The following is a 144,179-nucleotide window of genomic DNA, read 5'->3' as shown; positions in this document are numbered from 1 at the left end:
GAACACCAAAGCTCTTTGGTTTTATATCCGAGTAATTCCTTGAAATTTAGAACAAAAATTTGAAATCAATGTCTTGTTACTTATTTTTCTTGTGCCTTTTTCCCGCATTGCCTCAGATTCCGTGTGATTTTGAACTGATTTGGAATGGTTAATTTAAGGGGTAGCCGAATGCCCTCCTTTCAACACCCCATTATTCCCGTGGATGGCATAAGTGTACCAAAACCGTCAGCGTATAGTGTTATTGATGTGAAATTGAACGAAAGTTTCCAAAATGTATGCGAAGTGTTTAACAGAGGCAGGAATAGGGTACTTCTTTGCTTTCCTGAACGTAAATTAGATTCATAAACACTACAGTGTGATCGTTAAGCATATTATACAGAAAACTTTGACTGTTCGTGTTTTAATTTAGGGTACAAGCTCCTTTCGTAAGCACCGCTGTCCGGAGTTTCTCCAGACACGTCTTCGGCTTGGAATCTCATTGACTGGAGTAGAATTATTTTAAGTAATGAGTCCTGCTTCAAATTTAGCTACGATGGCCAGGGAAAACGTGTTTGGAGACGCCCCAAAATGCTATGGATACAAACTGAGTATACGGCCTGACAACCAGGATCGGTGATTTGGGGTGCCATTTGTTGCCACAGCAGGACCCCTTCGGTTGTCACCCACTGTACCCTCATAGCACAGCGGTACGTTGACGATATTCTATGATCCACTTTTTTGCCCTTCATAGCAAGCCATCCTGGGCTCACATTTCAGCAAGATAACGCCTGCCCGCACATAGTGAGAGTTTCCACTGCTTTTCTTCGTTCTTGCCAGCAAGGTAGCTGTGTCTCTCCATAACTGAGAGCGTTTGGTGCATTATAAGCAGGGCCTCCAAGCATCTCGTGATTTTAACGATTTAGCGCGCCAATTGGACAGCATTTAGCACGGTATCCATCAGGACATGCAACAACTCTGTCAGCCAATGGCAAGTATGATGTATCATGCAGCGTAACTTGCTGTGACAGTGCGAGAGAGAGACAAAGATATTGTTTATTACTCTGTGGCGGTCAGCGCTCACATAATTATTCTTAGGATATAGTTTTTTGTTTTGTTCGGGTTAAGAGTAATTTTTTTGTGGAGAAGAGAGCCATTCTTGCGATGTAAAAATCGACGCCATTGCGAGTTTGTGATTCATATTGTAAAATATAAGTGCATATGGAAGGAAATCAGTTAATAGAACAATAAAAATATTGTTCATTTCAAGAAGGTACGTCTTATTATACACCCAGCGATATACTGCTATTGTGATCTACTAATATCCCACAGCTGAGAACAGTTCCGACGGGAGCGTTCAGTTCTAGTGAAATAGTTCGATGTTTTCTTCGGAAAAGAAGTCACTTCATGGATCATTCAAATCCACAATAGTAACTGGACATTTCTCAGAACTGAACGCTCCCGTCGGAACTGTTCTCAGCTGTGGGATATTAGTAGATCACAATAGCAGTATATCGCTGGGTGTATAATAAGACGTACCTTCTTGAAATGAACAATATTTTTATTGTTCTATTAACTGATTTCCTTCCATATGCACTTATATTTTACAATATGAATCACAAACTCGCAATGGCGTCGATTTTTACATCGCAAGAATGGCTCTCTTCTCCACAAAAAAATTACTCTTAACCCGAACAAAACAAAAAACTATATCCTAAGAATAATTATGTGAGCGCTGACCGCCACAGAGTAATAAACAATATCTTTGTCTCTCTCTCGCACTGTCACAGCAAGTTACGCTGCATGATACATCATACAAGCCGAATAATTGCTTGGATAAATGCCAGAGGTGGACCAACGCTCAATTTGCGAAGCTCTTTCTCTTGAATAAATAATGCAGTTTTCCTTAAATTGTAAACATTTATTTGCCTGTTCATAAACATTAGTACAGCACATCTACCGATTTCCGTCGCATTCGGTTAATTCCTTCGTGGAGATTTTTTTTCTTTTTTTTCTTAGAGTGTATAATTAAATTGTTTGACATGACCAGATATGCTCACATCATCGAACTGAAATCTTGGAGTTTTACAGTTTCAAAAAATTATCCGTTCATATAAACAAAGATGATTAAGGCGTCTTAAGCGAAAGCTGAGACGCGATAAAAGTGTAGTGTACTTTGCAAGAAGTCTCTGGACTTCATTCTACAACTCAGCAGAAAAATTTCAATATTTAAACTAATTCGCCGTTGAGGTTTCCTTTAAACTACTTTTAAACGACAGTTGCTCAACAAAATAGCAAGACATATTTTTATTGTTCCACCTTCTGGATCATCTGTTGTCACGCTAGTGCAAATAAATAACTTTATACTGTTGCATAGCGTCGAACAGTGTCACAAATCACTGCCTTACATACTTTTTTAGTAGTTATAGACTTCTCCTGAGACGTGTTGTTTAACGGCACAATCTGAATTATGTCGCAGTAACCACGATTTCCATTTACATGAAGCGTAAACGCCAGCTCGTGGAGACAGTTAGAAAACACTACAAACGCCGTTGAAGACGTTTGCGACTAAATTCTGTGACGCTAAAATTGAATTACAGGGCAAATCACGAAATCAATTTCAAACTTTTGTTGCTTCCAAACTATAAAAGACAGAAACACAATTCAAACGTTGCTGGAAAGGGAGAAGTTCAAATTTTTATGCATTCAATGTGAGCGCCGTGTCTTATACGACAAATATCAAAACGGTGGCTCATTTTCTCCCACACACACGAAGCAGCTGGTCTCTCGTTATCGAATTCACAGCTGGAACAATGCGATGTTGAAAACCTCTAAGTACGTCCGACGTTACCTGAATGAAACCATTCCAGGACGTTGCATGGGAAGAGGCGGAGCAGAAGATGAACTTTATCGCCCGTGGTTTCCCAGGTCTCCAGAATCTTACACCTTATGGCTTTTATCTGTGGAGTTACGTAAAAGACATCGTTTCTATCTCCCCTATGCCTGACTCTCATGACACTCATGAAAGTCTGCGACTTCGCATTGTAGTAGCTGTGAATTCGATAACAAGAGACCAGTTGCTTCGTGCCGTGTAACAGACGGTGCTCGCATTGAATGCATAAAAATTTGAACTTTTCTATTTCCAGGAACGTTGGAAATGTGTTTCTATTTTTTGTAGTTTGGAAGAAATAAATGTTTGAAATCTGTTCCTTCTTTTTGAATAGTCCTCCATTACGGAAAATGGATGTAAAGGACAACTGGAAGAAATGTCAGTCTGCTCAGGAAGTGGTACGCATAAAACTATTGTGTTTCGGTATGAGCTTCTGTGATTTACAATATACATGATCCACAAATCAAACAACACAGATGCACCTTTCCTCAAATACAAAAAGTGCTCAATGATGGAGAATTTATATAAAATTGTGTCAGTGGGGATTTGAGCTAATCTATCTATTATGTAGAAAAGTGACATAGGTTAATTCATGAAAGAAGTAAAATCAGCAAACAGCCGTTGCTAGTAATGCTGTTTGCTAAACAGCGACGCCAGCGTTCAGGAACCGACAGATTCACACTCAGGCGGCTGTTAACGTTAAAAATCGCAATCAGCTTCTATGTGTGGTGTTTGATGTTCTGGCAAAAAAATCTTTGCATAGTATTGCCATCCAAACGCCTGCGTCATTTTATAGCAATGCTGCTTTTGAAAAAGTTCATATTTTCTCATAAAGCTAAGTATTATTCAAGATTTTTTTTTTAACTTTGAAGATGCAGACAGCTTAGATCAACACACACACACACACACACACACACACACACACACATATCTAACTAATCGATCAAACTGGAGAGGCTAGAGTTGCGACGAATAGAAGTAGGTCCTGAAACAAGATTACGAAACACTGGAGCTACTGGATGGTCAACTCTTCTCAGGTATTAACTTTACCCGTATGACTTAACGCGCAAACATCGTCTAAGCCCACAGACCACAATTTGAGGCTATTTTTTTCTGTATAATCAGTCCGTAGAGTGCAGACTTCTCGTGGGTTGACCACAAGACAGGCCGCCAGTCTCTAGTATTGCATGGTGCAGGCTACTGACGAACGGAGTGTGCGTAAGTAAATTAAATCAGTACCTCCGACATCAGGATCGGGTTATTCAGAAAATTACCTTTCGTTTGACAAGCATCTCGAATTGATCATATTGTTATTTCAAAAGTCGTCATAATTTAGTCATTCGCAATCGATCTCATTTTCGCCGACGGTCTCAGATCACCATCGACTCGCTTAACCGGTGGACTTTGGGTCGGGGGGGGGGGGGGAGGACGATTTTCTGGTTTCTTATTTGGTTAATTCTACAACATCACAAGATGGCGAATACTGGCAGAAACCATCCATCCGTTAGTTTCAAATTCAGGCCACGGATACTTACCACAGAAGGACACGAGGGTATCTGCCGATATCGTGGGACTTACCGCCTTCTCAGCAATCCCAAGCCCTGGGCCACGGGCTCTGACCGCGGCGCACTCGAGCTAATGATAACGGTGACGATGGTTTGGTTCACAATACGGCCCTCTTCTTGTCTGCGGAAACTTATTGTGTCGAGGGCTCTTCGGCTACAAAAGCGACGAGAGACGCTATGTTCACCCGGCTATGATTAGTTGATCGAGGTGAACCGAGTTGAGCAGCTAAGATGGTCGTGAGTTCGGGACCAGCCGCCAACACAGCGTTGGTGAGCATGCTTTGTGCACAGTTTGCCGCCACTTACCGCTCCGTTGGCGAGTGTGCAGATCGTAAAATTTATCTACGAGTTTGCATTCATTAATTTCGTAGTTAAACTGCTGATCGTCCAATACGTAGTAGACACGGCGCTATTAAAGATGAAACTTGAATAGCTGTTTCAAGTGCCCTCCCTACCCGGGCTTTCGCCACCGCTCATGCTAATGAACAAAGTTCTTCATGTTTCCGCCCCTCGCTCTCTCTCGCAGTTCAAGGACTGGACAATTTTAATTTAACTCTTTTCGTACGACTGAATTTTTCTATTTTGTATTCTTATCCCGCAGAACGAAGCTACAGGGCCTGGCTTTCATAAGTCTACAGTTACAGTCGTTTGCCAGGTTACGTCACCGATTTATTGTCTTATGGGAGGAATGATATATAAATATTACCACCACAGACGCCTTTTCGATTTCCTATAGCTTCCAACTGCTGTTTTCTTGATAGTCTTAACTAATCATCAACTGAACCCCTGCTAGAGGAGAAATAGAACGGTGCCAGCCATGGTCGGGACAGCAGTCGACAGATAGGTGAATGACAAACCGCATTGCTTGCAGGGAAACAGAGAAATCTTCAGCACAAGTAATTATTTTCAGAATGAGATTTTCACTCTGCAGTGGAGTGTGCGCTGATATGAAACTTCCTGGCAGATTAAAACTGTGTGCCGGAGCGATACTCGATCTCGGGACCTTCGCCTTTCGCGAGAAAGTGCTCTACCAACTGAGCTACCCAAGCACAACTGACGCCCCGTTCTCACAGCTTTACTTCTGCCAGTACCTCGTCTCCTACCTTCCAAACTTTACAGAAGCTCTCCTGCGAACCTTGCAGAACTAGTACTCCTGAAAGAAAGGATATTGCGGAGACGTTGCTTAGCCACAGCCTGGGGGATGTTTCCAGAATGAGATTTTCACTCTGCAGCGGAATGTGACCTACAAAGGTTCCGAGTTCGAGTCTCGGTCCGGCACACAGTTTTAATCTGCCAGGAAGTTTCATCAACTGATCAGCGCACACTCCGCTGCAGAGTGAAAGTCTCATTCTGGAAAGATCCCCCACGCAGTGGCTAAGCCACGTCTCCGCAAAATCGTTTGTTTGAGGAGTGCTAGTTCAGCAAGGTTCGCAGGAGAGCTTCTGTAAAGTTTGGAAGGTAGGAGGCGAGGTACTGGCAAAAGTAAAGCTGTGAGGACGGGGCGTGAGTCATGCTTGCAAAGCTCAGTTGGTAAGGTACTTGCTCGCGAAAGGCAAAGGTCCCGAGTTCGAGTCTCGGTCCAACACACAGTTTTAATCTGCCAGGAAGGTTCAATAATTATTTTGTCACACCGCAGCAAATTAACATCAACTAGAATTCACGCCATCGTCTGCAGCAGCCACTACCAGCCTTCTGACTGGTTTGATGTTGCCAGCCACGAATTCTTCTCTTGAGCCAATCTCTTTTCCTCAGAGTAGCACCTTCTACAGCTCCATCAGCTACGATGGAAGTTATTCCGTGTTGTCGTAACATGCGTCCTGTCATCTTGCCCCTTCTTCCTGTCAGTGACTTTCATTTTCTTCTTTCTTCATCGATTCTGCGGATACCTTACCTTATCAGTCCACCTAACTTTCAACATACTTTTGCAGCACCACATCTCAAAAGCTTACATTTTCAATCTTCCCAGTTTTCCCATACTCCGTGATTCACTGTCATACAATTCCATGCTCCAAACGCATATTCTCGCAAAATTTACGTTTCAAATTGAGGCCGCTGTTTGATAGCTGTAGATTTCTTTTGGCCAGGAGTGCCCTCTTTCTCTGTACTAGTCTGCCTTTTTGTCCTCTTCGCATCGTCCATTATATGTTATTCGACTTCCAAGATAGCAAAATTCCTTCACTTTGTCTACTTTGTCGTCGCCGATGTTGATTGTTACAGTTAATCTCATTTCTGCGAATTCTGATTACCTCCGTCTCTCTTCTGTTTACTCTTAATCCGTATGCTGTATTAATTAGACTGTTCATTTCATTTAGCGAGTCGTATGATTATTTTTCACTTTCGCTGAACGTAGAAATTTCATCAGTGAGTCTGATCTTCGATATACATTCACCTGAGTTTTAACCCCTCCCTTGAAACATTTATTATAGTGCCTCATCACTTCTTCGATATATAGATTGATCTGTAGGAGCGAAAGACTGCATCCTTGCCTAACACACTTTTTAATCCGAACACTTAATTTTTTGTCTTTCATTCTTATTGTTCCCTGTTTGTTCTTGTAAATGCTGTGTATTACCCATCTTTATCTTTAGGTTAACCCTGTTTTTCTCAGAATCTCGAATGTCTTCCATCATTTTGAACTGAAGTACGCTTTTAATAGATTGACAAAAACTATGAATGTGTCGGGATTTTTCTTAAGCCTTGCTCCTGTTACGAAGCCCGTCAAAGCCATTGATCTGGTTCCTTTTCTTTTCCGAAAGCCAAACTGATCGACACATAACAGTTCGTCGATTTTCTTTTCCATTCTTCTGTATGTTGTTCTTGTCAAAGGAACAGTTAAGGTAATTGTTCGATAGATCTCGTATTTATATATCCTTGCCATTTTGGTTATTTATGGATGATACTTTTTCGATAGTATGATGGAATGTCTCCAGCCTCACAGATTCTACGCTCCAACTAGAATTGTCGTTTTGTTTCCAATTCACCCTTCGATTTTAGAAATTTTGAATAAATGTTATCTTTTCCTTCCACGTTGTTTTAGTCCAAGTGTTCCAAAGCTCTGTTAAATACAGCATCTAATACTGGATCCATTAAGCCACAGTACAGTCATGCAAATGGATACAGTGCTGAAGATCCGTACTTGCAGCTTGCATTTTATTTGCGGTTGAGTCAGGGGTTAACTAATATTGCGATAATAAATTATCACAAAGGCCACCAGTAGACAGAGGGATACAAATCGTTGAGCGATCGTAGAAGCAGGACGGTTCACTTTAATATCAGGTTGCGTGCAGAAATTTAAGGTGAGTTTGATACGGCTTTATTTGGCAGACTAGTCAACAGGAAATGTTCATCACCAGTTTCTCCGAGAGATATAACCACTCTATTGGTGAAGGTTGCCCTTACCAAAAGATAACGTATGTGGTTTTTTTTTTTTTTTCGTCCGCCTCAGTTGCGCGAATATACACACATCAAGAAAAGTTTTGCATCACCTCGGTTCCGAGAGTTTCGAAACCTGTACGGAAAACTGGAATAGGGATAAACATAAACATCACTTCCGCCATTTTTATTGCTCATGAAAACCACACATTGCATGTTATACCAGCACACAGCAAGACCTCCAGAGGTGGTGGTCCAGATAGCTGTACACACCGGTAACTCTAATACCCAGTAACACGTCCTCTTGCATTGATGCATGACTGTATTCGTCGTGGCATACTATCCACAAGTTCATCAAGGCACTGTTGGTTCATATTGTCCCACTCCTCAACGTCCAGTCGGCGTAGATCCCTCAGAGTGGTTGATGGGACACGTCGTCCATAAACAGCCCCTTTCAATCTCTCCCAGGCATGTGCGATAGGGTTCACGTCTGGGGGATATGCCGACCACTTTAGTCGAGCCATGCCGTTATCCTGAAGACGAATGCCTCGCCAATATGCTGCCGATGTGGTTGCACTATCGATCGAAGGATGGCATCACGTATCGTACAGCCGTTATGGCGCCTTCCATGACCACCAGCGGCGTACGTCGGCCCCACATAAGGCCTCCCCAAAACAGCAGGGAACCTCCACCTTGCTGCACTCGCTAGACAGTGTGTGTAAGGCGTTCAGCCTGACCGGGTTGTCTCCAAACACGTTTCCGACGATTGTCTGGTTGAAGGTACATGCGGCACTCATCGGTGAAGAGAACGTGATGCCAATACTGAGCGGTCCATTCGGCATGTTGTTGGGCCCATGTGTACCGTGCTGCATGGTGTCGTGGTTGCAAAGATGGACCTCGCCATGGACGTCGGGAATGAGGTTGCACATCATGCAGCCTATTGCGCACAGTTTGGGTCGTAACGCGACGTCCTGTGGTTGCACGAAAAGCATTGTTAAACATGGTGGCGTTGCTGTCAGGGTTCCTCCGAGCCATAATCCGTGGGTGGCGGTCATCCACTGCAGTAGTAGCCCATGGGCGGCCGGAGCGAGGCATGTCATCGACAGTATCTCCTCCATGTCCGAATATCGCTTTGGTTCACTCCGAGAAGCCTCGACACTTCTCTTGTTGAAAGCCCTTACTGGCACAAAGTAACAATGCGGACACGATCGAATCACGGTATTGACCGTCTAGGCATGACTGTACTACAGACAACACGAGCCGTCTACCTCCTTTCTGGTGCAATGACTGGAACTGATCGGCTGTCGGACCCCCTCAGTCTACTAGGCGCTGCTCACGCATGGTTGTTTACATCTTTGGATGCGTTTACTGACATCTCTGAACAGTCAGAGGGACTGTGTCTGTGATACAATATCCACAGTCAACGTCTGTCTTCAGGAGTTCTGGGTACCGGTGTGATGCAAAACCTTTTTTGATGTATGTACAATATACCGCTGCAGTGGTTACCGGTTTCCGGCTGACTCTCCCACTCTCAAAACAAGCGGCTTGTTATTAGTCGTAATTAGTTACACAACATAGCATCAAAAGGCACGAAAGATTCATACAGGAAAGGCAAACGGGGAGCAGCAAATACGCTCATTTTTTATATGACAGAACGATGCATCAAAACGGTGAAACAGTAGACACATTTGCTGTCATATCAATGAGTGTATTTGTTGCACACAGTTCGACGTTCTTGTATTAACCAGTGCACGCCTTTTGGATCCATGTTATGTAACTACACTCCTGGAAATGGAAAAAAGAACACATTGACACCGGTGTGTCAGACCCACCACACTTGCTCCGGACACTGCGAGAGGGCTGTACAAGCAATGATCACACGCACGGCACAGCGGACACACCAGGAACCGCGGTGTTGGCCGTCGAATGGCGCTAGCTGCGCAGCATTTGTGCACCACCGCCGTCAGTGTCAGCCAGTTTTCCGTGGCATACGGAGCTCCATCGCAGTCTTTAACACTGGTAGCATGCCGCGACAGCGTGGACGTGAACCGTATGTGCAGTTGACGGACTTTGAGCGAGGGCGTATAGTGGGCATGCGGGAGGCCGGGTGGACGTACCGCCGAATTGCTCAACACGTGGGGCGTAAGGTCTCCACAGTACATCGATGTTGTCGCCAGTGGTCGGCGGAAGGTGCACGTGCCCGTCGACCTGGGACCGGACCGCAGCGACGCACGGATGCACCCCAAGACCGTAGGATCCTACGCAGTGCCGTAGGGGACCGCACCGCCACTTCCCAGCAAATTAGGGACACTGTTGCTCCTGGGCTATCGGCGAGGACCATTTGCAACCGTCTCCATGAAGCTGGGCTACGGTCCCGCACACCGTTAGGCCGTCTTCCGCTCACGCCCCAACATCGTGCAGCCCGCCTCCAGTGGTGTTGCGACAGGCGTGAATGGAGGGACGAATGGAGACGTGTCGTCTTCAGCGATGAGAGTCGCTTCTGCCTTGGTGCCATTGATGGTCGTATGCGTGTTTGGCGCCGTGCAGGTGAGCGCCACAATCAGGACTGCATACGACCGAGGCACACAGGGCCAACACCCGGCTTCATGGTGTGGGGAGCGATCTCCTACACTGGCCATACACCACTGGTGATCGTCGAGGGGACACTGCATAGTGCACGGTACATCCAAACCATCATCGAACCCATCGTTCTACCATTCCTAGACCGGCAAGGGAACTTGCTGTTCCAACAGGACAATGCACGTCCGCATGTATCCCGTGCCACCCAACGTGCTCTAGAAGGTGTAAGTCAACTACCCTGGCCAGCAAGATCTCCGGATCTGTCCCCCATTGAGCATGTTTGGGACTGGATGAAGCGTCGTCTCACGCGGTCTGCACGTCCAGCACGAACGCTGGTCCAACTGAGGCGCGAGGTGGAAATGGCATGGCAAGCCGTTCCACAGGACTACATCCAGCATCTCTACGATCGTCTCCATGGGAGAATAGCAGCCTGCATTGCTGCGAAAGGTGGATATACACTGTACTAGTGCCGACATTGTGCATGCTCTGTTGCCTGTGTCTATGTGCCTGTGGTTCTGTCAGTGTGATCATGTGATGTATCTGACCCCAGGAATGTGTCAATAAAGTTTCCCCTTCCTGGGACAATGAATTCACGGTGTTCTTATTTCAATTTCCAGGAGTGTAGTTCCGGTTAATAGCAGTGTGCGTGGGCTAGTCAGCCGTTAACAATGGCACCAATTAACTGTTTTCCTCAATGTTATACCGTTGCAGACCTATCGTTCCGACGCAGTGTGCCTTTAACCAGCAACAAAGTGTGTGGCTTATAAACAACGGCGAACCATCCCATTTCCTACGCTTCCTACGACAGTATGAGGGATTCGAGCCATGCCACCTTACCGTTTACATCACTTTCATCACTTATATTTCTGGATATGCTTTACAGAGACAGAAATAGATATTCTCGATGTGGAAGAGAGGGAATAAGCTTATTAACGTATTCACGTTTTAATTCATTGCACTTTATTCACTATTATTCTAATGAGTATGGCCAGCCCAGTTAGCCGTCCGGTCTAACGCACGGCTTTCCGGATTGGAAAGGAGTGCCTGGTACCCAGCATGAATCCACCCAGAGAACTCGTGTCGAGGTCCGGTGAGCTTGCCAGTTTGTGGATGGTTTTTAGGCGGTTTTCCATCTACCTCGGCGAATGCAGGCTGGTTTCCCTTATTCCGCCTAAGCTACACCATGTCGGCAACTGCTGCGCAAACAAGTTCTCCACGGACGCGTACACGACCATCACTCTATCACGTAAACACAGGGGTTACACTAGTCTGATGGGAGCTGTTCCCTGGAGGGGGTGGGGGGGGGAGGTCGATTGGGGGCCGAACCGCACAATAAACCTGAAACAGTGGTTCGGTGTGAGCCGGCGGAGGGGTGAAGAGGACTTCGGTAGTCGTCGTGGGGTTGTGGACCACTGCGGCTGCGGCGGGGACGGAACCTCTCAGTCGTTTCTAGACCCCGATTAGCATACAATACCATAAAATACAATTCTAATGAGTATACTCTGAACTTGAGTTGCATTTCTGGGAGGCTAATCAGTTATCTATCTAATGCTACCATAAACTCTACATTGGATTCAAGTCTTTTCTAATCACAGGTCCTCTTCGAGTTCTGCCGTTTTACCGTGACGGAGGGTTTGTCCGCTGTTATGCTGAAACTCCTGGAAGGACTATCCAAACCAGACAGGTTCGTTGGAGAGAAGTCATACGAAGAACAGTCCATAAGGGAGATGGTCCGGTAGCATCTTGGGCGTAAGGAAGTCGACCCTCCTAAAAAGAGACAACCGTGATTAAAAACGGCAAGGACACCCTAGAAAACCTACAGGGATAAATCAGTAGCCGTACTGAAGGCAGACATCTGAAGTAGGCAATCACAGAAGAAAAACAGGTGTACTACGTTACCTAAAGATGGCACAACCTCCACCTAGGTATCATCGCTACAGACCTGTATCATATGATGGGGGATTATAATATGTTTCATAATCTCCTCCTAAAATAAAGGCGGATAAATATATTGGATACGACCTTATCCAAAAAAGAAATAACCGACTTGGGCTAGACAGTGTGTTAAATGTGGTTACTTGAAAAGTCGGCAGTTTCAGGAGTAAGGAAACAGAACTGGAAAATGAGCTAAACTCACAAAGTACTGACATGGTAACGATACCAGAAACCAAAAACATATCAAAAGATACAGTAACAATAAACAGTTATCATCTGCAATGACCTCCAGGGACCTGGAATATTGGGACGGTGGAATAAGTAGTCCACTTGAAGATAAGAAACATGCCTACATAAATATGTTAATTTCCCCAGACGATCAAGATCTGAGATTATATCATAAAAGAAAATCACCTCTAGTTAAAAGTTGAAAACCATAGTTTAGAAAAATGTATTACTAGTATTGATCGTGATGAGAGGAAAACAAGACAAAGCACAGAAAATAATCCAACACTTAAACGAATAAGAAAAATACGCTGTATAAATAAACACACTATATGGAAGTAATTGGTTACAACACTATAGAACACTTTGGACAAACGTGCAGAATACGTATGTTGTTCTGGCTGAAGTATACAGGAATGTAGAGTTGATAGTATTATAGGAGCTACAGGCTGCAATAACTTCTAGAAGGACGAGAAGACTCCAGAACGTGATAAAAAATACAGAAGTAATAAAATATGCAGCAAATATTGCAAAAATAAGAATACTGGATTTTGAAAGTGTGCTGGCAAAGCGATTATATATCTGAAGAATGGTTGTAAGAATGGGAAGGGACATAAATGTCAAACTACAGGGGTATTAGCCTTCGAAATGCGTGTTATAGCAAAAGACAGTACTGTAAGAAAAAGACTGTTGGCATTCGCTGATACTATATTAACAGATACCCAATATGGTCTTAACAAAGGAAGATAATGCTTGGACTGTTTCTTCACTGTGACACAACTAAGAGAAAAACATGGTGAATTCAAGTTAACAGCCTTCCTTGCCTTCATTTACTATGAAACGTCGTCTGATACACTAAATCGAAACAAACTGTGCGGAATTTTAAAAACAGAACTACCGCATCTCATTTTTAAGACCCGTACAAGGTTTATGTGTGAGTAACAAGATAAAACTAACAATAGCGGACAGCAGACATGACATTTCCGAAAATAACCAAGAATTTAAACAAGGGTGCCCATTTCAACCATTCTATTTGATCAGCATAACAATTTGGATGTTAGCACACAGCTTTTTGCTGACGGCCAACTAATTATTAATCAGAAAGAAAATGGCCTACAAGATGCTGTATTATATTTAAGTAAAACAGCCAGAGAATACAATCTGTACATCTCCATTATAAAGACAAGATCAGTGGGATTTTAGGACACCAGTATATGCGAGTCAAGATCGAAACTGACAATGGAATCACAAAGCAAGTGTAAATATTTAGGCTGCAGTATTACGTATGGAGCAAATAATGAAACAAAAAATGGGTACACCTAATCAGCTATTTATGTGGCACTATACACAGAGTGCTGGGAAAGAAAGCCAACAGAGATTACTGAAATTCTCTGAGATTATTGCTACACCTGCTACAGTATGTGGTCAAGAGTATCCGGACAGAAGCAAAAACATACGTTTTTCATATTAGGTGCATTGTGCTGCCACCTACTGCGAGGTACTCCATATCAGCGACCTCAGTAGTCATTAGACATCGTGAGAGAGCAGAATGAGGCTCTCCGCAGAACTCAAGGACTTGAAACGTGGTCAAGTGATTGGGTGTCACTTGCGTCACACGTCTGTACGCGAAATTTCCACACTCCTAAACATACCTAGGTTCACTGTTTCCGGTGTGATAATGAAGTGGAAACGTGAAGCGACACGTACAGCACGAAAGCGTATGGGCCGACCTAGTCTGTTCACTGACAGACACCGCCGACAGTTGAAGACGGTCGTAATGTGTAATAGGCAGACATCTGTCCAGACGATCACACAGGAATTCCAAAATGCATCAGCCGGCCGGAGTGGCCGAGCGGTTCTAGGCGCTACAGCCTGGAACCGCGCGACCGCTACGGTCGCAGGTTCGAATCCTGCCTCGGGCATGGATGTGTGTGATGTCCTTAGGTTAGTTAGGTTTAAGTAGTTCTAAGTTCTAGGGGACTGATGACCTTAGATGTTAAGTCCCATAGTTCTCAGAGCCATTTGAACCAAAATGCATCAGGATCCACTGCAAGTACTATGACAGATAGGCGGGAGGTGAGAGAACATAGATTTCATGGTCGTGCTTCTGCTCAATTAGCCACACGTCATGCCGGTAAATGCCAAACGATGCCTAGGAGCGTAAACGGTGGACGATTGACGAGTAGAAAAACATTGTGTGGAGTGACAAATCACGGTACATAATGTGGCGATCTGATGCCAGGGTGTGGGTATGGCGAATGCCCAGTGGACGTCATCTGCCAGCGTGTGTAGTGCCAGCAGTAAAATGTGCTACGGTATGGTCGCGTTTTCGATAGAGGGGGTTCTCACCCCTTCTTGTTTTGCATGGCACTATCACAGCACAGGCCTACATTGATGTTTTAAGTACATTTTTGCTTCCCTCTGTTGAAGAGCAATTCGGGGATGGCGACTGCATCTTTCAACACGATCGAGCACCTGTTCATAATGCACGGCCTGTGGTGGTGTGGTTACAGGACAACAATATTTCTGTAATGAACTGGCCTGCACCGAATCCTGACCTGAATCCTATAGAACACCTTTGGGATGTTTTGGGTCGCCGACTTCGTGTCGGGCCTCACCGAACGACATCGATGCCTCTCCTTAGTGCAATCCTCCGTGAAGAATGGGCTGCCATTCCCCTAGACACCTTCCAGCACCTGATTGAAAGAATGCCTTCGAGAGTGGAAGCTGTCATCAAGGCTAAGGGTGGGACAACACCATATTGAATTCCAGCATTGCCGATGGAGGGCGCCACAAACGTGTTAGTCACTTTCAGCCAGGTGTCCGGATACTTTTGATCACATAGTGTATGTTCTAAGGAAGCGAAAATTGGATCTTTAATAAAAGAGCTGACAAGGGAATAGAACATGTGAATTGTGTTATCTTAGATACGCGGTTTCATTTACCTTAATGGACAAAAAGAGGAGTGATGATGTTCGAACTGAACTCAGTATGCAAACTATAACTGACACAATAATACAATATCAGTTAATATGGGAAGAACCCATAAACCATATGCTAGATGCGAGAATGACTAAAATAATACGAGCAAGACACAAAATATCTTTAGGAAGACCAATGAAGAGATGGCTTCATCAGTTCTGAAGAAAATGGAACGGAGTATAAGGCCCAAGGCCTGATGTAGAAGATGATTATGACGATATTCTGTTATTCGTGGACCACACGGTCCTCTGTTTTTTATGTAGCAACAATTCCACTCATATCCCTCACTTTTACCATTACCAAATGACCTCTTTGGTTTAATGCCGTGTACTAATGAAAAATTTCCTTAGTTTTCCAAACAGATTCTCCTTTCAATTCCAATTTGTTGGTTTGGTACAGAAGACGTTCGGACTATATGGCAATTATTGTACTAGACTTACGAGGGTGATCAGTAACAAAATTTCTTTTTCCTTCCCAACAAACATTGGAAGAGTAAATTAACGTCTTGTAATTTTTCTTCTGGGCAGTTGGCCTCCAGCTATTGCTTTACTGATCGTCTCGTTGCTGATGCGAAGTAATGGACCCACGTCTCATTCACGTACACAATTCGATAAAAGAAATCAGTTACATTCTTTTTAAAAGCATACCAAAAATTCCTAAAAATCCAGCTGTTACAGTTCCTTTTGGCCAGCAGTCTACGAACGCGGCACCTACCTTGTACAGACGTTTCCCGTAATAAGTTGAAAATAAATAATACTCTTTGTTTTGGTTTGCCTGTGTTGTCGGTTACTTAATACTCATCTGATCGCCGATTGCCCAATACCGAAGGTTTGTTGAGTTGCTATCAGTTGCGGTTGCAGTTGTGGAATGTCTTTCAAATGAAGTTCAGAAAGTTAAAGCCTTTATGCTGTTCCTCTCAGTACTAACTTGGGGGACTGGATGATTATTTGCTACAAGTTAGCTAATTACTGGAAACAAAGTCACACTTAAGAACCGCCTATATGTTATTAGACGATTTTTACCAATTTGTTTTCCACAAAGAATCATAGTTAATTTACTGTGCTTCATGCTACTAACAAAGACCATTCCCGGTAAAATTATTCCGTAACTTGAAAAATTGTAACTATATGGTAATTAGAAACGTTTCTCCTGCACAACTGTGAACTGTGCTTCAGCAAGGTCAGACACAAGGAACTGAGTGGCTTGCACTTTGTACAACCAGCACTGTCACTTAGGAAACATTCTTAATAGCTAACTGTTACTTGATGACATTATTCAATATAACTGTATGCACGACGTTAACAAATTTACAAAGGAAATGAAGTAAGATACTCTCTTAGGTATGGTAATCTCATATCCCTGGACCAAAGAAAATTTTTCAAAGAATTTACGGTTTACAAATCTCAAGTAATACACCAGTAACTACAGAAAGATCTGAAAAGAAGATAATGTCTCATATGTGGTTTCTCAGCCAAAAGGAGAAAGGAATCGCTCTTCCTAGCGTAATATAGCCTCGGATCACATAGTACGAAATTACATAAGGTAAACTGTAGTAATGCATGAAAGTGCCATTTCTATATACAAAAAAGTATACACAGGATTTAGAGCAAGCAAATCCTGCCCAGAAAAAATTCTTAATTTAAAACTTATTCTTAGCCGTCAAAGGATTTCTAGTAAGAAGGTTGTGTGTACATTTGTGGTTTATAAAAAGCCGTACGACTCAGTTGACAGTAAATCTCTTTTCCAAATTTTAAAGGAACAAGGGCTAGCTAATAAAACAGTAACACTGATTAAGGAAACATTAACCGACACTAGCTCTAAAGTTAAATTAATGGAAGAAATTTCTGAACCATTTGATATAAAGACTGGTGTTAGACAGGGAGATAGACGCTCCCCATTACCGCTTAACTGTGTGCTGGAAACGGTAATCACAGAATGGCAAAGAGCCAAAATATAGATCAATCAATCAAGTTAGGTAGAAATAATATTAGCGTAGCCTGCGTCGCCTTTTTGCAGATGATCTGCTAATTTTAACTGGGGATATTACCACAGCTGAGAAACAAATTGAAATTCTCAAAGAACTTGCGGAAAAAATAGGACTACAAATACCATTCGCAAAAGCGGAATATATGACAAGCAACAGACAAGCACCAAAGTTCTTTAACACGAAATATCTAAAAATAAAAAGGGATTTTCAGTTTAAATACTTGAGGGAAATAATACAAGGAAACGGTCTGGAAAAAAACTGCAAGCGAAATTCGCTGTCAAAAAATGACAACTGCTTTCAGATTAACACAGAATATTTATAATAAAAAAATCACTTTCTAAATTCAGTAAACTTAGGCATTACAGCACTGTAATGAAACCTGAATATCTTTATGGAGTAGAAACTTTAATTTTAAATGGAAAGAGAGATACTGAAAAATTCAAAAGGAAAAAAGAATGATTGTTAGGAAAATATTAGAGCCCAAAATTGCTGATGGAGAAACTTACAGGCTGAGAAGTAATAAGGAAAATAGAAGAATACGCAGATATACATGTTGACATGAGAAAGCGAAGACTTAAATTTTATGGCCACATTAAAAAATGCCTCCCACTAGGTTGACAAAACAAATAGCAGAATTCTATGAAAACAGAAGTAAGGCCAAAACTGAGCCAATTAAATGGACTGCTGCGATTAAGGAATATCTTAAAGTAGCTTGTATAGCTCAAGCAGACGTTACAGATAGAAAGACATTTAGACAAAAAATAACGGAATTGAAAGTTCGCCAGAGGGAAATCAGAAAACGGACTGGAACATCGTGAACTGATGAATGAAAGAGACTTCATTCTGAAAGGGTGAAACAAATTTGGACACAAAGGAAGGCCAACCATCAAAAGAGGCATTGATTGATCGTACCTCGCTTGTTCCTATCAGGCCCACACGTGAATAATGATAATAGCAATAATAATAAATATCAGCTCAAAACGTCAAAATACGTTATGTGAACACCCTTCAAAAATTCAAAAAATTGTACCGTGGTAGCTTCTTTAAAATGGTTCTCACAAACTAAAAATAAGAAAAAGTCGTTGACACAGAAGCAATACCTTCAAAACCCGTAGACAATGTCTAAATACTATATCATTAAAGAAAAGACATCACGTAAAATAATTCTGAAGAACGTAGTAATGTTGTAATCGGAACATCTTAGGCAACAGGTAAGAGCAGTAAATATCTCCACAAAAATATATCAAGTTAAAGTGAAACCAAATAATTCAGTTTTCACAGACAAAGCATTATCATATTCATAAAAAAGGCAAAGAACTAAAAATGAAGTCGATTATAAAGTAGTAACCCAAATCAAACACGATTTCAGCCAGTCTCAAAATAAAATTTTTGAAAGAGATCTCTTTTTTTTATAAATGGAAAATATTTATTGTACGTCCTTAAAACATCAATTGTGCCAACTTAATGAATTCATATTTGATCAATAAGCAATTTTATTAATTGATTTTCAGTAGATAATTGTTGAGCGCATGATCACGCAACAGGGCCAATAGCAAAAATCCGTCATGAAATTATCGAACTCTTTTTAATGCACATGGTACACAGCTTTCAGTCCTCTATATACAATGCTCTAGAGAAATACCCTCGCTGTAGGGTATCATCAGTCAAAGGTAACAGAAACAGTCGAAGAAAACGAAATGATGCAGTGTTGTTGACCGTCAGTGCATGACACTTCGGACTGCTCTGCATTATATCACGTCGTAGCCTAAAGCCTATTATTAAGTATCACGTGCAATGACGTGAAGTTGAGCGATGTCATTCCAGCAAAGACATGCAGCTACTGCCAATTCTACTGAAAGAACGACACAGTGTTTCGCGCACCCCTGTTATCTCTGCACAGTAGCAAGTCCACCGAAAAGTCATCTGAACACCAGCGTGCGTCTGATAAAGCACATACTATTTCTGAATCTACACTCTTGACTCCATGTAAACACTACCACTAAACATAATATACACTCCTGGAAATTGGGTAAGAACACCATGAATTCATTGTCCCAGGAAGGGGAAACTTTATTGACACATTCCTGGGGTCAGATACATCACATGATCACACTGACAGAACCACAGGCACATAGACACAGGCAACAGAGCATGCACAATGTCGGCACTAGTACAGTGTATATCCACCTTTCGCAGCAATGCAGGCTGCTATTCTCCCATGGAGACGATCGTAGAGATGCTGGATGTAGTCCTGTGGAACGGCTTGCCATGCCGTTGCCACCTGGCGCCTCAGTTGGACCAGCGTTCGTGCTGGACGTGCAGACCGCGTGAGACGACGCTTCATCCAGTCCCAAACATGCTCAATGGGGGACAGATCCGGAGATCTTGCTGGCCAGTGTAGTTGACTTACACCTTCTAGAGCACGTTGGGTGGCACGGGATACATGCGGACGTGCATTGTCCTGTTGGAACAGCAAGGTCCCTTGCCGGTCTAGGAATGGTAGAACGATGGGTTCGATGACGGTTTGGATGTACCGTGCACTATTCAGTGTCCCCTCGACGATCACCAGTGGTGTACGGCCAGTGTAGGAGATCGCTCCCCACACCATGATGCCGGGTGTTGGCCCTGTGTGCCTCGGTCGTATGCAGTCCTGATTGTGGCGCTCACCTGCACGGCGCCAAACACGCATACGACCATCATTGGCACCAAGGCAGAAGCGACTCTCATCGCTGAAGACGACACGTCTCCATTCGTCCCTCCATTCACGCCTGTCGCGACACCACTGGAGGCGGGCTGCACGATGTTGGGGCGTGAGCGGAAGACGGCCTAACGGTGTGCGGGACCGTAGCCCAGCTTCATGGAGACGGTTGCGAATGGTCCTCGCCGATACCCCGGGAGCAACAGTGTCCCTAATTTGCTGGGAAGTGGCGGTGCGGTCCCCTACGGCACTGCGTAGGATCCTACGGTCTTGGCGTGCATCCGTGCGTCGCTGCGGTCCGGTCCCAGGTCGACGGGCACGTGCACCTTCCGCCGACCACTGGCGACAACATCGATGTACTGTGGAGACCTCACGCCCCACGTGTTGAGCAATTCGGCGGTACGTCCACCCGGCCTCCCGCATGCCCACTATACGCCCTCGCTCAAAGTCCGTCAACTGCACATACGGTTCACGTCCACGCTGTCGCGGCATGCTACCAGTGTTAAAGACTGCGATGGAGCTCCGTATGCCACGGCAAGCTGGCTGACACTGACGGCGGCGGTGCACAAATGCTGCGCAGCTAGCGCCATTCGACGGCCAACACCGCGGTTCCTGGTGTGTCCGCTGTGCCGTGCGTGTGATCATCGCTTGTACAGCCCTCTCGCAGTGTCCGGAGCAAGTATGGTGGGTCTGACACACCGGTGTCAATGTGTTCTTTTTTCCATTTCCAGGAGTGTATTTCAATGTACTTAAGTAGTATCATTGAAAATCTCTTCAATCTGCAGTAAAAATGAAAATACAAGTATAAACAGCAGATGATTACTCAAAGCATGGCAAGCAAAATCGAAATTCATTGTTTGTTTTCACATACCTTAGCATTATCTCATCTGTGGCACATTTTAATATTTTTCACAAGCAACTTTAGAGTGTACTGTGCTACGAATTCTGAAAAGCCAACGTAGCAACAATGAAACATTTGGTCTCATCTATTAACTTGGATGACTTTGAATGCGATTTTAGTAGCGATCGGCCTAATTAGTTCGTCGTGTCTTTTCTTCGTTTCAGCATCTTTCATTAGCACAAATTGTAGAACAATACCGCGCTATATCCGCTTGCAGAAGATCTGTAAGGTCTTCCAATACTATCTCTAGTTTTTCTTCTGGATAAATATAACTTCGTGACATGCCAGTACTCTTGTGCCTTAAGGTGTTTAAAATTTTTTTTCAGAGCCTGAAGATTATCTGCCCAATTTGTTTGTCTTTTTCTGTCAATCGTGCGAGATTTACAAGCAAGTACTTTCATCACTTGTTCAGCTGAATTTGAAGCAGATCATTAATCCGAAATTATAAGATTGCTTATCACATTTCCTTGAAACTTCTCCTGAACTTGGATCTTAATTTGGAAGCATTGTGCGTTGAAATTCAATTTCTTCTCGTTGTGTTCACGTAGTGTTACGCTTACAGTCACTTCTGCCTTTGTAAAGAAGTTTTTATTCACGCCAAGGACACAGTTACTGAATTTGATGAAATAAAATCGTCATAACTCCTGAACTGTTTGCGTCAGGACGTTCAAACTGCACGGTTGGCGGCGGAGCATCGCGGGAATTAATATGGTTTCGTTTAGCGATGAAGCCCACTTTTATATGGATGAGTTCGTCAAGAAGCAAAATTGGCGCATTTGGGGGAACGAGAATACGCTTTTCGCGATCGAGAGGTCTCTTCACGCTCAAAGGATGACCGTGTGGTGTGTAATGTCCAGTTACGGAATACTCGGTGTTATATTCCTTGCTGGTACTGCGCCTACCGAGCGGTAATTGAAGGTTTTGGAAGGAAATTACGTTTCCCTTTCCAAAGTCTCCCTGATTTTGACAAGATGTGGTTCATGCAAGACGGAGCTCGACCCCCATCTAAGGAGGAGAGTGTTTGATGTCCTGGAGGAGCACTTTGGGGACCGCATTATGGCTCTGGGGTACCCAGAGGCCACTGGCATGGGCCTCAATTGGCCGCCATATTCTCAGGATCTGTACACATGCAACTCCTCTTTGTGGGGTGACATTAAAAACAAGGTGTACAGCAATAGCCCCAAAATCATTTCTGAGCTGAAAACACCCATTCAGGAAGATGATGAAGAAGATGATGACGAAGAAGAAGAAGACAAACGACTCGCTTTCCTTCGGTGCGTGGGTCCGCTCTCGGCCAAAATTGCACGACTTCTGGGCACATACAACATCAAAACCATTCTCCGACCACCACTGAAGACGAGGGAGCTACTAGGTTCTGTCAAAGATGCGCTGAACCTTAACACACCAGGAGTATACAGCATACCATGTGAATGTGGAAAACAATACATTGGGCAAACACAGCGCTGCATATCTAAACGCTGCGAAGAACATAGCAGATGTGTGCGACTAGGTCACACAGAAAAATCAGCCATAGCAGAACACAAAATGGCTCTGAGCACTATGGGACTTAACTTCTGAGGTCATCAGTCCCCTAAAACTTAGAACTACTTAAACCTAACTAACCTAAGGACATCACACACATCCGTGCCCCAGGCAGGATTCGAACCTGCGACCGTAGCGGTAACGCGGTTCCCGACTCTAGCGCCTAGAACCGCTCGGCCACTCCGGCCGGCCAGCAGAACACAGCATAAATGAAGAACACACCTTCAACTTCGAAAACACGAAAGTACTGTGCCGAGCATCTGGCTTCTGGGTAAGCTTTATCAAAGAATCCATAGGAATAAGGATTCACGACAACCTGGTCAACAGAGATGAGGGATACCAACTCAGTGCAGCATGGAGCCCTGCGTTAGCGACAATCCGTCGGGAGCGCGCCCGTCAATGTCTTCCGCCACGGACGCAGACAGAATGCTTACACCGAGAACCGAACGCGGTCGCTGGGGTCGACCGCCATCCCCACCACCACGCGCACGCCGCTGGTCCACCGCAGCCAACCGAGGTCTAGTGGAGGGGGGTGACCGCGCATATAAATAGCCCGCTCTCCGCTAATCTCTATACTTCGCCAGAAGATGGGTAGTATGACACTTCCCGAAACGTCGCGAGATATCAACGCTACCACCCGACTGGAGACCCGAGAAACCTTCATCAATAGTTTACTCCGGGAAAGCCTACTGTCACCCATTCAGGAGGTTATCGACAGCATCGATGTTCCGACATTTCAACGGGTCACGCAGAATTTCGCTATTCGTCTACACCATATCATCGTCAAGGACGGCAGACATATGAAACATGTCGTAACCTAAATCCAAATATCTGTAGTGATGTTTACATGTCCAATGAAGTGGGTGAAGTTTGTAACAGATTTAGGTTTTTTCGTATAGTTCAATAACTGTCACCCTCTATCTTTTTGTTAGTAAGTTTCCAGCCAATTTTACACCGCCTACAGATCTGTCTGGCAATTATAGGAAGTTTGACGAAGAAGTTTAGTGTTTATTTCTAAATGCATATGAAGCGAACGAAATGAGGACGCGGCAACATTATGAGACTGTCTGAACCAAAAGTACACACTGGACATAAGTGTTAAACAATTAAAGTGACAGTTCATCACTTGCTGTTGAGAGTGGTTAACAAGCAGAGGTCTTTACCCTCTCACAAATGGAAGTCGTACTCTGTGTGTGTGTGTGTGTGTGTGTGTGTGTTGCATATTGTAATCGTTCCGTCATTTACGCAACAGCGTTCTTTCGCAATTACTCTGCAGTGTTTCAGCGCGGCGTATTTCCGTATGAACAAAGCTGTGTGCGCTGTAATTAAATACAGATTAATTGGTAATTAGCGACTCTAATGACACCATCATAAAAACTTGGAAAACTGTGTGTCAGAAAACACTTCTCGCGGAATACACTGATTACAATTTAAGCTTATCCCGAGTGCATTAAACCTGGCCCATTTCGTAACAAGCGGAAGTTTTGTAAGGCAGCCGTTAGCCGAAACCAAAACTAATAAAATTCAACCTGGTATACAAAATATTGAACGTGTATGTTCAGGTCATGCAGTTATGAATTCTGATAAATACATGAAGTGTAGTACGAAGGTCGTTCAATAAGTAATGCCCACATTTTTTTAAAAGAAGCTATTAGTAAACACAGACAAACGTCCTTGTTGGTGCTTCACATCAGATGTTTTTTTTTGTGCGAACCGTTCTGAATAACGGCAGAGCCTTAGTACAGCGTCAAAATGGCGTCTACATAGGACTCACGTTACAAGCAGCGTGCTGTTATTGATCTCTTGTGTGCAGAAAAAGAAACTGAGCTGAAGATTCATAAACGTTTGTGTACAGTATAAGGCGGTGCTGCAGTTGGTAGGAGTACAGTTGGGTGATCGGTAAAGAAAGTTACAGCCTCAGGAAATGCAGAAACAGAGCTGCATGATCAGCCACGCTCGGACGTCCTGTCACAGCCACTGGACATCATTGCTTCATCCACCCTACAGTCGAGACCTGGCACGCTCAGACTCTCTTTGGGCAGCTTAAAAGTTCTCTACAGGGAACACACTTTGAAGATGACGAGGGTGCCACTTATGCAGTGAAAACATGTTTACGCCTACAGGACAAGAGCTTTTACCAGCAGGAAATACATGCTCATCCACAACGTTGGCGTACGGCCATAGAACGTGATGGACACTGCTAGGAAAATAGTATGTGAACAAGACATGTTGATGTACATATATTGTCACCAAAGTCTGACTCTTAACAATAAATATGTTCTGAGAAAAAGAAATATGGGGAATTAATTATTGAACGACCCTCGTACATTACTGTGCATTTAGTTGCAACTAGTTGCCGGAAAAGTATTTATTATTCTCGCAAACAGTTCGAGTTATTTCAGGTTTACCAAGTGCTAGCCCAGTCCGACGGCGCTTAACTTCGGCGATGTGTCGGGAACCGGTGTTACCACTGTGGCAAGTCCCTTGGCATGAGAGATTTGGCACCAATTAAAATTTCTTCCAGTACAATAGTAAGTCAGTTAGATATTAAATACCATTCCAGTGCCAGCAAAACTGGGGGCATGGCAACTCAGAATATCCATGACTCTTGCCCATAAGTACAAAAAAAGAACAAAATAACAATCATCACTCAATCAGAACAAAATAATAGCAATCATAACATCACAATTACGACCCTCCGACTTCACAATGGGGAGTTCATTCATTCATAATAAACTCCACCTCTACTAACCACGCCCCCACCAAATACCCACTGCTTACATATATAGTTATATATATATATATCTCTGTACGAATACAAGGACGTGCTTAACAGTAATACCTCCGATGTTTTTATTCCGTTCTCAATATTACATGTCATGCATGTTACTCGGTCGAATTCTGCTTCGCTGATGCAAGTTGCAACCCCTGCCGCAAGAGGGCTCCGAAATGTACTGCGTAACATGGCGGTGTACAAGGTAACTAAGTCGATATGTGTAATCGAGTTGCCGGTCGGCGTGGCCGAGCGGTTCTAGGCGCTACAATCTAGAACCACGCTACCGTTACGGTCGCAGGTTCGAATCCTGCCTCGGGCATGGATGTGTGTGATGTCCTTAGGTTAGTTAGGTTTAAGTAGTTCTAAGTTCTAGGGGACTGATGACCTTAGAAGTTAAGTCCCATAGTGGGCAGAGCCATTTGAACCATTTTTGTAATCGAGTTTCCGAACGCAGAAAACTTCGTCCACACATGGAGCACCCTGTCCTTCATCAAGACAGTGCCAGACCAGACACGAGAGCTGCGACATCTGCAATTGTTCTACGCCTTAGGCTCACTGTCATCAATCGTCCTCCACACAGCCCCTACTTGGCCCCATACGAAAGTTTCAAGAACTTTCACACAAAAACATTCGGAGACATTACTTTTCAGATTGCCCTCGTATGTACACGATCTTAACCACACTCGCAACTGAATGATCACAACACAATTCACAGGTCTCACGACAGACATCAATGCACACCGATTGCGTGCAAGAAAGGTACATCGGACCAGACACACGACACAGTGTTCGGGCCACGCGGGGTAGCCGCTCGGTCCCAGGCGCCTTGCTACGGTTCGCGGGGCTCACCCCGTCGGAGGTTCGACTGCTCCCTCGGGTTTGTGTGTGGGTTCTCCTTAGCGTAAATTACTTTCCCGAAAGAACAGTTAGCGTGGATGGCCATGCAGCTTTGCTAGAAATGAAATGATAATTAAATGGACACCCTAGCTGCAAACAGGCGTTGATGTACTTCATTGGGGACATGTTGAAAATGTGTGCCCCGACCGGACTCGAACCCGGGATCTCCTGCTTATATGGCAGACGCTCTATCCATCTGAGCCACCACAGGCACAGAGGATAGTGCGTCTGCAGGGAACGTGGATCTCACGGAGAGCGTGCAAGGGATAAGTCCCTGCAGACGCACTGTCCTATGTGCCTGTGATGGCTCAGATGGATAGAGCGTCTGCCATGTATGCAGGAGATCCCGGGTTCGAGTCCCAGTCGGGGCACACATTTTCAACATGTCCCCAATGAAATACATCAACGCCTGTTTGCAGCTAGTGTGTCCATTTAATTATTATTTCAGTTTTAACAGTGAGGTTAAAGTGGCGTGGAAAGGGAACGATATAATCGAAAATCGGTTGTTTCACCGATAATCGCCATTCCTAGCACCCAACCGGCCACGGCTACACTGTTCAGCTCTGCGCCGTTCGTTCTATAGTTTGCGCCACGTGAAGGCGAGCAGGGGAGGCGCGAGAGGATGGATGCCGGTCGCACGCCCTGCTCGCAAAGAGGAACAACACGTGGAAGGCAAAACCGTGGCCGCCGTGAAGGCTGCGGCCGCCCTTCTTTGTAGGTTGTGGCCCAGCTGTGGGCGGCAGCCGAGGTTGGTGGAAGCTGGCTGAGCATAGAGGTGTGGGCAGAGGAGCTAAAGATGCGGCGACGTCTACTAGAATCTTCTGTGGAAGCTGTGCTGAGTAGTGGGGTGGCGCCAGGTGTTGGCCCGACTCGTTTCTATCGGCCGGTCAGCCACAAGGCGTCGCAGTGGGCCGCTACTGGAGCTGTGAGCATGCTGCTAGGATGTACACAGCAAAGAGCCACTCGGCAGAGAGCAAACGGAAAGGAAGCCTACCTTTTTTTTCACTGGCTGCTTATATTTTATGACTCACCGTCTAATTTCTTGTGGTGGGTCGTATGTTGCTACTTAGCCGCTGTGACTGAGTCCGGAGTCCGGAGTGACTGAAAGTAACACCACACCGGCTCCCGTCCCCACTCACACCGTTGCCCGTGTCCCGCCAAGTGGAGGCGGGCTCTATTTATTTATTTACATCCATTTGATATCTTTTTTGTTGTGCAACATTAGAAAAACTTATAACTAATGCAATATCAAGTGAGATATTAGATTAGGGTATGTTAAAGTGTAAGTAGGCTGTTTATGTTTTCTTATTGCCAACGTTACATAGCGTTCTGTATGAAAATCGCTGGCTGTGCTGTGTGCAGTCTGTGGCTAGTTTGCATTGTTGTCTGCCATTGTAGTGTTGGGCAGCGGCAGCTGGATGTGAACAGCGCGTAGCGTTGCGCAGTTGGAGGTGAGCTGCCAGCAGTGGTGGATGTGGGGAGAGAGATGGCGGAGTTTTGAAATTTGTAAAAATGGATGTCATGAGCTGCTGTATATATTATGACTTTTGATGACTGTTAAGGTAAATACATTGTTTGTTCTCTATTAAAATCTTTCATTTGCTAACTATGCCTATCAGTAGTTAGTGCCTTCAGTAGTTTGAACCTTTTATTTAGCTGGCAGTAGTGGCGCTCGCCGTATTGCAGTAGTTCGAGTAACGGAGATTTTTGTGAGGTAAGTGATTTGTGAAAGGTATAGGTTAATGTTAGCCAGGGCCAGTCTTTTGTAGGGATTTTTGAAAGTCAGGTTGCGTTGCGCTAAAAAAATATTGTGTGTCAGTTTAAGCACAGTCTTGTATAATTTTTCAAAGGGGGCGTTTCAAAAGCTAGAAACTAAGACTAAGACCTCCATGTCCAGCCTGCTAAACTATTTACGATACACAATAGAGAGGTAACTGATTTTGTGCTTGGCTCCAAATTGCTGATGAAAGGGTACTTGTGGTAAAAGTAATAAGGTAATGACGCTAACGGTTTGTGTTGAGCCTACAAGGCTCCTAGTAGAGTACATCAGGCCCAAGCACCTCCCGGCCCCGCCGACAACACGACCTGAACGGTGGTTTTCCCCGATTTACCATAGGTATCCGTCGGGTTGGGCTCAAAAGAGAGGAACCACAATTAAGATCTTTCCATCCAGGCCTTGCGTCGCCTCTTACCAGGGGGCGTAGGTCCCTTGAAGAGGTGCCTAACTTTAACCTTCAGATCAGAAGTCATTAGTGTAGTGGAGGTTGAGATACAGGCTGTGTAGGTTGGTTGTACAAACAATTCACGCTGAGCCAATGAGACTTACAACGATACGTGGTGTGGCAGTTAGCACCTTCCAGCCCCGCCAGCAACACAGCCTGAACGGTGGTTTTCCCCGATCTACCACAGGTATCCGTCGGGTTGGGCTCAAAAGAGAGGAACCACAATTAAGATTCTTCCATCCAGACTGTGTGCTGCCTCTTAACGGAAGGCGTAGGTCCCTTGAAGAGGGACCTAGCTTTAAGCTCTTGTTAGACTAGGAGGTGCTGTTAACTATTTACATATAAGGTGCAATGTGTTTTTAGGATTGTGTGTGACTTGTGGACCTCTTGTCGGTTGTTCCAGACTGTTCTTTGAAGTTGACTTGGTTGACACTATGGATCATCCGTGCTGGACGCTTCAATATCTGTGTTAGTGTCCTGGTCTATATCTGTTTCTTCTTCACCACTTGTGGTGCTAATCATATCTGTGTCCCCCTGGGCATCCTGACGTCTGTTTGGACCGACTTGCCTTCGGTAGGGTCTGTTGCGCAAGTATTCTATTTGTTGGATCTTCGAGATTTCGTCAGTTAGTTTGTTGAGTTCAGTCCACCTTTCCGGGTCGCGTCTAATGGCATGTAGTTCGTTCTGTGTGTTCAGGCGATTTATGTGTACTGTGTTTCTTGTGTTCGTGCGTTGTCCGCAGAAGAAGACAGTATGTTCAGGGGAACCTTCTTCCCCGCATGTGCATCTATTAGTCTGCTGCAGACTCACGCGGTACAGGTGCGTGGGATAAGGGCCCACTGCGAAATGGTGGGCCGTGGTGCCAGGACATTTGCTATCACCACCGGATGGCGCCGGACGTGGCCGAGTGGTGTGGACACAAGAGGCTGGGAGGGTGGTCGGTGTCTTTCCCGGTGGTTAGAGGATGGTTGCTCTAGTAGGTACACAGGCAAGTGCTACGGGTTTCCTTTAATGGTCGGCAATGATATTGCTCAGCTGGTCCAGATCAGAGTTGTGTGAACGGAGTACAGTGTACAACAATTGAAGGAGGCATTGTTACGACTGTTGGTGGCAATTGTATTTCGCATGGAGCGGCCGTGAACACTGTATCGGAAATTTGTGATAAGTTCCCATGGGACCAAACTGCTGAGTCATCGGTCACTAGGCTTACGAGTAGTTAGTGCTCAAGGGTGAATCCTGAGGTTGATGTACTTTGTTTTTCTTAAAGCTTTACACATTGTTGCGTTGTCAGCGACAGTTAGAAGGTAAAATTGAAACAACTGCAGCCATCGATCGGGAAAATGAAGTCTTTTCTCCCTAGTTTTCGGCAGCTTCTAAGAGTATCTTCATCAGAAATAAAACATTTAAAACTGGCATGTCACGTATAAAATAAATATGGAGCGACGACGCTTTAGTCATAGCTCGACATCTGGTGCAGCCCTCAGTGGCCTGCCTTCTATGTTTTCTAGTTTAATATTTTGCGACTAAAGTGTTATCTCTTCATATTTACTTTATATGTGACATGCCAGTTTCAGATGTTTCATTTCTGATGAAGGCACTCTTAGAAGTGGCCGAAACCTAGGTCAAAAAGACTTCATTTTCGCGACCATGGGCTGTAATTGTTTTACTTTTACTTTGTTTTTCGTGTTAATTTGGACGTTTTCAGGGGCCACAAGCAGATAAAGGCATATTATGTAGCCGGCCGGAGTGGCCGAGCGGTTAAAGGCGCTACAGTCTGGAACCGCACGACCGCTACGGTCGCAGGTTCGAATCCTGCCTCGGGCATGGATGTGTGTGATGTCCTTAGGTTAGTTAGGTTTAAGTCGTTCTAAGTTCTAGGGGACTTATGACCACAGCAGTTGAGTCCCATAGTGCTCAGAGCCATTTGAACCATTTTGAAGCATATTATGTAGACACATGCAGCAGATCAGTTACTTTCTATTTTCTATTGTATACTATGAAAGAACTGTGCTGAAGTTTTTTCATTTATTACTGTTGCCATGATTTCCTTCCTCTTCCCATTATTTCATAGAACTGGCAGACTGGTCTTGAATCTTTCAAAGGCGATGAAACATTATACTTCAGTGCTAAGCCACTTCTTAAAAATATTTCCAGACTGGGATTGGTGCCATTCTGCAATACAACAGGCGACATGCGACAACAGCGAGAAACTGTCGCATTGACCAGCTGGGGCAAGGCTTACAAAAAAAATTGTTCAAATGGCTCTGAGCACTATGGGACTTAACTCACCTAGAACTTAGAACTACTTAAACCTAACTAAGCTAAGGACATCACACACATCCATGCCCGAGGCAGGATTCGAACCTGCGACCGTAGCGGTCGCGCGGTTCCAGACTGTAGCGCCTAGAACCGCTCGGCCACTCCGGCCGGCTAGTCTTATACGCTGCACGTGCATGCGTACAACAGTGTACGACGCGCAGCAAACATTTCTTATGCCAGATGTTTGTCGCTCGTTTCTGTCGGCACAGTTATTAAAATAGCTCTTTTCACTTTCCTAATTTATCTACAATAACGCAGTATTTCAAACCTATGCATATTTTACGAGTAAAAGTTGTCCTCTTTGTGAAAGAGGTTTGTAAAAACGAACAATTTTAGCATTGCTACTATGACTAATTAATACTTCGGTTTTTTTCTCAGTTGTTAGTAAAAAATAAAAGCACCTCCTATAGCCGAGACCAACCAAATACCGAAAAGACAGATTATTCAAAATGAAAATATCTGTATCGATTTTCACCAGTCGGCTTTTCCATCCCTGCCTGGTTGTACAGGAAGAAAGATATGCAGCAGGTATCAGATTCACAGTACATCAGCACAGAAGGAAACATTCCTACAGATGAAGATGATGATAGCTATTGGGTGTGTATAATGTTACTGCAACTTTTCAGGTGATGATTGGAACACTGAAGGCTCTGAAGTCATTAACATGCAATTTCTGACTTCGAAGAAGGTCAAAATATTGGCATGGCGAGCATGGTAGCATGATACTGACAGGTTGCATAGACCGACGGCTTGTAGTGCAAAGAGCGCAGAATGAGTGGTGACGAGATGGACTGAGGGTAACATTATTAACTGGATCGTTTTACCGATCCCCGACTCAGGAGATACAGTTGCTGAACAGTTCAAAGAAAACTTGAGTCTCATTTCAATTAGGTACGCCACTTATACAATTATAGTCGGTGAAGACTTGAATCTACCTTCGATATGCTGGAAAAAATATATGTTTAAAGCCGGTGGCAGGGATAAAAAGTCATCCGAAATTGTACTGAATGCTTTCAATTATTTTGAACAATTAGTTCATGAGCCCACTCGAAGCGTAAATGTTTGCGAAAGCATACTTTACCTCTTACTAACAACGAATCCAGGACAAATAGGCAGTCTCATTACGGATGCAGGGATTAACGACCACAAGGCAGTTGCTGCTAAGCTGAATACCGTAACACCCACAATCATCAAAAAGAATCGCAAAGTACGTCTATTTAAAAAAGCTGATAAAAAGGCAGTAAAAGGCCTTTTTAAGAGGCAGTCTCCACTCCTACCGATCTGATCATGTATAAGTAGAAAAGATGTCGAATCAGTTCAAAGACAGTATCGACAGCAGTTGAGAGATATATACCATGTAAATTAATAAGTCATGTATTGATCCCCCATGGTACACAAGACAGGTCAGATCGCTGTTGCAAAAGCAACGAAAAAAGCATCAAATTTAAAAGAACGCAAAACCCCAAGATTGGCAAAGTTTTGCAGAAGTTGAAAACGTAGCACGTACTTCAATGCGAGATGCTTTTAATAATTTCCACAACGAAGCTCTGTCTCGAAATCTGGCAGTAAACACAAAGAGATTATGGTCATAAATAAAGTACACCAGTGGCAAGACGCAGTCAATAGCTTAACTGCGCGATAAGAACGGCGAAGTCACCGATGATAGTGCCACTAAAGCAAAGTTATTAAATACCGCTTTCCAAAACTCCTTCGCCAAAGAAGACGAAGTAAATGTTCCTGAATTCCAATCAAAACAACTGGCAAGAGGGGACTGATGACCATAGATGTTAAGTCCCATAGTGCTCAGAGCCATTTGAACTGGCAAGATGAAAAATATAGAAGTAGATATCCTCGGTGTAGCAAAGCAGCTTAAATCACTTAATGAAGGCAAGGCCTCCTCTCCAGACTGTATACCCGTCAGGTTCCTTTCAGATTATGTTGATACAGTAGCTCGATATTTAGCAGTTATATAAAATTGCTCGTTCACAGAAGATCCGTACCTAAATACTGGAAAAATGCTCAAGTCACATCAATACCCAAAACGGGAAGTAGGAGTAATCCGCTGAATTACAGGCCCATATCACTAACGTCGATTTGCGGTAGGGTTTTGGAACATATACCGTATTCGAAAATGATGAATTACCTCGAAGAAAACGGTTTATTGACACATAGTCAGCACGGATTCAGAAAATATCGTTCTTGTGAAACACAGCTAGCTCGTCATACTCATGAAGTAATGAGTGCTATCGACAGGGGATGTCAAATTGATTCCATATTTTTAGATTTCCAGGAGGCTTTCGACAGCTCCTCACAAGCGTCTTCTAACCAAACTGCGTGCCTAAGGAATATCGTCTCAGTTGTGCGAATGAGTTCGTGATTTTTTGCCAGAAATGTCACAGTTCGTAGTAATAGACGGAAATTCATAGAGTAAAACAGAAGTAATATCCGGCGTTCCCCAAGCAAGTATTATAGGCCCTCTACTGTTCCTGATCTGCATTAATGATTTAGGAGACAATCTGAGCAGGTCTCTTAGTTTGTTTGCAGATGATGCTGTCATTTACCGTCTTGTAAATTCATCAGATGACCAAAAAAATTGAAAACGATTTACATAATATATCTGTATGGTGCTAAAAGTGGCAATTGATCCTGAATAAAGAAAAGTGTGAAGTTATTCACATGAGTACTAAAAGAAATCCGCTAAATTTCGATTACACGATAAGTCAAACAAATCTGAAAGCTGTAAATCAACTAAATACTTAGGGATTACAGTTACAAATAACCTAAATTGGAATGATAACATAGATAATGTTGTGGCTAGAGCAAACCAAAGACTGCGATTCATTGGCAGAACACTTAAAAGGTGCAATAGGTCTACTAAAGGGACTGTTAACACCACGCTTGTCCGCCATATTCTGGAGTATTGCTGTGTGGTGTGGAATACGCATCAGGTGAGACTGGCGGAAGAGATCGAAGAAGTTCAAAGAAGAGCAGCTCGTTTTGTACTATCACGATATAGGGGAGATAGTGCCCCAGACACGATACGTAAATCTGAGTGGCAGTCATTAAATCAAATGCGTTTTTCGCTGCGACGGGATCTTCTCATGAAACTTCAGCCACCAGTTTTCTCCTCCGGTTGCGAAAACATTCTGTTGGAACCCACCTACATAGGGAGAAATGATCATCACGATAAAATAAGAAAAATCCTGGCTCGCACAAAGAAATTTAAGGGGTAGTTTTTCCCGCGCGCCGTTCGAGAGTCGAACGGTAGAGAGACAGCTTAAAAGTGGTTTATTGAACTCTCCGCCAGCCACTTTATTGTGAATAGCAGAGGAATGACGTAGATGTAGATGTGGCAAACAGAGTAGGGACAGGTCCTTCCAGAAGGACCACACCACGAAACAACGAAACGGCCGCAGAATTATTTAACTGAGTCTGTTGAACACATGGAAGACAACAGCTTCAGTCAGGGGGGAGGTTACAGGTAGAGTGTCACCATAGAGCGTTAGCAACAAATTACCGGCAGCCGTATCCGGAAACGCAGTCATCCAGACAAACAGCTGCCCCAAAAATGCATCGCACCTCCAACAAAGACCAGTGGCAGCAGTTTATGCTATCAGGGACAATTACCTTGGCTTTCATGGGATCTCTGGAGATGTGTGACGTAATGCAAGAAACCATGACATCTTTTGATAGGAAATATCCGGAGATATCAAGTAACAGTAATTCGGTAATTATGACGTGGGTCAAAACGAGTGAGACCAAGGCTTGGCTACAGTATGCAGAATCAAATAGGTGTATGTTGCGATATTTATTTAGAGACGAAAGGTACAGGACAGACAAGTGTGAAGAGCTACGCCAAACTAGACTTTGGAATGTAGATCACAAAAGCTGCGCTGGCTGAATGCCAGCGTAAGTAGACGATACCATCTCATTGCCAAGCATCCGAATCCTTCACTTATGCATTTAGAAAAGTTGTTATCAGACTATAAAATACAGTCATTTAATATTAATTATAAAATGTTATATTGCTCCGATAGGGATCGTGATGTTCGGTGTCGAACCGTATGACTACTTTCCCTGCCACCAACTATCTTCTTCTTGAGTGTATGACACTGGTGCTGCCAGAATTCAGCTGCAGTAAGAAATGTGGTTGCTGTGAGCGTCACTGCTGCAGAGACTGAAGTGTGACAGTCAGTGATAGGGAGTTGCTGGACGGATACCAAGCAAAGCAGTTCTTCAGGATTCCGAGACCAAGACTCTTACTCAACTACCGAGTAAACAGACACTGGATGGATACCGTCAGTACGTGCGGTGATGGCGAGTGGACAACAATCGGTTGGTGCAGGTGTTGTTTTCTCTAGTCACGCACTGGGCGCTACAGGAAGCCGAGGAACGACTTCAGCGGGTCGCAAGGAGCACTATCTCTGTGCTTTTGAGTTAACGTTGGTATCCTGGCTCTCCTGTTTTCAACTTCAGTCGCAGTATTATACGCAAAGTTGCATTAATTGAAGTCAGTTTTAGCTCATTTCTTTTGGAAGTTAGGAGCGACGAGTTGCTGCATGTTGTGACTATTGCACTCAGCGTCGTGCTAAGTCAGTGTTAGGAGTAATAAGTAAAGATACTGTGATAATTGGTACTTTTTATGTTCCTAATTCAACGTGCTTGTTGTTTTTCCTCTGTGTCTAACAGTCTTGCTGCAAACAAATCACATAATTAGCTATTTGATGTTGCCTGTACAGACGTAACTGTGCCACGAAGTGGACTATGCCTGTCAGTATAGACTATTGATTTTGCGTCCATGTTACCACACTTCAATATCTGATCTAATGCCCAGAGGAAAACAAGTAATACTCGATTGCTTGTGTCAATTATACTTGGAGGTACTAACCAACCTACAAATCTACTACTCATAATACTACTCAAATATGTTGTTTGTTGTTGTGGTCTTCAGTCCTGAGACTGGTTTGATGCAGCTCTCCATGCTACCCTATCCTGTGCAAGCTTCTTCATCTCCCAGTACTTACTAAAACCTACATCCTTCTGAATCTGCGTAGTGTATTCATCTCTTGGTCTCCCTCTACGATTTTACCCTCCACGCTGCCCTCCAATGCTAAATTTGTGATCCCTTGATGCCTCAGAACATGTCCTACCAACCGGTCCCTTCGTCTTGTCAAGTTGTGCCACAAACACCTCTTCTCTCCAATTCTGTTCAATACCTCCTCATTAGTTATGTGATCTACCCATCTAATCTTCAGCATTCTTCTGTAGCACCACATTTCTAAAGCTTCTATTCTCTTCTTGTCCAGACTATTTATCGTCCATGTTTCACTTCCATACATGGCTACACTCCATACAAATACTTTCAGAAACGACTTCCTGACACTTAAATCTATACTCGATGTTAACAAATTTCTCTTCTTCAGAAACGCTTTCCTTGCCATTTACAGTCTACATTTTATATCCTCTCTACGTCGACCATCATCAGTTATTTTTCTCCCCAAATAGCAAAACTCCTTCACTACTTTAAGTGTCTCATTGCCTAATCTAATTCCTTCAGCATCACCCGACTTAATTCGACTACATTCCATTATCCTCGTTTTGCTTTTGTTGATGTCTATCTTATATCCCCCTTTCAAGACACTGTCCATTCCGTTCAACTGCTCTTCCAAGTCCTTTGCTGTCTCTAACAGAACTACAATGTCATCGGCGAACCTCAAAGTTTTTATTTCTTCTCCATGGATTTTAATACCTACTCCGAATTTTTCTTTTGTTTCCCTCACTGCTTGCTCAATATACAGATTGAATAACATCGGGGAGAGGCCACCGCTCTGTCTCACTCCCTACCCAACAACTGCTTCCCTTTCATGCCCCTCGACTCTTATAACTGCCATCTGGTTTCTGTACAAATTGTAAATAGCCTTTCGCTCCCTAAATTTTACCCCTTCTACCTTTAGAATTTGAAAGAGAGTATTCCAGTCAACATTGTCAAAAGCTTTATCTAAGTCTAGAAATGCTAGAAACGTTGGTTTGAAATTCCTTAATCTTTCTTCTAAGATAAGTCGTAAGGTCAGTATTGCCTCACGTGTTCCAATATTTCTACGGAATCCAAACTGATATTCCCCGAGGTCGACTTCTACCAGTTTTTCCATTCGTCTGTAAAGAATTCGCGTTAGTATTTTGCAGCTGTGACTTATTAAACTGATAATCCTGTAATTTTCACATCTGTCAACACCTGATTTCTTTGGGATTGGAATTATTATATTCTTCTTGAAGTCTGAGGGTATTTCACCTGTCTCATACATCTTGCTCACCAGATGGTAGAGTTTTGTCAGGAATGGCCCTCCCATGGCCGTCAGTAGTTCTAGTGGAATGTTGTCTACTCCTGGGGTCTTGTTTCGACTCAGGTCTTTCAGTGCTCTGCCAAACTCTTCATGCAGTATCATATCTCCCATTTCATCTTCATCTACATCCTCTTCCATTTCCATAATATTGTCCTCAAGTACATCGCCCTTGTATAGGCCCTCTATATACTCCTTCCACCTTTCTGCTTTCCCTTCTTTGCTTAGAACTGGGTTTCCATCAAAGCTCTTTATATTCATGCAAGTGGTTCTCCTTTCTCCAAAGATCTCTTTAATTTTCCTGTAGGCAGTATCTATCTTACCCCTAGTGAGATAAGCCTCTACATCCTTACATTTGTCCTCTAGCCATCCCTGCTTAGCCATTTTGCACTTCCTGTCGATATCATTTTTGAGACGTTTGTATTCCTTTGTGCCTGCTTCATTTACTGCATTTTTATGCTTTCTCCTTTCATCAATTAAATTCAATATTTCTTCTGTTACCCTAAGATTTCTACTAGCCCTCGTCCTTTTACCTACTTGATCCTCTGCTGCCTTCACTTCTTCATCCCTCAAAGCTACCCATTCTTCTTCTACTGTATTTCTTTCCCCCATTCCTGTCAATTGTTCCATTATGCTCTCCCTGAAACTCTGTACAACCTCTGGTTTAGTCAGTTTGTCCAGATCCCATCTCCTTAAATTACCACCTTTTTGCAGTTTCTTCAGTTTTAATCTGCAGTTCGTAACCAATAGATTGTGGTCAGAGTCCACATCTGCCCCTGGGAATGTCTTACAATTTAAAACCTGGTTCCTTAATCTCTGTTTTACCATTATATAATCTATCTGATATCTTCTAGTATCTCCAGGATTCTTCCCTGTATACAACCTGCTTTTATGATTCTTGAACCAATATACTCAAATACACTACTCATAAATTAGTAGTCTGCAAATGAAGTAAATACTGATGTAATGTTGTTAGGTACACTATTATCAACCATCACTAGAAATATCTGCACTTACGCCCCTAACACCCTGTATGTAACTGGTGTACTGAAGACTTAGCCGTAAGTGAGGTAACTGAGGAGCATATTGACAAATGTTGCTTTGGAAGTTACCAGTTCACAGGCGACAAGTAGCTAATAGCAGTTTTACTCAATTTTCTGTCACAGAAAAATTAATATTTTCTGGAGTAATAAGTTATTATTGTCATAATTATTGAGGGCCAAGGCCATATACTGTAAGGTATTATGTCGTTATTTGGGTTCCCCATGTGGAGCCAGACTTAAGTGTTTTGCATTAACTGTTGTTATTATTTCAAAACGATGCTTTTGATTGTTCAAGGGCTGTTCTAGTTTATTCTATACTCAAGCAATTTATGTTTGTGACAGTGTTTTCTATCTTGTCATACTGGTATTTGCATGGTAAACAAATCCATAATAAAAATACTGAGTCCACATCTGCAAACTCCTTAGCGCACATGCCACTCCACCAAAATCTCTAGGTACAGAAAGGAAAAGCTTGGTTTAAGTACAGTGCACCCTGGATTATTTAAGCAGTCATTCTTCCTGTCATATAAACATTAATCGAACGGTAAGCAGGCCCAATGGTGTGTAATAGACAGTAAATTTTGCCATACTTCATACTAGTTGTCATAGAATGGATGTATGTAGATGTAGACAGTAAACTGAATACCGTTAAATCCTTACACATAAGTCGAATTTTTAAATAATCTACTTTTCGATCAGTTTTAGTAGTATATCTGTGAGAAACCTTGTGTGCAGTAGAAGTTACTGCTGGTAGTCGTCACTTCAGCAAGGATACATACTGGAGTTGCGCTTGCGTCTGTTTCGAGGCGCCATGACTGGCCTCATTTAAACTCTTCTGTAAGGAGAGTTAATTGAGAGGTGGAATGGCTGCTTAAATCAGGTATGAGGTCTCACATCAGTCTGATTCCTGTTGACTCTATTAGCAGGCGGGACTATACCAGGCCTTTACCTTAACAGGAAAACTGTCTGGGCTAATAACAAATAGCTTAAGGCGGAGCACTATCACAAATGGTAAAATACCAGGGGTTACAAGTGACAAAACAGCAGTTTGTCTAGGTTAAGGAAGGCAGAAACAAAAGATGTTCAGAAACAGGCTGAAAATGACATTCACATTGATAAAACAGGCAGCCAGGAAGATAATTTTCAGGTACACAATTTATGGAAACAGCCTCTGATAGAAAACGGAGATACTCAAAAACTGACAGAAAAATTAGGTTTATCCAGCTGGAATTCGCCATTACAAAAGATAATTTATTGTTATTGCATCAGGATATCCGAGGACTAAGGGGTAAGCTTAATAAGTTGGTTATTTGTGTTGAAGAATTAGAGTTCTACAAGCCAGTTGATACAACCTGCCTCTCTGAACATCATGTGACCTCTGGCATAGCTATGTTAAATGTTACAGAACTCAAGTTAGCTTCTTACGTCTGCAGAGAAAATATGGAGAGATGAAGAGTTGCCAATTTGTCAGAAACTCTTTTGATTTCAAGAATATTGATATTAATAAATTTTGCTTAGAGAATCACTCAGTAACTTGTGCAATATAAGTAGTATATCATAATGGGTCCTTTATAAGAGTAAATATATGTAGACCATCTTCAGGAAACCTTAACTTCCTCGTAAAAAATCTGGAAGCTCTGTTATCCCACCCCACAGTAAAACACAAGGAAATAGTGATTGCTGGTGATTTTAATGTGGATTTATTCGAAAGCTCTCTCTGTGAACAATAATTGCAATCAGTAACACTGTCATTCAATTTAGTTCCTACTGTGAACTAGAATATGTAAATGGTCTGAGACTGCTATTAATGATATATTTGTAGACAAATCTAGGAAAAAAATCATATCATAAAACCAATAGCAAATGGGCTATCTGATCATGACATGCAGCATCTTGTGTTAAATATTGAAGCGTGTCAGGGAAAAAATCTGTTGAACTTGAGTACAGGTGGGTAATATATCAGTCAAAAATTAAGAATTTGCTCAAATATATGAACTGGATAGATCTTTACATTACTTCTGACTCAAATGGAAAATACAACGAATTCATTAATAAAGTTACACCCACTTTTGAAAATTGCTTTTCCCTATAGGTAACTCAAATCAAGCAGAGGTCAAAAAGGGAACTCTGAATTACACAAGAACTAAAGGTATCATGTGGGACAAAAAGGAGACTGTATCCACCATCTAGAAACAGCTCAGATGATAGCATTGTAATGTATTACAAACAATACTGCAAAATATTGAAGCAAGGAATCGAGAAATCGAAACAGCTCTATTTACATCAGGCAACAAAATGAAAACTGTATGGGATACAGTGAATATAGTGGCATGTGGGGCAGTAAAGGGAGAGAAACAGATAGCTCTAAAAATAAGTGAGACATTGGTAAAAGTGCAAGTAGTGTAGCAAACCTCTTAATAAAATACTTTGTTTCTGTTACTAACAACTTGAGGTTATTAGGTTCAGTGAATAGAGATATAGAGTGTATGGGAACTGTCTTTCAAAATAACTTCAGCAAAATGGAAATGACACTCACATCTCCCAAAGACGTAGCATCCATCATGAAATCCTTAAAATCTAATATACTGAAACGTCCCCCTAGAACAATTATACACGACTGTGCTTAAACTGACACACAATATTTTTAGCGCAACGCAATCTGACTTTCAATAATCCCTACAAAAGAATGGCCCTGACTAACATTAACCTATACGTTTCACAAATCACTTACCTCACAAAAATCTTCATTACTCGAACTACTGCAATACAGCGAGCGCCACTACTGCCAGCTAAATAAAAGATTCAAACTATGGAAGGCACTAACTACTGATAGGCATAGTTAGAAAATGAAAGATTTTGATAGAGGGCAAACAATGTATTTACCTTAATAATCATAATATATATATAGCAGTTCATGACATCCATTCTGTACTCAAAAATCCGCCATCTCATTTCCCACATCCACCACTGCTGGCGGCTCACCTCCAACTGCACAACGCTACGCGCTGTTCACATCCAGCTGCCGCTGTCCAACACTACAATGGCAGACAACAATGCAAACTAGCCACAGACTGCACACAGCACAGCCAGTGATTTTCATACCGAGCGCTACATAACGTTGCCAATAAGAAAACATAAACAGCCTACGTACATAAAGAAAACATAAACAGCCTACTTACAATACTAGTGGGTATGATAACGTATCAGTGAAGTTAATCAAAGAGCACTTGCAAGTTGAGTACTATCTTAAGTTACTTGTGTAGCTCTTATCAGCAGAGCATTTCCAGACTGGCTAAAATAGATTGAAATTGAACCTCTCTACAAGAAGGGGGATAAAGAGATACTATCGAACTATCGACCAATTTCACTTTTGCCAGCTTTTTCAAAAATATTTGAAAATATTGTGTTCAAGCATCACCTTAAGTAACTGACTTCAAATAATATATTATCCAAGTAATAGTTTGGGTTTGTTAAGGGTTCTGATATAGGGACAGCTATTTAATCTTACAGTGAGAATGTACTAATTTCATTAGATAATAAATTAGAGGCTATTGGCATTTTCTGTGGCCTATCAAAAGCCTTTGTCTGTGTGAATCACAGCATTCTCTTAAGTAAATTAGAATATTATGGTGTCTCTGACAACTCTGTAAAATGGTTAAATTCTTATCTAATTAACAGGGAACGCAGGGTGTTGTTGTGAAATACCTGCGCAGCAAGCAGTCAATCTTCATCTGATTGGGAACTAAATACATGTGGTGTTCCTCAATGTTCCATTTTGGGTCCATTGCTTTTTCTTTTACACATTAATATTCTTCTGTTGTATTACCAGATGTTAAATCTGGTTTGTTTGCAAATGATGCAAATATTGCAATAAGTAGCAAGTTAAGTACAGATATATAAATAGCTGCTAATGAAATTTTCACTGACATTAATAAATGGTATAAAGCTAATTCACTGTTATTAAACTTTGAATAGACCCCCTGTATGCAGTTCGGAACCTGTAAGAGATTTCCTTCCAGCACATGTATAACATACGAAGACATGAAGATCGAAGAGGTTGACAGTGTTAAATTTCTGCCACTACAACTCGATAATAAATTCAGTTGGGAAGGGTATAACATAAGACTGCTTGAAGTGCCTAAACATGTCTGTATTTGCAGTGAGAATGATGTCAGGTGTAGGAAATTTAAATATAAAAAGAACCTTGTGTACTTTGCTTCTGTCATTCCATTATGTCATATGAAATCATATTCTGGGGTAACTCATCAAAACGAGCAAACGTTTTTAGCATGCAAAAGTGTGTAATGAGAGTCATTTATGATCTAAATTCAAGAACATCACGTAGAAACGTGTTCAAGCGACTTTGTTTTCTATCCACTGCTTCATAGTTTATTTATTCTTTAATAAAATTTGTTGCAAGTAGTATATCTCTGTTTTCAACCAACAGTGTAATACATAGTATCAGAAATATAGAATTTCAATAAATTGCAAGCAACCATTAAAAACTTGGTTACAGATACAGCACAGTTCAAACAGAGTTTGAAAGACTTTTTGGTAGACAACTCCTTCTACTCTGTTGATGAATATCTTAACAGGGACTATTAGACCAGTTAAGGTAAAAATGTCTATTAGATTTCAGTTTTTATGCACTTGACCACAACAGTCAAGATTAGGTATTCTGTGAATGATAAATTTACTAAAAGTGCCTAACAATGTTTCATTGTAACAGTGTATTAATTCTGTAAATATCAGCAGTTCCATTTTATTGTAATGTATTCACCTATTCTGACAATCTTGTGACAAATGATCAGGATTGTAAGCATTATATTCAAATTTTTTATGTTTTTTATGTCTTACTTCCTGACATGTTTCACAGTGACAAGAATAATCTCACTTTTGGGTCTATGGAACAAAACCTTCGTATTTTAGCCAACATGTATTTTCTGGAGTTATAGGATTGATCAGGTTGGTTCTGTTACATCACCTCATTTAGAACTAATCTGAATTGTCAGTTGACTGATCAACATGGTACTTTTTAGCCACATATGCTCAGAGATGGAAATAGTTTCAGGGTACTTAGTTTGTGAGTTTGCAATCTTGTTTTAACCGCCTATTTGACGACAGGTGTTAGTGTGTGTGTGTGTGTGTGTGTGTGTGTGTGTGTGTGTGTGTGAAAAACAATATTGTGACATTCCACATAAGCATTGACTTTTGTATCTTGCTGGCATATTTTGGAGATGTTTTAGACTTGGAAACAACATTGTGACACTTCACAAACATGACAAGGCAATCTAGATGTGAAAAAAAATTGATTTGTGGGTCTGTTCAGTCTTACACGATACGTGGTGCAGAGACTGATATGGAAATCCTGCAAGTCATGTCTTTTGTTTAATGTTTTTAGGGAAATAATTTTGTATGTGACCCTAATAATAGATTTAGGTAGTTAAGCTTTGAGTCTACACTGCACTGGCCCATTGCATTGAGGGCAACATAAATATGATGCTATGATTCGCTGTTTTAGTTCAATTATACACTCGTATTTTCTAGAGAGGGAAGGGATACAGGGAGAGTGAGCAGTGTGGAGTCATTTAATTTCATTTTCTTCTTTTAATTTAAGACACATTTCAAAAGTAGCTGCCTATTTTAAAAAACAGGTCATACTTTTTAAAGTTTTACATGTTACTGCGCATTGTTCCATATTTCTACAACATTTGTTTTTAGCAACAAAACAAGAGTAAAAATAATGAGTTAATACTGATATAAAACGAATATAATTTGTGGAAAGAAAAGAGAAACAATTTGTTTAATTAAGAAGCAGCTAATAGATGATAGGAGAGGTTTTTAATGGAAGAAGGTGTCCCACTACCTGGGTATTCCTGGCGGGAGGGAATCGTAAAAACTTCGAGCCAGTACTAGATGGAGCAGGAGTTTGCTTAGATCTAAGGGCAAATTGTACTGAATTACGTTATTTACAATTTTCCATTATGTGTGATGAAGTAATATAAATTTCTGATATTAATTGCACTGTTAATGTGCAATTTCTCGTAATGGAGTACGGAAAATTGGATATATACGACTTAGATGGATTTGACATTCTGGCAGTGACATGGCTTTTCCTGTGGGAGGGGACCCGCAGAAATTCATCGAGCCTTCCTCCCCATGGAGCTTTCGCTCAGTTTATGTCTGTAGTGTAAGCCATTACAAAATTAATATTAGCAATTATTTATCTGTTACTCATATATATAGTTACAGTCCCTACAGATTTACTATCATTCACTGATGCTTTATATATACTTTTATTTTTTCATTGTTCTATTACTTACTTTTATATTGTTCTATGTTTTCATGTTGTCTTGTTCTGAGTTTGTTGAGAAATCTGCTTCAGTGGTTGTGTTGTTGTCAGAATCGTCTCATATATTGTGTTGTCTTGTAAGGTGATTCAATATTTTTTGTCTCATGTGTGGTCATTCCTGTCTGTATGCTGTGTGGAGAGCTTGTGAAATTTTGTCTGACAACTTTTGGTTCTAACCAGTTGTCACCAGCAAGGAGTGTGACATGTCACCTGATGATTATGATTATGTCATAGGCAGGGATGACATGTGTATGTAATGTGACAGATAAGTGGGATATGGCCAGTCACCATTTTGGATTTTTTAATTTCCCACTGCATTTTCCATTTGAATTTCCGACTGCAGGGATGACTAGTGTCGGAAACTGGAACTATATGCTGGGTTCCCCATAGTTACACTACTAGTCTTGTTGCGATTCAGTCAGTAAGCAACCAACATATAATCTTTGCTTCTATCTCACTGCTGCTGAATAACATAAGGCTAAATCAGGGTAACATTCAGGCAGAGGAAGTGTGCTGGCGACTGCAACAGACCAGCAACTACTGTGCTGCACAGAAATAGTATCTCCAAGACAAGGAAGCTCTGGATAACTAAGGGAATAAAAATCTTATGCAAGAGGAAGAAGGAAATTCATATAAAGGCTGGAATAAATCAAGATTCACTATTACTTGGATGCTACAAAAACTACTGTAATATTTTAAGGAAAGTCATTACTGTGTCAAGAAGTACATATGTCCTGACAAGAGCTGATAATGCTGATAATAAGATTAAAAGTATATAGGACACTGTTAAACGTGAAACAGGATAGCCACTGTACAAGGCACTGTATAAGATAGCATAACACTTAAACTACATGAAAATGTTGTGACTGATAATTCACAAGCTGTGAGTACCTTTAACAGTCAGTTTCTAAATGTAACAACAAAACCAGAATTAAGTGTTTCAGTTGAAGAATCGAGGGAAGAAATTATAAATGTCGTTCCACAAAACTTTAAGCAATTAAAAGTAGCAGCAATATGCGTCAGTGTAGTTAATAAACTAAAATATATATAGAAAACGGAGCATCATGTGTTGCTGATGGAATTTCAAACACAATTCTGAAAAGCATTATATTATGGGTAACCTCACCACTTAGAAACAAAGTGTTGATTTCACAAAGACGAGTTCCTCTTCAATTATTTATGCATTTTAATTCCCCCATCACAATACACGTATTTATTGCAGAAAATGATCATAAAAAATCCACCACAGATTGTAAAGAACAGTGGATATTTATATCCGATAAACTGATTTGTAGCACATCATTCGGATAAAGGAATTGTTGCAATGATCTATGCAACAGGTAATTAACTAACTAATTAACAATTGACACAGACGCTAAAACTTATCATCCCGCCATATCGCTGTTCAGAACTTCCCTCCAACAATTAATTTCACTTTATAACAATAAAGTACAAATCTGACAAACGGTTTATAAAGTTTTTTTTATCAAGCCAACACTGAAAATTTTTACATCAGCTATTTACCGTGTCGAGACGTTAAGCATATGTGTCTAACAGTTATCAGAAGCGCAAAGTATATTTGTTTATTAAATTAAGAGCAAAACAACAAATGTTTATTATAAATGTAAAGACTGCAGTACTCGCGACTTAATATGAAAATGTAAAAATAATTTACAATGTAAATAGAGAGCAAGAAAATGCACAATAGGTTTTCAACCCGTGGTTGCATGGATGTCACTGGCAAACAGGGTGCATGGGCAGAAAGGGAAAGAGGCAGCTGGAAGACAGTCACAGCAGGGCGGGTCGTTAAGGGCGATGTTAACTGGTGAAAAGTCCTAAAACTGTGGTTAATGGTATGGATGCCAGTGTGGCAAAGCTATTTGTTCACTAAAGTCATCTATGGAAATTACGACCCTTGGAAAGAAAGATTATCCAAGGTTAATCTATGATGGAATTTCGGTACATCAAGAAAATGACTACTGCAAGAGGCATTTAGCAATACATTAATTCCGTGTTACTGGAGACATGAAGAGCCCAACCACTTCTCATGCTGCAGTCTAAAACTACAACACGTACACTGATACAAGAACTTTTTTGTTAAATCTAACAAGGAGGCCACGACGTTGGGATCACAGATTTACTTCAAACTTTGTACACCTTTAGCAAGTTGCACTACTCTGCCAATTCCGACAAAATCGCAAGAGAAGTTTCACCCTTTCATTATGTACGTCATTTATCTGTACAAAGGTGTTTGTCATAAGCATTCATTATGATCATGTGATCATCTTCCGGTCATGGCTAGTGAGTCGTGAACGAGGAGGCGGTTAGAGTCCCATAAAACTTATCTTTGAATCTATGTTTTTTTTCATCATTAGTCTCATTATTATTTATTTGAGATTTTCGAGGTAATATAATGAAAAAAACCACATGCATTTTCATGAAGTTGTAGTGAATTTCATATATTATTTGACTATATACCGTTTGTAATTAAGTTCTGAAGAACGAGGGACAGGCTAGTAAAGCCCAAGTCAAACCTCGATGAATTATTATGCGAATCACGTTATTGAAAATCGGTTATGTTGTAACTGACAGTGCACCAGACCAAAAGAGTAATGTATAATTACTTGTCGGATGTGCTCTCGACATCACACGTTGCAGAATGTTATTTGTCAAACAGACGTGGAAAACATACACTCCTGGAAATGGAAAAAAGAACACATTGACACCGGTGTGTCAGACCCGCCATACTTGCTCCGGACACTGCGAGAGGGCTGTACAAGCAATGATCACACGCACGGCACAGCGGACACACCAGGAACCGCGGTGTTGGCCGTCGAATGGCGCTAGCTGCGCAGCATTTGTGCACCGCCGCCGTCAGTGTCAGCCAGTTTGCCGTGGCATACGGAGCTTCATCGCAGTCTTTAACACTGGTAGCATGCCGCGACAGCGTGGACGTGAACCGTATGTGCAGTTGACGGACTTTGAGCGAGGGCGTATAGTGGGCATGCGGGAGGCCGGGTGGACGTACCGCCGAATTGCTCAACACGTGGGGCGTGAGGTCTCCACAGTACATCGATGTTGTCGCCAGTGGTCGGCGGAAGGTGCACGTGCCCGTCGACCTGGGACCGGACCGCAGCGACGCACGGATGCACGCCAAGACCGTAGGATCCTACGCAGTGCCGTAGGGGACCGCACCGCCTCTTCCCAGCAAATTAGGGACACTGTTGCTCCTGGGGTATCGGCGAGGACCATTCGCAACCGTCTCCATGAAGCTGGGCTACGGTCCCGCACACCGTTAGGCCGTCTTCCGCTCACGCCCCAACATCGTGCAGCCCGCCTCCAGTGGTGTCGCGACAGGCGTGAATGGAGGGACGAATGGAGACGTGTCGTCTTCAGCGATGAGAGTCGCTTCTGCCTTGGTGCCAGTGATGGTCGTATGCATGTTTGGCGCCGTGCAGGTGAGCGCCACTATCAGGACTGCATACGACCGAGGCACACAGGGCCAACACCCGGCATCATCGTGTGGGGAGCGATCTCCTACACTGGCCGTACACCACTGGTGATCGTCGAGGGGACACTGAATAGTGCACGGTACATCCAAACCGTCATCGAACCCATCGTTCTACCATTCCTAGACCGGCAAGTGAACTTGCTGTTCCAACAGGACAATGCACGTCCGCATGTATCCCGTGCCACCCAACGTGCTCTAGAAGGTGTAAGTCAACTACCCTGGCCAGCAAGATCTCCGGATCTGTCCCCCATTGAGCATGTTTGGGACTGGATGAAGCGTCGTCTCACGCGGTCTGCACGTCCAGCACGAACGCTGGTCCAACTGAGGCGCCAGGTGGAAATGGCATGGCAAGCCGTTCCACAGGACTACATCCAGCATCTCTACGATCGTCTCCATGGGAGAATAGCAGCCTGCATTGCTGCGAAAGGTGGATATACACTGTACTAGTGCCGACATTGTGCATGCTCTGTTGCCTGTGTCTATGTGCCTGTGGTTCTGTCAGTGTGATCATGTGATGTATCTGACCCCAGGAATGTGTCAATAAAGTTTCCACTTCCTGGGACAATGAATTCACGGTGTTCTTATTTCAATTTCCAGGAGTGTATTAGCTCTCATATGGCATGTACATTAAATAATAAGACCGCTTATGAAAAAATGTAGATTAAAAAATAAATGGTTGTGCGATTCGAAGTCTCCTCGTCCAAAACCCTCTTGCTATGCGCGAATTCTAATCATATGACCACAATGAGTTGTTACGGCCAGTGTCTTTGCACAGACGCATGATTTACATAATAGACGCGGTAAACTTCTCTTGCAATTTTCTTGAAATTGCCAGAATACTGCACCTTACTACTTTCGCATTATATTTTTTTAATTGCCTACTAAGGTAGGCACCCTCTTGTAAGTGGATAGGATTTTAAATGAATTTTACAGTCAGGTCCTCGCGTGTTCATTTTCTGAATAGAATCTGTGACTTTAAAAATTCTCTTCTAAGTTATTCCACTAACATTTCCAAAAAAGATATATATTATTTTATTTGTCAGTGGTTTTAACTGATTTTGTATAAATTCAAACGATCAAAAGATCGTTAGAGTAACGACAATACACGATAGTCAAAATTTCAGTGAAAGTTAACGAAACTAGTAAAAACAGCTTGAAATTCATAAGAGTATTAAAAGTTGAAAACAAAGATCGGTTTGCTAAAGTATTTGCTAAGAATTTTCTTGAGATTAATTTCACTTATTTCAAGGTACAAAATTCTCATTTCTTAATAACAGTCATATTTCAAAATGGCACTACGTCATAATCTCACAGGTTGCAGCCATATTGATTCCAGGTAAGAAAATTCAAACAAATTTTATTAAAGTATATTCATTATGTAGTGAAGTAAAATAATTTCAGAAACAGTAAATTTCAATTGCTTTTTCAGAGCTGGTGACCACAAATCTTCGAAGGAATAATTTTTTTTTTCCGGGGGACTGTCGTAAGGTAAGATAAGAACCAGTCTACAACCCAATGCTGAGGTACTGATAAAATTATAAAGTGGGCAGTTAATTGACTGTACAGGGTATTAACCTTTACTGTTCGCCGAAATAAGTGCACATTAAGTCCCGTTATCCACATATCGTTTTGCAGAGAGGTCTACAATGAATTAACAGCCTTAAATTTACATTTTATTAGGTTACACATGGTCGCAAGTAATTAAACGTCCTTTAAGTCAGTATAAAACTTGTTGTGGACTGGCAAGACAGCCAATCCACTAGGAGGAAGCCAAAAGGCACGCGTTTAAGCTCACGCATGCTGACGTGAGGTCTGGAACAGGACAAGGACTTTATAGTAGCAAAGAACGTACGTAACTACTGGAATACTTAACTTTAATTCATAATTGGTGAACATCGCTCTTGGCGGTACATGTCTTACAGCATCAATAGTAACTGGTAATGGCGCCTTGCTAGGTCGTAGCAATTGACGTAGCTGAAGGCTATGCTAACCATCGTCTCGGCAAATGAGAGCGTAATTGGTCAGTGAACCATCGCTGGCAAAGTCGTCTGTACAACTGGGGCGAATGCTAGGAAGTGTCTCTAGACCTGCCGTGTGGCCGCGCTCGGTCTGCAATCACTGATAGTGGCGACACGCGGGTCCGACGTATACTAACGGACCGCGGCCGATTTAAAGGCAACCACCTAGCAAGTGTGGTGTCTGGTGGTGACACCACAAAACTAACAATTTTGAAACACAGAATAAATGCCGATGCTCAGCTGAGCTGTGAAAGCTGTCAGTTTCACTGGGAGAGGGGAGATGTTTTTTGCTGGTGTGGTGGAGGACACGGGGGTCAGCCCGCTAGCAGCTCTGTAGCCGCAGAAAGCGGCCAGCGCCAGAAATTCTTGGAAAGCCGTACGTTGGCCAATCAGGTTTCCTTCAGTGACATAAACCATTATTATGCTTATGTCAAACACTTCTAGAGGAAACACAGCTTTCACTGCTTGTGTCAAACATTTCAAGAGGAAAAACACCTTTCATATCAGGTAAAAATTGCAATTTGGATAGTTAAAAAGAAATACTTTACCCGCTGCGAAAAATTTCAAAAAGTTCCGTGACACGCGATTCGTGTAATAGTTTCTGTGAATCGGTCACACATTGCAATCTGTGGGTTCGGTTACCACCTACCTTACACATTTAACAATTTTTGTAAAGCTACAGACTCCTAGCATTATTTTAAAAGACAACATTTTTTAAAAAAACCTCTGTGCGTAAACCCCTATTTCATTAATGTTAAAACATGTATGTATTCTATACTTAATTTTTTTACTATGATTCTATATTTTGTCAATGCTTGCAGCTGAAGGACGACAGCGTATCACCGTCAGCCCATTCCGGCACTTGATGAACAAGGAATTGATATAACAATTTTAGAAAAAAGCGTCTTCAGCTATCCCAGAAAACTTTAACCAAAGCACATACGTAATCATGAAATCAAGGTAGAGATATACCCATTCCCCCAGCTTCAACAGAACTCCAGTAGATATACTGGTCTATTATCAGTAGTCGTCCAACTGCGGCCAATCAAGCAAGGCTCGTGATTCTTAGCCGTATTTTATTTATGGATCTAGCAACGAAAAGCCGAATCAGAAAAGCTGAACTATCGTTAACTGCTTAGGAAAAGTGTAGTTTTCTATCTTAGTAACAAATAAATGTACTTACGTGGACAGTAAAATTTAAGGTCCGCTGAATTTTAACCGAAATTGGTGAATTCGGTCCGGAAATTAGTAAGGTTCGCCCCTTACCACAGGAGCAAAGGAGCATAAGTAGCGCAACCACTGCGGGGTTAATGGATGTGAGCGGGGTAAAATTTTATTGTTTGCCTCCAGTACTGACAAATGAAAGATGTGCTCGACCCGTACCATTCATCTGCTATAGTATAAATTTTTAACGGAAGTAACGTTGATTCACCAATCGCATTATAGAGACGGTCATTTTCAAATGTGGTACATATTTGTAGCAGGTAATATCAGATTAAATTGAAACTTGTTTAATGCAACTCACATGATTTGGTAAATATTTGTGATCGTGTCTCATGTTGTATAATGCGTTTAAATATAAGTGCAGTTATTGCTGTTAAGCAATTAATCGTCGGCCCAAACGAAGATCAACACTTAGGCAGATACTTACAATGTTACAAATTTATGGTCGCCTAGGTCAGCAGCAACCTGAGCAGAGAACAGTCGACACGTCTTCCAAATGGTCCCGACTGTTAACGATCAGTTATTGTTCGCGGGCGGCCAACTTATCGCGCCCTTACTATAGCTGGACTAGATGATGTATAAGGTTCTTGCAGACACGGAACGTCCACACCTAGGTCTTCTACCGCTCTGCCCAATTCGCTGCTTACAAGGATGCTTCTCATTACATTAAGTTACAATATTATAATTAAGGGCGTTTCTAAAACATGTAACACTGCAGTGTAATATTACCGTGGTGCCGGCAGCTGTGGACGAGCGGTTCTAGACACTTCAGTCCGGAACCGCGCTGCTGCTACGGTCGTAGGTTCGAATACTGCCTCGGGCTTGGATGTGTGTGATGTCCTTAGGTTAGTTAGGTTTAAGTAGTTCTAAGTCTAGGTCCTAATGACCTCAGATGCTAAGTCCCATAGTGCTTAGAGCCATTTTTGAACCTTCAGCGTGATCAAAATGTGTCCACCGCATGCCCTTAAAAAATGGTTCGAATGGGTCTGAGCACTATGGGACTTAACATCTCAGGTCATCAGTCCCCTAGAACTTAGAACTACTTAAACATAACTAACCTAAGGACATCACACACATCCATGCCCGAGGCAGGATTCGAACCTGCGACCGTAGCGGTCGCGCGGTTCCAGATTGAAGCGCCTAGAACCGCTCGGCCACAAATGGCCGGCCGCGTGCCCTTATAGACCCCGTAAAGATTCAATATTTGAGATATCGTCACACACACTTTAGTCAGAATCTCACGTAGTTCAGTAGAGTCAGTCTGTTTGTTTTCTAATCTTAAGGTCATACACTTCTCACAAGAAGGATTGAACTGTTAAAGTTGTAGGGATAGGATGGACTGCTAGTAAAGGCCATCTTTTGTTCAGCTCCTCGCAAGCTCCGCCAGGAGTTTTTTTATGTCTCTTTCTTGAATTTAAAGCAGTTTTCTTGAGTCTCTGTTTCAAGTATCGCCATGTTTGGTGTTATCTTTGTTATTGCTTTAATTATGAGCTTATTTTCCACAGGATTAATGTCGTTGGTCAAAGTTTTCCTCACTTTATTTGGAATCTTTTGTGTAATGGGCTTTATGAACGAGATAGTCCCCTGCATTGCTATCAGCTGCTGAATCTCGACTTGGATTTGGATTCGAGTTCTCAGTCTACTGTTACTGCCTTCTGTTGCCACAGACGCATATGATAATCTGGAATTTGGTTTCCTTGTGTTTGGACAACTCGCATTTCAGTTCAAGAATCCTGGATTTTGCATTCGGAACACAGTTTGCCTGTCAGTTTACCATTTCCTCCCTCAATCTGATGTACACCTCTTTTAGAATATCAATTTGACCCTGTAGACGAGATCTCCAGAGTGCTCCTACAGATTCTGTGTTTTGTTGCCCTGTTAAAGCTCGAAATACAATGAGCTGTTGTTCTAGGCAAAAACTAAAAATTTCATTTTGTCCCTCTAAATTAGCTAGCACTAAAGATGTTTGGTTTGTGCGGTTATTAGCGCACTAACGATAGGCTCCAAGTTCTATTTGTGATAGCTGACTGTGCTGGATGATACGTTCCTGTTCTTCAACTCAGAGAAGATTTCAGTACCTACGCTCCCACCGCTGAGATCTTATCAGTGGGTGACAAAATACATAGTGTTCTACCAGTAGCCATGTCCATTCTACTTAAGTTTCGCAATAAGTACTTTGGTCTTATCGTTTCTGTTTTGGTACCACCACATTTTGGGGTGTTAGACGATTCCCTCTGTAGACTGGGTGTGGATCCACTCTTACGAGGAATAGCACTGTCGGAGGTACCTGGGTGATCAGTTCCGGTTGTTATGCTGACAGCAGGGAAAACAGCTGCCAACGGCCTTCCCACAGTGGTAACACCGCTTCCCGTCAGATGACCCAGGTTAAGCGCTGTCGGGCTTGATTAGCACTTGGATGGGCGAACGTCCGGGTCTGTTGGCAAGCTGGCTGCACTCAGGCCTTGCGAGTTCAGTCGAGTATGAGTAGCTACTTGACTGACAAGTAGCGTCTCCGGTCTGGAAAACTGACAAGGTCTGGGAGAGCTGATCACATGCCCCTCTTTTTTCAGCATCCATCTTTATCGGCTCAGGATGACACGGCGGTCGGTCGATACCGTTCGGCCTTCCGAGGCCTGTTGGGACGGCGTTAGTTAGTAAAAGGGAGGACAGTTGGTGGCCACTGCTGCTGACGTCGACTGCGCGGCGCGGAGCAGCTGGCGGCAGCTGCCGGCGCGTCGGATTCCGCTGCGGCTGGCGAGGCGTCGTAGCGCACGGCGCTGCGCCGTGTGGCGTGCTGACACGCAAGAACTGACACGGCTGACACGCGAAACCAACACGCGCTTGACCAGCGTAAGGGCGACGGCCTCTCCTCACACGACGCGGGACAGTACCATGGACGAACGCACTACAAGCAATTCATTCACTCTCTCTGTTTAATTTATAATGCCGAACTAAAAAGAAAACGACAATGCACTACGTCAGAGAACACCCTCGGTACGCGAGAAAGTATGCACCACGGTCCGCAACCAAATTTTAACCTAGGGAAAATACAGTGCTATTACAAATGATTGAAACTATTTCATAAATTCACTCTAGCTCCATTCATTGACATATGGTCACGACACACTACAGATACGTAGAATAACTCATAAAGTTATGTTCGGCTGAAGCCGCACTTCAGGTTTCTGCCGCCAGAGCGCTCGAGAGCGCAGTGAGACAAAATGGCGACAGGAGCCGAGAAAGCGTATGTCGTGCTTGAAATGCACTCACATCAGTCAGTCATAACAGTGCAACGACACTTCAGGACAAAGTTCAACAAAGATCACCAACTGCTAACTCCATTCGGCGATGGTATGCGCAGTTTAAAGCTTCGGGATGCCTGTGTAAGGGGAAATCAAAGGGTCGGCCTGCAGTGAGCGAAGAAACGGTTGAACGCGTGCGGGCAAGTTTCACGCGTAGCCCGCGGAAGTCGACGAATAAAGCAAATAGGGAGCTAAACGTACCACAGCCGACGGTTTGGAAAATTTACGGAAAAGGCTAAAGTAGAAGCCTTATCGTTTACAATTGCTACAAGCCCTGACACCCGATGACAAAGTCAAACGCTTTGAATTTTCAGCGCGGTTGCAACAGCTCATGGAAGAGGATGCATTCAGTGCGAAACTTGTTTTCAGTGATGAAGCAACATTTTTCTTAATGGTGAAGTGAACAGACACAATGTGCGAATGTGGGCGGTAGAGAATCCTCACGCATTCGTGCAGCAAATTCGCAATTCACCAAAAGTTAACGTGTTTTGTGCAAACTCACGGTTTAAAGTTTACGGCCCCATATGCGAAAAAAACGTTACAGGACACGTGTATCTGGACATGCTGGAAAATTGGCTCATGCCACAACTGGAGCCCGACAGCGCTGACTTCATCTTTCAACAGGATGGTGCTCCACCGCACTTCCATCTTGATGTTCGGCATTTCTTAAACAGGAGATTGGAAAACCGATGGATCGGTCGTGGTGGAGATCATGATCAGAAATTCATGTCATGGCCTCCACGCTCTCCCGACTGAACTCCATGCGATTTCTTTCTGTGGGGTTATGTGAAAGATTCAGTGTTTAAACTTCCTCTACCAAGAAACGTGCCAGAACTGCGAGCTCGCATCAACGATGCTTTCGAACTCATTGATGGGGTCATGCTGCGCCGAGTGTGGGAGGAACTTGGTTATCGGCTTGATGTCTGCCGAATCAGTAAAGGGGCACATATCGAACATTTGTGAATGCCTAAAAAAACTTTTTGAATTTTTGTATGTGTGTGCAAAGCACTGTGAAAGTATCTCAAATAATAAAGTTATTGTAGAGCTGTGAAATCGCTTCAATCATTTGTAATAACCCTGTACGTTCGAGTGCGGAACCACATGACTCTACGATCGAATCGGCAGCCATCTTGAAATAAACCTTCGATATACAGCCAGCCTTTTTAACGCAGAATAAATTTTCACTCTGCAACGGAGTGTGCGCTGACTGGAAGCCTCCTGGCAGATTCAAACTGCGTACCGGTCCGAGACTCAAACCTGGGATATTTGCCTTTTGCGGACTAGTACTCCACTGACTGAGCTATCCAAGCACGGACTTGTTCCGGGCTCAAGTCAGGGCCCAACACACTGATTTAATAAGACTTTCTATTTATTCAAAATTGGTATACATATCTTACAATATTACGTTGAAAGTGAACTATTTCTATATTGCTGTAAATGTTGTTAGTTGAATAGCATACAATGTACAGCTGTCACCTCAATGAAACAACCATAAGGGAAACTTTTGCACAACCGGAAACTTTGTGCAACAGGTCACCGAATGAATATATACGAGATCTCAGGAGCAATGAGATGAGTTAAGCGAGTTTCCTCCAATAACGCAGTGTGCTAGTAACGGATGCCCCCACACGTGAAACGTAGGTGCGTACAACGCAGCAAGAATGTGAATGCCTCGCCTCTGCATAGACCAGCCGTAAAGGAGTGATACATAGAGGATTGTACCATATTCTTATGATTCTTCTCCTTCTTCACTTCAAGGTTTAGATAATATTCCCGAGCCAACTTCACGTGATTGCAATATTTTTCTCGATCTTACAAAGTGTTCTTTCCAGATGGCTTCTACTTCTTTACAATAACTTTAATTCCTTGTTCTTCCACAAGTTTTATGATGTTGCCTCCATTTCCTCCTTACATTGCTCTATATTGTCGTTATGTTAAACGTTCCGAAATCTTTCTGTTTATACCAAGTCTTCTAAGATCTCTCCTTCAGCAATCTTTTATAGACCTCAAAAGTCTCATTCCAGCCGCTATGCTGCTTTTGTCTTTCTTCTTCTCAATCTAAGACTCACTGTCATAGAGCAAGACAGAGGCAGCCATTGTTTAGTAAAACCATAATACTGTGTCTTTCCTCGCCTTGTACTGTAAGGTTTTATTTATACTCTGAAGAGACAAAGAAACATGTATACCTGCCTAATATAGTGTAGTGCCTCCCGCCCCCTCCCCGACGAAGACGCTCAAGTGCCGCAACACGACATGGCGTGTACTTGCCTAATGACTGAAATAGTGCTGGAGGGAACTGACGTCATGAATCCTGCAGGGCTGTCCATAAATCCGTAAGAGTACGAGGGAGTGATAATCTCTTCTGAACAGCACATTGCAATCCATCCCAGATATGCTCAATAATGTTCATGTTTGAGAGTTTCGTGGTCAGCGGAAGTGTTTAAACTCAGAAGAGTATTCCTGGAGCCACTATGTAGCAATTCTGGACGTTCAGGTTGTCGCATTGTCCTGCTAGAACTGCCCAAGTCCGTCGCTATGCACAAAGGACGTGAATGAGTGTAGATGATCAGACAGGATGCTTACGTTCGTGTCACTTGTCAGTTCCGTAACTAGACGTATCAGGGGTCCCATATCACTCCAACTGTAAACGCCCCACACCATTACAGAGCTTCCAGCAGCTTGAACAGTCCCCCGCTGACATGCAGGGTCCATGGATTCATGAGGTTATTTCCATCCCCGTACATGTCCATCCGCTCGATACAATTCGAAACGAGATTCTTTCGACAAGGTAACATATTTTCTGTCGTCAACAGTCAAATGTCGCCGTCGACGGGACGAGGTGAGGCGTAAAACTTAATCTTGTGCAGTCATCAAAAGTACGCGAGTCGGCCTTGGGCTCCGAAAACCCATATCGATGGTGTTTCGTTGAATGGTTCGCACGCTAACACTTGTTGGTGACCCAGCACTGAAATCTGCAGAAATTTTCGGAAGGGTTGTACTTCTGTCGTACTGAACGATTTTCTTCAGTCGCTTTTTTTCCAGCCGCAGCGTTGTCGGAGATTTGATGTTTTACCGGATTCCCGATATTCACGGTACACTCGTGAACTGGTCGTGCGGTAAAATCCCCATTTTATCGCTACCTCCGAGATGCTGTGTCCCACCGCTCGTGAGCCGATTGTAGCACCTCGTTCAGTTTTATTTAAATCTTGATAACCTGCCATTGTTGCAGCAGTAACCGATCTAACAACTGTTGTCTTATGTAGGCGTTGCCGACCGCAGCGCCGTATTCTGCTTGTTTACATATCTCTGTATTTGAATACGGATGTTGACACCAGTTTCTTTGGCACTTCAGAGTAGTTCCACATAAATGCTGAACTTTTATTTTATTCTGTATATCATTATCGTAATTTAAGAGGTTATCGCCGCCTAATTATCTAAAACTGGAGGCTTGTTCCTATTCCTTTTCTTCAACAACAATTTTTGATCGGAGTGTTTTCCATAGTTAGACATAAAGATAGTTTTCGAGGTGGATCTTTTCAGATTGTAGCACTGCTTAACTGTTCTTACAATATATACACCCAAAGTTGTATTTTTGCTTTCTTATTCTGTGCTATAACTACACTCCTGGAAATGGAAAAAAGAACACATTGACACCGGTGTGTCAGACCCACCATACTTGCTCCGGACACTGCGAGAGGGCTGTACAAGCAATGATCACACGCACGGCACAGCGGACACACCAGGAACCGCGGTGTTGGCCGTCGAATGGCGCTAGCTGCGCAGCATTTGTGCACCGCCGCCGTCAATGTCAGCCAGTTTGCCGTGGCATACGGAGCTCCATCGCAGTCTTTAACACTGGTAGCATGCCGCGACAGCGTGGACGTGAACCGTATGTGCAGTTGACGGACTTTGAGCGAGGGCGTATAGTGGGCATGCGGGAGGCCGGGTGGACGTACCGCCGAATTGCTCAACACGTGGGGCGTGAGGTCTCCACAGTACATCGATGTTGTCGCCAGTGGTCGGCGGAAGGTGCACGTGCCCGTCGATCTGGGACCGGACCGCAGCGACGCACGGATGCACGCCAAGACCGTAGGATCCTACGCAGTGCCGTAGGGGACCGCACCGCCTCTTCCCAGCAAATTAGGGACACTGTTGCTCGTGGGGTATCGGCGAGGACCATTCGCAACCGTCTCCATGAAGCTGGGCTACGGTCCCGCACACCGTTAGGCCGTCTTCCGCTCACGCCCCAACATCGTGCAGCCCGCCTCCAGTGGTGTCGCGACAGGCGTGAATGGAGGGACGAATGGAGACGTGTCGTCTTCAGCGATGAGAGTCGCTTCTGCCTTGGTGCCAATGATGGTCGTATGCGTGTTTGGCGCCGTGCAGGTGAGCGCCACAATCAGGACTGCATACGACCGAGGCACACAGGGCCAACATCCGGCATCATGGTGTGGGGAGCGATCTCCTACACTGGCCGTACACCACTGGTGATCGTCGAGGGGACACTGAATAGTGCACGGTACATCTAAACCGTCATCGAACCCATCGTTCTACCATTCCTAGACCGGCAAGGGAACTTGCTGTTCCAACAGGACAATGCACGTCCGCATGTATCCCGTGCCACCCAACGTGCTCTAGAAGGTGTAAGTCAACTACCCTGGCCAGCAAGATCTCCGGATCTGTCCCCCATTGAGCATGTTTGGGACTGGATGAAGCGTCGTCTCACGCGGTCTGCTCGTCCAGCACGAACGCTGGTCCAACTGAGGCGCCAGGTGGAAATGGCATGGCAAGCCGTTCCACAGGACTACATCCAGCATCTCTACGATCGTCTCCATGGGAGAATAGCAGCCTGCATTGCTGCGAAAGGTGGATATACACTGTACTAGTGCCGACATTGTGCATGCTCTGTTGCCTGTGTCTATGTGCCTGTGGTTCTGTCAGTGTGATCATGTGATGTATCTGACCCCAGGAATGTGTCAATAAAGTTTCCCCTTCCTGGGACAATGAATTCACGGTGTTCTTATTTCAATTTCCAGGAGTGTATATCATCTGTGTATTACATAGGGTGCAGCTCATATTTTGATTCGGTTGTACGCTTTTATCTACTTCATTCTTCCATTTTCATATGGGAATCTCAGTATTTATATTAAGCAGCATCAGCGACAAGCTACACTTTGGCCTCGCGCTTTGATTTATTGTTATGTGTTCTGTTTTTCGCTACCTGTATTTGTGATTATCGGCCGGCCGGTGTGGCCGAGCGGTTCTAGGCGCTACAGTCTGGAACCGCGCGACCGCTACGCTCGCAGGTTCGAATCCTGCCTCGGGCATGGATGTGTGTGATGTCCTTAGGTTAGTTAGGTTCAAGTAGTTATAAGTTATAGGGGACATGACCACAGCAATTAAGTCCCATAGTGCTCAGAGCCATTTGAACCATTTTGTTTTGTGATTATCTGTAAGCTGTGATGACGTAGTCCTTCCACTGGATTTTCCTAACGACAGGCTGATGCCCTGGTCTGTGAAGAAAATAAAGCTGCAGAAACCTTCACGTATTCCCTTTTAATACTGTTCTTGAATCTTCATACGGATGATTTGCATAATACACTCCTGGAAATTGAAATAAGAACACCGTGAATTCATTGTCCCAGGAAGGGGAAACTTTATTGACACATTCCTGGGGTCAGATACATCACATGATCACACTGACAGAACCACAGGCACATAGACACAGGCAACAGAGCATGCACAATGTCGGCACTAGTACAGTGTATATCCACCTTTCGCAGCAATGCAAGCTGCTATTCTCCCATGGAGACGATCGTAGAGATGCTGGATGTAGTCCTGTGGAACGGCTTGTCATGCCATTTCCACCTGGCGCCTCACTTGGACCAGCGTTCGTGCTGGACGTGCAGACCGCGTGAGACGACGCTTCATCCAGTCCCAAACATGCTCAATGGGGGACAGATCCGGAGATCATGCTGGCCAGGGTAGTTGACTTACACCTTCTAGAGCACGTTGGGTGGCACGGGATACATGCGGACGTGCATTGTCCTGTTGGAACAGCAAGTTCCCTTGCCGGTCTAGGAATGGTAGAACGATGGGTTCGATGACGGTTTGGATGTACCGTGCACTATTCAGTGTCCCCTCGACGATCACCAGTGGTGTACGGCCAGTGTAGGAGATCGCTCCCCACACCATGATGCCGGGTGTTGGCCCTGTGTGCCTCGGTCGTATGCAGTCCTGATTGTGGCGCTCACCTGCACGGCGCCAAACACGCATACGACCATCATTGGCACCAAGGCAGAAGCGACTCTCATCGCTGAAGACGACACGTCTCCATTCGTCCCTCCATTCACGCCTGTCGCGACACCACTGGAGGCGGGCTGCACGATGTTGGGGCGTGAGCGGAAGACGGCCTAACGGTGTGCGGGACCGTACCCAGCTTCATGGAGACGGTTGCGAATGGTCCTCGCCGATACCCCAGGAGCAACAGTGTCCCTAATTTGCTGGGAAGAGGCGGTGCGGTCCCCTACGGCACTGCGTAGGATCCTACGGTCTTGGCGTGCATCCGTGCTTCGCTGCGGTCCGGTCCCAGGTCGACGGGCACGTGCACCTTCCGCCGACCACTGGCGACAACATCGATGTACTGTGGAGACCTCACGCCCCACGTGTTGAGCAATTCGGCGGTACGTCCACCCGGCCTCCCGCATGCCCACTATACGCCCTCGCTCAAAGTCCGTCAACTGCACATACGGTTCACGTCCACGCTGTCGCGGCATGCTACCAGTGTTAAAGACTGCGATGGAGCTCCGTATGCCACGGCAAACTGGCTGACATTGACGGTGGCGGTGCACAAATGCTGCGCAGCTAGCGCCATTCGACGGCCAACACCGCGGTTCCTGGTGTGTCCGCTGTGCCGTGCGTGTGATCATTGCTTGTACAGCCCTCTCGCAGTATCCGGAGCAAGTATGGTGGGTCTGACACACCGGTGTCAATGTGTTCCTTTTTCCATTTCCAGGAGTATAGTTCGCGTCTATCTTCAAGTGTCTGTAGTTGTTGTTTTCCTGCATCTGCGTGGGGCTTTTCTATTGGACAAACAAATCTGTGACCATTTTCATTTTCTCTCTTTGCATTCAATAGCCACTGTTACACCTTTTATTAGCCACGTTTCTACCATACACAAGCAGGAAACATAGCCCTAGAATCGAAATGTTTTCTGGTACTGCAACGATCGTAGTCCGTAAGCGGTTGAGAGCACGCACTATCTAGTATGGTTCAAAGCCCCCGCACAGGCAAACGGAATTATTCTTGATTCATACTTGATGCTCCTTTGGCATTACAAAGGTATGGTCAAGTCTTCTGGGTACCCCTTGGGTTAGGGACAATTTGTGTACTCCACAGAAATATCGTCTTACTGTAACTATGCTACACTTCAGGGTCAATATATGAATATTACACAGCTGGCCATGTGACGCAAATGGAGCAAATCGGTTAGTTATTTTGGTATTAGACGTTGTTTACGATCCGCCTTAAGGGCCTTATGGAGGCACCATTTAGTTTACGAGTGGTTCGTGAGATAACCCGAAAAACATCGTTTGTGAGTACCAAAACAGAGCCGCTGATTCCAAGACGTCTATGCACAGCAAATGGCTGAAATTTTCATGATATGTTCCTAAGATCCCGATGTGTAACAACCTTGATAATTTATTAAAATCTTCATCCATTCCCGAGATACGGAGGTTCCCGAGATACGGAGGTTACTGATACACGTAAAATACGCACTAATATCTGGTGTGAGGATAAAATATAGTTTATAATGTGATATAGCTCAGAGAAATATGCTGTTAAGTGACTCCGTTATCATCAGAATGGTTCTGGCCACCCCATGTTGTTGTAGCGCTGAAGGACAAGCAAGATTTTTGTGTACTTAAAATCCGATTTGTGGTATAAAATTATATAGTTTTGCGTTGTTTCAATTTCACGCAAGTAAACTATCAAAATTTTACTGACCGATAAAGTTCTTTTCATATAAGTGACACCCTCTGCTGTAGTAGAGAAAAGAAGGAAACCCGAGGGAAAATACTCCTATCGGAGCACAAGAAAGGCTACTACGCTGCTGATTATTTAAAGGCCCAGTGTATAAAGTGGTTTACCAACTGCCTCATCCTACCTCCCTCAGCACTTAAAGAAACTTTCCCAATAATATTGGCATGCGAACGTATCCGCGCTCTTAATACTGAGAGAGAAGAAGACAGTAGTAGTGGGAAGGAGACTGGAAAATAATATATACTGGAAGATATTAGACAGTGTTGTCGTCCAGAAAGAGTGAAAGAGACAATGGCAGTGTGAGAGGAAGAGAGGAACATCGTTTCAGTGAAAGCTAATCGACAGAAACAGAACAGTGCTAGGAAAAGAATGTAGGAGGCAGAGCCAGTGGGCGAGAAATAAATAGAAGGAGATAGTAGAAGTGTGTGAGAGCCGATGATAGTGAGAGACAGAGTTTATGACAGTGACAACAAGTAACAGAGAGATAATGTCTCTGAAAAGAGACAGCAGGAGTGGGAAGGAACGAATGAGATAGAAGCAGTAAGAGAGAGCAAGAGTATGGCAGTGGCAGTGGGAGGAGGCAGTAGAAGTAAGACGCAAGGAAACAGACTGTGGCTGTGAGGCAGTGGACAGTGACAGAGAGTCATAATGAGTTCGGCTGAATGACTGAGACAGACTCGGCAAGTGAGAGTGGCTGGGTATGAGTAACTTACAGTGATGGACTGGTAGGAGTGACCGAGTTACACTTTGGTGAGCTTGTGGGGCTGAGAAATGAGTCGAATGCTAAATATAACACGAATATGTTCGCATGCGAAAATTTTTCGGAAACTTGTTATAGGTCTGAGGAAGTCAGAATAAGGCAGCTGGTACCCAGTATTTCAGTCAGACTAATTTATTACAGAGGAGTACATTCATCTACTACATCTACATACATGCTCCGCAATCCACCATACGGTGGGTGGCGGAGGGTACCTCGTACAACTAGAATCTTCTCTCCCTGTTCCACTCACAAACAGAACGAGGGAAAAATGACTTCCTATATGCCTCTGTACGAGCCCTAAACCCTCTTATCTTATCTTTGTGGTGTTCCGCGAAAACGTAAGTTGGCGGCAGTAAAATTGTACTGCAGTCAGCCTCAAATGCTGGTTCTCTAAATTTCCTCAGTAGCGATTTACGAAAAGAATGCCTCCTTTCCACTAGAGACTCCCACCCGTGTTCCTGAAGCATTTCCGTAACACTCGCGTGATGATCAAACCTACCAGTAACAAATCTAGCAGCCCGCCTCCGAATTGCTTCTATGTCCTCCCTCAATCCTACCTGATAGGGATCCCAAACGATCGAGCAGTACTCGAGAATAGGTCGTATTAGTGTTTTATAAGCGGTCTCCTTTACAGATGAACCACATCTTCCCAAGATTCTACCAATGAACCGAAGACGACTATCCGCCTTCCCCACAACTGCCATTACATGCTTGTCCCACTTCATATCGCTCTGCAATGTTACGCCCAAATATTTCATCGACGTGACTGTGTCAAGCGCTACACTACTAATGGAGTATTCAAACTGTTGTGTTGGCAGAAGAGCCAATACCGTGTTGCTAGAGGAGGCCGAAATGCACGCAGGCTGGTGTGAAGAGGGAAGAACTGTACTGACATGAGGTCTGGAACATGACAAGGAATGAGAATTCAGAAAGCGGACGTAATTAGTTTGATACTTGACTTTAATCCATTAATGATGAACGTCGCTCTTGACGGTACATGAACCACAATATTATATGTTCAGAAGACATAGTAACTGAATATGACGCCTTGCTAGGTCGTAGCAAATGACGTAGCTGGAGGCTATGCTAAACTGTCGTCTCTGCAAATGAGAGCGTCTGTAGTCAGTGAACCATCGATAGCAAAGTCGGCTGTACCACTGGGGCGAGTGCTAGGGAGTTTCTCTAGACTAGACCTGCCGTGTGGCGGCGCTCGGTCTGCAATCACTGATAGTAGCGAGACGCGGGTCCGACGTATACTAACGGACCGCGGCCGATTTAAAGGCTACCACCTAGCAAGTGTGGTGTCTGGCGGTGACGCCACACAAACATTACGGGATTCTTTTTCCTGTTCGTCTGAATTAACTTACATTTATCAATATTTAGAGTTAGCTGCCATTCTTTACACCAATCACAAATCCTGTCCAAGTCATCTTGTATCCTCCTACAGTCACTCAACGACGACACCTTCCCGTGCACCACAGCATCATCAGGAAACTACTGTGCTACTATCGGAACAGTTTTCGGTTGGTGGTGGCATGTCCAAAAAGGGAGAGATATCATGTTAATATTTATATTAATGTCTGTGATGACACGAAACATGATGAAATTAAAGAGATTCATTTCAAGTCTTTGGAGTTTCTTCAACGTTACCCATGTATATCCAGAGCTACATAGTAACGTACAAAATATGTGGCCGACAAACAAAGTTCTCTCAGGCTTCATATATCCCTCTCCTCCTTTCACGGTAATTCCAGCACCTGGGGACCGATTGTATTTTAATTCAGTTTCCGTATAAACGTTACAGTGTAGCACTGGTGCACGGAGCGTGCGACCGACAATGACGAAGCAGTCAGCGCTGATGACCCAAACGAAGTTTGCTCCGCGCCGCTCCTCAGAGTTTGAAAGATGAATCAGCGGCGGAGGGGCGCTGCTGCTGGAAATTAGCCATTACCGCGGCACAGCCCCGGCCAATTACCACGCACACTTCCGGCGAACCTTGTTAGCGGTCGGTCTGTCACCCTGCGAACAGGCACTCCTCGGCGCAACCCGCCACACAACTCGATTTCCCGGGAGACTTCATCGAATCGCAGAAAATTTGTTCGCGAACTGGAGCAGGAAATTACCCTGCAGCCACCGTCATACGTGGAAATGAAATGCTGAATTTTCCCCGCGGGAGACCACGCTCCGATGGGAACCCCCACTATCTTTCGTTTTGTTTGTAGAATTTAACGCACCCTTCAAAATACTTTGCACAGATGTGGCCCAGCACCACAAAGAACGTCCAAACGCGATTTCTGCAGCTATGTGATACTCCCGTCTCCCTCACAGCACAGTTGTTATTACGTCAGAAAGACAATGGTATTGTTTAAAAACGGGAGGAACAGTACAGTTAAACATGTCTTCAGAATCTAAATAATTTAATACTGCGTTCTAGGTCATTCGGAAGCCGATTGTTCTGAACACTTGTCATTCGTCTGAAGTGAATCGTGAAAACCTGCAGAAAATAAAGGATGTTGTCCAGAGTGTGACGTAAAGCGTCCTCTTTGTGAATATTAGTTCAGTATCTTAACTGTTAGAGCAGCCAGCGCATTAGGTCCAGCAAGTGGAAGACTCCGCACTTAAGTAACCATTTCTTTTCTGAATGCTATTTCTTTTCTGAATGCTGACTGCAATTTAGTGCTTACTCCATTGGAACGTTTGACGGCGTGAAGGATGTTTAACAGGTGTATTTCTTACCACATCATGATACTGCCGAGCACAAGCAGAGTCATATGTTGTTTGATGTCCACTTCAGGCCCAAGCGTGGTTTGATGCGGCTCTCCGCGCTACTCTAACCGGTTCAAGCCTCTTAAGCTCCGAATAACAACTTCAACCCACATCCAATGCAGTTTGCCTTAGACTTCTGAGTCGTGGCGGGGTTGCTGGCGTCGCCTTTTCAATTCCTGGCGCTACTGTCGTGTGATCTCCCTCTGGTTTGAGGCCACTAAGATCTTTGCTCGAGGTAGCAGATGGGGGACGGTGTAGTGGGACGAAATTGAAGCGTCACCCGTCCACCAGTGTCAGCCCAGTTTGCAGGTGAATATAAGTTTAATTTAGTTTTGTTTATGTATTTTTGTAATATTTGTAATGGTTGTGAATGGTCTAAAGTTTTTGTATTTTTTTTATGTTTCATGTACGGAGAGGGCGGCGCAACGAACGGAGACAGCATCTTCGCTGCCGGGACCAGAGAGAAAATTGCGGGCCACTATACGTCGCGGGTCGACAGCCAAAGAGCAACAGAAGATCCTGGAACTGAGTTGTTGCGTCGTGCTTCTAAAAATTGATAAATGAGAATTTGTAATGTTTTGTACAACAATGATATCATAGGAAGTTTAATTTTATTGAAAATGTTAGTTTTGTCTCGTCAAGGCTCAGGTTCATGTCTGTATGTAGGAAGATAATAAACTAGTGGATGCTACTAAAGTTGAAATACGTGTTCTGAGGATTTATTTATGAAGAATTATGTGAATGAATTCATAATATATTTGACAAGATTATTGAATTTTGACAGCGTTCATCGCAACTTTGAATCTCAAAAGTTTATCCAATGTGTGGTTCTAATATCGATTAAATCAGGTAACGTGTATCAATATAATTTCTGAAGAGAAACAAACGACATCTAAAATTGAAAAAGTTTACGAAAACCAATTGGCCCGAGTGACGTAATTCTGCGCATAAGACTCAAATGATGTTTTACAGTTTCGTTCAAGAGCCATTCTGAGACAATTTAAAAAGAATATAAATAATTTTGAAGTGGGTTGTAACTGACGTAGGTGACGAAGTCTACACATGGTCATATGTCGAAAGAAAGTCATTTATAAAGAACTTACGTCGTTACACTACAACGGGCCTGTCCTGGCGTGGTAAAATGGTAACGGAGCAAGGAGGACAGTGTGATAGGTCCGCGAATAAGGTGAGCACTTGCGCAAGCATCTTGGGCACGTTCAAAATGGTTCAAATGGCTCTAAGCACTATGGGACTTTAACATCTGAGGTCATCAGTCCCATAGAACTACTTAAGCCTAACTAACCTAAGGACATCACACAAATCCATGCCCGAGGCAGGATTCGAACCTGCGACCGTAGCATAAGCGCGGTTCCGGACTGAAGCGCCTAGAACCGCTTGGCCACAGCGGCCGGCGTCTTGGGCACGGCGAATGGTTGCTAAGCATATTTGTGGGACGATTTGAATCCGTGGCTGACTTCCAGGGCCATCTTCGTGCATAGCCTGGCTAGCCAGTTCTGGAACGTGGCAAACCGATGAGAGAGTTGAAGCCAGTTTCACTGTGCTGAATTCTGGGCCCTCTTTGGAACGTTCAAGCTTTAGCTTCGATTCGTGAACTTCCGTTAAGTTTTGGCTTTTGTGGTCTCGGCTCTCCTCATCGGAGGCTCAAGTCCTCCTTCGGACATGGGTGTGTGTATTGTCCTTAGCATTTAAGTTAGATTAAGTAGTGTGTAAGCCTAGGGACCGGTGACCACAGCAGTTTGGTCCCATAGGATCTTACCACAAAAATTTTGAGATGTGGACTATTATTTATCCGGCCGTTGTGGCAGAGCGGTGTTAGGCGCTTTAGTTCGGAACCGCGCTGCTGCTACGGTCGCAGGTTCGAATCCTGCCTTGGGCATGGATGTGTGTGACGTCCTTACGTTAGTTAGGTTTAAGTAGTTCTAAGTCTAGGGGACTGATGACCTCAGATGTTAAGTCCCATAGTGCTTAGAGCCATTTGAACTATTATTTTCTTATTGATGCTGTTTCGATCATAGCGATTTCTTAGCTGGTTTATTTCATCACCAGTTGGTTCCTTGAATTGTGGCTGTTATTTGCTTTTCCTGAGTCGATACTGGTCTTGGTTGTTTCCTAACAGTTTCCATAAGTTGTGTGAGCCGATGGTGTTTCCTGAGCTGGAGCAACAACGTGTTTCTTCTATGCTGTGGCTGAACCCCCCACCCGTTGCCAAGCAGTATCTAGATGGTAGAGTTTTAGCCGACCTCCCTGCCAAACGTATTCGAACACCAGTTAAGTTCCTTTCTCTTGTAATACGGCTGGGTGTCGGTTTCGAGATGTCGTCGGGCATTGCAGACGTCATCGCTCTAATAATTACATTAGCTTAGGAAGTGCCTGCATCTTAAAATTTGCAATTGCTGAGGCTATGTAATTGGGTTTGGCAGCCTTGTTTCCTTTCGGGCGTTTCGCCGGTGTTTTAGTGGTGGTATCTTGCAGTGACGCGGCAATATCATTTAGTTAGTTCTTGTTGCTTTCACTTAATTAACCTTGCTGTGTTAATATTTCTATTTCTGGTCTTTACCCAACGAAAAGGCCACTTGAAGACCGGTCGTCTCGTTGTAACCTTTCTTGGCGTTCCTATTTGGTGTAGTCGTGCTCCTTCTGTAAAGTCTTCTGGTTCAGCCCTAGCGAGGAAGTAATTCAAACTCTTGGTTATTTAACTGAAGCAGTTATTCGTGAAGGCATACCTGTTTACTATTTGGTGGCGTTACTTAACTGAAGCTATTATTATCGAGGGCCTGACTGTTTTTTACTTAGTAATGTTACTTAACTGAAACAGTTATTATTTAAGTCCTACCTATTCCTTTTTAATTACTTTAAGAGATATTTCATAATCTGGGTTAGCTGAAACTCTTATTAATCAAGGCCTACCTTTTTTTGTTGCCATATTATTGAGATCTGGTATCTTACTCAATCTGTGTTGAAATTAACTGAAATTGTGATTGCCAAAGGCCCACCTGTTTCAGAGGTATTTATTTCAATCAGGATGTAGAGTTGCGCCTTAATTTTATTTTCTCCCCAGTTCGATTCATTACCTTCTCATTATCCAAGTGAACTAGCTATCTAATGTTTAGCATTCTTCTATAGCGTTACATTTCAAAACCTTCTTAGCCCTTCGTTTCAAAAGTTTCTTTTCCTGTCTTGCCTGAACTGCTTATCGTGTGCTATACCATAGAAAAATATCTTCAGAAACGAATTCCTAAGATTTAAATTTCAATGTTAATGACTTGCTCTTTGTCAGAAACGTTATCCATGCTACAGCCAATCCACTTTTCATGCCTTCCCGACTTCGATCACTTTGCTGCCCAAAGAGTAAAACTTATGTACTATTTCTTCTGACACACGTCTCGAATACTTCCCTCAACATCATCTGATTTGATTGGCCTACATTGCATGGAACTTGAGTTGTTTCTACTGACGTTCAACTTCGAGCTTTTGTCAAGAAACTGTCCATTCTGTTCAAATGTTCTTTGAAGGTTACTCGGTAAAAATTTGTCAAAGTGAAACATTTTTCATGCCTAGACCGCCATTTTTCTATTACAATTAACCTATAACACTTCATCTTCCACAAGGATTACAAAATAAAAACAGATAATTCTGTCTCCCTGTTTTCAGATTCAGAAAAACAATCTGTTAAAATGATGAAGTCTATTATTTAACAGTCAGTTTCACAAATTAAAGTGCACAATACAGGTCTGTAGCTGTAAGACTACATCCCAGAATTAGGAGTTGAGACACTGCACTGCTTGAGTCCTGGAGCAGAGACCAGTGCGATAAACTATCGTGAAAGTGAAATTTATTTACCACGAAAAACTTCGTTACGCTTTATAAAGTGTAAAAAACTGATAATGACTAACTTTCTTTACAAAAATATTACGAAGAATATTAATTAAATGTGTCATGACAAGAATATTAATTAAATGTGTCATGACCTACAAAGAACTATTATACTAGAAACTAATATCTATGATCATTGGCATTCTTAGAAGAAATCCTCTGATGAGTTTTTTTTGTTCTCACTTCTTCTTCTTCGATTTCTGATGATATATCTTGAGCATCGTGAGGCCAGACGTGATCGCTGTAAGTGTAATTTTGGTCATTTCAAGCAATAGATGAAATTTTAACTAATTTTGTACTCTCTTATTGTAGTATTTGCTAAACCCACCAGCCTACCCTGTAAGGAGTCTCTGTGAATATTTTAAATCACGCGCGAAAGGCGCAGATGCTAATCGTATTGTTGTCGGCCATCTTAAGTCCGATAACGTTATTTCACTATATTTCTGAACTGATTAATAACACTCAACTCAAACTTGTTTAAAAAAATTGTGCTAATAATTCTCCTTCAGGGTGGATAGGTATTTTGCTTAATTTCAAGGAATTTTACACATAAACGTCGTGCTTGTGTGTGCTGATAGAATCTGTGGCAAAGACGAAGTTTTATCAATTGTTAAAGAAAGCAGATATTTATCGAGAAAAGTTTCAAATATTACGAAATGATATATACAGTTGCTCATGACAGGAGGTAACCCATGGTAGCTGGATATTTTATTATAGAACTATATTTGGTATTTAATAAAAAGATAGCCCTGAGAGCTTACAAGCCATAACGTATGGCTCTCCACAACAAAGACAGTTTAATACCGTATGGTTGTAGTTTGTGCATGTAGGTGAGATGTATTTTCTGGTAAATCAGATGAACAATTAATAGAATCTTATCACCAAAGAGAACTGCTCTTATATATGTCCATGCTGCTTCAATTTAAAGGAAGTTTCAGAGGTGAAGCTAGCTATCTGCATTTCAATATATTCAAGATCCTCACAGATAGTTTTAATTGTTCATTTTGAAATTTAATTATGCAAATAATATTAAACTAGGCCCAAATCCAAAGATTTACTTTACAAAAACAAGTTTTATCAGATTCGTATGATACATTTCACAGTGTGTGCAAGTATTTACAGTACATTAATGCACTAACACGATTCATATAGACAGACATTCTACATGCCACGACACGATACATGGTACACACCACTCCATGTATTGAAAAAAAAGTACAAAGATTCTTTCACTTTGAAAGGTGGCCTTTTTTTAAAAAAAAAAAAAACAAGGCTACTGATTCTGCTGTTCCACGCATCAAACTCTGAATCTGAAATACTATTATCGCGAGTAGTAGCGAGCAAACAGTTGTTGATAGAATTCAGATGCAGAGTGGCGTGATGAGAAGCCGCCTCAGGAGAGGCAGCAGCCTGCCCTTACCATGCTAGTAGTGCTGGAGGAGAGTTTGCTGTTAATCTAGGACTTTTGGTTATTTACCTTTTTTGCTGCATGTAGTTAATGTTTACTTGCACACTGGAGGGACTTTGTCAGATATGTATATCATACACTGAAGCCAATATTCACATCTTTGGTGAGACCAAATACCTGATTACTGATTGTAGTCACTGTAGAAAAATTTAAGTTTTACTAATCAAACTTCCCAAGAAAAAGTTAACTCTGTACGTATCTCCAGATTTGAGAATGTAGTAAAGTAAAAGTTTTTATTGATTCCTTTCATTTGTTTACAACGATTAAGGCTTGTTGGTCAAACCCCTCCTGATCACTCAATTTCTATAAAAACAAAGGAATAGGTGCATCAGTAGTTGTGACCATGAACTGCACTCAGCATGGATCACAGTGTCTCTTTTGAATTATTTTAGCATGTGCTGGATGCAACATATGTAGGCAATTGCAGTGGCAAGAGGAGGTAAGTTAACTGTTGCATGCAAGAGCATTGCCATGTAATTGTTCAGTGACGTTACACTGTATTTTTAAAATCGTGGTAGATACTAGAGAACTGATTTTTCGCGATTTGTAGGAAGATTAATTAATTTGTGTGTTCCTTCTCTATCAGAATACTGACATGTCGTATAGTAAGAGGTTCCAGAAAATGTTTGAATACGGACCTGTCAGAAAAGGTGTTTCCGTGATAAAAGTTGTATGGCTCCATATCAGATTTTATGATAACGATAATAGAGTTTCACTATATTGCCTTGTAATTTTTAGAGAAGAAATAAAGGTATCAATAATGTGGATATAGTTTTTGATAAAAAAAAATCTTTCATCTGTCGACCTGTCTGGTAGGATGTCGTTTTGTTTGGATGATTTTGTGGTTTGAGAGCAAAAATGTTATTCATAAAGTTGGTGATAAAACAGAGAAAAAATCTGAAGGAATTAAGAAATGCATTGTTAAAAATAGAATAAACTTAGAAGATTATAAAGATTGTTTGTTTAACAATAGAGAACAGTACAAAAACATTATATGTTTCCAAGTGAAAAACTTAAGGTTTACACAGTTGTAATAAACAACAAACCTTTGAATCCTCATGATAACAAAAGATATACTTCGGAAAACAAAAGAATACATTACCTTATGGACATTACAAATCGTAGAAAATCTAATAAAAAAATTTATACATAAATGGAGACTCTAAACAGGATGTTCAACAAGTTATGTGAGTTAGATATCAATGTTTTCTGTAACATTACTGGATGTGAATATTTAAATACTACATATGGAGAAAATATTTGTATGGAACTTAATAATAGGTTAAAGAATATTTTACCATATTGATATTATAATTTAATTGCTGATTGGGATCTACAATCAACTAAAAAAGAACAGATGAAACTGAAATATAAGGGAATGAACAAAACTTAAAAATAGTAATAATGAATTTTATAATCTGAAATACACTTTTTGAAATTTTAAACTTTCTAAAGATAAATTTATTTTTATGTACTTCCTTAAATTCATCATAATTCATTTTAATTACTTTCTTATGTTTACCTTTTATAAAAAAAAAAATATTTTCTTCTGTTCACCTTTCTCTGAGAAAACATAATTACTTTAGATTAAGTGAATGTGATGATAAAACGTTCTTAGTAATTCAATATAAAATAGATGTTGTTTAATTGAAAATAGATGAATTTTGATCTGGAATTGTAATTATAGTAGTCATAGGTACTGAGCCAAGTGAGCTAGAACTGGTACATTTTATCTACTTTCCCCTGTTATTTTCATAGTTTCAGAATTATTTGGACTTAACTATAGTCTTCTCGGATATTATTCTTGAATTATTGGCTCTACTGTAGGACTTGCCTGCTACAGCATTACAGTATTATGATGTAATACAGCATCCCTGTCTTGTAATACACTTGGAAGCAAATTTAAGCTTTTTAAGGTTCCTGGTCTAAAATTTATTAGACATATTTACAACTTGGCTTTCTCATGGTGATGTTTTTAAACTACATATTGTCATTTTCTTGGTATTTACAAGTGCATGTGACTACATGCCTACAGCTAATGGTGCTTTACAATACATATGCAACACGTTTTCACTCTTTGAATGACATGTTATCTTATTTTTATTAACTTATTTAGTGTCAGCCTATTAAATTTATATGTCAAATGTTCACTTTTGCTATAGTGGTTGGCTCTCCATTACATTTCTCACCTTTTATACTGTGGCTCTATATCACACTTGATCGTATGAAATTTTCTTAGGCTACTTTTTCTGCATTTGTTTACAGATCTGAAGATGGTTGTAGAAGGTTTCTGAAACTATTTAATGTAATTTATTTGCAATAAGAAACTGCGGTCTTTTTTATACTTTAAAAATATTTAGACCTAATAAACTACATTCAGACAGCCATCTCCTCCTTGGCAATGTCAGACTTCACAAATGTTCTTTCAAGTCCTTTGCTGTCTCCAACAGAATTACAGTGTCATCAGAAAACCTCAAAGTTTTTATTTTTTATCCAAGAACTTTCATTCCTTCACCAAATTTATCTTTGTTTTACTTTACTGCTTACTGATTGTGCATATTGAGTAACATCATGAATAGGTCACAATTGTATCTCGTTTCCTTCTCAACTACTTCTTCCTTGTCATGTACTTCAATTTTTTTAACTTCAGCGTGGTTTATGAATAACCTGTATATAACCTTTCACTCCCCGTACTTTGTTACTGTTACCTTCAGAATGCCAAAGAGAGCATTCCAGTCAACACCGGAAAAAGCTTTCTCCAATTCTACAATTGCTATAAACGTACGTCATAGAGTCAGTATTTCTAGACCCCAGTCTGATGTTCCCTGAGGTCAGCTTCCATCAGTTTTTCCATTCTTCTGCAAATATTTGTGTCAATATTTTGCAACCAAGACTTACTAAACGGTTTTCAGAAATATCCCCCGTTCCCTGTCCCCTCCGTGCCAGCAGTTGCTCTTTTGGAATTGTAATTATTACATTCTTCTTCACGTATGATGGTTTTTCACGCGTCTCATGTAACACACACACACACACACACACACACACACACAGACTTACAGATGGAATAGTTTCGTCATGGCTGGCTCCCCCACGGATCTCAGTAATTCTGAGGGAATGTTTTGTACCCCATGGTCTTGTTTCTACTTAGATCGTTCCGTTCTCTGTCAAATTCTTATAGGATTATCGTTTCTCTTTTCTTCTATAAACGTACATGGTGTTTTAAAAAGAATGACCAGATTTCGGATGGCAATAGTTACGAAACATAGGACGTGCAGTCAAGGAAATGTGTGTTGTTCGGGTGGCCGAGATCTAGAGTTTCATAAAAGCACATGTGGATGTCAGTCATAGCGTCTTCTCAGTTTACAGTCAGTCAGAAGTAAGATGTCATCCGCTCAACAGAAGACACATTGTGTGCTACAGTATGCAAAGAATGTGACAATGATTTTCGTCTAGCGTGCTTTTCGTCGGCGTTTTGACATTAATCCGCCTGAACTCAAAAAAAAAAAAAAAAATAATCGTTGGTATCACAGATTTGAAGAGATAGGTCGACGTCACACTGTCTGATGACGTGGTGGAAAGAATTCGGCATACATTTGAGAGGAGTTCTCGAAAGGCTACTGACCGAGCAAGCAGAGAACTCGCAATGCCTCATACGAGTGCATGGCTTGTGTTAAGCGGTCGTGTTGTCCATAAACCATACAGACTGCAATTAGCGCAAGCTCTTTGGGTTCGTGGTAACAGGAAACGGGTTGGCTTCAGCAATATTCTGCTATAATACATGGACGACAATACGTTTTTACCACGGTTAATTTTTCAGTGATAGCAACATTTCATGTCAGCGATAAAGTAAACCGTCATAAGTGCACTAATGGGGATCCAGAATCCTCATGACATTATTGAGTACAGAAGAGCCTCACCTAAAGAGAATTTTTTTGTGCTATTTCTCGTGACACAGTATACGGTCCGTTATGAACACGTAGAGTATTTGTAACAGCTTAGTTAAAACTTAAAGATTTTGTGAACGCTTTTCTATTGAATCCATGTTCGTATTATGTTTTTATCAATAAATATTGGGTTCTGAAATCAGGTCATTTTTTTGTACTTCATCTTCTATTTCAAAAATATTGTGTGGAAGTTCGTTTCCCTTGGAGAGTCCATCTTTCAGCTTTCTCTTCTTTAATAAACTCTCTGTTGGCTGCTGTCTAAGGTTCTTCGGCCGACGTTTGTTTGATGATTTCTCTGACGTTTCGCCAGATCGAGTGGCATTGTCAAAGCTTCACCCTCCATTGCTGGTGGTCGACTGGTTGAAAATGTTTCAAATGGCTCTAAGCACTATGGGACTTAATATCTTTCGGGAGGACGACGGTTCAATCCCGCGTCCGGCCATCCTGATTTAGGTTTTCCGTGATTTCCCTAAATCACTCCAGGCAAATGCCGGGATGGTTCCTCTGAAAGGGCACGACCGACTTCCTTCCCAATCCTTCCCTAATCCGATGAGGCCGATGACCACGCTGTCTGGTCTCCTTCCCCAAACAAACCAACCAACTTAATATCTGAGGTCATCAGTTCTATAGAGTTAGAACTACTGAAACCCAACTAACCTGAGGACATCACACACATCCATGCCCGAGGCAGGATTCGAATCTGCAACCGTAGCGGTCGCGCGGTTCCAGACTGTAGCGCCTAGAACCGCTCAGCCATACCGGACGGCTTTCGTATGTGTCCTAGGTCTCTTTGACATATACGGTCTCCTTTCACGATTCTTAAGTCAAGTGTTCGATGACTAAATGACACAGTGTGCAAAATTCTAGCAGACTGATTCTTCTTTTATTCCACAATTACATTTTATTTTTCCTTCTCTTCCTACTATCAAATTTCAGTCCAAACCTCCAACTCAATTAAATTCCTCTCTCCCTTAACTATCAGAATAATGTTTTTTATCTCACAATACATTATTTCAATCTCTTCGTCATCTACAGAGCTAGCTGTCATACAGATTTGTACTACTGTGATGGGTGTTAGCTTCGTGGCTTCCTTTGCTACGATAATGTGTTCACTGTGTTGTTTATCGTCAAGTAAAATGTCTTATTTAAAATGAAACGGCACCATTCCTCATTCACTGCTAACGAAGGAACCAATTTCGGGAACGGTGCCGGCCGGGGTGGTCGAGCGGTTATACAGTCTGGAACCGCGCGACAGCTACGGTCGCAGGTTCGAATCCGGCCTCGGGCATGGATGTCTGTTATGTCCTTAGGTTAGTTAGGTTTAAGTAGTTCTAAGTTCTAGGGGACTGATGACCTCAGAAGTTAAGTCCCATAGTGCTCAGAGCCATTTGAACCATTTTTTTCGGGAACGGTTTTCGAGCGCCGAATACGTTACGGCCCTTTCCTCAGACTTGGAAGCACGCGTATCGTGTTTAGAGAAGACATACACAGAGCTGTGCAGAGACTGAAACTGAATGCTTACAAAATAACGGTAGTGAACCGACTGACTAATTTAGGTAGTGTTTCTCAACGTCCGTACTGCAGCAGCTAAGTATTGTAGTCTGTGCATCATGGAGAGGTCACTTCGAAATGCTCTTTTCTTCTGATGAAGCATAGCTTCATTTATCAATGAACATGACCTCGTAAAACACGCGACGTCGGGTTTTGAAAATCTTCAGCGGTTACAGCAAGAGACTCTAAACACATTGATGAACCAAAACTTTATGACCTACTGTTTAATAGCGTTTTGTTTCACTTTTCAAGCACAGTACAACAAATATTTTGCTTGGCATGGATTCTAAAAATCCTTGACAGGATTCCAGGAGTCTGTGGCAGCAGATGTCTACGCACAGCAATTCCCGCCAATTATGGGATGCTTGTTTACGGGCACGCAACAGGCGCCCGATGTGTGTACCGCTGGGTATAGATCAGGCACATTTGTTGGCCAAGACATCAATATGAGTTCACTGTAATGCCCCTCAACCACCGGTAGCACGATTCGTGACGTTGCAACACGGAGAGTTATCCTTCTGGATGATCTCCTGTAGGGGGTAGACTTCAAGGATGAAGCGATGCATGTGGTGCGCAATAAGGTTCACATATATCACTGCTGTGATGATTCCTTCGATTAGCACCACAGATGCCATGGAAGCCCAACTCAGTGTACACCACAGCATGGCTGGCTCTGAGCACTATGGGACTTAACTTCTAAGGTCATCAGTCCCCTAGAACTTAGAACTACTTAAACCTAACTAACCTAAGGACATTACACACATCCATGCCCGAGGCAGGATTCGAACCTGCGACCGTAGCGGCCGCGCGGTTCCAGACTGTAGCGCCTTTAACCGCTTGGCCACCACGGCCGGCACACCACAGCATGATTCTCCCCTCATCGGCCTGCATCTGTGTCGGTGTGTAAGGATGCAACCATTGACCTGGTGTAACAAGAAATACGATTCATTAATAGGCGACACGTTTCTACTGTGTCCAGTGCAATCATCTCTTTGCTGATGATACAAGTATAGTAATCACACCTGACAAACAGGAATTAACCGATGAAATTGTCAATACTGTCTTTCAGAAAATTACTAAGTGGTTCCTTGTAAACGGACTCTCACTGAATTTTGATAAGACACAGTACATACAGTTCCGTACAGTGAATGGTGTGACGCCATTAATAAATATAGACCTTAATCAGAAGCATATAGCTAAGGTAGAATATTCCAAATTTTTAGGTGTGTCCATTGATGAGAGATTAAATTGGAAGAAACACATCGATGATCTGCTGAAACGTTTGAGTTCAGCTACTTATGCAATAAGGGTCATTGCAAATTTTGGTGATAAACATCTTAGTAAATTAGCTTACTACGCCTATTTTCACTCGTTGCTTTCATATGGCATCATATTTTGGGGTAATTCATCACTGAGGAATAAAGTATTTATTGCACAAAAGCGTGTAATCAGAATAATAGCTGGAGTCCACCCAAGATCATTCTGCAGACATTTATTTAAGGATCTAGGGACATTCATACACTCCTGGAAATGGAAAAAAGAACACATTGACACCGGTGTGTCAGACCCACCATACATGCTCCGGACACTGCGAGAGGGCTGTACAAGCAATGATCACACGCACGGCACAGCGGACACACCAGGAACCGCGGTGTTGGCCGTCGAATGGCGCTAGCTGCGCAGCATTTGTGCACCGCCGCCGTCAGTGTCAGCCAGTTTGCCGTGGCATACGGAGCTCCATCGCAGTCTTTAACACTGGTAGCATGCCGCGACAGCGTGGACGTGAACCGTATGTGCAGTTGACGGACTTTGAGCGAGGGCGTATAGTGGGCATGTGGGAGGCCGGGTGGACGTACCGCCGAATTGCTCAACACGTGGGGCGTGAGGTCTCCACAGTACATCGATGTTGTCGCCAGTGGTCGGCGGAAGGTGCACGTGCCCGTCTACCTGGGACCGGACCGCAGCGACGCACGGATGCACGCCAAGACCGTAGGATCCCACGCAGTGCCGTAGGGGACCGCACCGCCACTTCCCAGCAAATTAGGGACACTGTTGCTCCTGGGGTATCGGCGAGGACCATTCGCAACCGTCTCCATGAAGCTTGGCTACGGTCCCGCACACCGTTAGGCCGTCTTCCGCTCACGCCCCAACATCGTGCAGCCCGCCTCCAGTGGTGTCGCGACAGGCGTGAATGGAGGGACGAATGGAGACGTGTCGTCTTCAGCGATGAGAGTCGCTTCTGCCTTGGTGCCAATGATGGTCGTATGCGTGTTTGGCGCCGTGCAGGTGAGCGCCACAATCAGGACTGCATACGACCGAGGCACACAGGGCCAACACCCGGCATCATGGTGTGGGGAGCGATCTCCTACACTGGCCGTACACCACTGGTGATCGTCGAGTGAACACTGAATAGTGCACGGTACATCCAAACCGTCATCGAACCCATCGTTCTACCATTCCTAGACCGGCAAGGGAACTTGCTGTTCCAACAGGACAATGCACGTCGGCATGTATCCCGTGCCACCCAACGTGCTCTAGAAGGTGTAAGTCAACTACCCTGGCCAGCAAGATCTCCGGATCTGTCCCCCATTGAGCATGTTTGGGACTGGATGAAGCGTCGTCTCACGCGGTCTGCACGTCCAGCACGAACGCTGGTCCAACTGAGGCACTAGGTGGAAATAGCATGGCAAGCCGTTCCACAGGACTACATCCAGCATCTCTACGATCGTCTCCATGGGAGAATAGCAGCCTGCATTGCTGCGAAAGGTGGATATACACTGTACTAGTGCCGACATTGTGCATGCTCTGTTGCCCGTGTCTATGTGCCTGTGGTTCTGTCAGTGTGATCATGTCATGTATCTGACCCCAGGAATGTGTCAATAAAGTTTCCCTTCCTGAGACAATGAATTCACGGTGTTCTTATTTCAATTTCCAGGAGTGTAGTAGCTTCTGAGTATATATACTCTCTTATGAAATTTGTTATTAACAACCAAACCCAATTCAAAAGTAATAGCAGTGTGCATAACTACAATACTAGGAGAAAGGATGATCTTCACTATTCAAGATTAAATCTAACTTTGGCATAGAAAGGGGTGAATTATACTGGCACTAAAATCTTTGGTCACTTACCAAATAGTATCAAAAGTCTGACAGATAACCAACAAGTATTTAAGAAGAAATTAAAAGAATTTCTGAATGACAACTCCTTCTACTCCATAGAGGAATTTTTAAATATAAATTAAAAACACAAAACGAAAGAAAAAATTAAAAAAATAAAAAACACAAAAAAATGAAAAAGTTGTTATACTAACTTAAGTATGTTGTTAAATTAACTTAATTATGTCACGTATTGGAAAATTTGACTCGTTCCACATCATTACGAAATATCGTATTCATGATCCATGGAACTAATATTAATCTAATCTAATCTAATCTAATCTAACTGACGATGTCGCTGGGTCTACATGGGAACACGTAGGGGTCTCGAGATGTGGAGCTGGTGTGATGTGACCTTTGAACGCTGTACTCCGTCACACTTGTGCCTACACAAGCGTTGTACTCTCTCGTCAGATCTGCCACAGATCGCTACCCGTCCTGGATTACACAGTTGGGGATCCTTCGACCTCTACGTTTTGTAATGAGAAGTGGACGTCCAGTACCATACGGTCTACTCGTTCTTTCACCATCCTTCAAACCACTTTTGATGGGTGCTCGCGACAGTTGTACGCGAACAGGAGACCAGATATTCTCATCTCCAGCCGCATGGGCATAACAATGTGCCTATTGTGAACTCTGCATGTACCAGTAGACTTCCGTATTTGCGACCCGTATTTGCTGTAATGACGGCCCATTCGTCTCTCTTCCACCTACATACTGCGTCACGTGCCCACGAAACCAACAGGAAGCATTCAGCTTGGCGGCGGGCAGTGGTGACAATGTTTCGGCTCATCAGTGTATGTGTAAACTGGAGTGTGGTCTTATTGTGAGGATAGTTATCGTCATTAAAAAAGCAAGTAATACCGGTATAACACTTACCATCAGAAACTTTGGTTCCAGGGCAGCAGAATTCATTTCGACTACTGTGTGGTCCCTAGTTTTGACATTAAGATTGTCGCTATGCTCATTTCTGCTACACCTTACTACTTAGGTTTCCCTTTTGTTTATTTTCAGTCAATATTCTGTGCTCAGGATACTCTTCATTCCATTCTACATACACGAGAATTCTTCGTCGCGTTCGTAGAGGAAAGCTTTGTGAATTGCAAATATAATCATTGACATACTTTTATCCCGAATTTTTAGTCGCATTCAATGTTTTGTTTCCTTCATTGCTTCTTTTGATAGACAGGTTGCGCAGAAGAGTTGTGCCACACCGGTTTTCATTCTCAACGTGCGTCTTTATTAATTAACAGTTTTTATCATTCTACGTTTCTCGATCATATATTATTTTAAATGTATATTATGGATCCGTTCAAGCCAGATGTGCCACTAAATGAATGCTGAATTGATGCATCAAAGTCCAAGGAGATACAGAGCCCATACAAAGACGCAACTGTCTTTCAGTAATCAGAACGCATGGAAGAAAGGGAACGTTATAGCCGTACACGGCTTTACGAAACCTTTCAACTCAAACATTAACATCGGATCTTCACAGCTGCGAACGATTTCTACCTCATAAAAAGTATCTTTATGTAAGTGATTTTAAGGAAATGTATATTTAATAATCCCGCTATTAGTGTACAGTGGAAATTTATTATTTTTGTAAGCTGCCAGTTAGACTATGAAATGTATAGAGGGTTCACGTAACATCGCATTCGGTGCTGTATCCATCTGAATAGTGAGGAACGGGTTTGCACAAAAACAGAAAATTATAAATCCAAAGCAACTTTCATAATGAATTTGATAGCGGACAACAAAATGGAAGGAAGGTACTTCTACATTTCAGATGAATATGGATTCATATTTTTTTGAAATTAACAACAAAGTAAACCAAAAATTAGTTGTTGTTGTTGTTGTGGTCTTCAGTCCTGAGACTGGTTTGATGCAGCTCTCCATGCTACTCTATCCTGTGCAAGTTTCTTCATCTCCCAGTACCTACTGCAACCTACATCCTTCTGAATCTGCTTAGTGTATTCATCTCTTGGTCTCCCCCTACGATTTTTACCCTCCACGCTGCCCTCCAATACTAAATTGGTGATCCCTTGATGCCTCAGAACATGTCCTACCAACCGATCCCTTCTTCTGGTCAAGTTGTGCCACAAACTTCTCTTCTCCCCAATCCTATTCGATACCTCCTCATTAGTTACGTGATCTACCCATCTAATCTTCAGCATTCTTCTGTAGCACCACATTTCGAAAGCTTCTATTCTCTTCTTGTCCAAACTATTTACCGTCCATGTTTCACTTCCATACATGGCTACACTCCATACAAACACTTTCAGAAATGACTTCCTGACACTTAAATCTATACTCGATGTTAACAAATTTCTCTTCCTCAGAAACGCTTTCCTTGCCATTGCCAGTCTACATTTTATATCCTCTCTACTTCGACCATCATCAGTTATTTTGCTCCCCAAATAGCAAAACTCCTTTACTACTTTAAGTGTCTCATTTCCTAATCTAATACCCTCAACATCACCCGACTTAATTCGACTACATTCCATTATCCTCGTTTCGCTTTTGTTGGTGTTCATCTTATATCCTCCCTTCAAGACACCATCCATTCCGTTCAACTGCTCTTCCAAGTCCTTTGCTGTCTCTGACAAAATTACAATGTCATCGGCAAACCTCAAAGTTTTATTTCTTCTCCATGGATTTTAATTCCTACTCCAAATTTTTCTTTTGTTTCCTTCACTGCTTGCTCAATATACAGATTGAATAACATCGGGGATAGGCTACAACCCTGTCTCACTCCCTTCCCAACCACTGCTTCCTTTTCATGCCCCTCGACTCTTATAACTGCCATCTGGTTTCTGTACAAATTGTAAATAGCCTTTCGCTCCCTGTATTTTACCCCTGCCACCTTTAGAATTTGAAAGAGAGTATTCCAGTCAACATTGTCAAAAGCTTTCTCTAAGTCTACAAATGCTAGAAACGTAGGTTTGCCTTTCCTTAATCTTTCTTCTAAGATAAGTCGTAAGGTCAGTATTGCCTCACGTGTTCCAGTATTTCTACGGAATCCAAACTGATCTTCCCCGAGGTCGGCTTCTACTAGTTTTTCCATTCGTCTGTAAAGAATTCGTGTCAGTACTTTGCAGCTGTGGCTTATTAAACTGATAGTTCGGTAATTTTCACATCTGTCAACACCTGCTTTCTTTGGGATTGGAATTATTATATTCTTCTTGAAGTCTGAGGGTATTTCGCCTGTTTCGTACACATTGCTCACCAGATGGTAGAGTTTTGTCAGGACTAGCTCTCCCAAGGCCGTCAGTAATTCCAATGGAATGTTGTCTACTCCGGGGGCCTTGTTTCGACTCAGGTCTTTCAGTGCTCTGTCAAACTCTTCACGCAGTATGGTATCTCCCATTTCATCTTCATCTACATCCTCTTGCATTTCCATAATATTGACCTCAAGTGCATCGCCCTTGTATAGATCCTCTATATACTCCTTCCACCTTTCTGCTTTCCCTTCTTTGCTCAGAACCGGGTTTAGCATCTGAGCGCTTGATGTTCATACAAGTGGTTCTCTTATCTCCAAACGTCTCTTTAATTTTCCTGTAGGCAGTATCTATCTTACCCCTAGTGAGATAAGCCTCTACATCTTTACATTTGTCCTCTAGCCATCTCTGCTTAGCCATTTTGCACTTCCTGTCGATCTCATTTTTGAGACGTTTGTATTCCTTTTTGCCTGCTTCATTTACTGCATTTTTATATTTTCTCCTTTCATCAATTAAATTCAATATTTCTTCTGTTACCCAAGGATTTCTACTAGCCCTCGTCTTTTTACCTACTTGATCCTCTGCTGCCTTCACTACTTCATCCCTCAAAGCTACCCATTCTTCTTCTACTGTATTTCTTTCCCCCATTCCTGTCAATTGTTCCCTTATGCTCTCCCTGAAACTCTGTACAACCTCTGGTTCTTTCAGTTTATCCAGGTCCCATCTCCTTAAATTCCCAACTTTTTACAGTTTCTTCAGTTTTAATCTACAGGTCATAACCAATAGATTGTGGTCAGAGTCCACATCTGCCCCTGGAAATGTCTTACAATTTAAAACCTGGTTCCTAAATCTCTGCTTACCATTATATAATCTATCTGATACCTTTTAGTATCTCCAGGGTTCTTCCATGTATACAACCTTCTATCATGATTCTTAAACCAAGTGTTAGCTATGATTAAGTTGTGCTCTGTGCAAAATTCTACCAGGCGGCTTCCTCTTTCATTTCTTAGCCCCAATCCATATTCACCTACTACGTTTCCTTCTCTCCCTTTTCCCACACTCGAATTCCAGTCACCCATGACTATTAAATTTTCATCTGCCTTCACTATCTGAATAATTTCTTTTATTTCATCACACATTTCTTCAATTTCTTCATCATCTGCAGAGCTAGTTGGCATATAAACTTGTACTACTGTAATAGGTGTGGGCTTCGTATCTATCTTGGCCACAATAATGCGTTCACTATGCTGTTTGTAGTAGCTTACCTGCATTCCTATTTTCCTATTCATTATTAAACCTACTCCTGCATTACCCCTATTTGACTTTGTATTTATAACCCTGTATTCGCCTGACCAAAAGTCTTGTTCCTCCTGCCACCGAACTTCACTAATTCCCACTATATCTAACTTTATACTATCCATTTCCCTTTTTAAATTTTCTAACCTACCTGCCCGATTAAGGGCTCTGACATTCCACGCTCCGATCCGTAGAACGCCAGTTTTCTTTCTCCTGATAACGACATCCTCTTGAGTAGTCCCCGCCCGGAGATCCGAATGGGGGACTATTTTACCTCCGGAATATTTTACCCAAGAGGATGCCATCATCATTTAATCATACAGTAAAGCTGCATGCCCTCGGGAAAAATTACGGCCGTAGTTTCCCCTTGCTTTCAGCCGTTCGCAGTACCAGCACAGCAAGGCCGTTTTGGTTATTGTTACAAGGCCAGATCAGTCAATCATCCAGACTTGCCCTTGCAACTACTGAAAAGGCTGCTGCCCCTCTTCAGGAACCACACGTTTGTCTGGCCTCTCAACAGATACCCCTCCGTTGTGGTTGTACCTACGGTACGGCTATCTGTATCGCTGAGGCACGCAAGCCTCCCCACCAACGGCAAGGTCCATGGTTCATGGGGGGGAAAAAAAATTTAGTTAAAAAAAATTAGTTAAAAAAACTAATTGAAATAAACTGCTAACTGAAGTACTCTCCGGCAAAGAAGCATGTAAACAACTGATACAATAGTTAAAATTATAGGACTCTGTTTCTACCATTGCAGCACAATGTGATTCTCAATCAATAGACTACTACAAAGTTTAGAGAGTAAAGACAGAAATGCGCATTTACTTCATTAAAGTAAAATAACAAAATTAAGTTAAAACAAATTTTGATCAGAGCTAATTCTCTGAGGAACAGTTGCTGCCAGTAGTCATTAGGAATAAGTGTAGAGTATTTCAATATCGCAGCTTCTATATAAATTACTTTTGATTAATTCACTATATTTTGCGATGTATGTGATTCTAAATGGTCGCCTAATTTAATTCAGCTATACTCCACATCCTTCGTTTTACTTTGGCTAATGTGCATTTTGATTCCTCTTTTCAAGACACTCGCCATTCCGTTCAGCTGATCTTCTAATCATTATCTCTACCAGCATTACATCATCGACAAACACTGAAGTTATTACGGCAGTCTGATTGCTGTAAATGTTTCAGATAACTAGTCCCTTCCTAGACTTTATCTCTAACAACTTCAGAATTTCAAACATTCTGTTCCAGTCAAATTGTCGAAAGTGTTTTCTAAATCGCAAATGCTATGAATATATGTTTGCCTTTTTTCATTCCAAAGTAAGTCGTGAGGTCAGTGTTGTCTACTTATTTCTACATTTCTCCAGAATAGCCTCTTGCCTAAATCTCCTTGTATCAGCCGTTACAATCTTTTGTAAATAACTCGTCTATTTTGCAAGCATGATTTACTGTCTGGTAATACATCTGTAACCTTTTGCGTTTGTATTGCGATTATAACATCAGGAAGTCTGTCTCGTCTATCTTATACACCCTACACACCAGGTCTAACAGCTTCGTCATGGTTCAGTCTCCCTACAATGTTAATGATCCCGTGAGAATGTCGTTCAGTGTTGTAATAAGTTCTTCACGCAATGTATAATCCCCATCTCGTCTTCGTCCAGTTTATCTCCTATTTTAATTATATTCTTTGCAAATACCTGCCCTATATTTATTCCCTCTATATATTACTCCCATATTTCAGTCTTCCGTCCTTTAGTTATTACTGGATTTACATATAACCTGTGATGTTCACGTAACTGTTTTCCATTGCTCCAAAGGTATTTCATTTCCTTCATGCAGCATCTAGACTCCTACCGATTTACATTTGCCGCTAGCCATTCCTGCTACGCGTAGGCTTTATGTCAATATGATTTTTCAGAGATCCGTGTTCCATTTTTCCCGCATCATTTGCTGCTTTTTATAGATTCTCCTTCTGTTAATTGCAATTAATGTATAGTGTGTTGTCGAATGAATATATACTTCTCTTTGCCCAGTTCTTTCCCTGCTGTGATCGCCAGTTCTTCTAACATAGCTATCCAAGCTTCTTGTGTGGTATTTCGCATGTTTAAATCAGTTGTTGTTAATGCTCCATCTGAAACTCGGAACATCCTCTGGTGATTACTTATTAAAAGTAGCAAAATTTACTGTTACATATTTACTTAGGTTGCTAAAGAAACACATAGTTACATTTGCAGTAGCTTCACATTGTAGTACTAGCACAAGGACCACCATTGCAACCAAATGTTTTGTCCTTTGAAGTAGCACAGAAGAAGGCGCTGGGATGGAAGAAACATCTTTCCCCGGCGGACCGCCGTAAAGTGCGGCGCGTCTCATTTTCCGCCGTGATTTACGGCCGAAGCTGCCACGTCTTGTTCGCCGTGGCGAGGGAGCATTAAAAGTCAGGCTGGAGCGTGGCGCTTTATGGGCAGTTTGGTGGTCACGGCAGGAAATTTATTTACTTTCGTAGTGTGCAACACAGATTTCCCACGCGATGTTTTATCATCCAGCCCTGATGGCAGAAGCGATTATGACGCAACGATGTGCTTATAAAGCTGATCTTACTCTCAATTGACGTGCCACATTTGAAAAAAAAATGTATGAGGTAAACCACAAGAGAACAGAAAATAAAGTACCATCACTTCAGTTCGGCATTCTTCATTGGACACCAACTGGCTGCAGCTTACAAGAGAAATTCTTCACGTACGTTAACGACATACAACTTGTTTCAGAAGACATGATAAATACCTCAGGAAACTGTAGTACGGACGACATTGAATTACAAAATCGTTATAAATATGCGACAATTTTCTGTGGACGTAAAGCATGTCTCTCTGAAATGATCAACAGCAGACAAATCATTACTGTAAAAATACTTAAATAATTGGCAATAGTTTAAATAAATTATAAGTTCAATACCCTTTTTAGCCCTCCTTCTCACAAGGGAAGGGCACGACGTTTGGATCACGGGTTTACTTCAAATTTCGTACGCCATTAAAACAACATAATATGGAATTAGTGAGATGCACTACTCTGACAATTCCGAGAAAATCGCAAGAGAAATTTTACACTTCTGTTTATGTAACTGATGTGTCTGTAGGTCGATAGTGGACGTCAGAGTTCATGGTGGTCAACTGGTTAGCGTTTGAACTTCCGTAAGCTAAAGGTGAATCAGGCGACGGTTCGTCTTGCACTGAAAACTTCATTTTCGTTGTACAGGTGTAAATTCTGTGAAATCCAAAAAATTAGCACCTACACTATTCGTTCTTGCTGCATTAGCAAACGTCAGGCCAGATGAGGCCTGCCTCTGTGTCTGCAGCTCGAAACGTCGACGTGCAAAGTAGTTCCGGGTACCTTAGTAGACTGCATGTATAAGGGATTTCGCAAATCACGACAGGCATACATTTTCAGAAAAGCTCTATGCGTTTCTTCATTTACTTGTCGATGGTTGTATGTTTCCAGAATGAGATTTTCACTCTGCAGCGGAGTGTGCGCTGATATCAAACTTCCTGGCAGATTAAAATTGTGTGCCCGACCGGGACTCGAACTCGGGACCGTTGCCTTTTGCGGGCAAGTGATCTACCATCTGAGCTACCGAAGCAAGACGCACGTCCGGTACTCACAGCTTTACTTCTGCCAGTACCTTGTCTCCTACCTTCCAAACCTTACAGAAGCTCTCCTGCGAACCTTGCAGAACTAGTACTCCTGAAAGAAAGGATATTGCGGAGACGTGGCTTAGCCACAGCCTGGGGGATGTTTCCAGAATGAGATTTTCACTCTGCAGCGGAATGTGACCTGCAAAGGTTCCGGCACACAGTTTTAATCTGCCATGAAGTTTCAAGGGTTATATGTTTGTTTTAAGAATTAAATTTAATTAAAAATAGTAAGTAGTCAAATAACATGAAATGCAACAGATCGTCATTCAAACACACGGGTTTTTTAAACGTATATTAGCTCTCAAATGCCATATAAATTAAACAATATGACCAGCGATGACAAAGATTTAGATTAGAAGTTTAGTTTGAGGTGGTGGCGAGCCGTTCCCTCTCGTCCATTCGTGTTTCGTATCACTTGACCATCATGAATTGTAACATACGGTACTTGCGCAGAGGTAGATCAGGTTTATAACAGACGCCTAAAATTTCTTCTGCGATTTTCTCGTAATTGCCATAGTAATGCATCTTGCTACGTGCACATTCCGTTGTTTTAATGGCGTACTGAAAGTGAGCACCGTTTGAAGAAAATCTGTGATATCAGCTTTGTGGACTCACCTTGCCAGTGTTTAACGAAGCTTTACTGAGGCTATTTTGGTATATTCGTCTGCGAGAACTGTTCTTATTGCAAGAGACAGTCTTCTGTGTTCTCTTTGTACCACGCACGGGTGTACTATGTTGTTGTTGTTGTGGTCTTCAGTCCTGAGACTGGTTTGATGTAGCTCTCCATGCTACTCTATCTTGTGCAAGCTTCTTCATCTCCCAGCACCTACTGCAACCTACATCCTTCTGAATTTGCTTAGTGTATTCATCTCTTGGTCTCCCCCTACGATTTTTACCCTCCACGCTGCCCTCAAATACTAAATTGGTGATCCCTTGATGCCTCAGAACATGTCCTACCAACCGATCCCTTCTTCTGGTCAAGTTGTGCCACAAACTCCTCTTCTCCCCAATCCTATTCAGTACCTCCTCATTTGTTATGTGATCTACCCATCTAATCTTCAGCATTCTTCTGTAGCACCACATTTCAAAAGCTTCTATTCTCTTCTTGTCCAAACTATTTACCGTCCATGTTTCACTTCCATACATGGCTACACTCCATACAAATACTTTAAGAAATGACTTCCTGACGCTTAAATCTATACTCGATGCTAACAAATTTCTCTTCTTCAGAAACGCTTTCCTTGCCATTGCCAGTCTACATTTTATATCCTCTCTACTTCGACCATCATCAGTTATTTTGCTCCCCAAATAGCAAAACTCCTTTACTACTGTGTCTCATTTCCTAATCTAATACCCTCAACAGCACCCGAATTAATTCGACTACATTCCATTATCCTCGTTTTGCTTTTGTTGATGTTTATCTTATATCCTCCCTTCAAGTCACTGTCCATTCCGTTCAACTGTTCTTCCAAGTCCTTTGCTGTCTCTGACAGAATTACAATGTCATCGGCGAACCTCAACGTTTTTATTTCTTCTCCATGGATTTTAATACCTACTCCGAATTTTTCTTTTGTTTCCTTTACTGCTTGCTCAATATACAGATTGAATAACATCGGGGAGAGGCTACAACCCTGTCTTACTCCCTTCCCAACCACTGCTTCCCTTTCATGTCCCTCGACTCTTATAACTGCCATCTGGTTTCTGTACAAATTGTAAATAGCATTTCGCTCCCTGTATTTTACCCCTGCCACCTTTAGAATTTGAAAGAGAGTATTCCAGTCAACTTTGCCAAAAGCTTTCTCTAAGTCTACAAATGCTAGGAACGTAGGTTTGCCTTTCCTTAATCTTTCTTCTAAGACAAATCGTAAGGTCAGTATTGCCTCACGTGTTCCAGTATTTCTACGGAATCCAAACTGATCTTCCCCGAGGTCGGCTTCTACTAGTTTTTCCATTCGTCTGTAAAGAATTCGTGTTAGTATTTTGCAGCTGTGGCTTATTAAACTGATTGTTCGGTAATTTACACATCTGTCAACACCTGCTTTCTTTGGGATTGGAATTATTATATTCTTCTTGAAGTCTGAGGGTATTTCGCCTGTTTCATACATCTTGCTCACCAGATGGTAGAGTTTTGTCAGGACTGGCTCTCCCAAGGCCGTCAGTAGTTCCAATGGAATGTTGTCCACTCCGGGGGCCTTGTTTCGACTCAGGTCTTTCAGTGCTCTGTCAAACTCTTCACGCAGTATCGTATCTCCCATTTCATCTTGATCTACATCCTCTTCCATTTCCATAATATTGTACGGTGTACTAATGGGTGTTTTAACTGGTAATCGTTTCGGACCGTGAGCCCTGTCCACACCACATACCTGGTAATCCCGTGGCGGTCGTACTATTCTGCTCCACACTGCTGCTGGCTTGCCTGAAAATTATCTATCGAATTATGCAAGCGGGTTTAGGAGAGCCATTCAACGTTAGAACACAACACTGTTCGACGTCCGGTATGAACAACTATATTCTGAGACGATTAAAGGAAAATCGCAGGTTGCACTGTTTACATTCGAATTCAGAAATGTTATCCCAATTAATGTATGATTAACAGTCCACAATATCATCCGAACGAGCGTAGGCGTAACCGACACGACGCGGGTGATTGTTGATGATGCGGAAGCCCAACGATCGCACGAAAGTTCTTAACGCTCGTCACGCATACACAGATATTTGGTACCAGTCCTTCTTGACACTAGTAATACACTGTTCGTAAAGTTAGTTTTTCAGTTCTGAGTTTTCACTTGTACGAGCGTCGCGGCTGATTGTTGATAACGCGGAAACGCGATGACCGAACGCACGTTCTCACGCTCGCTACAAATCACTGGCACTTGATTGCACTCTTTTATGGTAACTAATTTCTACTGATTCACATCAGTTCATTCTGGGAGGCTGAACACGGCGCGGATGACTGATACTGTACGGTACGAGACGCAACGAGAGGGTACACATATACTTTATCAGCAGCACTGCTCATTTTTACTTTACTTCTTGACGCATTTTCCTCTGAATCATTTACTTATTTTATCACTTTACTGTAATAATACTTGTAGCGACTCTTCAACTTCCATGCTAACAATGCCTCTCACATGCAGAGCTCTCGACTCTCTAGACGCGGGTGCCCGCAAAGATACTCCACAACTAAACCACCGATATGACAGTACACTTACATCTTCTTCACTCTCTTCACTTAGCGCGACAGACAAAACTGTTTAAATGGTAGTCAAATGAAAATGAGAGAAATTGAAAAAAGCAAGTAAACTGTTTAACGATTCAAAGGTAATCGCAGTAATTCTTAATACAACTATCTTACTCAACGGAAAGCTGTTCGCGGTTGCTAACATAACCATAACTGTACCCAGGCGCTCGCCTCCTCGTTCGAAGCAAATCAACACCCACGATTGTCTTTCTTCAGGGCTTCAAAAATACGGAAATCCCATGGGGAGATATCGGGACTTCCCAGCGAAACTTCTGCAGCGTACTTCAGACAATTTTGGCAACATGTGGGCCACCGTTTTCCTAAGTCATAATGACTACCGTCGGACAACGTTCATGGTCGTTTGGACTTGATGGCGCGCTTCAATTTTTGCAGAGTCTCCATGTACCACTGTGTGTTAACTGTGAAGCCATGTTCCAGAAAGTCAGGAATGAATAGTGGGTTAACGGACGGCATCATTCTGTTGCGGGACAATTCCCGCGCACACTTTGCCAAGGTTGTTTCGACTACGTTGCAGACTTTTCGATGGGAAGACCTTACACATCCCCCATACAGTCCCGATCACTCTTCACGCGGTTTTCATATTTCTGAAGTCCTGGAGAAAGACATTCGTGGCCGTCGATTTGTTTCGGAGAAAAAACTTTGTTCCACGAAAGCTTTGACCATTTTGTGTCAAAATCGGATAAATGTATTAACGGTTATGGGGATTACTCTCGAAATAATGGACAGTTTATTTACTATGTCCCATTTTCATTTTACTGGTCCTTTTAACAGATTAAGGTCCAGCAATTTTCGTGATGTGACTGATAAGCAGCCGTTTCATCGGCCAGACACAGATTTAACTGATATATTAAATGGCAAGTACATTCTCATTTACATCAATATTCCGCAAGCCACCTTCGGTGTGTGGTGGAGGGTACTTCGTGTACCACTGTCACTTCCCCCTTTCCTGTTCCAATTGAGAATAGTCTGCAGCTGGTAAACCCCTGTCTGTCCTACAATCTGTCTAATTTGACACTTTTTGGAAACGCCACAAACGAGCCCTGCACCATGAACTCGCTAAGAGGCCCAGTTGACCAGATGATTATCACGTTGAATTACAGAGAAATTAAAATTGTGCCCTAAATGATACACACATTTTCATCGGATCATAGAAACTAATCACATGTGAAAGAAGCATTATCAATCATAGTATGAATGGAATTATTCGGTAATTCTGTGTAACCCACCAACAAAACACCGGTTGTCGATCTTGTGTATCAAATCTAATTTCCCAGATATTCTTGTTATGTCACTTCGTACCCGTATGTGGGGTAAGGGGAGGCAGTAATATTTTGTCCAACTCTTTACAAAACATGCTCTCTCGAAGTTTTAACAGTAAACTTCTCCATGATGCACAATGCCTCTCCTGCAGCGTCAGCCACTGGATTTTGTTCTCTCTCGGTTCAAAATGGCTCTGAGCACCATGGGACTTAACTTCTGAGGTCATCAGTCCCCTAGAACTTAGAACTACTGAAACCTAACTAACCTAAGGACATCACACACATTCATGCCCGAGACAGGAATCGAACCTGCGACCGTAGCGGTCGCGCGGTTCCAGACTGTAGCGCCTAGAACCGCTCGCCCACCCCGGCCGGCGATCATCTCGGTAATGCTCTCTCGCCAGGCGATTCCGTGATGAGAGCCGGCTTTTCGTTGGATCTTGTCTTCCCGCCTATTAACTTAAAGTGGTAAGGGCCCGAGACTGATGAGAAATAACTGCAAAATAGGTCTAACGAGTTTCGGTCACGACTTTGGCTAAGGAATTAAATTTCCTTACGGTTCTTTCTACGAATCTCATTGAACAATGTGCTTTTATTACTCTTTGTTTTATGTGGTCATTCTACTTTGGATCCCGTCTCGTTCGATATAGATTATTGTCACGATGCGTAGCCATCAGTTTCAAGAGTGTACACATCGGAATTGTTGCCAAGCAACTGTACATGCTTAGCAACGGAATACAGAACACCATAGTCCAGTTTAAGATAGTTGTCACTTGAGAGTTAGCGGGATGGACTGTTCCCGCCACGAATACATCAGTGGGGGTCTGCCACTGCCTTCTCTCATTTGTATTCGTTTTTCAGCTGACTTAAGCAATGATCCTGCTAGTTCTCAAATAGTAAACTTTTCCGGACGCAAAAATTTCACCTGTTTAGAAAGAAAATGTAATCTGGCTGTAATGATATCCGGTCACTGGGAATTCTGGTCAGAATCTCGACCCCTGGCTGGCAGCTTTCTCTTTTTATGCTGTGTGTCAGGGGCCAGAGCAACGGACGCTCGCTAGTTTTACAATGTCTGTGGTCACTTTTCTTGGGAAGGATTCATGTTTTGGGCAAAAGGGAACCCGGCTGTTCGGTGCCACGCTGTGCTGTCGTCTAGGATGTTCCAAAGGAAATGGTCGCCGAGCTCCTCGGGATAGCTGACAGAATGATGCCATACGCAACAACCCAGTTATCATATTCCACTGGCGCACATCACCGGGAAGATACCCGAGCAAAGTCCTGGTATAGGCTGTGACTGTCACATCAGCTCGCGGTTGCAGTCATCGTCGGCAACTGGCAGGAAGGAGTCGTACTGGAGGTTAGGCTGATAGAGTACAGTAGTGGCAGTCTAGAAGCACTTGTTGTAAGGCCATAATTGGCGAAAGCTTTCTATTTCAGCAGCTACTGACTAAGTTCTTAAGATAGCAGTGTGGTCGCTCTATGGGCGCAGGGCGCAGGGCAACCGTTCGCTCGACGAAAGATCCGTACCGAAAGACTGGAAAGTTCCACAGGTCACACCAATATTCAAGAAAGGTGGTAGAAGTAATCCACTTAATTACAGGCCCATATCGTTAACGTCGATAAGCAGCAGGATTATAGAACATATATTGAGATCTAACATAACGAATTATCTCGAAGAAAACGGTCTATTGACACACAGTCAACATGAGTTTAGAAAATATCGTCCCTGTGAAACACAACTAGCTCTTTATTCACACGAAGTGCTGAGTGCTATTGACTAGCCGGCCTGAGTGGCCGAGTGGTTCTAGGCGACGGTCGCAGGTTGGAATCCTGCCTCGGGTGTGGATGTGTGTGATGTCATTGGGTTAGTTAAGTTTAAGTAGTTCTAAGTTCTTGGGGACTGATGACCTCAGAAGTTAAGTCCCATAGTGCTCAGAGCCATTTGAACCATTTGCTATTGACAAGGGATTTCAGATCAATTCTGTATTTCTGGATTTCCGGAAGCCTTTTGACACTGTACCACACAAGCCGCGCCTAGTGAAATTGCGTGCTTATGGAATATCTTCTCAGTTATGAGACTGGATCTGTGATTTCCTGTCAGAGAGGTCACAGTTCGTAGTAATTGACGGAAAGTCATCGAGTAAAACAGTTGTGATTTCTGGCATTCCCCAAGATCGTGTTATAGACCCTTTGCTGTTCCTTATCTATATAAACGATTTGGGAGACAATCTGAGCAGCCGTCTTCGGTTTCTTGCAGATGACGCTGTAGTTTATCGACTAATAAAGTCATCAGAAGATCAAAACAAACTCCAAAACGATTTAGAAGATATATCGGAATGGTGCGAAAAATGTCAGTTGACCTTAAATAACGAAAAGTGTGAGGTCATCCACATGAGTTCTAAAAGGAACTCGTTAAACTTCGGTTACACGATAAACCAGCCTAATCTAAAAGCCGTAAATTGAACTAAATACCTAGGTATTACAATAACGAACAACCTAAATTGGAAGGAACACGAAGAAAATGTTGTGGGGAAGGCTAACCAAAGACTGCGTTTTATTGGCAGGACACTTAGAAAATGTAACAGAACTACTGAGAACACTGCATACACTACGCTTGTCCGTTCTCTTTTAGAATACTGCTGCACGGTGTGGGATCCTTACCAGATAGGACTGACGGAGTACATCGAAAAAGTTCATAGAAGAGCAGCACGTTTTGTATTAGCGCGAAATATTGGAGAGAGTGTCACAGAAATGATACAGGATTTGGGATGAACATCATTAAAAGAAAGGCGTTTTTCGTTGCGACGGAATCTTCTCACGAAATTCCAATCACCAACTTTCTCCTCCGAATGCGAAAATATTTTGTTGACAGCAACTTACATTGGGAGGAACGATCACTAAGATAAAATAAGGGAAATCAGAGCTCGTACGGAAAGATATAGGTGTTCATTTTTTCCACCTGCTATACGAGATTGGAATAATAGAGAATTTTGATGGTGGTTCGACGAACCCTCTGCCAGGCACTTAAATGTGATTTGCAGAGTATCCATGTAGATGTAGATGTAGATGTAGTGTCAGAGAGTTGTTTCCTGACCGCCACGGGAGTTGCTCCCCTACTCTGTCGATCTTGTTGCAGAGTAATATCGTTTGCTGTTTCACTTGTCCGGCCACTCGGACAAACCCTTCAATCAGCCTCCAAGGCGGAGCCCATCTCCATGCAGTGGCCGACCACGAGTAACAGCCGTTATCAGCATACCGCCTTGCATTGCACTTGTCAGTAATACATGCAGCTCCAGCTTGTAGGGTTTCAACTGATTTTTCAGCCGCCCAAAATTAGAACTGAGCTTTCTTAGCCGTGGCATCTGTAGAACCCGTGTGTAGTTTGCTGGTCTCCCATCGGGCGCCTCCCCAGGTGGCGGATAGGGGAATGCTCACCAGATACGGTGGGTACCGGGGAAATAAAATACCCGGGGTGGACCAAAACTAGCAACTGCTGCCGTGTAGTATGATATTGGCTTATCAAAGGCTGAAGGAAGAAAACCTTGAGTAAAAATTACCTGGTCCTCTGGGTTGGGGGTTGTGCAGTGGGCCAGCTCCTCACTCACATAAAAACATAAAAATGCTAAAAAACCTAATAATATGCCTCGGAAAAATTGGAACTTTAGACGATGAACTGGCGATGAGAAACGGAAAATTATGTTTGGATGCTGGAATGTGCAAGGTATTTCCACTAAAGTAAATATACTACCTGCAGAACTTGACAGGTTCAACATGGATGTGGTCGTACTCTCTGAAACAAAGAAGAAAGGCCAAGGAGAAGAAGAACTGGATAATTATGTACGTATCTGGAGTGGGGTATCAAAAGCAGTAAGAGCCAAAGCAGGAGTCTCCATTATGATAAAGAAATCATGGAAAGAAAGAATCACAAATTGGACATTCGTCAATCAACGTATTATAACTGTTGAAATGACATTATTTGCTAGGGAAGTTGTGATTATTGGCGTATATGCACCCACGAACGACACAAAAGAGAAAGATACATTTTGGGACGCCCTCAGGGAGACTATTGAAAAAATCCCAAGAAGAAAGAAACTGATTATCATGGGAGATCTGAATGGAAGGGTAGGAATTAGAGAATCTTGTAGAATAGTAGGAAAACATGGAGAGGACGAATATAATGTCAATGGGGAACGATTGATTGCAATTTGTGAACAATTTGATCTAAAAATTACCAACACATTTTTCAAACATAAGGACATTCATAAATATACTTGGCAACAGAACACCAAAGAACTTCGTTCTATGATAGATTATATTATCATTAGGCAAACAAGTAGTTTCAAGGCAGTAGACGTCAGATCTTATAGAGGAGCCCAGTGTGGATCAGACCACTATCTAGTTAAAATGAAGTCTTTCTGGTCATGGAAGAATGCAAGGAGTGATACAAGTAACATAGATAAAACGAACCAGACTGAGAAAGATGAAAATTTACCTTTTAATATTGACAGCCTACAAGACGAAAGTATCAGAACACTCTTTGCGGCCAGGATGGAAAGGAAACTGGTTGAATCATTTGAAGGAAGTACAGAGGAAATATATGACTATATAAAAGCTAATGTGAAAATCATAGCAACAGAGGTGTTGGGTAAAAAAGATAGCAACCACAACAGTGCAGCAGAGTGGTGGTAAGAGGAACTAGAGGTCCTCGTTAGAGAAAAACGAAATGCGTTCCTTCAGTGGTTGAATGATAAATCAGAAGAAACAAGATCAACATACAAGGGAAAGAAGAATGAAGTGATGAAAAAAATAAGGATGGCAAAAAATGAAGCATTGGAAAGAACATGTGCCAAAGCGAATAGCAAATTAAGATTTGGGAGAGCAAAAGAAGCATGGTCAGTATAAAGAGCTTCGACAGGATACAAAAAGCAAAACTAATCTCCAACTGATAACACAAAAGGAATGGGAAGAGTATTTCCAAAAATTATTAAATGAGGGCAGAGAAGAATATCTACAAGAAGGAACAGTGGAAGATAAAGGACATGAAGACGATGAGATCCAGATTTTAGAAAGTGAAGTACTTCAGGAGTTGAGAACAGGAAAGAATGGTAAATCACCGGGACCAGGCAATATCAATCTGGAGTGTCTGAAATATGGTGGTGACAAAATTGTGAAACTGATAACACAGCTCTTCAACAAAATGATACATGGAGATTCAATACCCAACTAGACGAAGCTAGGTGACATTAATACAATATTTAAGAAAGGGGATCGCAAAATTTGTTCAAACTATCGAGGAATTTGTGTTACATACACCTTAATGAGAATTTTTGCGAAAGTAATTCAAAACAAACTGGAAAAAATTTTAGAACCCAAGAAGAACAATGTGGATTCACGGCTGGGAGATCATGTGTAGCCCGTATTTTCACATTACGACAGATTTTGGAGAAACATAGGGAAAAATAAAAAAATATAGGATTAATTTTCATAGATCTAGAAAAAGCGTATGATACTGTCCCAAGAAAATTACTTTGGAGAGCATTACATATGGCAAACATAAACCCTTCCTTGATTAAAATAATACAACAGATGTATAAAGATAACTTGTGCCAAGTGAAAGTTGGTAATAAACTTTCACAGAAATTTAGAACAAGCAAAGGCCTTTTACAGGGCTGTCCCATGTCACCATCATTATTTAAAATCTATATAGATATTAGCCTTAGAACATGGTCTCGTAAATGTAATAGTATGGGATTAGAAATAAGAGATGGAGTTTACCTACATCATTTATTATTTGCTGATGATCAAGTAGTCGTAGCACAAGATGGGGAGGATGCTAACTATATGTGCAATCAACTAGCAGTAGCATACAAAACTTGGGGTTTGAAGATTAATTACCAAAAAACAGAATACTTGACTAATGATTCAGATGAGCTATACATTGAAGGAAAGAAAATCAAAAAGATAAACACTTTCTGTCATTTGGGATCCATTTTAGAAGTCGAGGGAAAATCAGAGTCAGAAATCAATAAAAGAATTAGTAGCGGACGGAGGGTCATTGGGATGCTTAACTCAATCTTATGGAGCAGGAATGTAATGAGCAGAACTAAAAAAATTAATATACAAATCCATATTAGAGAGTGTGGTTCTGTATGGAACGGAGACCCGGACAATTAACATGAAGCACATTAAAAAAGTACAAGCTCTAGAGATGGACTTTTGGAGAAGATCGGCAAGAATCTCCAGGAAAGAAAAGAGAAGGAACACCGAAGTAATAAGGAGAATGGAAATAAAAGAAAGAATATATGACGTAATGGATAGGAAGAAATTACAGTGGTACGGGCATGTACGACGAATGGAGAAAACCAGAATACCAAAACTGATACTGGAGTGGGAACCGGAGGGGAGAAGAAGAAGAGGACGACCTGTGACCACCTGGCTCCAAAGTGTACAGCACACAATGAGGAGAGTGGGCGTAGAGGAAGAGGACACACAAGATCGAAACACCTGGAGAAATATTTTGAGAATATAGTTTAAGAACGTTTATTGTTTGTATTGTAATTTCCAAGTAAATTATTACGTTGGAGATAAGCCTCTGTAATGAGGAAAAGCTCAAAATAAATAAAAAAATCTGTAGAACCACTTGCTTCTTAGGCGACATCGTGATACTGCATCTGATTACCCACTTGTTTATCGATATTATTCATTTCAACTGTTCTCTGTGCTCCCTCTTCTCGTAGAAGAGAAGAACTCTAGATTCCATGCAGTGTCGTTTTTACGAGGTTCTTGCCAACACCTCTGTGGAGTGCTGTCTATTTACATGTTTTGTTTGCATATGGTATTATCTGTTAAAGAGTCACACTCACCGTAATCCTTCCCCATCATCATTTTTGTAAGGGAACTTTGATCAATTACTTTAAGGAATATGTGTAAGGCTGGCCATCCCACATAGGATTTTTATCAGGGACACTATAAGATTACATTACACACCTTGTGCGAATTCAGTATAAATCCACCTGGGTGTGATTTCCTTAAATCATAATTCTACCCCCCAGCTTGCATATCAGTTACGGGACCCACAATAGCAAGTACTGAGCTGGTTCCTTCATTAGAAGAATGCTTGAGGTGTGTGGTGCGGCTGAGCTTGTAAAAATTGACAGACAACACGCTGACATCGACGAGTGTGCGGTGTGAGGGCCTGAAACGTGGGGATTTGGGGATGCGAGACAGCCTTTATATGTCAATGAGACGATGAAGTCAGAATTCCGGGAGCGATGATGTCAGAACTACTATAACGATGATGCTATGGCCTTCGCACATTTGGCCAGAGCCAATGGTCGCAGAATTCCTGAAACGCTTACGTCAGAAAAGTGCGGACATTAGTGATTTTTGCCAGAATCCGCAGCGATACTTTACTTTGATGTGGCCTGCTGAAAGAGATTTATATAATATGAAATATGAGACTCTGTAATCATTTTCTGGGCAATATACGGGTATTAAGTGTGAGGGAGGCTTGGTGGGGAGGCTTGCGTGCCTCAGCGATACAGATAGCCGTACCGTAGGTACAACCACAACGGAGGGGTATCTGCTGAGAGGCCAGACAAACGTGTGGTTCCTGAAGAGGGGCAGCAGCCTTTTCAGTAGTTGCAAGGGCAACAGTCTGGATGATTGACTGATCTGGCCTTGTAACAATAACAAAAACGGCCTTGCTGTGCTGGTACTGCGAACGGCTGAAAGCAAGGGGAAACTACGGCCGTAATTTTTCCCGAGGGCATGCAGCTTTACTGTATGATTAAATGATGATGGCGTCCTCTTGGGTAAAATATTCCGGAGGTAAAATAGTCCCCCATTCAGATCTCCGGGCGGGGACTACTCAAGAGGATGTCGTTATCAGGAGAAAGAAAACTGGCGTTTTACGGATCGGAGCGTGGAATGTCAGATCCCTTAATCGGGCAGGTAGGTTAGAAAATTTAAAAAGGGAAATGGATAGGTTAAAGTTAGATATAGTCGGAATTAGTGAAGTTCGGTGGCAGGAGGAACAATACTTCTGGTCAGGTGACTACAGGCTTATAAACACAAAGTCAAATAGGGGTAATGCAGGAGTAGGTTTAATAATGAATAGGAAAATAGGAGTGCGGGTAAGCTACTACAAACAGCATAGTGAACGCATTATTGTGGCCAAGATAGATACGAAGCCCACACCTACCACAGTAGTACAAGTTTATATGCCAACTAGCTCTGCAGATGACGAAGAAATTGAAGAAATGTATGATGAAATAAAAGAAATTATTCAGATAGTGAAGGGAGACGAAAATTTAATAGTCATGGGTGACTGGAATTCGAGTGTAGGAAAAGGGAGAGAAGGAAACGTAGTAGGTGAATATGGATTGGGGCTAAGAAATGAAAGAGGGAGCCGCCTGGTAGAATTTTGCACAGAGCACAACTTAATCATAGTTAACACTTGGTTTAAGAATTATGATAGAAGGTTGTATACATGGAAGAACCCTGGAGATACTAAAAGGTATCAGATAGATTATATAATGGTAAGACAGAGATTTAGGAACCAGGTTTTAAATTGTAAGACATATCCAGGGGCAGATGTGGACTCTGACCACAATCTATCGGTTATGACCTGTAGATTAAAACTGAAGAAACTGCAAAAAGGTGGGAATTTAAGGAGATGGGACCTGGATAAACTGAAAGAACCAGAGGTTGTACAGAGTTTCAGGGAGAGCATAAGGGAACAATTGACAGGAATGGGGGAAAGAAATACAGTAGAAGAAGAATGGGTAGCTTTGAGGGATGAAGTAGTGAAGGCAGCAGAGGATCAAGTAGGTAAAAAGACGAGGGCTAGTAGAAATCCTTGGGTAACGGAAGAAATATTGAATTTAATTGATGAAAGGAGAAAATATAAAAATGCAGTAAGTGAAACAGGCAAAAAGGAATACAAACGTCTCAAAAATGAGATCGACAGGAAGTGCAAAATGGCTATGCAGGGATGGCTACAGGACAAATGTAAGGATGTAGAGGCTTATCTCACTAGGGGGAAGATAGATACTGCCTACAGGAAAATTAAAGTGACCTTTGGAGATAAGAGAATCATTTGTATGAACATCAAGAGCTCAGATGGAAACCCAGTTCTAAGCAAAGAAGGGAAAGCAGAAAGGTGGAAGGAGTATATAGAGGGTCTATACAAGGACGATGAACTTGAGGACAATATTATGGAAATGGAAGAGGATGTAGATGAAGACGAAATGGGAGATACGATACTGCGTGAAGAGTTTGACAGAGCACTGAAAGACCTGAGTCGAAACAAGGCCCCCGGAGTAGACAACATTCCACTGGAACTACTGACGGCCTTGGGAGAGCCAGTGCTGACAAAACCCTACCATCTGGTGAGCAAGATGTATGAAACAGGCGAAATACCCTCAGACTTCAAGAAGAATATAATAATTCCAATCCCAAAGAAAGCAGGTGTTGACAGATGTGAAAATTACCGAACAATCAGTTTAATAAGCCAGAGCTGCAAAATACTAACACGAATTCTTTACAGACGAATGGAAAAACTGGTAGAAGCCGACCTCGGGGAAGATCAGTTTGGATTCCGTAGAAATGTTGGAACACGTGAGGCAATACTGACCTTACGACTTATCTTAGAAGAAAGATTAAGGAAAGGCAAACCTACGTTTCTAGCATTTGTAGACTTAGAGAAAGCTTTTGACGATGTTGACTGGAAAACTCTCTTTCAAATTCTAAAGGTGGCAGGGGTAAAATACAGGGAGCGAAAGGCTATTTACAATTTGTACAGAAACCAGATGGCAGTTATAAGAGTCGAGGGGCATGAAAGGGAAGCAGTGGTTGGGAAAGGAGTAAGACAGGGTTGTAGCCTCTCCCCGATGTTATTCAATCTGTATATTGAGCAAGCAGTAAAGGAAACAAAAGAAAAATTCGGAGTAGGTATTAAAATCCATGGAGAAGAAATAAAAACGTTGAGGTTTGCCGATGACATTGTAATTCTGTCAGAGACAGCAATGGACTTGGAAGAGCAGTTGAATGGAATGGATGGTGTCTTGAAGGGAGGATATAAGATGAACATCAACAGAAGCAAAACGAGGATAATGGAATGTAGTCGAATTAAGTCGGGTGATGTTGAGGGTATTAGATTAGGAAATGAGACACTTAAAGTAGTAAAGGAGTTTTGCTATTTGGGGAGCAAAATAACTGATGATGGTCGAAGTAGAGAGGATATAAAATGTAGACTGGCAATGGCAAGGAAAGCGTTTCTGAAGAAGAGAAAATTGTTAACATCGAGTATAGATTTAAGTGTCAGGAAGTCATTTCTGAAAGTATTTGTATGCAGTGTAGCCATGTATGGAAGTGAAACATGGACGGTAAATAGTTTGGACAAGAAGAGAATAGAAGCTTTCGAAATGTGGTGCTACAGAAGAATGCTGAAGATTAGATGGGTAGATCACATAACTAATGAGGAAGTATTGAATAGGATTGGGGAGAAGAGAAATTTGTGGCACAACTTGACCAGAAGAAGGGATCGGTTGGTAGGACATGTTCTGAGGCATCAAGGGATCACCAATTTAGTATTGGAGGGCAGCGTGGAGGGTAAAAATCGTAGGGGGAGACCAAGAGATGAATACACTAAGCAGACTCAGAAGGATGTAGGTTGCAGTAGGTACTGGGAGATGAAGAAGCTTGCACAGGATAGAGTAGCATGGAGAGCTGCATCAAACCAGTCTCAGGACTGAAGACCATAACAACAGCAACAAGTGTGAACATAGCTTGGAATTCTTGCAAACCTACTTTTAACTCGCCTGATCTTGATTCAAATTATCTTTGAGGTGTTCCATTTCTCTGTATGTGTTTAGTTAACTATCTTCTCGGACGTACTACACAACTGGCCATTAAAATTGCTACACTACAAAGATAACGTGCTACAGACGCGAAATTTAACCGATAGGAAGAAGATGCTGTGATATGCAAAGGATTAGCTTTTCAGAGCATTCACACAAGGTTCGCGCCGGTAGCGACACCTACAACGTGCTGACATGAGGAAAGTTTCCAACCGATTTCTCATACAAAAACAGCACTTGACCCAAGCGTTGCCTGGTAAAACGTTGTTGTGATGCCTCGTGTGAGGAGGAGAAATGCGTACCATCTCGTTTCCGACTTTGATAAAGGTCGAATTGTAGCCTATCGAGATTGCGGTTTATCGTACCGCGACATTGCTGCTCGCGTTGGTCGAGATCCAATGACTGTTAGCAGAATATGGAATCGGTGGGTTCAGGAGGGTAATACGGAACGCCGTGCTGGATCCCAACGGCCTCGTATCACTAGCAGTCGAGATGACAGGCATCTTATCCGCATGGCTGTAACGGATTGTGCAGCCACCTCTCGATCCCTGAGTCAACAGATGGGGACGTTTGCAAGTTAACAATCATCTGCACGAACAGTTCGACGACGTTTGCAGCAGCAGGGAGTATCAGCTCGGAGACCATGGCTGCGGTTACTCTTGACCCTGCGTTACAGACAGGAGAGGCTGCGATGGTGTACTCAACGACGAACCTGAGTGCAAAAATGGCAAAACGTCATTTTTTCGGATGAATCCAGGTTCTGTTTACAGCATCATGATGGTCGCATCCGTGTTTGGCGACGCCGCTATGAACACACATTGGAAGCGTATATTCGTCATCGCCATACTGGCGCATCACCCGGCGTGATGGTTTGGGGTGCCATTGGTTACACGTCTCGGTCACCTCTTCTTCGAATTGACGGCACTTTGAAGAGTGAACGTTACATTTTAGATGTGTTACGACCCGTGGCTCTACCCTTCATTTGACCCCTGCGAAACCCTAGATTTCAGCAGGACAGCATGTTGCAGTCCTGTACGGGCCTGCCTGGATACAGAAAATGTTCGACTGCTGCCCTGGCCAGCACATTCTCCAGATCTCTCAACAATTGAAAACGTCTGGTCAATGGTGGCCGAGCAACTGGCTCGTCACAATACGCCAGTCACTACTTTTGCTGAACTGTGGTTTCGTGTTGAAGCTGCATGGGCAGCTGTAACTGTACACGCCATCCAAGCTCTGACTCAATGCCCAGGCGTATCAAGCCCGTTATTATTATTGCCAGAGGTGGTTGTTCTGGGCACTGATTTCTCAGGATTTATACGCTCAAATTGCGTGAAAATGTAATCATATGTCAGTTCTAGTATAATACAGGGAGTTACAAAAAGGTACGGCCAAACTTTCAGGAAAGATTCCTCACACACAAATAAAGGAAGATGTTATGTGGACATGTGTCCGGAAACGCTTAATTTCCATGTTAGAGCTCATTTTAGTTTGTTCTTCCACCTACGCTCAATGGAGCACGTTATCATGATTTCATACGGGATACTCTACCTGTGCTGCTAGAACATGTGCCTTTACAAGTACCACACAACATGTGGTTCATGCACGATAGAGCTCCTGCACATTTCAGTCGAAGTGTTCTTACGCTTCTCAACTACAGATTCGGTGACCGATGGATTGGTAGAGGCGGACCAATTCCATGGCCTCCACGCTCTCCTGACCTCAACCCTCTTGACTTTCATTTATGGGGGCATTTGAAAGCTCTTGTCTACGCAACCCCGGTACCAAATGTAGAGTCTCTTCGTGCTCGTATTGTGGACGGCTGTGATACAATACGCCATTCTCCATGGCTGCATCAGTGCATCAGGGATTCTATGCGACGGAGGGAGGATGCATGTATCCTCGCTAACGAAGGACATTTTGAACATTTCCTGTAACAAAGTGTTTGAAGTCACGCTGGTACGCTCTGTTGCTGTGTGTTTCCATTCCATGATTAATGTGATTTGAAGAGAAGTAATAAAATGAGCTCTAACATGGAAAGTAAGCGTTTCCACACACATGGCCACATAACATCTTTTCTTTATTTGTGTGTGAGGAATGTTTCCTGAAAGTTTGACCGTACCTTTTTGTAACACCCTGTATTTTTGTCCGATGAATACCCGTTTATCATCTGCATTTCTTCTTGGTGTAGCAATTTCAATGGCCAGTGGTGTACTTTTTTTTAACTGCATTTAAATCCGAGAAGGTATATACTGCCTTCAGCAGTGATTGTGTTTTCATTTTAAATGAAATTTTACAGCTATGCAGGTAACTTCATGTTGCTGTGGTAGTTAAAGACACGTGCTTCCGGAGACAGACTTCGATGTAAAATTCTACTCTCACAGTAGTCAAGTCTTTTGAACTTATTAGGTGCTGAAGGATACAGATCTCAAAAATATTTCAATCACACGAATTACAAAAAATGGTTCAAATGGCTCTGAGCACTATGGGACTTAACTTTTGAGGTAATCAGTCCCCTAGAACTTAGAACTACTTAAACCTAACTAACCTAAGGACATGACACACGTCCATGCCCGAGCCAGGATTCGAACCTGCAACCGTAGTGGTCGCGCCTAGAACCGCTCGGCCACAACGTCCGGCCACGAATTATATCTACAAGGTGTAATTCATACATATGTACAAGAAGTTGTAGCATATGGTCTGTTTTCAGAATTGTGGTTTGAGCTGTGTCTTGGTTTGGTTTCTGTTAACCTTGTTGCGCTTTGAGGAAGTTCTTTGCAATACTTAATCTGAAAACAAAGTTAGTCAGATGGCTTTCTCTTGCAAACTTGTCACGTGTCATTTAAAGGGCAAATTTTCTGGGTATTATGATCTCACAGATTACTGAAAAAAGTAGTGCAAAGCTTTGGAGGTCGTCACTGTTTTCACGTGCATTCGTTAAGCAGGATTCTTTAACAATCCTTTCGAATCTTTAGAAAGAGGGCTAATTGGATCAGGAAACCATTCCTCTGCTTTTAGTTTTCCTTCTGAGCCGTTAGATTGAACTAGGCATTTCAGAAATTCACGCCTTCGGGCTTGGGTGAAAACTAACGTTTTCGATACACTATCACCCGGTATGCTTTGCGTGGCACAAAATTTATGTAACTTTGGAAACGAATGTCCCAACCGCAACTAAGGACGGATTGTTTGGCGGAGTTGTCCTACCATGGTCCTGGCCGGGCTGCCCACGTTATCTCCGCGGCACAGGCTCCGTCTTTCCCCCAGCTCACTGTGCACTGGCCGCGGCGCGGGGCGTTACGGAGGCACGGAGGGGAGGCGCCGAGTAGTCCGTGGCGAGAGGGCGCCGCCGCCTGGCCGTGGGGGATGGCGGCTGCGGTAGGCGCCCCTGTCTCCTGCAGGAAACATGCAACAGGCGTAAAGGTGCTGCCAAGTGACGGACGGCGTACAGCACCACGCACAAACGCGCATACTAAGTTTAGTGCCCGCCGTTGGCCGTGTAATTTGAAAAGTGTTTGTTTTGTAGGAACTTTTCTTGTTCTGGATGTCTGAAATCGCGCTTGCAAGATCTGAAGTGCTTAGACACGCGCGCACAGCGTCGACAGAGATGTTGCGCCGATCAGAGATGAGTCAGAGGTGATCTGCGCTATGCGAAGACGCGCGCCATATTTATTCGTTGATCGCTAGGAGAAGAAAGGAGACGGTTAGTAGAGCTTTGGTGTTAGATGTGAACAATCGACTTTTGCTTTACTGGCAGCAAGGGATAAACAGTGGAGATTTTAGGAATTATATTATGGGTCATTACAATGTAGAACTCCGGAGAGAAAAATAATTGATTTTTTACATTCGCACGATTATATTTCTGAAGAATGGATTACAGGTAATGATTAAGTTTATTTTGTTTTTGGCAGCGGTTTGATAAGGCTGCGGTATAAGAAGTCACTCTCATTCTGCCAACGGCCTTGTCAAAGAGGACGGAAGAGCAGACAGAGGTTCAGGGTATTCTTTTGTCCTTGGGGTGGGAAACTGCCCCTAAAGGCGGAAGAATCAGCAATGATCAACGGCATGAGGATTCAGAAGGCAATGGATTTTATTTATTTAGCGTATGGCGTCTACAGAGTAAAATTGCACACGTACTATTAATTAATATAATAAACGTATTACAAACCAATTATTAAATGATTGATTACAAACAACAATATGCGAAAGGTTATGGAGACAGCCACTGCAGCTTTTACAGATCAACATCTAAGCAGGTCACCCACTGAACAGCACATGGAGTAGCGTTCATGATATCCCTCCATTCTCCTTCAAACCTCCTTGCAGGACATTCGAAGATCAGGTGAGGGATTGTTCGTTCTTCTGCACCACAGTCGCATCGTGGGTCATCAGTGAGTTTCCATTTGTGGAGAATGGCCTTACACCTGCCGTGGTTAGTCCTCACACGATGAAGTCTGCCCCAAGTTCTTCTGGTCATCTGCATTCCTTCCACCGGTATCAAAGGATCAAAATCCGTGATGAGAGGATGGTGATTATTCAGCGACCAGTATTGCCTCCGTTCCCTTGCTATGTCGTACCTTTCTGGGAATTTGAGGACTTCGTCTTCCCATATAGGTTTCTGGATTTTAGGCGGGTAGTCGGTAGATGGTCCAATATTTTTCGGATAGGTATATCTTCAGAGACAGAGAGGTCATTAATTTCCTTCCATTCTCGGATAGCTGCTTGTTGCCTTCTGAGGGAGGGAGGAGCTATATTGCAAAGGGCATGAAGCCACGGAAGTGCAGTTGATTGCAGAGGTTCCTGAGACAATCCTCATGGTGGTATTAAGCTGGACATCTATTTTCTTCGTGTGTGTGCTCTTGTACCAGACTGAGGCGCAGTATTCTGCCACCGAGTAAACACGAGATTGTGCTGCGGTGCGTAGGGTGTTAGCTTGAACTCCCCAGGAGGTTCCCGTCAGAGTCCTTAATATGTTATTTCGATTTTTTATCTTTTGACTGGTTGTTTCTAGGTGTTTTTTTATAGGTTAGTGACCGGTCAGCAGTGATTTCTAGATATTTAGGATGGCTGTTGTGCGTCAATCGCTCATTGCAGAATGTTACTTGTAACTGTCGTCTTGCCTCATGATTGTTCAGGTGGGATACGCTTACCTCAATTTTATTTGGATTTGGGCAGAGCCTCCATTTCGTATAATACTGGTTAAGAAATTGAAGGCCCGTTGACAGAGTAGGCAATGGAAAACCACTGCATTAAAGACATGTAACTTGTATCCACAGGACATGTGTCCTGTAGTTGAAGAAAGTGCCATGATGATCTCTGCATTGGCAAAAGATTCCGGAATAGTCCCCCATTGGGTTCTGCAGGAGGGGAATGCCAAGGGGGAGGTTACCATGAGACAAAAAATTGAATAATCAACGGAAGGATAACGTTCTACAAGTCGGGGCTTGAAATATCAGAAGCTTGAACGTGGCAGGGAAACTAGAAAATCTGAAAAGGGAAATGCAAAGGCTCAATCTAGATGTAGTAGGTGTCAGTGAAGTGAAGTGGAAGAAGACAAGGATTTCTGGTCAGATGAGTATAGGGTAATATCAACAGCAAGAGAAAATAGTGTAACAGGAGTGGGGTTCGTTATGAATAAGAAGATAGGGCATAGAGCGTGTTTCTGTGAACGGTTCAGTGACAGGGTAGTTCTTATCAGAATCGACAGCAAACCATCATCGACAACGATAGTTCAGGTATATATGCTGACGTCGCAAGCTGAAGATGAAGAGACAGAGAAAGGGTATGAGGCTATTGAAAGGGTAATGCAGTATGTAAAGGGGGATGAAAATCTAATACTCATGCGGAACTGGAATGCAATTGTATGGGAAGGTGTTGAAGGATAGGTTACAGGAGAATATGGGCTTGGGACAAGGAATGAGACAGGATAAATACTAATTGAGTTCTGTGACAAGTTTCAGATAGTAATAGCGAATACTCTCTTCAAGAATCACAAAAATACTTGGAAAAGGCAGGGGGATACGGGAAGATTTCAGTTAGATTACATCATGGTCAGACAGAGATTCCGAAATCAGAAACTGGATTGTAAGGAGTACCCAGGAGCAGATATAGACTGAGATCACAATATAGTAGTGATGAAGAGTAAGCTGAAGTGTAAGAGATTACTTAGGAAGAATCAATACGCAAAGAAGTCGGATATGGAAGTACTGAGGAATGACGAGATACGGTTGAAGTTCTCTAAGGCTATGGATACCAATAAGGTCAGTAGACAGTACAGTCGAATAGGAACGGACGCCTCTAAAAAGGGCCATCACAGTAGTTGGGAAGGAAACCATAGGTACAAAGAAGGTAACTGCGAAGAAACCATGGGTAACAAAAGAAATACTTCAGTTGATTGATGAAAGGAGGAAGTACAAAAATGTTCCGATAAACTCAGGAATACAGAAATACAAGTCGCTGAGGAGTGAAATAAATAGGAAGTACAGGGAAGCTAAGAAGAAATGGCTCCAGGAAAGATGTGAAGACATTGAAAAGAAATAATTGTCGGAAGGACAGATTCAGCATACAGAGATATAAGTATAGACCAGATGTGGCTCGAGTTCAGAGAAATAGTATAGGCAGCAACTGAGAGATTTATACCAAATAAATTAACAAACGACTGTTGCAGATACAACGAAACAAACATGCCAAATTTAAATAGACGCAAAATCCCCAAGATTGGTGACCTTTTACAGAAGCTCGAAATTTAGCGCGGTCTTCAATGCGAGATGCTTATAACAGTTTCCACAACGAAACTTTTGTCTCGAAACCTGGCAGATTCTAGTCGTATGTGAAGTATGTTAGCGGCAAGAAACAAACAATGCCTTCTCTGTGCGATAGCAATGGAGATACTATCGAAGACAGTGCTGCCAAAGCACAGTTACTAAACACAGCCTTCCGAAATCCCTTCACAAAAGAAGACTAAGTAAATAATCGAGAATTCGAATCGAGAACAGCTGCCAACATGAGTAACGTAGAAATAAATATCCTCGGAATAGTGAAGCAACTTAAATCACTTAATAAAAGCAAGTCTTCTGGTCCAGACTGTATACCAATTAGGTTCCTTTCAGGGTATGCTGATGCATTAGCACTATACTTGACAATCATATACAACCGTTCGCTCGACGAAATATCCGTACCCATAGTTGCACAGGTCAGACCAATATTCAAGAAATGTAGTAGGAGTAATCCACTTAATTACAGGTCCGTAACATTAAGGTCGATATACAGCATGATTTTGGAACATATATTGCGCTCGAACATTATGAATTACCTCGAAGAAAACGGTCTATTGACACACAGTCAACATGGGTTTAGAAAACATCGCTATTGTGAAACACAACTAGCTTTTTATTCGCATGAAGCGTTGAGTGCTATTGACAAGGGATTTCAGATCGATATCGTATTTCTGGATTTCCAGAAGGCTTTTGACACTGTACCACACAAGTGGCTTATAGTGAAATTGCGTGCTTATGGAATACCGTCTCAGTTACGTGACTTGATTTTTGACTTCCTGTCAGAGATCCCACAGTTCGTAGCAGTTGACGGAAAGTCATCGAGTAAAACAGAAGTGATTTCCGGCGTCCCCCAAGGTAGTATTGTAGGCCCTTTGCTGTTACTTATCTATATAAACGATTTGGGAGACAATCTGAGCAGCCGTCTTCGGTTGTTTGCAAATGACGCTGTCATTTATCGACTAACAAAGTCATCAGAAGATAAAAAAACTGCAAAACGATTTAGAAAAAGGTGTGAATGGTGCGTAAAGTGGCAGTTGACCATAATACACGAAATGTGTGAGGTCATCCACATGAATGCTAAAAGGAACTCGTTGAACTTCGGTTACATGATAAATCACCCTAATCTAAAAGCCGTAAATTCAACTAAATACCTAGGTATTACAATTACGAACAACTTAAATTGGAAGGAACACATAAAAAAAAAGTTGTGGGGAAGGCTAACCAAAGACTGCGTTTCATTGGCAGAACACTTAGAAAATGTAACAGACCTACTAAGGAGACTGCCTACACTACGCTTGTGCGTCCTCTTTTAGAATACTGCTGAGCGGTGTGGGATCCTTACCAGATAGGACGGACGGAGTACATCGAAAAAGTTCAAAGAAAGGCAGCACATTTTGTATTATCGCGAAATATTGGAGGGAGTGTCACAGAAATGATAACAGGATTTGGGCTGGACATCATTAAAAGAAAAGCGTTTTTCGTTGCAACGGAATCTTCTCACGAAATTCCTACCACCAACTTTCTCCTCCGAATGGGAAAATATTTTGTTGACACCAACCTACAAAGGGAGAAACGATCACCACGATAAGAAAAAGGGAAATCTGAACTCGTACGGAAAGATATAGGTGTTCGTTCTTTCCGCGCGCTATACGAGATTGGAATAATAAAGAAATGTGACGGTGTTTCTATTAACCCTCTGCCAAGCACTTAAATGTGACTTGAAGAGTATCCGTGTAGATATAGATGTAGATTTAAAACCAATTGTCAAAAACTTATGAACCAAGAACGAGATCAATGATTTTAGAGTACACATTGCACGTCTGCTTATCTCTGTAGTTAGATTTTGCAGATCTGTTATCGAAACACGGAGTTACTACCAGAGCAGATTACACCCGAGTAAGACAAACTGTGTAGAGAACAGATTCTTTGTTAATTAAATTTCACAGGGGCCAACTTCACTTTCAAAGTAATCAGTTTTCTTTTATCAAAGTTCATAATCAGATTTTGTGACTACAAGAAGTTTAATAAAGAGCATGATTTTCATAAGTGTCTTGCACTTACGCTCGTCTATGAATTCTTGAAGTTGAATTTTTGTCATCGAATGATAACATTACATGATTTGATGAACTTTTTTTCGCTCACAAAAACAATTCGAAATAGATAACTTTCAGTGTATTTTTCCAGTTCTGCTAGCCCATCTCTTCCATTCCCCACTCTTTATCCACCTGTTCCGCTCTCCTCTCTGCCAATCTTCTTCTCCTCCTCTCCTCGTCCACCTCCACCAACCCACACCGTTTATATCCCACTGGCCCTCTCTCTGTCCCTTTGCAACTGCGTCCCCCTCTTGTCTGCCCATGTCTTCCTCCTCCCTTCTCTCTCCACGTTATCACCCCCATTCCAATAAGATACTGCTGTTTCTGATGCCCAAAGTATGTCCTTCCAGATAGTAATGCATCAGGAGACTGTTGGGAGGGCGGAAGCGCAGATAGCTCAGTGTCAGGAGGCACTCTCCCAGTTCGCTTCGTGGCAGTTTATCTCGGAAGGATGGTGGTGATCTGTTGTCGCTTATAGGCACAGTGGAAGACGATGCAGATTTACTTATTTTTTCCGTAAGTTACAATAAGTGTCTTGACCTGCTGTTGACACAGGCTGTCGATGACCAGCCTTCACCCCGCTCAAGGCAGCTTACGCTGTACTCGCCGTTCCTGGCCCGATCCTGCCATTGCGACTTGCCACCCGCAGTGGCTCTGAAGCTGATTGTATCGCGACGCTGTAGCAGTGAGTGAAAGTGGCGCGTTTGTTGGATTTACAGAGGCCGGCGTGAAAGGTGCTCTGTCCCGCTGACCGCCGTTCTTCTCCATCTGTTGAATCGAGATGAGCCTCGCCGGGTAGCCTCACGGTCCGAGGCGCCTTGTTACGGTCCGTGCGACTGCCCCCTTCACCGATGACCTTAGCAGTTTGGTCCCATAAGACCTTACCACAAATTTCCAAATTTGAATCGAGATGACTGTTGCCGTGTAGCCCGACGATCTTGGCCTGCCTTTCAGGTAGGCCCTGTTCATTCCACAGAAGTATCAGGAATGCTGATGTCCTGATCCGGGAAGAATCCCCCCCCCCCCCCAAAGTCCACCCATTTGCGACAGCGGCACCCTGTGCTGTTGAATTTTGCAATTGGTGATTATGGCAGCCAACTCTCCCAGTAGCAGCTGTTATAGCTCAGTAGCATGCAGTAAATCTACAAAAGACTTGTGCCAAACGTCACATGACTGTAATCAGGGTCCGAGAGCAGACGCAGTGTACGCCATCGAACTGTCTGACCAACTGCCGTACGAACTAAAATTCACAAGTGTATATGTACTGATGTAGTGCTTAATGTTTACCTGACGTCACTTGTCATGACCTCATGGATCTTGTTATTACGAAGGTGTCAGTGGTGTCACTCTGCCGTGTTTGGTTAATGAGTTTGTTATGGTACAGAAATAGTTCGTAAAGGCTCTTGATATGCGCTGTTGAATTAATAATAGCGTTTCTTTCATCACGTAACGAAGGTGAAGTTATCCTTTTTAGCTGCTACGACCCACTACATTTCTGCTGAGGTCCATTGTCTGGCTTCCCAGAAGCGCGATTATTGTGTTTTCCCCAAACCCGCTCGTGGCCAACTCGGATCGACACCGCCTTAACGTAAACGAGATAGTTTCGTTCTGGAACTTCGAAATTTTCAATCAATTTCTATGAGTCAGAATGAGATTTTCACTCTGCAGCGTAGTGTGCCCTGATATGAAACTTCTTGGCAGATTAAAAATGTGTGCCGGACAAAGACTCGAAGTTGGGACCTTCGCCTTTCGCGAGAAAGAGATCTACCATCTGAGCTACCCAAGCACCACACACGACCCGTCCTCACAGCTTCAATTCTGCCAGTACCTCGTCTCCTACCTTCCAAACTTCACAGAAGCTCTTCCGCGAACCTTTTAGAACTAGCACTCCTGGAAGACAGGATACGGCGGAGACATGGCTTAGCCACAGCCTGGGGGATGTTTCCAGAATGAGATTGGCCATGCAATGTGTGTACCAATTCCGGTTGAAATCGATCCATGGGGTTAGGAGGACCCTTTTACCGCGGCTTTGCCACAGCACGCACATGTCACACATATTTAATACACGTAGTTTTACAGATATTTCACCTGTGTCTGTAGTGAATACGTTATGTAGTTTCCATTTCACATACTCAACCTCCGTGGCGCCATGTCTCCTGAACAAATCGTTATACGATTGCAGATACATTCAGTTGTATATTTTTATACTCTCCGTGAAACACGCTGCAAATGCAGTTAGTAGTGAAGACACAATAAATTAAAATATCATACAGGATGAAGCATTTTTCTCACGCACCTCAGTGTTTTAGCTGGTCGCCAGGGTTCAGTTCGAAGCGGGACTCATCATTGTACACAGTTCTAAGCTAGTGAATGAGATTCGAGGCCAAAGACGTGTCTGGAGATGCCCCGACAAGATTTGGGACACAAATCTGACTGCCGCTGGCCATACGGCCCAACAGTGAGAAATGATGGTCTGGAGTGCCATTTCATTTCATAGCAGGACCATTTTGGTTGTTATCAGCGGTATCCTTACAACACAGTGGTATGTCGAAGATATTCAACGCCCTTCATCGCAAGCCATTCTGGGTCTACATTTCAGCAAGATAATGCCCGCCCGCACATTGCGAGAGTTTCTATTGCTTGTCTTCATACTTGCCTAACCGTTACTTTCGTCAACATGGTCATTGGATCCCTCCCCAACTGAGAACATTTGGAGCATCATGGGAAGGGCCCTCTAAGAAGTTCAGGATGCATAACATCCCTCAGGAGGGCACCCAACAACCCTGTCAGTCGATAACAAGCCGAATAAATGCCTGCATATGAGCCATAATTGCACCAACGCATTATTGACTTGCACAGTTTGTTAAGCTTTTTTCTCTAAAATAATGTGGTGTCACCGCCAGACACCACACTTGCTAGGTGGTAGCCTTTAAATCGGCCGCGGTCCGTTAGTATACGTCGGACCCGCGTGTCGCCACTATCAGTGATTGCAGACCGAGCGCCGCCACACGGCAGGTCTAGAGAGTCTTCCTAGCACTCGCCCCAGTTGTACAGCCGACTTTGCTAGCGATGGTTCACTGACAAAATACGCTCTCATTTGCCGAGACGATAGTTAGCATAGCCTTCAGCTACGTCATTTGCTACGACCTAGTAAGGCGCCATTACCAGTTACTATTGATGTTGTAATACATGTACCGTCTAGAGCGATGTTCACCATTTATGGATTAAAGTTAAGTATTCCACAGCTACGTCCTTTTTTTGCTAGTCTAATTTCCTTGACCTGTTCCAGACCTCACGCCAGCCTGCGTGAGCACAAAACGCGTGCCTTACGGCTTCCTCTCATAGTGGGTTGGCTCTCCTGCCAATCCACAACAAATAAAGCATCCAATTTTTCTGAAACCGTAATCATTTGTTTACTCTGTACATCTATCGATTTCCATCCAATTTCGATCGTTCCTTTCGTGGTGCGCCTTTTTTTTTTATTGTTTTTGTTTCGCTGTAGAGTGTATATCTTTCACCGTACAAAACAGGTATTGCTTAATGATTTGTGGGAATCATTTAAGGGCAAAGTGTTATCATAAAGGGGAAATAGGATCTCTCCCCATCGCTAGCAAGTTACTTATCACAACAGTCAGCATTCCTGACCAGAGTATATCTCTGACATGAAGAACACTTGGGATAAAGAAAGTCAAATTTGCTAACCCGGAGTATTGGTAAATGGTTGGGACGAACACAGGCAGTCGTAGCAAGGACGAGAATTCACACGGTTAGCTGAACTCCCGACGCAGTTTCTTTACGTGATTTGACTGTGAAGTCTGCAGTTTAGGCGGCAGCGTCTTGCTTTGCGACAGCGCAGCGTCGGTGAATTACTAATGAAACTGTGACACGGTTCGTAAAATTAGGTCGCGTTAATCGTTAATGTATAGGCGAATGCCTGACCCTCCGCTAGCCAACACTTGCTAAACATTTGCATGTCTGCAACGCAGACCAAAATGGCCTCCCTAGGCTAAGGGCTTTTATGCCAACGGTCCATATTCTTTGTTCCACCCAGGAAAACTCATCTCCAACAAAATGTAACACGAACAAAGCACATGCACACTGTGAGAGTGATGCGAGAGATCCGCTAACAGTTTTATTAGCACGGTTTTAAAAAATGAATGAAATAATTAAAAAAAACACTTTGTTTGTGGGGAGAGAGACCTGAACGAAGTAACTGTGGTCAGATGTGCAACACAGTCTTCTCATTAGCCACCATGTCGTGGATTTTAATTAATGAATCGACAGCGAACGTCATCAGCCGGAGTCACTTAGTTATAATGACTCCAGTAACTGCGGACGTTATTGAAAGTTCTCCTTGCGCGTTCCAAAAATATTACATGTGAAAAAATTCACCGTAAAGTTCCAGTGAGTCTGAACTAACTGACGTATCAAAATTTAAATTATTTTATCATTTCCCTCTACTATATACTATTTAAATAATATTGTTCTTTAAGACAAAGCTCTCAATATATGATGTGCTACACCAACAGTCAATACCTTGATTTAGTGAAGTTGTGCCCTAAATTTCTTTTCTTCTCAGGTAGATCCATTGCTTCCTGATAATTAATTTGCTTCGTTTTTTTATAGCAGCACATCTCAAACTCTTCTGTTCTCTTCTTATGTAACCCATTTACCGTACGACTCACTTCTGCTCAACACTTCAGCCTTCTGTGCTAGTATCTCCTGTGCAGATTTCTGCATCTCTACGTAACAATTGCACCCTGCATCTGTTTGAATCTGCTTACTGCAATCAACCTATGGTCTTCCTGTACAATTTGAAACCCACCCTCCCCACATCACTTTCATTTGTGCATCATCAGCAAGTGCAGTCATAATATTTCTCCTTTTCATGTTCACTATCCTAAAACTAAAGTCGAAACTTCGTAACTGCGTGGCCATCAAGCGTGGACAGACCACTAACGTTTTCTGTTACTATTTACTTGGAGATCTGGATGAACAGGTGTTAATGATGATCGACCGCCGTCCAAAATTAATTCAGAATAAATTCGCTGAATGCTAATATCTTGGCATCAGCTAAGTTAATAACTGGTATATTTCATAACAGACATATGAAATTTTGTACCGTACCAGGACTCGAACCTGGTTTTCCAGCTTAACATAAACGGTCGCCTCAACCACTTCGGCTACCCTTGCACGCTTCCCGCACTGACCCAAACTTCCAGATGCCACACTGTTTACATCGCTATAACATAGACCTATAAATTCAGGGAATTAATTTTGAATGAATTTCCGACGGCTGTCAATCCTGATTAATGTCTGTTCACATAGTGTTGCAAGGAAATATTAATGCGAGGGTGGGCACAAGACGACTATATCATGGGTCCCACCTCCTCGTAGTATCGTTCTCACTTTGCTGGGATACACACTAAGGCTCCGAGCATTGCCCACGGATGGCCGATTTAGTTGAGGCGACCGCTCGCGATAAGCGAGAAATATGGTTTCCAAACCCGGTCTGGCCCAAGTTTTCGTGTGACACCAATATACCTACCACAGCAGATGGCAAGATAGTTGCGAATTCATTTGGAATTTATTCTGTTACTGGCCAATGGGCTATGCCCGCAATACCAGTACGTGGTCCCAGCCACCTAGAAAGGGGCATGGGCCGCTAGGAGGGTCTGGAATTATTGTAACCATTATTATGTCGTCAACATAAAACAAATAATTTAGTTCAGCGAAAGAAAATGTGGTAGGGTCACAGCCATTGTGAGTTTTATTTCTTAAAATCAGTAACATGAACAAATATACACTACTGGCCATTAAAATTGCTACACCAAGACGAAATGCACATGAAAAACGGGTATTCATTGGACAAGTATATTATACTAGAACTGACATGTGATTGCATTTTCACGCAATTTGGGTGCATAGATACTGAGAAACCAGTACCCAGAACAACCAACTCTGGCCGTAATAAGGCCTTGATACGCCTGGGCATTGAGTCAAACAGAGCTTGGATGGCGTATACAGGTACAGCTGCCCATGCAGCTTCGACACGACACCACAGTTCATCAAGAGTAGTGACTGGCGTATTCTGACGAGACAGTTGCTCGACCACCACTGACCAGACGTTTTCAGTTGGTCAGAGATCTGCAGAATATACCGACAGGGCAGCAGTCAAACATTTTCTGTATCCAGAACGGACCGTACAGGACCTGCAACATGCGGTCGTGCATTATCCTGCTGAAATGCAGGTTTTCGCAGGGATCAAATGAAGGATAGAGCCACGGCTTGTAACACATCCGAAACGTAACGCCCACTGTTCAAATTGCCGTCAATGCGAACAAGAGGTGACCGAGACGTGTAACCAATGGCACCCCATACCATCACGCCGGGTGATACGCCAGCATGGCGAAGACGAATACACGCTTCCAATGTGCGTTCACCACGATGTCGCCAAACACGGATGTGACCATCATGATGCTGTAAACAGAACTTGGATTCATCCGAAAAAAATGACGTTTTGCCATTCGTGCACCCAGGTTCGTTGTTGAGTACACCACCACAGGCGCTCCTGTCTGAGATGCAGCGTCAAGGGTAACCGCAGCCATGGTCTCCGAGCTGATAGTCCATGCTGCTGCAAACGTCGTCGAACTGTTCGTGCAGATGTTGTTGTCTTGCAAACGTCCCATCTGTTGACTCAGGGATCGAGACGTGGCTGCACGATCCGTTACAGCCATGCGGATAAGATGCCTGCTATCTCGACTGCTAGTGATACGAGGCCGTTGGGATCCAGCACGGCGTTCCATATTGCCCTCCTGAACCCACCGATTCCATATTCTGCTAACAGTCATTGGATCTCGACCAACGCGAGCAGTAATGTGGCGATACGATAAACCGCAATCGCGATAGGCTACAATCCGACCTTTATCAAAGTCGGAAACGTGATGGTGCGCATTTCTGCTCCTTACATGAGGCATCACAACAACGTTTCACCAAGCAACGCCGGTCAACTGCTATTTGTGTAAGAGAAATCGGTTTGAAACTTTCCTCATGTCAGCACGTTATAGGTGTCGCCACCGGCGCGAACCTTGTGTGAATGCTCTGAAAAGCTAATCATTTGCATATCACAGCATCTTCTTCCTATCGGTTAAATTTCGCATCTGTAGCACGTCATCTTCGTGGTGTAGCAATTTTAATGGCCGATAGTGTATACATGAAAAGGTTTAGAGAACGTCACGACACAATAGGATGCGGAGTTGTGAACACACAGTTCTGGTTTCACCTGCAGAACTTACGTCTAAAGGATAGAAGGTAGATTAGGATTTAACGGATGAAGTCATCGGAGGTGGAGCACTACCTCAGTTTCATAGGATCCATCCCGATATTCGCTTGAAGCGATTTAAAGAAATGAGCTGAACTCTAAATGTAGGACTGTGATTTAAGCTGTGATCCAGTGTGTTGCCACTAGGCCCCCGTCACTCCGTTACGCCTACCGTATAAAACAATGTATTTACTCCATTTAAATACAATTTTACAGTTTCTTCCTTCTCTTTGGCAGCATTTTATATTATTTCTCCTCACAACAGGCGTCGCAGTGATGTAGTAAACGCAACAATGAAGCAATTTGTCATACATGTACTTACAGTAGCTACAATTCATTAAACATGTAACAATATTTCGTATCACCCCTCGAGGCCGCCAGTGTAATGCATCCTTCGTCGAGCGGCAGTGAACAGGTTTAATGAATCCGCTGAGTAGTACGCAGTGCATGAATTAAGGTTTGCGATGGAATGAAGAGTAACAGAATAACGGAAGCGATAGCATGGCGTATTGAACATATTATCTCATTGAGTATTAATGCGATTTTTATAAGAAAATGGCTCTGAGCACTATGGGACTCAACTGCTGAGGTCATTAGTCCCCTAGAACTTAGAACTAGTTAAACCTAACTAACCTAAGGACATCACAAACATCCATGCCCGAGGCAGGATTCGAACCTGCGACCGTAGCGGTCTTGCGGTTCCAGACTGCAGCGCCTTTAACCGCACGGCCACTTCGGCCGGCAATTTTTATAAGAAGAGTGAAATTCCTATCGCCTACTGATTAGTGAGTGCATGAGGCCGTGGATGACGATGGACGTACCGTACGATAAGCAGATTGACCATGAAAAGTCGTACTTTATTTTCCACCTTAAACAGTGGTAGTAAAACTGAATCATACTTCGTATCTAAAGATGCAGGTTGTATTCGGAATACAATGCTCAAACAGCAAGATTCAGTCCACGATCGATCTGATTGGTTTCGAACAACGTACGTTACCGTTCCTGACACACAGTCTTGCAGACCCTCGTCGCCAGTTTTGTAAAGACGTAGTTGCTACTACTGTAACGGTAGGCCGAGTCTGTGAGTTCGTGAAACTGCTTCCGGTGCAGTACACTGCTAAGACAATTTCTCACTGTCACTATTACCCAGATATGGTCCATGGTCAGGTAACAGACTAAGAGAACGAAGGTTCTACAACTCTCCAACGAATTAGTCACGAAGTCACACAAATGAGTTAAAAAGCTTTACTCATCTTTGTGAGCATTCGAATAAAAAAGTCTGCAGCACTGCTTGTAATATACCACAAAAAAGGCCTCCAATGGCTAAGTGCAAATAATCGTAGGCAGACTTCACAGTACATAGCACATGCAATTTACAACAACTGTCTGTTCATTTCTAAGAATTCACCAAACAACGTTCCCCGTCTAAATCAGCCCTGGACGATGATCTATAACCAAGATGGCGCGAGCTGATCTATCTTCCGAGTAGGCCTCTGTCCTTTGTCGTCTCGTCATTGGCGGATTGTACTTGGCCGGTAATTTGCCAAGGCGAAGTCTATATCTTTATCATCAGGGCCACCCAAGGCGCGAGTGGTTATCGCGCAACTGTCGAGTCTCTATGGCATTGGCACCAGCTCGCCTGTGGTCCTTTTTCAATGGATGTGTCTTGTTCAGACGACACAGCAATAAGCTCTTTGATCCCATTTTTTGCTATAACAGTAATTACCATTGTTGGAGGTTTAATGGTGAATTTACGTTTATTGGTTTCATAACCAAGGAGTTTACTACATTCGTGACATGTCTTTTATATTATAAAGAAATAGTTACATTTTATAACAGGGATTAACGTAGCTTCGATGTCCGGTCTTACAAAAGTGGTACCTTGTAGTCGTTAGGAACAAAGCATCGTTGAGTATCGGCGTAGTGTATACAAGATTTGCTGTAACGCCCGGCGATCGTTGTCAGGTGAGTGATTACGTTCTTGGCTGCCGCTTGCAATAGTCACAGTTCAGCTTAGGCGACAGAGTAACGGTTGGTTCGGCTTCGTGTTGAGATGCAGTTCCCCGTAGTTGAATACATGAAAAATTCAGACAAGTATCAGTTTTCTACAAATGCAACGTGTTCTACTGTGGAAAATGACAATATCATTATTAGGTGTACGACTCTTATAGCTTTCTTAGCTCACAGTATTTTAAGATAATGGTTTTTAAATGTCTACTTTCATTTTCTTTGATTCATGTTTTGGCATCGGAGAATTTCGTTAAGTATTTGTCATTATCATTGAGGGGGGTAGGACATCAAACAGGCCGACTTGGAGCAGGAGACATTTTAATTTCTACTGTCTATACTTCTACAAATAAATTCATAAAACTTTGTCACCATGACCAGGAAGGATTGAGGACTCACACTCATAGCAGTGGAAGTTCAAAAACGTAGCAAAATACCTTTTTTTCAATGTGAAATTTCATCATTTTTTCACTTATTACTGGCTGCATTTGGTGCTATAGGTACACTTTTCTTCCTAAGTAAGGGAGATTCTTCGATGAATTTTTCGTAGCATACAAACTGTAGTTACAGGTGTTTGAAACTATATAATTTTCCAAATTTATTAAAAAAACTGTGGAAAAATTGAGATAATTAATTATAAAACTTTTTTTTCTAAACATGAAGTTTAAAATACAACAGTTCATTCATTTTTTCGTAAATTAAGTACCTTATAGAGTTTCATACACCTGTAACTATGGTTTGTATGCTGTGCAAAAGTCATCGAAGAATCTCTCTTACTTAGGAAGAAAAGTGTACCTATAGCAACAAATGCAGCCAGTACTAAGTGAAAAAATGATGAAATTTCACATGTAAAAAAAAATGTGTTTTGTTACGTTTTTGAGCTTCCACTGCTTTGTGTATGAATCCTGAATCCTTCCTGGTCATGCTGTTAAAGTTTTATGAATTTATTTGTAAAAGTATAGACAGTGGAAATTAAAATGTCCTGTGGTGCCTCTCCTGCTCCAAGTCGGCCCGTTTGACGTCCTACCTCCCTTAAGTTTATTATAAGTTTGTTCTCCTTTACATCCACAGTAAAATTATGCAGCTCTTCATTTATACGAGACGTCATGTCAGTTGTTAGTTTGTGTACAAGCACGCTGAATTCACTATTACATGCATTGCTTACAAACGTCCTTGAATGGTAGTTCTTTTATTCGTAGTTTCTATCCGCTTCATTGCCTCCGTGGTCATATACTTTCGCATTTAGAATATGACAACTGCCAAGCATTGCTATTCCTATAGCCGAGAGCGTACGGCGTTAGCTTAGCTCCACATGGTTGCGACCATAGTACACAGGGTTCATCGTTCGGAACCGTGCAGCATTACCGCCATGGGAAGGCAACAATTTTATTCTAAGAGTTCGTCCGTTGCAGATTCTGCACTTGGATTAACATCAAAGCTCACGATTCGCTAAAGGTAAGTGAACATTATATTGATTTTTATTTTTCACTGTTCTTTGTGTCGAGGTACAAATCTTTGTTAAACATTCATGATTGTCCTTTCGTGTAGTAACACAATCACTGCACTCACACTATATAGTTCAGGCATGAAACAGTTTCCTCTTTATATTGAAATGCCTCGTGATCATTTTAATATTTCGTCTGGGAAACCTTGTTTTATTTCTATCTCCTAACGGATTAGAGTTATTTTCATTTTATTTACAATGTTTTGCAGAAAACAAAACCTAATATTTACATCTAGAATTCGAATATATTCATCCACTCCATGGCATACATATTGGACCAACAACGTCCAGATACGTACAGACTTCTAATTTCGCATTTTATTTATTTTTAGTTTGCGATCTTTGTGATATATACGTATATACATCCTAAATAACTCATTTGCTTTAAGTAGGTCATTTCCGGTTATGCTCTCAAGCCACAAAACCTTTAGCTCCACGAAAATAGCATTCGAGAGCAACGACAAACTACAGTACGCACCAAAAACATCTCTCGAAAGCACAAACTTGCCATATCCTGCTTGGTCTAAGACAACAAAGCTTCAGATCTAGAGGAAAGCTAGCATAGTCCTTCCGTATATAGTTATATCTATAACTATCTTGGAAGTCGTTCATGTATGTATGAATTATCTGTTAGCTAAAATTTTCTCTTGTCCTACGAACTTACAAGACTATTACAAGTTACGACTTACATATACATACTTTATTTTTCTCTGTTGCTTTATTAGTGATCACTTAGCCTTTCTGCTACTTCAGATCCTTGAAAACTTACAATTACTATCTCACAGAAACTAACTATAGCCTTTATTTTACTGCTGTTATTCTTTCCGTGTCGTTGCAGATTAATATTTTGTCATCATTCCAGCATTGATCGCCTTATACATATAAATGTAACCCACTTTATAAAACAATAAACTTACATCGCTACTCATTTCGGGTTCTCATACACATCAGTACGGTTTGCTGTGGATACGCATGTTCCTCACGCATTTATGTATTGAACGTAGGAATTTATATTGAAATTACAAAAATATTCATGAAAATAATTTGTTTCTTACACTACAACAAACTATGTACATATATCTTTATTTGTATACGTCACTTTCCTTGTTCACTGCCCACTTGTGCTATAGGTTGCTTGGTACAGTACCACAAAATTATTACAACTTAGCGCTATACATGCTCTTTTATACGTTTATCTCTGTTCGCGCATTAATGAAACATTACATAACATACTTATATGTATTTCATATGTTAGAAGAATTTCTTGTCCACTATTACTACTGATATACAGTAACATGTTCATGACATTAGTTATGTGATGATGATGATGATGATGATGATGATGATGATGATGATGAGGTCCCATACTCCTCGACAGAACGTAGGGACGATGCAGGAGATCCGCACCGCCGTACTAGGCAAGGTCCTAGCGGTGTGGTTTGCCATTGCCTTCCTCCGACCGTTATGGGGATGAATGATGATGATGAGGAGGACGATACAACAACACCCAGTCATCTCGAGGCAGGTGAAAATCCCTGACCCCGCCGGGAATCGAACCCAGGACCCGTGTTCGGGAAGCGAGAACACGACCGCGAGACCACGGATTAATAACAAAAAGTATTACTGCTATCGCTACTAAGAGATTGTAGTACGGCGAGAACAATTGTTCTATTACTCGTCAGTTAAACATTTTCATTATTTCTGTTTTACAGCATCACGCGTTGACCACCGAATGGGCTATGTTGAGGAACTTCCATAATACGCTGGTATCCCTTGATTTTCCCAGATTTTTCCGAAAATGCATCCACATATTTACTGTGGTGCGTTGAGGCATTGCGACTGCGAACCTAAGCCATAATGCGACTCTTGTTTATTTTCACATCGGCTCCGTTATCTTTACATAGTTCTGGTTAATCCGTGTAATGAACCATATTTCGTTAACATACAGTAATTTGTTTTATATTTACTGTATCCTTTTCCCTTGACAATTTCTGCCATGCTGTGGTTCCGTCCTCAATAGTTCTACAAAGATTTCTTCACTATCAACATTTAACATCCATACACCATGATGAAGATCAGTTACACTGTTCCTTTCTCTCAAGAATTCTACCACAATTATGTAGCTCGTATTTAGTCCCTTTTCTATTAGGAAAGTGCAACTCCTGACTTCATTGTCCTTCATTATCTGCATCTGTCAGTTTACAGTCTGCGACGTAGCACGAATAGCATCTTGAATCATGCAGTTTTGCATAAGTAAAGTCGGTGTAAACTTTTTTTGCTGATCCTGTCATAAGGGTTGCTATCCATAACGTTTGTCATAGCTCCGGTACAATTATTGTGAGAGTATAAAATACTAATATTTTTAGACTCATATCTGCTTGTACTAGATCTTTCGTATGTTCATTTCATCTGTCTGTGTCATCACACAATTCATCTCGAATACTAGGTCATCATTATACTGCAGAATTTATATTTTATGATCTTCTGTAATGCCCTCACAGCCGCCTTTAGTTTGCGATTCGCCTTGGTTTAATGGAGGCAGCTCATTTGCCCCCTCCACTATTGTGAAATAGTGTTGTTGTGGTACCTAGTCCGGATTATTTTGATGTGACCAGTTTGGGTTGTTAGGTGGCGACCAGTTCGGGTTGCTGTTATGCCTACTTCTGTCGTTATTTGTTTGATTCGTGTGGGGCAAAGCATTACCTATATTTTTAAAGTGATCTACGTGCTTTTCAATGCATAATTTGAAGCGCTTTGGAAAATTAAGGACAACTCGATGGAATAGGTCTGACTGGTAATGCGTTCTGCCACATGGTTTTAAACTTGTGATCTTCATAGAATAAACTTTCTCTTTCAGGATACCCCTGAAAAAGAAATCAAAGGGAGAAAGGTCTGGCGAACGAGGGACCACTCCATATGACCTCTTCTTCGAATCTCGGACGGCTACAAAAAAATGAGCAAGGACCCCATCCTGCTGAAACGAGTAGGGAAGTCCCGCGCCCAAACGCCCAATTTGAGGCATCAATTTGTGTTTCAGCTTGTTCAGGTAAGTCTTACCCGTTGCGTGTTCATCAAAGGTCCTATCACATGAGCTTTTCACAAACCACACTACACCATCAGCTTTCGTCAGCACTGCTGTCTGGATAGACTCATCCAGTGTGGATTGTCTTGAGATCAGGATCGAAGATTTTGTCTGTTCACTTTACCATTGACATAATTATTAATATTTATAGAATATACAATGTTTATTAGAATTTAATAGAATTCCCTATGTACCAAGACTTTGTGGACGCCCTGCACATGTGTGAGTTTCTCCTTAATGTCCTCTGGCAACTTGGACATTAACAACTTCATTACATCGTTCTTTGCCATCGGCTCGTCTTAGTGACTAGTTTTATTTAAATAGCACTCAAAACATTTTCTAAGGTTATCTTGTTTTTTAATGTAGGGCTCCGCATCATAGTCTTGTTTCCGTAATTTTCCCTTAACTGACACGGACAAGTACTGATATGGGAAGCCTTTCCAAACACATCATATGTTGGTGCCATTGTGATTCATATACTGCATGTCTTACGGTGGCTGTTTATTGCCATAAGTCGCTGACTTGTGTTTTAACTTGTTCCAATGCAATGCATGTGTCACATGATTATTAGGGATACTACATTGGCGTACTGTATCCTCAGTTATATTCTGTGCTGCAACACGTAATTCGGTGTTAAAGGAATCTTTTATATGCTAGCCGGCCGAAGTGGCCGTGCGGTTAAAGGCGCTGCAGTCTGGAACCGCAACGCCGCTACGGTCGCAGGTTCGAATCCTGCCTCGGGCATGGATGTTTGTGATGTCCTTAGGTTAGTTAGATTTAACTAGTTCTAAGTTCTAGGGGACTAATGACCTCAGCAGTTGAGTCCCATAGTGCTCAGAGCCATTTGAACCATTTTTTTATATGCTTTTCCTGTGCCTTCAACTAAGCGGAACCATCATTTGTCAGTTCCTTACGCTTTGTGTCGGAACCTTCTTCCATTTTATTTTCGTGTTCCATAGCTGAAGTTTGGAACTGGCTCGTTAGCTGATGCATTAAAGTTTTCGTTCTGGTCTTCTCTTTTTTCATTGCGCCTACTTCACCCTACAGTTGTCGTAATGTCTGCAGTACTGAGCGGTATGCTTCTTGTATTTTTGAAATAAGAAAGTCAAAGGAACTGGCCCTCCAGACGGTTGTCGCGAAACTGTTTCTACAGGATCTGCATGAATTTCTGTACCAGTTTCAATGGGGCCGCACCCACAACTTCGGCGTCCACCTCCTCCTTGTTGCCATTTTTGGACGTTTTATGGGAGCTAAAATATATTTGTAGGTTCCATGATTTCTATTTCACCAGTTTTAGCCATACCACAAAATATACTTTAGGATTACATTCACTCGCTTTTCCTTCACTAGCATACTTACGGAAATGATCCTATGGCATTGTTGGCCTGGAGGCCCCCATTCGGGGGGGTTCGGCAGCCGTAATGCAATTCCTTTTTAGTTGACGCCACTTCGTCGACTTGGGAGTCCATGCTGATGAAGGACACACAACAGCCAGTCCCCTGCCGGGAATCGAACCCGGCGCTCCTCAATGGTAGGCGGTAACCCTACCGCCACGCTATGGAGGCAATTGCTATAGATAGCAATATTAAATTATCTCGCTCGAAGAAGAGCGCTGGAATGTCAAACAAACTAGCGTCACATCGCCATCTTAACTAAAATGCAGGCACCAACAGCCCTACTGAAGTCACAAATTCTGAACAGAACAATGCTTACAATTAAATGTCTTGAAATTCAAACTGATATATGATGACAGGATAAGACAGTTGGCGGCCGCTGTGGCCGAGCGGTTCAAGGCGCTTCAGTCCGGAACCGCGCGACTGCTACGGTCGCAGGTTCGAATCCTGTCTCGGGCATGGATGTGTGTGCTGTCCTTTGTTAAGTTAGGTTTAAGTAGTTCTAAGTTCTAGGGGACTGATGACCTCAGAAGTTAAGTCCGATAGTGCTCAGAGCTATTTGAACCATTTTTTGGTATGACAGTTTTCCTGCAAACTTCAAGATTCGTTACATCCGATGTTCAGAAACAAACTAAGAATGTCCTTACTTGATAAACTGTTCTTCCAAGAGCCAACAGATTTTCGTCTCTGATTGTGTTTGTCACATATGTATTGACTTAATGTAAATATAATTTTACAGTTTCTTCTTTTCCTATGTCTGCATTTTGTATTATTTTCACTCTCATCAGGGGTCGCATAGGTGTATTACACGGAACAAAGAAGTAACTTGTTATACATGTACATACAGTAATTACAATTCATAAAACAAGTGGCAATATTTGAAATGGTCCATTGCGGCCGCCAGTGTAATGTGTCCTTCGCTGAGAAGCAATGAGCAATTATGACAGTGATAAAGTTAAATTAATCTGCTCAATCGTACACAGAGCATGAATTAAAGGTATGCTGACGGAAGGACATGTCACAGAAGAGATAGCATGACGTATTGAATTTACAACCACACACCAAAAATATTATCTCATTGAGTATTAATGTGAGTTTCTGTAAGAAAAGTGAAATGCTGATTGGTGAGTAAATCAGGCCATGGGTGGTGATGAACGTACCATTGTTGTAAGACGTCGCGGTCTCCTGACCTTCATTGCTTACATATTCCGACCTCACAATCATATTCCACACATCAAGACGCTTCATTCGAACCCAAACTCGATAAGACAATGTCAATGTTGTATGAATTCATGTAAACAATATGCAATTGACAAGTGAGCGCACCGTGGTTGAAATATTCGAGGCAGGCGTGCACACACACATTCCAGACACGACGGTCACAGAGGCTTTTAGTTCGGGAGAGAGGCCGCACAGCGGGACGCCGGTCCCTTCAGAGGACGACCCAGCCCACGTCAGCCGGTGACTGCCCGTAGCAGACAGCATGGGCCTGAGTGGAAAGGGGGGAACGACCCCGTGTTCGGCTTAAAAGCAAATTCCGCTACACTGTGTGGGAGCGGCCAGCTTACGCATTCTTTACACATAGCATGCAGTTTCAGAGATTTTCACAGGGAGACTGCAAACGCCAAACGCCAAAGCTACAAGTTTCCGGATTGGTCGCCTTAAACGAAACGTCATTCTCCCATTTTAGAAGAGCAATGCTGATAGGCAGACGATATTTCTGACGCCTTGAGCTGAAGGAATAATGGAAGAGACCGAAACATATACCCCTTCACGTCTGGCGTGGAGAGGCGCGGTTCCGTTGTCGCTCTTGGATCGAGAACACATAACGAGAGCGTGCGCGCTCATACGTGGACTCGAAAGAGCGAGGAACAAGTCTCTCCTCAGTACTTCACTGGGAGAGCACCTCTGTCGAGAGCGAATCAAAGGGCGACTCTATACTGAGTCCTTGCGATTAAGCGTTGCTCACTGTGTTGCCCGACACACTTATTGTGCAGTGTGAATGGACAGAGTTATAGTTAAACGCCTGCGAGTGAAATTTGAGTAGCATTGCGGTGGACTGGTTATCTGACTGCTGTACCATGCCAATAGTTAGACTAGGGGCGAATAGGAATCCTTGACTTCATCAAGGTGTAGGGAGAGTTTGATTGGCGAAGGTCAATCCAGATAGAACGAGAGTTATCTTTGCCTTTCGCAGGCTCTACCATCTGAGCTACTGAAGCACAACTCACGCCCGGTACTCACAGCTTTACTTCTGCCAGTACCTCATCTCCTACCTTCCAAACTTTACAGAAGCTCTCCTGCAAACCTATTCGCAGGAGAGCTTCTGTAAAGTTTGGAAGGTAGGAGACAAGGTACTGGCAGAAGTAAAGCTGCGAGTACCGGGCGTGAGTCGTGCTTCGGTAGCTCAGATGGTAGAGCAAAGGCAAAGGTCCTGACTTGGAGTCTCGGTCGGGCACACAGTTTTAATCTGCCAGGAAGTTTCATATCAGCGCACACTCCGCTGCAGAGTGAAAATCTCATTCTGAGAGTTATCTTATTTGTAAGCAGCGAGCGGCGCAGACAGCAGTCATCGCAGTTTACGGTATTGTGCACTACAGCTATTGCGAGCCCCATATTTCCTCCACAACAGTACACTTCACTGCATTTCACACGCGACAGCCTCGACCGTACCTAGCAACATTCTAAAGGATAATTATTCAAGTTGAGTAGGCGCGCCTCTCAGCCATTCTGCCAAGGCAACAAGCATCTTAAACTTTGTGTAGAAATTTCATTAGCGAATTCTATCCTTGAAAGGTAACTTCATACTCCGAAAAGAACCAGGATATAACTTGTTCGATTCATAACTAAAAGTGCTATTCTGATTTCTCGGAATTTTGCAAAATAAATAATAACTTTCGTTAGTTTCATATTTTTCTTATACCAACTAGCACTACTCCAGTGCCCAAGTATCCCACTAGTTACGTAAGAAATTTTGTGAATTTTTGTGTCATTTCCTTATAGCGGACGACTCCAGAAGATACACTCATGGAAATTGAAATAAGAACACCGTGAATTCATTGTCCCAGGAAGGGGAAACTTTATTGACGCCATTCCTGTGGTCAGATACATCACATGATCACACTGACAGAACCACAGGCACATAGACACAGGCAACAGAGCATGCACAATGTCGGCACTAGTACAGTGTATATCCACCTTTCGCAGCAATGCAGGCTGCTATTCTCCCATGGAGACGATCGTAGAGATGCTGGATGTAGTCCTGTGGAACGGCTTGCCATGCCAATTCCACCTGGCGCCTCAGTTGGACCAGCGTTCGTGCTGGACGTGCAGACCGCGTGAGACGACGCTTCATCCAGTCCCAAACATGCTCAATGGGGGACAGATCCGGAGATCTTGCTGGCCAGGGTAGTTGACTTACACCTTCTAGAGCACGTTGGGTGGCACGGGATACATGCGGACGTGCATTGTCCTGTTGGAACAGCAAGTTCCCTTGCCGGTCTAGGAATGGTAGAACGATGGGTTCGATGACGGTTTGGATGTACCGTGCACTATTCAGTGTCCCCTCGACGATCACCAGTGGTGTACGGCCAGTGTAGGAGATCGCTCCCCACACCATGATGCCGGGTGTTGGCCCTGTGTGCCTCGGTCGTATGCAGTCCTGATTGTGGCGCTCACCTGCACGGCGCCAAACACGCATACGACCATCATTGGCACCAAGGCAGAAGCGACTCTCATCGCTGAAGACGACACGTCTCCATTCGTCCCTCCATTCACGCCTGTCGCGACACCACTGGAGGCGGGCTGCACGATGTTGGGGCGTGAGCGGAAGACGGCCTAACGGTGTGCGGGACCGTAGCCCAGCTTCATGGAGACGGTTGCGAATGGTCCTCGCCGATACCCCAGGAGCAACAGTGGCCCTAATTTGCTGGGAAGTGGCGGTGCGGTCCCCTACGGCACTGCGTAGGATCCTACGGTCTTGGCGTGCATCCGTGCGTCGCTGCGGTCCGGTCCCAGGTCGACGGGCACGTGCACCTTCCGCCGACCACTGGCGACTACATCGATGTACTGTGGAGACCTCACGCCCCACGTGTTGAGCAATTCGGCGGTACGTCCACCCGGCCTCCCGCATGCCCACTATACGCCCTCGCTCAAAGTCCGTCAACTGCACATACGGTTCACGTCCACGCTGTCGCGGCATGCTACCAGTGTTAAAGACTGCGATGGAGCTCCGTATGCCACGGCAAACTGGCTGACACTGACGGTGGCGGTGCACAAATGCTGCGCAGCTAGCGCCATTCGACGGCCAACACCGCGGTTCCTGGTATGTCCACTGTGCCGTGCTTGTGATCATTGCTTGTACAGCCCTCTCGCAGTGTCCGGAGCAAGTATGGTGGGTCTGACACACCGGTGTCAATGTGTTCTTTTTTCCATTTCCAGGAGTGTATTTATTGCTGAAAGTTTTTCAGGCAATACTCTTTAGAACGTTAGGAGCGTCTGTCTGACTTCTGTAGTAGTGTGGGGGTGAAAATTGCATCTTGCAGGAGCCACAGGGTGAAGGGTACACCTCAGATTAATCCGTTGCGCAGAATAACAGAAACATAGATCAACCCCACACACCTCTGATTGTTCTATAAGCAATGAGATCGATCACATATGCCATCGTGCTGTTTGAGCATTGTATTCCGAACAGAAGCTGCATCTTTCAATACGAAGTGCGTTTCGGTTTTGCTACCACTATTTCAGATGAAAATTGAAGACTTTTCACTGTCAAACCGCTTATCGAAGAATGGTACGTTCATCAGCACCCTCTGCCTGATACGCTCACCAATCAGCAAGCGATAGTGATTTCACTTCTCCTACAGGAATTCTTATTAATACTCAATGAGATAATATTTTCTGGTGTTTGGGTGTACACCCAATATGTCATCCTATCTCTTCTGTGATGTGTCCTTCCGTCGACAAACCTTTAATTCATGCACTGCGTACTATTGAGCAGACTGATTCAGCTTTATCATTTCCATACTTGTTCACTGCTGCTCGACGAAGAATACATTATACCCTCTACGCCCCGTTACGTCTGCTGTACAATACAAGACACAGCCTCTGTACATGATTTAGAGTACACGAAATAAAAACCATACAGAGTTTTCAAAATGTGGGGATCATAAATTAATGCGTAGCGTCTAGTAACTAAGAAAAATATAGAAACCTCGTTCCAGTGATACCAATACCTCGAACAGAACTGTGATCTGAAACAATGCAACTGTAAACGCGCGGGAAGTTTTGTGGTGAATTCCGTGTGAAATGATGCGAACGCTGATGCGGTTGGTAATGTTTGTGAATACGGCCGCATTTCTGCTTTGAATTAGATGAAAGGGCCACTAGTTACCTCTCTAAAAATTACCCACCATGCTATTGTAATGACGTACCGCTTATGTCACAAAGGGAAAACTCGTTTAGTTTCTGTGTATCGACTGCTATGTGAACGAGACGATGTACAAACAAATCATTTACTTCAAAACATTTTTACCATTGGTTTTGGTATATAAAGCTTCCATTTATAAATTAAACTATAGTGAAATGGAATGAAGTGAATAAATATGAAAACTACGTTGGTTTCTAGGAATCAGGAGTAAAACGCGAAAAGATGATTAAGACTTGTGATCATAATTATCAATTTTGACCACATTGTAAAACATGATATATATTTTTAAATTTCTTTTCAGTTTTCTGACTGGTTTACAGCGTCTCTCTCTAAATGATACCCTCGTGCAAACTTCTATATTTTCTCAATTATTTGTTAGATATATTTCAGTGTCAGTCTGCAGTTTTTACCCTCTATGGCTCGCTCAGGAAACGCGGAGGTTGTCCTTGATGTTTTAACACTTGTCATATCATCCTGTCCCTTCTTCTTGTCCTTGTTTGCCAATGCCCCTCATCCCACCGATTCTGTGAAGAATCACCTCATTTCTTATTAAACCACCAAATTTTCAACATCCTTCTGTAGCATCAGATTTCAAATGCTCCGATTCTCTTTTGCTTTACTACAGTCCATCATTCATTGCCATACAATGGTGTGCTCCAAAAGAACATTCTCAAAAATTTCTTTCTCAAATGAAAGCCTATTTCTGATACTAGTCAGCTAATTTTGTCCAGAAATGCCCTCCTTTCCGGTGCTAGTCGGCTTTTTGTGGTCTCCTTGCTTCGGCCGACCTGTGTTACTTTGCTCCCAAGATAGTAGAATTCCTTCACTTTGTGGGCCACAATTTTAAAGTTAAGTTTATCGCTAATCACATTTTTGCTACTCCTTATTACTTTCGCCTTTCTTCGGTTTACTCTGAATCCACAGTGTGTGCTCATAACTCTTCCCGGGTTCGATTCCCGGCGGGGTCAGGGATTTTCACCTGCCTCGAGATGACTGGGTGTTTGTGTTGTCCTCATCATTTCATCATCATCCAGGAAAGTGGCGAAACTGGACTGAGCAAAGATTGGATAATTGTATGGGCGCTGATAACCACGCAGTTGAGCGCCCCACAAACCAAACATCATCATCATAACTCTTCTTTCCGTTCATCAGGGCCTACAATTATTCCTCACGTTCGCCGAGAATAGCAATGTAGTCAGCGAATATTATTATTTACATCCTTTCACACTGAATTGATATCTATATTTTTTACCATTTCTCGCTCTAGAACGTCTTGATAAAAAGCCACAAAGTTCCAGACAAAGATCTGAAATAATATACGTTTTCATGTACGAAACCGATGAATCACTGTGTTTACGCACAAGTAACGTCAATACTTGGGCAAAGAGCAAAATGAATCTGCAGTTAGCAAGTAGCGTATTAGTAACAGGCAGGCACATGATAAGAGTAGCTTACTACTGAAACGCATCTTGCCAATAAATATTCGAAAATAAATTAGACTGAAGCTGATAGAGCATTATTTTATAAAATGACTTCAATACAGTGTACGACTACCCAAGGAGCAATACAGTTGACAGAGAGCTCTATGATCCTTTTAGTAATGATGTCTGTAGTGGACTGACAAGACAGCCAGTCCACAGTGACGGGTAACCGAAAGGCACGCGTTTACACACGCAGGCTTGCTTTAGGTCTGAAACAGGATACGTAATGAATGCTATAAAGAAAAGTACGTAGCTGCTGGAATACTTAACTTTAATCCATCATTTGTATACAGCATTCTGGATGATACAAGTGAGACTCTCTCTAGAAATGGTTAATGGCGCCTTGCTAGGTCGTAGCCATGGACTTAGCTGAAGGCTATTCTAACTATCTCTCGGCTAATGAGAGAAAGGCTTCGTCAGTGTAGTAGCTAGCAAAGTCGTCCGTACAACTGGGGCGAGTGCTAGTCAGTCTCTCTAGACCTGCCGTGTGGTGGCGCTCGGTCTGCAATTACTGACAGTGGCGACACGCGGGTCCGACTTGTACTAATGGACCGCGGCCGATTTAAAGCTACCACCTAGCAAGTGTGGTGTCTGGCGGTGACACCACAATGTCTATGAGATTTAACAGCGCGGAAATGTTCTTGGGAAGAAAGTGTGTGCACTAATATGCCTCACAGGCACTCTGCACGAAATTCAGAACGACAGCTCAAGAATTCGTGACTTGTGCTATCGTGTTGTTAGCGCATTGCACCGACATAAGATCACACATGAAAAACAGGAATTGCGCTTCACAGTGCTGAAAGTCAAAGTTCTACTGCGAGAGCCACGGAATTATAATTTACGAATTTTGACAGCTGATGTTCAATTTACTTTTGCAAAAAAATATTTCTATTTCTCGCATACTGTAATGTAGTTGGAGCTTATGAAAGCACGGAAATCGTAGTTTTGAAAAAAAAGATCTGCTTCAAGCGGAGTTTTCTCACAAACTTACCAGCAGCGTTAAATCTTCAATGTTAAGAAGAAAAATCTGTGGGAAATACAATTACAAAGCGATAGACTTTCACATACCAGACAAAAGTTAGCGCAGGGAGCCTTACAAACTCCTTTTTACACAGCTTATAAATGTTGGACCTGTATAATGGTTCTCAAAAGTTGTAACTATCCTGCAATTGTCAGAATACATTTGTGTTTATTCGACAGTCTCTTACGATAAAACAGCGAAAGAAGTTACAGAAAAAGTTGTATTACATCTCAGGTCGAGGGCGGGAATTGGACAGAAAGAGAACGATACGAAAATATCCGCAGTCGCCAACAGCGGTAGTCGTTTCCAAACGTAAATGATTTCCGCACTACCTAGGTACTATGCAGTGCGTGAAAATAATATGCCATTCACATGTCGCGCAAACTTTCTGACCACAACAACTGGCCTTAATAATTCGAAAACTCGTTCCAGTAATATTTCTACTGAAATAGTCGTTTCCACGCGTAAAAGATCTACGCACTACCCAGGCACTATGTAGTGGGTGGAATAAATATGCCATTCACATGTCGAAAAAATTTTCTGATCACACCAATTGGCCTTGATAATTCGAAAATTCATTCCAATAATATTTCTACTGAGATAGTCGTTTCCACGCGTAAAAGATTTCCTCACTACCTAGGTACTATGCAGTGGGTCGAATAAATATGCCATTCACATGTCGAGCAAACTTTCTGATGACACCAACTGGCCTTGATAATTCGAAAACTCGTTCCAATAATATTTCTACTGAGATAGTTGTTTCCACACGTTTAAGATTTCCGCACTATCTAGGCACTACGTAGTGGGTGGAATAAATATGCCATTCGCATGTCGAGCAAACTTTCTGATCACAACAATTGGCCTTGATAATTCTAAAACTCGTTCCAATAATATTTCTACTGAGATAGATTGCATTGGGATACGTGGTCGGCACATTGTCGAGCGGTCATTAAGAAATTCTCCTGGTCTTCAATAAAAGAGCCTGGGACTAAGGAAGCGTACGTTACGACAGTGAGGAAAGAAACAGCATAACATAGACTTCGGTATCGTTGAAATTAAATATGCATGATAGCCAAGCGATCCACACTAACGACTGATTCACTTTAACATTTTCTTGTTAAAACTCGAGAGTAAATATTTGTTTAATCGAATCTCACAAACAGAGCGGACTTCAAGTAACATATTAATAAAGTATCAGCCAGACAGTGAAAAACTTAGGTACCTCACAAGAAACGGAAGTACGCTGTTGATTACAAAATGTTTCGAATCTTGGCTGTTGTTTAATATAAAAACAGGAAAATTCTAAACTTTCTATGCCATACGACAACGAATCCCATTTAACTACTGTAATGAAAAGTATTAGTGTTCGATGCTATTATTTAGTACAAAGACTCATATCTAAACCTTCAAATCAACGTAATGTGATGCACCATATCCGTGGAATTAAAACAGATACAGACTGATCGAAGATTGTACACGTGTACACAGTGCGATGGGTAATATACTTGTACCATAGTCTACCAGCTTATGGAAGAGGCCTACAAAATACATTATTTAAAAGCCGTAGCAATTAGAGAAACTTTATATAATTTCAAATCTTGCATGCAAGGCTGCGCAGTGAATTAACTGTAACATCAGCGATCTTCTTTCGTATTCTAACAAAAACTGTCAGTTGTAGCTCACAACAACCCTCCATTTTCTTTGAACCGGTTTCAGCAGAGAAAGAACATCTTCAGAGCAGTATGCAACTCTGCAGTTAACGAAGTAGGTCAAACATAATACAGCCATTCATCGTATGAAAAATTATGTAAGCAGCACAGTTAAAAAGTAAAATATGTATAGGAAGGGGTCAGAATGTTTCAAATCTAAGCCTCACTGTCTCGAAAAATGAGATTTCACTACGTATCGACTGTGTATAGCTAGGTGCATCTACTGGTGAAGTGGTTTGGTGATTTTTCGACAGATGGTGCAGTAATGAAAACACATTTTAAATCATTAAAACTTATTGACTTGATTTATAAATATTTCCTAATTTTTATTTCATTCTTCTTTTGGTATAGGCTTGAATCATTCTGACCTCTTCATATACACACTGAAGACGCGTGGAGCTAGTAGACAGAACTGCTCTGTCTGCTAAACGGAACCAATCAACAACTGCCATCTAGCACACAGATGCTAGACGTTATATCGAGAAGGCTCTGCCCACTGTTCCACGCATTATAGCAACCGACGAGCAATATGATACACAATTAGCGTCTGCACAGTTATAACAAACTCATATTATACCGTATGTATCGTGCCGCTGTAAATGTCAGTTAATGCAGTTCTCTATAAAATTTGTATTATTAATGCAACTGCGTTAATTGTATGCATAACAATTGCCATTAAAAGGCAGGACAAACAATAATGAAATGCGGAACCGGATTTAAAAGACACGAGCTCTGCGTGTGCGCAATCACAGACACTGTATTCTCTGAAGGAAAACTGACGCGCGATACTTGGTATGCTGCCACACTGACAGTTGAAATACGATCCGTTCGGAAAAGGAGTAAGTTCACCAACGATCTACAGTCCAGTAAATACACTGATGACCCGAAACGTAACGACCACCTGATCAGCCTCGGATCTACGATATTTCCGAACCAGAGCAAAAACTTACTAGTGACGACCCCCACCCCTTTCCCACTCGAGCGTCTTTTTTTTTCTAAAAATCGATTTTTGAAAAATATATTCATTTTGTAGCGCACTTCTTTCTGAAGAAATTGTTGTATAAAATATATATGTTCGAGGAAGTGTAAGACATATTATTTGGTCTTTGGTCTTATGTGCCAAAGTGCAGGTCATGCCTCTTCACACAGCATTCTCATACCGCACGTCACTGTATTTCGCTCCGTAGAATTCGAACGTGTATATTTTGTGATGGAAACCATCACACCTATATTCAGGACAGTGGAAATTAAAATGTCCTGTGGTGCCTCTCCTGCTTCCAAAAAAATGGCTCTGAGCACTATGGGACTTAACAGCTGTGGTCATCAGTCCCCTAGAACTTAGAACTACTTAAACCTAACTAACCTAAGGACATCACACACATCCATGCCCAAGGCAGGATTCGAACCTGCGACCGTAGCAGTCGCGCGGTTCCGGACTGCGCGCCTAGAACCGCGAGACCACCGCGGCCGGCTCCTGCTTCCAGTCGGTCAGTTTGACATCCTACCTGTCTTTAAGAAAAAACTCACAATTAATACTGGGTGGGATTGTTTGTGATCGGGAGAATAAGAACTCTTCAGAAAATTTGCACTCTTTATTGCCTATTAGCTAATAACTTTTTCTTTTGCGTGACATAAAATTAAATATAGGGAACATAAAACCAGTAAGGCCAAGAGACACACGAGACACTACAAATTTCTTCAATCCTTAGGCCCCAGCACTTATTTTTCTCTCTAATCTTGCTACAGCTTTACACCCTCGTGCTTCCTTTTCTGCGTCAAACGTTTTGCTGCATGTAAAATCAAATTGTCGTTGTCCAATACTAAAAAAGTTGTTAATACGTATAGTAGACAAGACTGGTCTGGTTTCTATTTGATTGCGTCTGTTTTGTCACTGATTGCTAGAGAAAAGAAAAATAGGCCTTCCTGATATTGCAGCAATCGTAACACACGCCAAATAAGGGAGACTGTTCTGGCACAAATGGTCATTTTTATCTATCCAATTTACGTAAATAACACGACTCAATATATTTGACGAAGTATCGGTATCAAATCCCCATAACGCCTACTATAAGCAACAAGTTTTATGCTAGGAAATAGTTTCACATTTCGTTTATATGCTCCAGTTTCTCAAGCATGAGATCGAAAATTAGTAGTAGCGCGAAATTTTTATATAAATTTGGAATCGTCATATTCTTCCACGTAATTTTTCTAAGGATGCCAAAATAAACACCTTTCAACTGTCAATTTTCAGTCTTATTTTATTTGGCAACCAGTTTCAGCGTTCTACTACACCATCTTCAGGCCCCTGACCGACGTGTAGGAATAATTTACCTCGTTTGTGACCAAAACAGAGGCCAGCAATACTGGTATTATTAGATATCTACTGGCTACAGTGACCACTTCGGTGATCTTCGGACCACGCCTAACTTGGATGGCGGGCGAAGTGGTTCGGCTGTAAGATCAGTGCTGGTTCGGCCCTGTCAGAAGACAGACATGTTGTCTGCCACGGTCTGTGTCTGTTAACACTTTGTTAGCAATGCATGGGTTATGTACAGGGTGGTCCATTGATACTGACCGGGCCAAATATCTCACGAAATAAGCATAAAACGAAAAAACTACAAAGAACGAAACTCGTCTAGCTTGAAGGGGGAAACCAGATGGCGCTATGGTTGGCCCGCTAGATGGCGTTGCCATAGGTCAAACGGATATTAACTGCGTTTTTTTTAAAATAGGAACCCCCATTTTTTATTACATATTCGTGCAGTACGTAAAGAAATATTGATGTTTTAGTTGGACCACAATTTTCGCTTTGTGATAGTCCCAAAGGTTTAAGTAAGTGGTATCACGAAACATTCCACCAGTGCGGACGGTATTTGCTTCATGATACATTACCCGTGTTAAAATGGACCGTTTACCAATTGCGGAAAAGGTCAATATCGTGTTGGTGTATGGATATTGTGATCAAAATGCCCAACGGGCGTGTGCTATGTATGATACTCGGTATCCTGGACGACATCATCCAAGTGTCCGGACCATTCGCTGGATAGTTACGTTATTTAAGGAAACAGGAAGTGTTCAGCCACGTGTGAAACGTCAACCACTACTTGCAACAGATGATGATGCCCAAGTAGGTGTTTTAGCGGCTGTCGCGGCTAATCAGCACATCAGTAGCAGAATAATTGCGAGAGAATCGGTAATCTGAGAAACGTCTCAAAAACATCGATTGAACCCGTACCATATTTCTATGCACCAGGAATTGAATGGCGACGATTTTGAACGTCGTGTACAGTTCTGCCACTGGGCACAAGACAAATTACGGGACGATGACAGATTTTTTGCACGCGTTCTATTTAGGGACGAAGCGTCATTCACCAACAGCGGTAACATAAACTGGCATAATATGCACTACCGGGCAACGGAAAATCCACGATGGTTGCGACGAGTGGAACATCAGCGACCTTGGTGGGTTAATGTATGGTGCGGCATTATGTGAGGAAGGATAATTGGCCCCCATTTTATCGATGGCAATCTAAACGGTGCAAAGCATGCTGATTTCCTACCTAATGTTCTCCCGATGTTACTACAAGATGTTTCACTGCATGACAGAATGGCGATGTACGAGGCGCATTCAAGTTCTAAGGCCTCCGATGTTTTTTCTAATTAACTACTCACCCGAAATCTATGAAACTGGCGTTACTTCTCGGCGTAATCGCCCTGCAGACGTACACATTTTTCACAACGCTGACACCATGATCCCATGGCAGAGGCGAAGGCTTCTTTAGGAGTCTGTTTTGACCACTGGAAAATCGCTGAGGCAATAGCAGCACGGCTGGTGAATGTGCGGCCACGGAGAGTGTGTTTCATTGTTGGAAAAAGCCAAAAGTCACTAGGAGCCAGGTCAGGTGAGTAGGGAGCATGAGGAATCACTTCAAAGTTGTTATCACGAAGAAACTGTTGCGTAACGTTAGCTCGATGTGCGCGTGCGTTGTCTTGGTGAAACAGCACACGCGCAGCCCTTCCCGGACGTCTTTGTTGCAGTGCAGGAAGGAATTTGTTCTTCAAAACATTTTCGTAGGATGCACCTGTTACCGTAGTGCCCTTTGGAACGCAATGGGTAAGGATTATGCCCTCGCTGTCCCAGAACATGGACACTATCATTTTTTCAGCACTGGCGGTTACCCGAAATTATTTTGGTGGCGGTGAATCTGTGTGCTTCCATTGAGCTGACTGGCGCTTTGTTTCTGGATTGAAAAATGGTATCCACGTCTCATTTATTGTCACAACCGACGAAAAGAAAGTCCCATTCATGCTGTCGTTGCGCGTCAACATTGCTTGGCAACATGGCACACGGGCAGCCATGTGGTCGTCCGTCAGCATTCGTGGCACCCACCTGGATGACACTTTTCGCATTTTCAGGTCGTCATGCAGGAATGTGTGCACAGAACCCATAGAAATGCCATCTCTGGAGGCGCTCTGTTCAACAGTCATTCGGTGAGCCCCCAAAACAATTCTGTCCACTTTCTCGATCATGTCGTCAGACCGGCTTGTGCGAGCCCGAGGTTGTTTTGGTTTGTTGTCACACCATCTTCTGCCTCCATTAAACTGTCGCACCCACGAACGCACTTTCGACACATCCATAACTCCATCACCACATGTCTCCTTCAAATGGCTCTGAGCACTATGGGACTCAACATCTTAGGTCATAAGTCCCCTAGAACTTAGAACTACTTAAACCTAACTAACCTAAGGACAACACACACACCCATGCCCGAGGCAGGATTCGAACCTGCGACCGCAGCAGTCCCGCGGTTCTGGACTGCAGCGCCAGAACCGCTAGACCACCGCGGCCGGCATATGTCTCCTTCAACTGTCGATGAATTTCAATCGGTTTCACAACACGCAAATTCAGAAAACGAATGATTGCACGCTGTTCAAGTAAGGAAAACGTCGCCATTTTAAGTATTTAAAACATTTCTCATTATCGCCGCTGGCGGTAAAATTCTATCTGCCGTACGGTGCTGCCATCTTTGGGACGTATTGACAATGAACGCGGCCTCATTTTAAAATAATGCGCATGTTTCTATCTCTTTCCAGTCTCGAGAAAAAAAATCGGAGGCCTTAGAACTTGAATGCACCTCGTACTTCCAACATGATGGATGTCCGGCACATAGCTCGCGTGCGGTTGAAGCGGTATTGAATAGCGTATTTCATGACAAGTGGTTTGGTCGTCGAAGCACCATATCCATGGCCCGCACGTTCACCGGATCTGACATCTCCGAATTTCTTTCTGTGGGGAACGTTGAAGGAAATTTGCTCTCGTGATCCACTGACAACGCCTGACAACATGCGTCAGCACATTGTCGATGCATGTGCGAACATTACAGAAGGCGGACTACTCGCTGTTGAGAGGAATGTCGTTACACGTATTGCCAAATGCATTGAGGTTGACGGACATCATTTTGAGCATTTATTGCATTAATGTGGTATGATGGGTAATCACGCTGTAACAGCATGCGTTCTCAGAAATGATAAGTTCACAAAGGTACATGTATCACATGGGAACAAACGAAATAAAATGTTCAAACGTGTCTACGTTCTTCATTTTAATTTAAAAAACCTACCTGTTACCAACCGCTCGTCTAAAATTGTGAGCTATATGTTTGTGACTACTACAGTGCCATCTATCACAAAACGAAAAAAGTTGTCCAACTAAAACATTCATATTTATTTACGTACTACACGAATATGTAATAAAAATGGGGCTTCCTGTTTAAAAAAAAACGCAGTTCATATCCGTATAACCTATGGCAGCGCCATCTAGCGGCCCAACCATAGCGTCATCTGGTTTCCCCCTTCAAGCTAGACGAGTTTCGTTCTTTGTAGTTTTTTCGTTTTACGCTTATTTCGTGAGATATTTGGCCCTGTCACGATCGATGGGCCCCCCTGTATATCAGAGTTGGTTCGGCTGTGTCGGGTGACAACATGTTGTCTGCCGTGGTCGGTGTCAGTTAAGACTGTATTAGTAATCTGCGGTTTGATGTGAGAGCTGGTTCGGCAGACTCGGAGGACAGACATGTTGTCTGTTGCAGTTGGTGTCAAGTATTTTTAGCAATGTACGGTTATTTGGACATGTAGTTGAGAACGGTGTGATAGTAATTGCGGAAATAAGGAGTTCATTATTTTGTTGAAGAATGGAAGTTATTCGTGACTGTAATGTGTATTGTAATTGTGCAGTTTCTCATGTTCTGCCAATAAAAAGTGAGTGGCACCCCGTACAAACTAAATAACTGGAAATTTAATAATTCACATAATATCAGTTCCTCTTTAAGAGTTTCTCACAGCTTAAAGATGACGGATTCACGACCTACGTGCTCTTTTCTGAGCAGTGGACAACAGCTGTAAAAGACTGCATGTTGGTGAACATTAATTAGAAATTACGCATTCCACTCAGGGCGATGGAAGCAAATAGGCACCTTGCGTGCACCACAGTCCTAGTACAAACGAGATCAGTGACACGTCATCTGTGGTAACACAGAGG

This window comes from Schistocerca cancellata, chromosome 2, assembly GCF_023864275.1.
Source record: "Schistocerca cancellata isolate TAMUIC-IGC-003103 chromosome 2, iqSchCanc2.1, whole genome shotgun sequence".
NCBI lineage: Eukaryota > Metazoa > Arthropoda > Insecta > Orthoptera > Acrididae > Schistocerca > Schistocerca cancellata.
This window is presented reverse-complemented; position numbering follows the sequence as displayed.